This window comes from Patiria miniata, unplaced genomic scaffold (genome assembly GCF_015706575.1).
Source record: "Patiria miniata isolate m_02_andy unplaced genomic scaffold, ASM1570657v1 HiC_scaffold_17, whole genome shotgun sequence".
NCBI classification, from domain to species: domain Eukaryota; kingdom Metazoa; phylum Echinodermata; class Asteroidea; order Valvatida; family Asterinidae; genus Patiria; species Patiria miniata.
The window spans coordinates 1,721,225-1,825,385 of record NW_024037055.1 but is presented as its reverse complement, the minus strand read 5'-3'; the positions used below and the strand labels follow the sequence as shown (position 1 = coordinate 1,825,385).

Here is a 104,161-nt window from a genome sequence, read left to right as displayed (position 1 = left end):
AAGCAGTGGCTGGTTGACGGCGATTTCAAACGAATCGCAGTAATAATAAAGACGTTCATTACACGTTTCGTGGTATCAAAGAAGACAAGAATCCAACACCACCAGCATGTCAGTGGTGCAAGATACCGCAGAAGGATGGCGAGTGGAATTTCCTGAAAAACGAACCAGTCCGTACTTCGCTAAGGACGTAGTCGAAAATGGTAAGGCTCGCCAAATGCTTTAGAGTGCATGATGCAGACTAATTTTGAAGCGTTCCGGAATCAAATGATAGACATTTAAATTGAATCTTGTCAACTGAAAAACAGGAGTTGTCCAGTCGACAACAAAATGAATTTTTCTTTGACACAAAAATGAGAAGGGCTCGCATCATTGCTTAGTTTTGCTTTGTGTTCCAGCTGACAAATACAGCACTGGATAGTTCACGTGTGCTAAACACTACTTCCCAATTTTTGACAATGTCTGCAGTACGGTAGTGTCATCCAGGGCTGAACCACCCTACTAATGCTGTAGTCGGGTTCATCGCTGGCTCATCAACAAATCCGGTCACAAGTCGATCATTGCTCAATTGACAAGTTCAGTCCAAGTATCAGGGTCTTGCAAGTTGACTTGTGAGTGGATAACCTGTGATGGACTTGTGAGGACTCATCAAGATTTGTGAGGAGTCTACTAAAATAATGCCTTTTTCTCCCATAGGGCCCTGGGTCGACGATCTTCAAGACCGCGAGAAAACCACCTACAAGCCCGTGGTCCTCTCGGTCGACTATGAGGCCAACAACCCAGTCACCATCACGTGGCGCTGTGACGGTGAGGTTCTGGCGAGGATGAAAAACGGAGTCCGGCAGTCAAGCACCTCTCTCAGGCTGAGTAAGCGATGGTTAATGCAGCATCCCAACAGCACCTACAAAGTCACCGTGAAGGACCAGGAGATGGGAAGGATTTATAGCGTCAATCCCATGAGCAGCTCCTGCACAGTCAGCATCGATCTAGATTAATAGTGAAGACAGGCTAATCTGACAGGTAAGCGTTATCTCCTTTCTGAATGCTTTGCTAGTTTTAAGTCTGCTCTATTCGTACAAAATATCAAGAAGCATCTACACTATACTCCGTTTCACAATACCTTAAGTCAAGGGGACTAATAGCTTTCCTAGGCAACAGAATCATATAAATCAAACGTACATCAATCATCCACAAAACTCAAGCATAAGGGCACCATTACAAGAGGAAATCATTAAGCTCCACAATATCGTCAAAGAACTTAAAACCTTTTATTTTTCAACAATAATGGGCTGCTTTCTAGGCATTTACATGACAACATCCCAAACAACAGAACCCAAATGGGCTCCCAATTTTCAAATATTGTACAGAGGGTTGCGCTCAAACAAAGTGGAAACTCTAAATACCATTTTTTGAAATTCGTCGATTCTCATGTTTACTTCTTTCTGTTTCTCTAAATATGCAGATGAAGACTGCACGTCAATATATGTCATCACCAAGATCCTCGAGAGACTACCCAATAGGGGATCGCTTATGAAGCTCTGCACGGGTGTCTCCTGATACAATTGCACTTGACGTGTTTTATCCACGACGGACATACTACTGACCACTCCATTTCGTTTTGTATCTATTTAACGTCAAATAAAAATAATTTGGTATACTTTGGTAGATTGAAGAGCTAATTAGAGTTATATTATGGTTTCAAGCAAAAAGATCTCTATAAGTGCAATTACTTTCACATATAAGCTTTAATTTTGACTTGGTTGTACCTTAGATTAATCTTTTCCAAGATGTATCATAATGATTTTATGTTTTTGCCAGATCTCTTTAAACATCACAAATTGAATTTAGAGTTCTGAGGTATGCTTGGTCAGGAATAAACATTGTGTGCGGTAGATATGTGTGCTAGAGATATTTACATTATCATAGGCGTGTTTGGCATATTTGAATTGTTAATGAATTGAATTGACTTGGAGTTAGGCTTACAGTGAATATAATCGCACTTAATGGTTTTCCCACTTTTGTTTTATCATGCATAATCAATGGTTGTCTTGACTCTTTTTTCAATACAAGTATTTTTGGGATCTGGCAAAACAAATAATGATGGACTTTCATTCCAATCGGCTTGTGTGGCATTCAACTGTGATTATGTACCCACTATTTAGCTGTGTTCTCTTCGCTTATTATTAAGCAAAATCGCAAAACTGAATTTTAGAATAAGACGTAGTTTGCTTTACCGCTTTAATGACATTTACAATTTTCACTCACGTATTAAAATTAATGAGTTATTGGTGTAGTCAGAATTGATTTCATCTTAAATAAATTAAATTTTATATCGGACTCGTATTCCATATTTCTCATTATTTGTGACTTCGATTGCTAAAATAAGTTCTATCCTCACTTCCATCAACCCCCAGCCCCAATAAAAAGATAGAGGATGATAAATAATGTAAATGATTATATGGGCCGCAAACCTTTCGATAAGCTCCGACTAAGGAGACATAATGTCTGGCAGCCGCAGAAATGAATGGCCCACTCTATGCCCTGCAAATGCTGGGTAAACTTCGGTCTCTTTACAAGTTTTGCCAACACGTGGTATATCCTACAAGTTATGCATGATAATGCAGGCCAGTCAAGGGTTAGGTCAAACGCTATTGAACCACACCACAAGCACGCCGTGATGTGTTCATGCACACTTAACACCAACCCAAGCTGGAAAAAAACGTTTAGCCAACAAAATGAGACAGCCATGTGGATAATACTCAATACGAAGATCCTCAGTGAAATTAACCCTGCTAAAGGGTAATCTCGGCCGAGTGAGGGCTGAACTTAGACACAGAAGCTACAATACCTGCGATTGTCTCGCCATGGCGCTCAAACACGAAGCCTGTGATGTCGCACACGTGAACGCTGCACCGTGTCTGACTTCCAAATCTAAAGTGGCACAGCCCATGGGATCAGGTATAACTTTACTGCCTAGAAATTAACTCCACTATACCTCTTTCAATCAACTCTGAATTTCTTAATCTAATTTGGTTGTTTTAAGACCTGTAGAGAGGGTTCAATTGAGATATATTTTGGATTGACTGGGAGGGAGGGGCTCCAACACTAAACGGTGGGGAAATGACTAAAACCCACAGCAGGCCAAAGTAAACTGTCCCAAATCACGTTAAAGAGTTAAAGTTGGTCTCAGACATCCAAGGCGATTGGTGAACACCACACCATTCATATTTTCACTGAGTCAGCTGCAGGATAAAACATTCAGTGAAAATAACTTAAAAACCATGTTTGAAACACCACTGCACGTCTTTCGATGTTATTGGCGGAAAATAAAAACATGCAAAAAGCACCATTTTTGTCATGTGTTCCTAAACCCTTCCTACCGTCAGATTTATAAATAAACATGAAAAACTGACTAGTGTGATTGCATTCTTCCTACTACAAAAGTTTCACTTGGAAACTGTCCATAAACCTACATTCATGGTTTCCTGAAAATTTTCACCACAAACTCCTTTTTCCCCAAGGACCGACGTTGGATCTTTTACATGACCAATCCGTCCCCCGTGGAACCACCGTAACCCTCGGCGTCAGCTTCCGCGCAACCTCGCCAGTCACCATCATCTGGCGCGTGGACCTAACCGAGGTGTGGCGCCGGGACGCCCGGGTTCCGCACGGCCAGACGCGGTTCACCATCCGCCGCTTCGACTACCAGCACCACCGGAGGCGCTTCAGCGTGGAGATCGTGGACCGGCTGGGCAGGCGCGTGTGGACTGCGGGAACGCTCAAGATACGGCACTAATGTGGCTATACAGACTTGTCAGATAAAAAAATTCCCAAGATGAAGAAGCATGGGGTCCTGAATAGTTTCAAAATGTTTAATTTCAAACGATTTCAAATCGTAGCAACTTACAAACGTTTGGCCATAAGGATGGACATCATTAGGACAAAACTTGGCATGCTTTCCTAGGAAAAGTAACAAATAATGTAGAACTCACTTCTTAAATATCTACACTTTGACATCGTGATTGTGGACATCGTGATTGTGGACATCGTGATTGTGGACATCGTGATTGTGGACATCGTCATTGTGGACATGTTTTAGGGGTTTCTTAGCTATATTCAGCTATATTGTATGTCTGTAATAGTGTCACAAGTATTCGAAGTTGTAGACATTTTTAAGGAGTTAAGTCTCGAAAATAAACAACAAAAGTCACTGTTTCATACGTACATTGAATACATATCGATGAGACCACCATTTAAAACGGCATCCAGGAATTTTCTTTGACAACCCGATAAGGATGGAAAGTTAGAACTGACAAATGCCAACAACTAAAATGTCAAAACCGCGCTTTTAACTTAGTGATTTTCCAGATTAATGTACGCCTTATAAATAAAAAATTTGCAGGTTCATTCAACAACGATATGGCGGGAAAATTATATGACGTCACAATACGGAAAGTCGGTCTTTTAATTATCACTCCGCGAAGTTATTGACCTCTTAACAAATAAATAAGTGGGGGATACCCGATGTAATTTTAAACTATGAGTCAACTCAGGGGATTCCTCCAAAATACAAAGCAGCCCAGACGCCTATATAAACAAGCCCTGTCCCAACCAATTGGTACATAGTGTGCGTCGCAACATACACGCAAATAACGCAATAAGTTGTCTCTCTTCAAAAGTTGGGGGAAAATTCTCAGAGAATCGATATGTCTATGTATATTGAGACATATGACGCCGATGTCGTCAGTGTTCACCCTGCTCCGTGTCCTATCTGTGGACCTACATCGAGAGAGCCTTACGAATCAGGTATCCAACACTTTGATAATATCCCATTTGTCAAGCAATCTTATCCTTGTGTACATGTACTGTACGTGATTAGTATCACCTCCTAGAGATGCTTAGGTCCTCACAGAATGTTGTAACGTCTATTTCACTGAGACTAATTTCCCCTTGTTTATTTGGCCAATCAGCTCAAGCAGTAAAAAAACAAAATATATATTCAGCCTCAAAAGGAACTAAAACAAATAACTTGCGGACTTTCTTCAACAATAATTGTCATTTCGCAGAGCCGACTGTGGACCTCCTGGAAGACCAATCTGCCACCCGAGGCTCGAGTGTGACCCTTGGCGTCAGCTACCACTCCACCTCGCCGGTCACCATCACCTGGAGCGTAGATGGCACCGTGATTGCCAGGCAGGCCGACCGCATCTCCCACGGTCAGACCCAGCTAACCATCCGGCGCTTTGACAACAAGCACCACCGGAAGCGCTTCAGTGTGGAGGTTGTGGACCGGCGGGGCAGGAGACAGGGGACTAGTTGCATTCTCACTATGCGATACTGTTAGGACAGCATCCCTACTTTATCACAAAGGTTAGTTCCATTACTAAGTAGGAGTATAATAAATGACCTAATTTACTTTGGTATACTGAATTTTAAAAAGCATATTTTATAGTCCTATCCAAAAATGATTATTCTCAGGGTTATCAATGCGAAGATCACCTTATAAAACCTCAAAGCGGTAATTACTGACACGGGCAGATTCAGGCATCAGTTGGGGCTGGTTCGTTGAGCATAGCGTGACATTTGGCTTCATGAGACAGCCTCAAACATCTGCAAGACAACATCCTTTAAACCACTATTTCGAAGACATGGGGTTGCTAAGAAGCTACTCAGGCAAAATCGGGGGAGGGGGTTATGGTCCCTTTAGGCCCCTCCTGGATATCCCAAAGTGACGAAAATTATCCACTCCAATCCTCCCACCAACCCCGAAACCAAAGAAGATGCAAAATAACATCCACTTCACTGTTTCTTTTTATATCACTTGCAGGCATTATTAGTGCCAATTAAAGATGGGAGTACATCTACCAGCACTAGATCGGACTCGCAACACTCCCAGCTTGAAGACAGCGAGTAGTGAAGTTGCATCAAGGACTTTCTCCGAGGACACTCAATTGCTTAAATATTTCTTTGTATTGTGTCAGCACCTATTTTCTACAAACCCGCCAAACAGACCAAACAAACAAGACGGGCCCCAAATCGACCTTTTGACAGATTAATTGAAATAAAATGATCAATAGCTCCTCTTAAAGCTGTAGATGGCTATATCTTTCAATTTGATTTTCTTCTGAAATTACACGTTATAGAAATATTAATCCACCGAATAGTCACTACTGATACCTTATTAAACAGATCAGCAACCTTTCCACCCTATTTTTGGCACATTCTGCAATTTCTTTTATAATAAAACCAAGGTTTTATAATACAAACAGAACGCGCATAAAGCAGTTCTTAGGAAACATCAGGTTTTAAGAAGTCTGCCTGGTGTTTCCTTCCTGAAGACACCTGTCCATGACCATCCTCATGTTATTTACTGCTGTATGGTTAATTTTGGCAAATCATGTCAAAATACATTGCACACCAAAAAAAGAGTGAACTATTTGTGAGAAAATATCTTCACATACTTAAGTGGTCAAAACGCTGTCAACGTCAAAGAGGCTTATGTGAAGTAAAATCTTGTTTATTTTTCTGTTAACCATATTTATATATGTTATTTTAGCTGCCACTACGTTTGTAAAATATTCAGCTTTTGTAGTTTTATACTATTGATTAAATGTTTCGCTAGTAAATGTCAGTTAGCCCACAAAGAATGTGATTAAATTGAGCTTAGAGTTGAAACAGAGAGCCATCTATCCTATTTTCATGTGTAAACTACTGCCATTTATTTTAGTCAAATTTAATTCTTATCATACTTGCAACAGAGCGCCACACACAGTACGCGTACATGTACATGTACATGTACAATGCTAAAGTCCCGCATGGAAACAGTAAATAGCCGTGACAAACACACACACCTCTGTTCCCTTTCACAATTATTGCCAAATTCTGCTGCCTCGAACGATCAGTACGTAACAACAATGTCGGTGAACTCCGTGCCCCCACAACAGGAGGTTAATATTGATGATGTCATCTACCAACCATCTCATATGCATATTTCAGACTAACCACATGCCAGCCAAGTCGTATTACTCCGCTCGTGCCTATTTATAGATCTGATGTTGTCGCTGTGAAAAGATATAAAAGAGCGCGCGTTACAAAATTACACTTCGATTGGGCTTCTGACGAAGTTCGCAAGCTAGCCAAGACCGAAGAAGATAAACTTGTTCAGCAGCTCTTGAAGAAGTACACAAACACGCTAAAATATGTCGTTGTATAATGAACCCCAAGGCAATGTGAAGATCAGTGGTGTTGTGCCAACGCCGGGTACACGCATGAGAGAACCATGGCAAACAGGTAAGTTTAAAGGTTCCGGCAATGGCCAAATTATTGCAACACGACAAACCATTTGGAAAATTTGAAAAACGTCAAAACGTCAAGTGAAAATTGGCCTCATAAATTAACCAATTGTAGCACAGGAGTGTGTCAGGAGTTATCGCATACTTTTATCTATGCCACTGTCATCTGATAAGAAAGTACATGTGAACTGAAACATGACCTCTCTATTGCTGTAACAACAATCTTTGTGTCTCAATCCTAACCCTCAGACCCAGTGGTGGAAGCAAACAAATACGACGTATATGTCACTACAGGCGATTACACCAACCTTACCTATTCATATGAAGCGAGTTCGACGGTTGTCATCGAACTCAAGCGGAATCACCACACCATACACAGCATCAGTGGGCCACCTGCAGGCCAGGTCCATGTGCCTATCAACAACGCTCAGTACAAACACCACCACGCAAACTTTGCGATAACAGTAACAGACTCCAAAGGACGCATGGAGACAGCATCTACCCAGGTTCATGTGCAGTACTACTAGCCAAACTCTGCTGAACTGGGGGAAGCAGGTGAGCCAGTCGTCACAAATTCCAAACGTTTTCTATGACCAGATACCTTTGCAATTGTCCAAGTAAACATGTTTACATTCATGTACAATGTATACTTAATATTGTACATGTCTCATTATTTTAGACCTTTGCACAAATGAAATGTACCTGTCAAACCACCACGGTTAAAAGCAACTTGAAGTCAGTAGGTCGAAAATCTTGGTTTGAAATGCGCCAAAGCAAAGGGGAAAACTGTTAAATAATTTATAGATCGTTGTTATCACTTTGCAAACGTGTGTTTTTCTTTTCTTTTCTTTTTGGTGCTATAGGCTGAATCATCCATCATGGCACGTCTGTCGTCTTTCGAGAACCGCTTCATGGACCTTCATTCGACCACTGGTTTATGACCACATCATCTAAAGCGAACTGTGACATCTCAAATAGGATCATTGGACTTTGCATAATGTTCTGTGCCAATTTTTACAAATCCATACTAGACACATATAGGGTCTTTATCAAACACAGCAACGTAGACTATAATTTGAAGGAAACATGCAGTTGAAAACTCAGCTCATCTTTTTTTATGCACATTACTGTATTGCAACAATACACACAAGGTCTTAATACTTGTTTTCATTGAAGAGACAAGAAAGTGGTTATTTTTCAATCACACGTATCAGCAACTCCTTTCATCAATACATGTAAGAGGGCGCTACTTTGCTTTTGTCACACAAGGCGCTCCTTGTCAAAAGTGCATATGAACTGTAAAAAATCAGTCCTGCAAAATTAGAAATATTGGCCACTATTATTGTCCAAAAAGCTGTTTAACATGATAACTAGTATAAAGTGGAACTTACTCCAAGAAAATGAAGAAAAGTTTGATGTTATTTGTACACAAAGTTATGGAGACACTACTGTTCTGCCTTGAATGACATCACACTTTGGCTCATGAATATGGACATTTTCATTAGCATAAAAACTAAAATGTTGACATTTCTCCCTTTTACTGCTACAAAGGGGGTGGAAAGTCATAGTTACATGGCAAAAAGCTGTTTTAAATGTATTTAAGTCATACAAATCCTATTACATGTTCACTTTAACAATTCTTCATCATTAATAATTTTGCATTATGAAGACGTTACATAAGAAGATAAACTTCATTTCATAGAAAGAGAAATCTAATGAGAACTGTGTTGCACGGTTTGCTTACAAGCCAACATTTGTCATTTCCAAAATCATTGACAGAATTGAAGTTTTCAAACAAAGTATTTAATTCGCATGGAAACTCCAAATTCCATATTAATTGTACATTTAGTCCTGAAAATGGAAGACTTTGTATTGGCTTCTCCCTGGAAAAATAACTTATCAAGAACGACACCCTAAACCGATTTCAGTACAATATCTTGTCTTTAATATTTGTTATGAAATTAAGCGTAGCCAAAGTTAACGAGAAAAAAAGTGTACTTGTTAATTTATTCACCTTGTTACAACAATTATTTATCGTAATGTTTAAGGTTAGTATCGAACAAATTATCGTTTAAATGGAAAATAAAAGCCGGGTTAGGCAACAGAAAGAATTCACTTTGATCCCATTTTAATATGTTTATGTGTCAATCTAATTCTTTTAAAACCTTAACACCATTCATGTGTAATACATAGGGCCTAATGGTGTGAGTTCAATAAGGCTATTCACCAGATAGTGCAAGACAGATGGTATTTTCAACTTTATTTGCGTTAAGATAATCGCAGTTCAGATCCAGTCAATATCTTTCTCAAACCTCATAATTACATGTACTACAAAAACGAGGACACTTTTCTATTTGAAGGTGAAGGGCGAGTTGCGAGTTGTGACACAGCTATTAAGTTCGACACATGTACCGTGATCGATCGCAACGGTATCACTTGCTTAAAACCCTTGCTCTCGTACAGGCTATTGACTTTACAAGCAATATTTGCAATACATGTATTGAAGTGTTTTGTAGAGTGTAGCAAAGCATGGCTATAAAGCGGCGAAACTTTGACCACGTCAAAAGCAAAATGAGGGATAACACTCACACAGGTTAATGACTCGGTTGATATCACTACGCCATGAATATGCAACACCAGGAGGTACATGTCTCGGTGCGGTGCATGGATTGCAATGCACTGATCACACCAACCCCGCCTAGTAATGTTTTATAACAAATACGGCCGTAATTGCGCTACCTCTCATCCCGCACTCGTCAGACAAGCGAGAGCAGTGTGGCATTACTATCACGACGAATCACACTAAAAAACCAGTACGAAACTTAGATTGGGATCATCGGAAGGGATTGACAACTTAAGTCATGACTTCTGAGACAACGGAAAAGTATTTTGCCGGTGCTAGGACAACCATAGGAAAACTAAAGGAAACATGGGAAACAGGTCAGTCCACACATCAAATTGTTGTCTGGGGATTAAGAGTCCATGCATGTATTTTAATTTTCAATCCGCCCCAACGGTCCAGTGTTGGAGTTTAGGATCATTTGTTTACTGAAGAACAAATATGTGTAATGTCCTACTGATCTGCCAAGCTGTATGATCTATGTTTTGAGTTTGACTTTTGGGAGGGAAATTCAGATGGGGCGTAGGCGAGTCATCTGTCCGCGATGATTTTCAAATCAATATCGATATGCAACTCGATGGTGACGGTAATATTCTTAGAAGCAAAGTTAGACAATGTTATCTTTTAATCTTCAGATCCGGTTGTGACTATTCTACACGATCTTCAGGTTAACAAAGGCGACCACGTTAATCTACGTTGTGAATATGACGCCAACACTAACGTTCGTATCACTTGGAGGGAAGGGGCGAAAGTGACGGAGGGAAATAACTTTTCGAAATCAGGGTCTACGTGGATGGAAATCGGTAAAGCGGCTGCCAAACACCATGGGAACAAGTACACCGTTACCATCAGAGACATCAACGGAAAGACAGCATCCACATCTGCATACATCTATGTCTATGGTTAGGCCAAACTTCGAAGGTGAGATGGTCTTTGTAAGCTCCTAAACTGCCACTTCCAACATGACCATCACATGACACATCAGCACTGTTATAAGCAGTATAAAGTGCAACATGAATGCGTTCTCATTCTGTACCGTGGGGTATGCTGTGTGTGTTGTTTCGTTGGATGTAAACCTTTATCATTCACTGAAATGCGTTTTTAAACGCCTCAATTGGTTTAATATGCTTGTTTTAATTCTTTCAGGTTATCCATCATTCCCTGGACCCAGTTAGAGATCACAGAACCTACCACCTCCCAGCAGTGGCATAACCAACTACAAAGACATCACAGGAACGAACCACACTTACATGGAGGAGCATTCTACCACCTGTCTTCACCCGGCCCATTAAAAAAAATGAGAAGTTTCTGTTCCCTTTGGAGGCTCTAATTGCAACACATGGGGGAAAAGTCTTCGCTTTCTTTTTACACAAACGAAACGGGCCAAAAAATATTTTTTCTTTTCCCAATAAAAAGAACCGGGTTTCTCAGTAAACTACAAAAAGAGTTTTAAGAAACTCGGAAACTATTATCCTCAGCTTCGGGGTCCTTGTTTAATGTATATATACACATCATTTATCACAGAAATGACAACAAATTGAAAAGAAATGTTGATTATGAAGGAGCCCATTGGACATCTTTTGAGCGAAAACATGTATAGCACAAGGTCCGATTGCATAACCCGACGGCTGCCTTGATTTTTTTTAAAAAAGATTCAAGAGCCTTAATTGTTTTTGAGGAAAACATTTTACGGTTGAATCGTCAAGCCAAAATACAATGAAATTGAACAAAAGCTTGAGAAAATATCTACGTGTAATTTGAAGTTCTCCATTTGTGTACTTATAAGTTTAGGCAGCGTGTAAACACCAGCAATAACATGTAATGATTCATTCAACATTAGGTAAACTTTTGTTTCATTCCTCTTACAAGGTGGTAACACCGTAGTATGAGTTTTAGTATTGAATTAAAAAATAAAACTAATGCTGAAATATCCCACTGCATAACGTGATGTATAGTGTCATTCTTTTGTTTGCACTGATCAACTCCCAAATTTGAATTAATTTAATTTATTGAAAATTAATATAATTCCTTGTAGCTTTCTTTATTTATAAATCGTTCACATAGCCTTCTACAGTTGTCAGTAAACATGCTTGAGAATGTAACTCCTTGTCTATTGAAATCAATTCAAATGCTACATTAGTCGGGTTACTGAACGCTCGCTTTCTGCATGTGTCTTTGACATTTTCAGTGCTGAAGAGTCATGGAATGAATCTGATGGATCTAACTCCATCCTATTTGCCGATTTTATTTCAAAAGTCCACCCCAGCACCATCCCCGCAGTCAACAGACAAGATGAATTTTCATCATTCACTAAAATACTGTGAGGGTTTATGAATATCCCAGTATAAATGACTATTACATGTACTCATAATATATGTGAATCAAACAAAAAGCATCAATATGAGCATTATCTAGCTCGAGAGCATTCCCAAAATGTCATCTTGAAAGGTAACGATTCATGATTCTAATATCGAAAGTCGCCATTCAAAATCTCGCAACACTGTTGTGGATTGCACACAATGTATTCACCAATTCAAGGACATGACCCGGTTCCACGCGTCCTACGGACATGGCTCTGCTATTTCATTCACAAAAATACACTTTTGACTGAGAATACAATGTGGGCCTACCAAGGGCGGATCCAGGGGGGGCCAAAGGGGGCCATGGCCCCCCCCCCCCCCCCAAAACGAAATCAATTTTTTTTTTATGTGACATCGCAATAACGGCAGGCAATGAGTACACCACCATCTTTTCCTCAAACAAAAAAACATTGGTTAAAGTGGTCAGAAATTGCCTCGGATCGCACAACAGAACATCTAGAATCCAAAAAATTTTCGGGGCCCTTAAGCGGGCCCCGAACCCCACGCCGTAATTTTTTTGACCCACTTTTTGACATCGCAATAAAGGCAGGCAATGAGTACACCACCATCTTTTCCTTAAAAAAAAACATTGGTTAAAGTGGTCAGAAATTGCCTCAGATCGCACCACAGAGCATCTAGATTCCAAAAAATTTTCGGGGCCCTCAAGCGGGCCCCGAACCCCACGCCGTAATTTTTTTGACGCACTTTTTGGGGGGACCAAAAAATTTTTTGCCCCCCCCCCCCAAATTGTGTTCTGGATCCGCCCTTGGGGCCTACGTGATTGTACGTGTACGTGCATTCATTATTCATACAACGTTGGTCGCAAACACCGAGATGGTAGTTACCGTTTTGTCAAATCTGGGGGAAGGGGGGGGGGGTGTCTGGTTCTCAGACAGACATATTCTCACTAATTCAGATGAATCTTAGGACAGGTAGCCGCCACGGCCCGTGATCAAAACGGAAGGAATGCCCCCGTTTCCAAAAAAGTCCGAAGTTTGCCAAATGCATTTCGTCGACACTCTCAATAGCGCCCGGGTATTTTCGGGTATTAAACACATGTAGGTTTTATTTACCTGCCATACCTATTAAAAAAAAACGAGTTGAAAATTAATATTGATTACTTCCCCCTAAAATTCAAATGACGATTTTGTGCATCAAGTATACTTGGACCGTACGAGGGGCGAGCTTTGCTGCGCCATGTACTACTTTGTGAATCTGACGATGGTTACCGGAATACGTGTATTCCAAAGCTCGGCGTGGTATCTCTTTCGGCTGTTTGGGTCCCTAACTTTAAAGATTCCAGCTCAACATTGGTCAACGTTTACTTACAGAATTATCAAACTGTATGATATATAAAGCAAGTGATTTTTTTTGTATTTGATCGGAACATTAAACGTTTTTAACGATAAAGCCAAGCCGCAAATGAAGCTGTGCTTTGAAAAAGAGCTGTCACGTTTATTTTTTTTAGCCTGGTGGCGGCTGCCTGACCTATACAAAATAGACGTCAGGGCGTCGGGGAATTGTCAGGTCAGGAAACCAGACTAATCTGGGGTTACAAACATGGGAACCAGCGGAATTTACGGGTACCGGTGATCACTAATAATGTCATAGGGATGGGGATGATGAGGGGGAATCCCTTGGATTCTTCCATTACTTCGAAGGGGTGGACCGTTTCCATTTCACATTTTGCTCGCGACAGTAAGATATTGTAGTTCTAATACAAAATGTACTTCGCATCATAACATTTGGAACGTTTTGAGGTACCTAAAGTACCCTATACTATCCTGTATTTTGTGGCAGACATTCTCAAATGCCTAGTTTGTAACCCGCGGGGTCAAAGGGAAAATGAGTCATAACGGCAAGTTGGCGGGAAAGAAGAAGCCATCGGGAGTTTACCGAAGTATAACTATAAAGAATCAACACGTTGATATTCGCAAGTAATTTCATACAGATCCTCATTCTAAAAGGTGCCTCCAATAAAACAAAAATGCCTGCAAGAAAGAAGGAACCCCTCGGACGCTCAAGTCCGGCATCGGCATCAAACCAACCGTCACCATCAACTCGAACAAGAGAGACGCAAGAAAAAGGTACGTAAATCTGTTGTTTTTCCCCCTGAAACAAGTAGGCCTACATGTATCATCCCGTAATGTATAGTGTACCCGTATTCTAAACTCTAAACCCGCATTCGGAACACAAACATTCTGCGCTAATATCGATGCACCTAAACGCCTAGGCAACACATTTATAACAGGTTTTCTTTTCTTATCTAGTTAAACCCAAGAAGTCACCTAAGGCTACTAGTGTCCCGAAGAAAAAAAGGACAGTGAGCGGTTCTGGAATTCGTAAGCATAAACGGCAACATTCAAAGAAAACTAGCAAGTCTAAATCCCGTTCGAGGAAGACTAAGTAGACGGGCGGAAACACCACTAGAAGGTAAGCTGGATATTTGCAATCTGCACGACATCACATATATTCATGTTCCCCGACTTATTCAAAAATAACCATGGGAAGCAAAACGACATGTGAATGCAACTTTGACAAAAGCACGACATAGCCTGAAAGGACAATATCCGTCAACTCAACACATGCATGTATGTATAGAATAGAAAATTAACATACATGTATGTACATTTGATAGTACTAAGTACAAATACACATATAGGTTACTCACCCCTATCCATGAACTTGTTTCGTTTTCCGTCTCGTCTGCAGGTCTGTAATTGGAAATATCACATCATTTGTCAAGGACCTCCAATCACCTCCTCTCAAGCTGTTTCATCAACTCATCCCAAACTTGAGGCAACGGATTTGTAAACCTCAACATCTACAAAAAATTAACACAAGAGAACTTCATTATGAACTGAATTGTAAAGTTTGATAAACCTTACCTAGCCTACACAAATAATAATTACATCACGTAGTTAAACATATTAAAGATGACTATTCTATCTCCTAGTTTAAGCATGCATCATTGACATCGAAACTTAACAACTTGACAGCCTGAATCTGATGTAATGAAACTCATGATATCAATAACTTAGAGTAATAATGCTGCATGATACAACGATTAAAATATTTGAAAATGTTAAAAAAGTTCCATTAAAGAAGAGTAATTACACATCACACTGGAAACATTGCAACTGTAGTTGCGGGAGTGCTGACGAAGTCTCAATAGTGAAATCTCACTCTTTTCATCCTAAAACAATTGTGTATTTACTAATAACAGCATGCAAGTAATACAACACAAATCTATCCCCATTAAGCATATTACTAGTTAAAGCAGCAAATACTCAGAGTCAGAACTAAATGAATACAACTGAATCGGAGACGTTTTGGTGAAATCGCAAGCGCCATTTTATGTACAGACTTCCTTGAAGTTCAACGGAATTTGCTCTGGATGTGATGTGATTAAATTTCCAAGCAAAAAGTCTGGACTCGGGTTTCTTACATTGTCTGCTTTTGTTGTTACTTAACCAATTCATTTGATGGTACTCATTCTGGAAATTCTCCCAAACACGATAAACTAGTTCATTAGTATATGCCCCCGATTGTTACAGAAAAAATGCTTGAACAATACAAGTATAAAACTGAAAACTCCACCAAAATCTGGAATGAATCCTTGCTTTCTCACATGCAGCAATTGGTGAAAAATAAGAAACATTTGCATGTTGTCTGTAGTTTTGATTAAGTTTGATAGATTGGATCACATAGTTGTTTCCAACTACATGTATTTTTTATTTTGTCCGTCAGTGGTGCACCCAGGATTTGGCTGGGGGGGGGGGGGCTCACAATTCCTTTTTCCTTTTTTTTTAGAAGTTTAAATTTTTCAAAACTGTTGCCCAAAGATTTACACCTCAAAAAGCATACTACTAGACTAAAAAACAGATTGACCCCCAAAAAGTTGACAGAATTCCAAATACAATGTTGCATGCAGAGGCGTGTAGATCTCGTAATGACGAAAAATCAATCATTAATGAATGCACGCGGAGGAATATAGCCATTCCACACATCACTTACTAGTGATCAATGCACAAGTGTATAAAGGGCGAGATTTGGTGTGGCTTCACACCCCTTTGCCCTCAAAACATCTTCAACTGTACAACATTCACAAGCATCGTCTACCATGTCAGGCAAAAAGGAACCAGAAGAGAAGATAGAGCAAAAGAGTCAGCCGCAGTTATATTCAGTTTCTGTGTCCCCACATACTACGGCAACTCACACTGTCGAGCCCCAGGAAAAAGGTAAGCCTAGAGTCAGAAGAGTATTCAGTTATGACAAACGTGTCCTTTACATTTATTTCCCACACTACCCACTATAAACAGCGACAAATAACAGCCAAGTGACAAAAAAAACCATTATTTTTTTCAGACAACGGATCTAAAAAAGGTTCGAAATCTGATGACTCGAACAACTCGAACTCAAACAGCAGCAATGGAACAAAGGGGAATAGTAAGAAGTAAAGGTACGGGTTTACAGAGATGAACATTTCCTTGTAGCAACTGCCGTCATTCTGTGTTATCGACCTTATTTTGCAATACTTTTTTGTTGTCAACCACCATCTGGCAACTTCCAAAATAATTTGGGAACTAAATTCACTGAGAAAGGAGCCACGTCTTGTACAAGAGATTGTACATATGTGTTCAGAAATGTTTCAAGGTCAACCGTCATGCTTATCATTGGCGCGCATTGTTGAAACAGGGGGCACTGGCTGAGTATCCAGACCTCTTTTTGCTCAGCAAATACGTTTCTGTGGTTACCAAATGTCCGTGTTTAACAGCTCAATAAAATCGACAACAAAAATGCTACACAAAATTCATTGGAAGATACTCACCATTTGTTTGCATACTAGAGCTTGCATTTTCCTTCAATTTTGTTTCAGATTTATGATGGACTCGAAGAAAACCTTTGGTTCGCGTCGCATGGCAATAGCCTGAGTCCTCTGCAATGTTTCCATCTCATCAGCAATTTGCCAGTCAGTGTTAAGATGTACCAGTCAGCACTTCTCGACTTCGAGGATTTGTTTTCCGTCAATCGTCATCTTCATACTCCAATAATACAATCAATTACGCTGTTACTGTAACAAAATGCACATCATAAAAACAGTTTATTTTGTGAATCGCCGGCGTACATTTCACATTTATAACAGTATTTTATTCCAATTGAAGTTATGTACATTTAGTGGGTGCTCCTTGAAATAACTAAAAATAAACTAACTAACTAAACACTCATAACTAACGAAAAAAAAAAATGCAACTTTTACAAAACTTCTGTTCGAAACCCCAGTTTGTAAATACACATGTGCGAACATTTTGCGTTGTTTTGTGTCCATTAATTTTCAAATTTTAATTTTCAATTCCAGAAGAAAACAAAGTGTTATCTGGTTTTATAAATACAATTCAATTGAAACACCAATTCACCAAATACTAACTATGATGCTTTATTATTTTATTAATTTAACAAAGCAATCAATACACTGGGTCGTATGTATAAAAACTAGTAAATGCTAGGAAGTTTAAGCAAAAAGAAAAAGCATTTACATGTACTTTGGAGTACAAGCATTAAGGAAAAGCAAATGCTTGATTTCGTATGAATAATAGTTTTCCTTTACTGTTCAGCATTTACTAGACAACAGATAGCAAATGCTTCTTACTATTGGATTGTTTTCATCATGTTCATGGACGTATGATTGCCAACAATAGCGATTCTTTTGTGTGTACGAACTGCCGCGCACACACACAGGGTTTACACGTGGAGTAATAGTCCAAATCAAGTGATGCATACAGTACACGTAGTAGTACATTTTATCCTCAAATCCAGCAAAAATGATGACACTTTTCGGCAGTTGCAAAATACAAAAAGTATACTTTCATCATTCATGAAAATTGTAAAGGTCCACAGTGTCCTGTAGACGTCACAATTGCATAAAAATCACAGACGTGTTTAAGTGGGTAAAATCATACCATACACAAAGAGGTTTGTTTGTTGAAATAAAAAAAAAACCCAATAGATTGCAAAGATTGGTGACTCAATAAACTAAACAAATGACTTCATTTTGTTCAGTCCCCAGGGTGCCTTTGGATAAAATTTATCCTTAATCATTCTGTGCCGCACTGAATTTTACGCTAACACTTCTCATATTGTGAAAAAAATGCCAAATTATCGTTTCTAATTCTAGTAATAAAATACATAATAAAAAGTATTTAAATTGCGCATAAATGTTAGTCAAAATACAGTATATGGTATTATATGTAGTTTATCAACGTTTTGTGTCAATTTTGGGGCGATAAATATTAATAAATGCAGCAATTTTTCCGCAGAAGTATTTGCTTTATATTTTCAAGGTTGCCCCAACCCAGCCTTGAAAAATGACCAGTAAATGCTTGAAATCTGAAGCATTTACTCCTTTTTATTCATACGAAATGAAGTAAACACTTCTAGTCTAGCGAAAGCTAGCAAGTAAAAAGTAAATACTTTTAGCTTTCAGCAAATGCTTTCCAGTAAAAGCATTTGCTTCATTTTTATTCATACAAATCCAAGTACATGTAAATGCTTAAAAATGGGTAGTAAAAGCAAATGCTAGTTTTTATACATACGGCCCACTGTTTCTACTTTGCATTTAATGGAACAAAATGTTACTGAAATTGAAAATCTAATTGAAATTGAAAATCGTATTAATTAAATTATGTATGCATTACTGAATAAGTCTGTTTAGTAGTATCGAGGTACATTTTGGAAAAATTGATTTTAGGAATGTTACTGTCAAACAGAGAAGTGTTTGTAAACTAAAACACAAACACCAACTATACTTGATTTTTTTTAAGGAAACGTGTGCAGAATGGCATTTTTTATCGAAAGGAAATGCAACCCACAACATAGTCTTTTTCGAAGATACGAGTGAGCATTTGTCGCTTTTATTTAAAAAAAAAAATTCAAAAAGAAAAATTTCAAGACTTTTTCCTTTTGAGATCAATGTATGCAGAAATATGCTTCAGTCACTTGTCACTGTTTACCTTGTCGCAAACAGCTTCAAACTCCAAAAACCTTTAGAAAATGCTTCCTTTCAAAGATCAATGGTACAATCCTTAATTCAGTTTTGACGCTGTAGGTGTCGCATTCCAATCTGATATTGAATAATAAAGATAAAGAGATGCCCATAAGGCAGTAAAGTGGTGCAGAGGACTATTTGTTTGTGTGGATGTGTTTTTTATTATAATGTCCTGGTTAATGATTAATAAGCGGCAACCTTTTGATAGCATGTTACTGTTGTGTGGAAATATTCCCTGTGCGCCATTTGAACGTCAACGCTCTGAGAATACAGCCATCTTTGAATATTAAGCTCTGGAGAAAAACAAATTTGGCCTTTGAAAATGCCACAGGAGCCACAGGAGCAAACGGATGGATCACATGGTCGTGGAAAAAAATCCACCTCTTCTCGAGGTCGTGAAAATTCTGAAAAGGACAAGGGTGAGTGAAAAAAAATTAGCAGCAAAGGCTTGCTAAATAGACAAGCATCAGCATTCTTTTTTAAAGGGAAAATACAACATTTGCAAACATCAGAAAACGAAATGATCAAATTATCACGAAATACCTTACTGGATTGTTAGGAATGACAGTCTGAAGCATCCTTTAAAATCGTGGCTCCTGGTGTGCTGACATTTTCAAGAAAAACTGCATTTTTCCAACGCTGGTCGGCCGACCAGCGTTGGAAAAAAAACTGGCTTTTTTCAAAAACTGTTCTCATTTTTTCATATTTAGTTTTCTGAATTTTCTTTGCAATTGATTACACACCTCTGAAGGGGTACAAGCCTGCTAGACTGATTCTCTGACCTTACAATTCCCTAAAGTGTATTAAGTGCTCCGTTTCATCTGATTGGGGTCAGGGAACCTGACTACAAGAACATGATAGGTTTTCTTGGTTTTTCTACAAGCCCAAAACGTGAAACATGTCAGTTCAACAATATTTTCTATAACATACTAATCCTCCAAATCCATTTATTTCTGAATATTGAAGCAAAAGCAAATGTTGTACATTTCCTTTAATGTATACCGGAGAATAAGTAAATGTACTTTACTTAATGAACTAATGAGTGGTATTGGTTGCATGAGTTGAATTGAACAAAGAAATCGGTGCCGCCCTTGAAACATGTATGCCAAAGTTTAACCATATGCCACTTCATACAACAAACTGTCTATAGATACAAGGTTTACGAGCCAGGTCGAGAGTTTGATGGGCGGGCACACAATGTGTTGGATGGACTGTCCATGCCACCTACGAGAACGATGCTTAGAAACAGAACTCATCTTCAAAGAGCTTAAGCCTATACACGATTGTATTATTCTTATTGAGGGATTATTTTATTGTGTTAACTGTAAATACAAAGTCTAATTCATGTATGACTTTCTGTTTTCCGTTCCAGGTTCCGATGGCGGAGGGTGTGGTAAGTTGCTATGATTATTTTCACTTGTTAGAAATTGATAAATGTTTTAGAAGGCGAGAAAGCACTTTCAAGAAAGATTATATAAATATACCAAAACCAACCGTGAAATTGCAAGAGTGTTGTCACACAAGATGCACCCCAACTTTACTTCGCTAGTCACTGTCACGCCCCGGATCCAACCCTTTCTGACAATAGTTCACAGCCCAGGCCTTGAAAAAAAGGTTAAACATTAATCTGTCGAAGGTGCATTATTAGAAAGACCTCATTTTTTTCTGGAAATATTGCCAAGTTTTCAAAACTTCGTTTCCTTAAAATATTTAAAAACTATAAGCCTTGTTTTGATAATCAACATAATCCCCCTCTTACCCCAACCCCGATTTCCTCCCACACCACAGTTTAAAAACATTTTGTGTAGTCTCGATTAACATAAAAACTTTTTGAATGTTTTTTTTTGCATTAATTCAACATTCTCAGAAGTCTAAGAATGTTCAGGATCCATGTGAAATTCAATCAAAATCATATTTCAAGGTCAAGGTCATCAATGATATACATGGCATGATTATTTCAAATCCTAAATTGCACTTTACTTTATCAACTGTGACCTTTCCATAACAACTACAACCTACATGTACACTAAATATGTGGGTCCCCAAGTTAAAACCAGCAAACAAAATGTAGAAATGTACCACCTTTTCTGGCTTGAATTCCAGTGATTCTTTAGGACCACCTCCGCCCATCCAGGCCTGATGAGAACTACCTGACAATGCAGCTCAATACCCGTAGCGTACTGCGGAGGAAACATCTTTAGCTTCCAAGAAGCATTGAGCTGTCTCACCAATAACCATGGAGTTCTCTCACCTCGGCACACCTTTCGTCATACTAAAGCAAAGCAAAGAGATTCTTTAAACTTCTGATATTAAGTAAAGCTTGTAGAAGTCATTCCTCGTTAGATTTTTTTTAATGCCTTGATTCAGTAAATGTACTTTTTTTAAGAGAGAGGAGGGGAGGGTGCCTGGTACAATTTTTGCAACAAAACCGACATCTTGCAGGGGTGGCAAGTTCCTGGGTCACTGCCACTCTTCCGGAAATTGCACGGGCACATCATTCGGTCGATTCTTTTGTGCACATTATGTCATGTGGAGCTGTTTAGTGCCACACTCATGACTTGGAATAGAGTCCCCCTAAAAGAGTTGAAATCGAATCTATGGTTTTCTGACCCATTTTCATAATACATGTACCAAACAAGTTTTAAAACTGGTGATAGTTTTTTGGTGTGGCACAATATGTGCCACACCCCTGCCATGGTAAGACACCAAAGAGCCCTCGCCCCCGAGGGTTTAAGTGGAAACCGTCCAAAGTATCGACCAAGTATTTTTGTTCTTTTTGTTACAGTTTACGTTCATAGTTTGTTAATGGCGAATCCAAAGTGCCTTCTGTTGGCTGTGTGTGAGCTGCATGTGCATACATATTTCTGTTATGGACTATCCTACTTACATGTAGTACCACATAAGAATTTTGAGATTTAACCAAAAGTACAACTGCACATAATTTTTTTTCTTAATGTATGATGCACAAAAAAATATAATGCATGAACAGAAAGTCCTTTATCAGATCCATGAACAAGTCTAAGATTTTATTTGCATTGCTGTGATTACGTGTTAATATTATGTTTTTGCTTTCTTTCTAACTAATTTTGATCGCATTAAGAAAAATGAATCTGTGTAGTTTTCTATTTGCTAAAGCAAACATTTGTAGTTGACTAACGGTAAAACCGAAAAAGCATGCCTTCGTCAGTTTTGTGCAAGTAATCTAATGTTATTAAATGAATAATACAAACAGAGATTTTGAACTCTTCTTCATAAACAAAATTAGACAAGTACTTAAGTAACTGTACACAAAGGATATTTCACAGGATCATTGTTTCAACAATTTGATTAACATGTGCAATTGTGTATAATATTGAAAATTCCTCACATCCCATGAACAAAGATATTGACTAACCGAGGGACCACCAAGATAGGGCTGGTAGAGTACCGCAGCAATGTTTTGTTGAGTGAGGGTTAATGTCCTACTGAGTCGGTTTCTCTGTTCAACCTTATCATAAACATTACATACTAAATCTGATTGCATATTAGTCACCTTGAAAAGCCTTGAATACAGTTGCCCTTTTGGGAGCGTGGGTTTCCCTAATAATACTAACTTGTGTACTCAGTTGAACTATCTCCCTTTTGTCTTTTTGTTGGCGTTCGGTTGTGTGCTATTTACAAACCATGCATATTCCATGAAAAGCAAACTGTTTCGATTGAAATGTTTTTGTTTTGTTGTAATAACAGGTGAAAGGTGATGTCAAGAATGTACAAAATTCCACGCATAACCCCAAGGGTTTGCATTGGATAATTTGCACCATGACCCAAAAAGCAAGAAATGAAGAAAAAAATGGCTTGGTTGGGTGGGATGTAAGGATGCATGGAGTTCAACTTCTAAAGATGGGTGGGGTGGGTGGGAGGGCCAGAGGGAAGGCCTTGAAGGACTTGGTGGATGGGAGGCATAGTTTAGATAATGGGCGTCGGACTTATGAGGCATAAATTCTGCCTCATAGGTCCGACGCCTCATAAGTCCGACAATGAACAAATGCTGTTTCGGAGGCATCGGAGCTATGAGGTGTCAGACTTTTGTGGCGTCAGACCTATGAGGCGGAATAAATAAATGTTATACTTCATAAGTCCGACGCCTCACAAGTCGACGCCTCATAAGTCCAACGCCTCATTTTCGAAATTTCGGACTGGCGTCCGACCTATGAGGCATCGGACTTATGAGCAGACCCCGGGCTGGGTGGGGTCGGGAGGGTTAATGGGCTGGTCAGGATTGAGAATATTGAAAAGCTAGGTTGTGTTTCAAGGAAGGGTAGGGTGGGTGGGATATAGAAGGATATTAGGGCTCGTTGGGTTGAGAAAGTATTATATAGGACTTTGAAGGGTTTGGAGGATGGGAGGGCTAGGTGCGGTTGGGAGAAATGGTGGGATGGGGGTGGGAAGCATGTTTAGAGTTGAGAGGATTGAAAGGCAATGTTGGTTGGAGAGGTTTGGGTGAGTAAGGTTTGGATGCTGGAAAGGCTAGGTGTCTTAAGGATAATACATGTGTCGGGTGTGGTTGGGAGAATGAATGAGCCACGTGGGGTTAGGACAACAGGGCTTGTTTGGTTGGAAGGGTAATATGACTATATGGGGTGGGGATATGATGGGAGGGCTAGGTGGGGTTTAGTGGAGAAATGGTGGGGTTGGAGCAAAGGTTGGCTGGGTGAGTTGGGATGACGGTTGGGCTGAGAGGGGTCAAATGTTGGAGAAGTCTGGGTGGGGCTGGTTGGAGTCAGAAAGATGGGGCCATGTGGTCGGGAGAGCTAGGTGAGGTTTAGAGCAGAAATGTTGGAGTTGGGAGTATGGGTGGGGTGGGTGGGATGATCATTGATCGTTGGGCTGGGTGGGTTGGGATGATTGCTGGGCTGTTAAAGGTTGGGAAAATATTAGAGGTTCGATGGTTGAGAAGTCTTGGTGGGGCTAAGAGTTGGGTCAGGAAGATGGGGGCATGGGTTGGGAGGATGGGTGGACAGGGTGGGATTGGATGCAAGTGCTGTATTGGATGAGGAAGCTTGGGCTAGGTAGGGTTGGTAAAATGGGTGGGCAGGCTGGGGTCGGGAGAATGAATGGGTTGAGTGGGGTTGGGAAGGTGGGTTGGCCGAGTGTTAATTGGATTGGTGGGCTGGGGGTTGGGGTTGGGATGGGATGGGTGGACTGGGTGGGGTTGGAGGATGGGATAGTTGGAGGTTGGATTCTGAGGATTGTTGGGCGGGGCTTGGGTACAAGAAGAAGGGTTTTGGAGAATGGGTGGGGTTTTGATGATGGGTCAGCTGATGGGGTTGTGAGGATGGTTGAACTTAGCGAGATCAGAAAATGGGGGCCGGGACAATGTGCAGTCCTGAGGATTGGAGAGTTGGGTGGGGTCTGGAGAATGGGACTAGGTTGAGTTAGGAGAATCGGGCAGCTGGCTGGTTTTGGGCTGTTAGATGAAGTTAGGTTGACAAGATGCTTGGGCTTGGCTTTGGTCAGGATGATGGGTGGGCTGGGTGTGATTGGAATGGGTGGGTTGGGTTGGGTTGGGCTGAAAGTATGACCTGGCTACATGTAGGTGGAGTTGAGGATGGAGGGCTGGAGGGCAACAGCCCCCCCCCCCCCCCCCCCCCCCCCGCAATGAAACCTTGTTGCCCCCCAGTGGGCCCCCCCCCTTCCCGAGATTTTGAGTTTCTAAAAAATGTATCATTGATCTACATGACACCCCCCATGAAATGTTCCAGCCCCCCCCCCCCCCCTGACAAATTCCTGGCTACGCCACTGTTTGGTACAGATGATGAATGGAATGGGCGGTCTTTGAAGGATAGGTTGGGTTCTGAGTGGAGGGCTGGGTTGCATTTACAGGATTGTTGGGCTAGTTTGAGTCGAAACAACCTGTGGACTTGGTGCGGTTTGGGCGATGGGCGGACTAGACAGGATAAGAGGATTGATGAACTTGACATGATTCGGAGGATGGAGCTGGTAGGGTTGAGAAGGAAGTGTCTGCAGGGTGTGAGTAGTGTTTGCTCTGTTGCTTTTGGGAGGGATGTTGTGTAAGAAATTTCAAAATTAATATGCTCCCCAGACCTCTGAAGAGACTTCTACAAAATTGCACTTGATGCTAAAATTTAAAAAATGTCTCCAAATTTATAAGAATTCCATGACATCTGTCTAAAAAAATATGTGAGTGTAATGTATGAAAACAGTTATACAGCCCGACAGTCCGAAAGTTTGATAGGCCAAAGGTTCAATAGTTCGAAGGTTCTTTAGTCCGAAGAGTCATTAGACGGAAGGTTCGTTAGTCCGAAGTTTCGATAGGCCGAAGGTTTGATAGTCCGAAGGGCCCATTAGTCCGAAAATAGAATAAGGTAAATTAATCCGAAGGTTCGCTGGTCCGAATAGATGATAAGGTTCAATAGTCCAAATATACGGATAGGGTTCGGTAGTCCAAATTGACAATAATGTCCGATAGTCCAAATTGAATAAAGTTTGATAGTCCGAATGCGCAATACTGTTCGGCAGTCTGACACTTCGGACTATCAGACCTTACTGTTGATTCGGACTATCGGACCTTATTGTCCATTCGGACTATCGGGCCTTATTGTTGATTCAGACTATCGGACCTTATAGTCTTTTTGGACTATCGAACCTTATTGTCAATTCGGAAATATGAACCTTCGGACTACTTAACCTTATTCTAAATTCGGACTACCGAACCTTCAGATAAATGAACCATTAGACTAATGGACCTTCGGATTAATGAACCTTCGTACTATTGCATCAAATGTTCGGATTAACCAACCTTATTTCATTTTTGGACTAACGAACCCCCTCTTATGGAAATTTTGTGCATTCGGACTTAAAAACCTTAGGACTTAAGAACCTTTGGACTATCGGACCTTCAGACTATCGGGCCCCCCATGAAAACAAGGTTAATGGTTTCGTCACCGCTAGGCAGTTTTGGAGGCGAGTACTTTTTTCCGAGTACCGAGTACTGCCGAGTACGAGTACTTGTACTTCCCAGTACAAGAACAGGTTTCAGAGTATGAGTACTTGTACTTCCGAGTATGAGTACGAGTACTTGTACTTCCATGTTGTATTTACGAATACGGTCATACAGCAAACAGCTCATTGTGCGTAATTGGCCCAGGCCAAGTCAGACCAATATACAGACCCACTCATACATGTACATGTAGCTGTTAAATGTGATTGTCCGGACGTGCGCATAGTAAAATCAGAAAACTTTGATTTCTCTACAAGCCAACCATTACCATTTCAAACTGAAAGTATCGATAAAATAAGGCAGTGATAAGTCAAGCTATACCATTTTTCCCCAAAGTAATGCTTTTCGAGTACGAGTACTTTGATGATCGAGTACAATTTCGACATGTCGAGAACCGTCATTTTTAGAACGAGCACTTTGACATTCCAGCATGAGTATGAGTACTCCAAAAAGTACTTGAGTAGCACTTGAGCACAAGTACTACAACCCTGTCATTAGATAAAATCCATAATCTCTTAAATTATTTATATCTCTAAAAATTAATGTGGCCTGACGTTGCGAACTTAGCAAGTTCTTCTTCAGAGGCTAAAACAGAAATCAAATTATTTATGGTATGGTATCAACACATACATGTACATGTAGTACAAGTACATGTACACAAACTTGACAAGACCACACATGTCTGTGACTGCCAGCAAATCACTCAACAGTCACAGGCCACAAGGTCAACACACAATAATGGATTTCCCTTCTTTTAGGAAACCAGTGATTATCAACACTCCATTACTGATAATTTGGACAAATGTACTATTACTTCCTTATTGCATGAACCTTAATATGACACAGGTGATCAAGCTGTCAAAACCTTTTGGCAGGGTCGTGACAATAAGTGCGAAAAAAAGCAGGCAAAAAAGCAGATTTGCAATTTTCAAAAGGGGATCTGTCTCTGAGATAATTTGGTGTAATAATGTGACTGATTCTTGGGTTGTGAGCAAGGGGCTCACATGACTCTGGTCCACTATTAGGGATGGTGTTTGGGTTTTTTTTGGCTGGTATTAAATTTCTTAGGTCCTGTTTATTGACTTTGATGGGGGGATTTGAGAGTACATATATCATGGGAGGTTTTTTAGTAAGCCTTTACGTGTAGCATTTCAGTTTAACACGGCTGTACAAATAATCAAACCATACATGTACATAAACATGTACATGTATACAAGTACATATTGTATAAAAATTAAACCGTCCACAAATAAAACATGTTGTAAATTGGGAGGATGTTGAGATGAAAACCAAAAGATCACGACAACAAAATGAAGACATTGAAGACGATTTCACGACAATAGTGATGATTATAATGAGGTTGAGGACACAGCTGAAACATGATGACAGTGATGTTGACACTGTGGATGACGATGACAATGTTGATGATAGTCAATGGCAATTGGGATGATGATAATGATATTGTAGGAGACTACTGTCAACAGTAACATTGTGAATTCTGGTGAAGTGCAGAGGGAAGACATCGACGATTGTGTGGACTGTGGTAATGACGACGGTGACGATGATGACTTTCACATCAACAATGGCGCATTTGACATTGACGTCAACAATTGTGACAATGATGTTGACGTCAACAATCGTGACAATGACGTTGAAGCCAACAATGGATACAATGACGTTGACTTCAACAATGGCGACAAAAATGTTGACGACAACAATGGTGACAATGATGTTGACATCAACAATGGTGGCAATAGCAGTGACGTCAACAATGGTGAAAATTGCACTGATGATAATAAAGACATTATAGTTTACGACAACAAAAGCGGTATACAGAGAACATTAATGTGGTGTATCTGGTGTAGCGCAGAGGGATGATGGAAGAGACAATGGTGATGATGATATTGACTTCATGGTGCAATGATGTTGACATCAACACTCGTGACAATGACATTGACGTCAACATGGATGACAATGACATTGACGTCAACAGTGGTGACGGGACAATGGTGACACTGGCGTGAACAATGGTGACAAACAAACTGATAACGTGAACGATGGTGACAATGATAATGACGTCGGCAATGGTGAAAATGAAATTGATGTTAACAATTGTAGTGTTGTAGGACTCAATTCCAGGACTCGGACTTAAGACAGTCTTGAGCTGCAATTTTGGAGACGTCACCTAGAGTTGAGTCACATTGGCAAAAGATTCAGACTCAGAATCAACCATCATGCCTCATACTTGATGCTGATGAATCCTGACTTGCGAGTCACATAACATTTTGTAGCAAAAACAAAATCCTTTAAAATCATAATTGTGATGTTTGTGTCCCAAAAGCGATGTTAATTAAAGCAATGTTAAATATCGTCAAGCACATGAAACGTACTGCATAAATCTCCAGGTGTTGTTGCAAAAAATAAAGTTTGTTATTAAATGCAACGTTCCCCGCCAATGCGACAGTGCATCACTTATATCTTTTATGTCCTTGCACTACCATTCTGTACAAATGTGGCTCTGACTTGGACTTATAAAATGACTCGTGACTCAGACACAAACCAAATGACTCAAGCTCGGACTCGACCCATGTGACTCGAGACTAAGACTCAACTCACACAACTCGAGAGCATCATTGTGAAAGAGAAGGAAAAGAGAGACGATAAGAATTGCGAAAATGTTGCTGATGCATTTGATGATAATGACGATGAGACCTTGAATAAAGACAATGACGATGACAGAGATGAATTTGTCGTTTGAATTCATCAGTGGAATTTGAACTGTATTATGACAATTATGTTATTATTGCTATGGAAGAACTGGAATCTTTTATCCAGATGAAGCCGTAAACAAAACATGAAAAAACACAATTTATTTCAAAAGCGAAAGACCTGCTGATGTACATGTACATGTTGTACTTATAGTGGTTAAAGATACTGATTACAATTTTTGTTAACACTGCCTCTGTAAAAAATGAAAGAAATGTTATCACAGTTTCAGTACCCCCTTTTCCTGCTCGAGCCCTCCCCTAGGGTGCACAAGTGCCTGACGCTGATGACACTGACAACATTCAATTTCAAATGCAACTATAGCTTCGCGTTTGTTGTTACAAACACAGAGTGGTCGGGTACAAAATGTAGTCAACTATTTTATAAAACACTGTCCAGTTAAGTTATGAATATTTTTATATCAGGAAATTAAATCCTTCCCAAGACAATCAATTACATTTCAGTATACATTCCATGTACACATACAAGTTATTTCTGGCTTGATAACGTCATTAGTCAAAAATGGGAAGTGAATACAGATTTAGTTCGGAGTGGATGTTCATTGTGAAGTAAATGAACTTCCGGTTTGATGACGTCGCAGTATTTGGAAGCAAAAGGTGAACATTGTAATGGTATCGTTATTTGGGCTAAGATATCGACATGGATCAAATGATAGAATTAAATTTAAAATATGATCGTTGGCAAATTCTCATAAAAGTAACTTCCGGTCTGATGACGTCATGAATTTGAAACCTTGCCAAGTTATCTGTGGTTAATCAAAGAATATCAAGGGTCGATTTGGTAAAATTTGAACCTATGGTTTTAAAAGTAAAGAAAAGAAACAATATTTTATGTGCTGCTAGGGGGCACCCTTTCGGATGATGATGTCATCACACTGTTTTTGTGTCTGGCATTCCTCACTAAACACTTTCATAATATATGTGTCTGTAGTAAAATGCTTCCGCTTTTGAGTTACATGTATATTCAGTTTTTATTGCACTTCCGGTAACACCGGAAGTGAAGGTCAAGCGGTTTTGTCTCTGGGAACACAAAATGTTTCTCACGACATCGTCTACATTCTCACGAAAAAACAAACACAATACTCTATTTAGTTCAAAAGATATAACGCAAATTATTTTGTCAAAATTTGCCCCTAAATCGCTTGTAATTTGATACCTGATGACGTCATGATTACGTAACAAAATTTATAACATCTTCGGAACATGGTACAAGTTCACACAAGGCTTTGTGATCATACCGTGAACCGTTCGGAAGAAATGTTGCTTTGTTTTGATGTCAGGCTAACGTCTTCATTTTGAATTCACCTAACTTTGACCTTCCGGTAGACCCGGAAGTAAAGGTCAAGCGAGTTCAAGTACATGACAAGAAATGTTAAGCGATTAATGGTCTATCTGATTACAGAATACAAACATCATTGAATGTTTAGTTCAAGAGTTTTAGGTGAAAGTAATTGGTCACTTTTTCAGATAAAATCACTTGACACCTGATGATGTAATCATGACGTCAGAGTAATATGCACCACTTCGGATGAGGGTCGATACATATTGAAAGTTACAAGTTCATACTATATATCGTTTAAGAGAAAACCCGCGGAGAAGTATTGTCCGGAAAAAAAAAAAAAAAAAAGGAAGAAAGTTTAATCGCAACAAATCCAAAGAGTGGTCGGGTTGTGCCCGATCACTCAATGATAGCATTTAGCGCATGACAAGACTGATGATGAAACCACGTTTTTGAATAAGCATGATAAAAATGACACGTAAGAGGACGAAGATGACACTTGTGGTGAAGTCAGTGGTGACAGTGACAAGTAGATGATGACCGTGACAGAACAGATGACTGTGACAATGACGGGGACATTTATTTGTAACATACAGTTTACAACATGCACTCAACACTTTGCTACGTTTTGTAAATTGCTAGGAGTTGATCGACATCTTAAGCATGTGTTCCTGAATTTTTTTTTGTAATACTCAGACGGTGCTCAACTCAAGATACAAATCTTCCCTCTTACATGTATATTGTGACAGAGAAGACCATGTCATGAGAGTAGTGGGGTCAAAGGGTCAGACAGGGCAGGGGTGTACAAGTTGGGCTTGTAATAAGTTTTGAGTGCTGTTTTTCAATGATGTACAAATTCCTGTTCAGGGGAAACCTTTGGGATTTTCCTGGATTCATTTGACATCTGGCATGTACATGTACAGTAGTTCAACATAGGGCACATATTATTATTTTTCTCAGAGTGACTTTTTTCCCCAAAAATCCTGAAGGAAAAAAGATTCAACACAATCTGTGAAGGTGCTTCATGTACAAATTCCCCAAAATATGTGGCATCAAAGAAAATCAGTCTGGCATAGTTTGCAAGACGGAAGATACGTCTCGGTTTTTCCCCTCGAAATTAATTTTTTAAAAATTACATACTTTGTGAAAGATTAATAAAAATTGAAATAAATAAGTCCTCCATTATGTGTTGAATGACAAAACTTTTGAAAATAAAGGACTTCAACCATGTAATTTTAATCTGTGATGTATTCAGGTTTCATGGCTGGTAGCAGGAATTAGGATTTTTGATTTTAAAAAAAAGTGGCATCACATTTTCTTGCTAAAGGGCCAGTTGACAGTTGTGCGATACGGGCATTTTCAATTCTAAAAAACCCCCAAAGGTGCTCCCCTAGCATATTTGTGACTACTCCTATTAAAGGCTGAACTCCCTTCTACTATTTTAACCAATGATTAATTAATTCCCAATTCCCACACACTTTCTTTAAGCCTTCCAATTTTTTCCTGGTCCACAAATTATAATAAAAGATTACATCTCCATCCTTGATTGTGTCCCTTCCCCATTAAAAAAAATGTACAAATGTACAGACCCTACCTACCCTATTTTGACAGCACCGACCCTGATTTTTTGTGGGGGGAGGGGACTAAAAGTGAGGAAAAAAACATCGATTACTATCTTTTACCCTTGACTACACGCAGACACCTACATGTGATCATCACACCAAAAATTCCCCCCCCCCCAAAAAAAATCCCTACCTACATGCACAGGTGTACACAAATGTACCCTATTTTCAAATGCCATGTATTTGGAAGCAAAACCATTTTTTATTTTGGCCTAATATTTTGGCAATTTTTATAAATAGGGGATTCAAACTGAGCCTCTATTCAAAGTTTTCCCCAGCTGCTAGACTGTTTCTGAAACATCTCTTCGTACCCATGTCGATGTAAAATTCTTTTCCGTACCACTGCACATGTATTTTTATTTTATTTATCGGTGAACAAGCACAATTTACAAGTACATGTATTGCAGTGAATATCAAGGTCAACACACTCTGGTCGTAATATGTGCATACATGTACAGCACATGTACACGCACATGAACAAAACCATTTCCACGATGTACATGTACATACATGTATGTCTATAAATTTAGCACCGTTTGCACTTACAGCATACATGTAGTAGACTTATATTTGTATACCATTAATTAATTATTTTTACAATATCCAAATTCCTGGATATAGTATGAGTTTACTTTTAATTATATTTAGAGAAAAAAAATCCCTCTCTAAGAATTTTTGTAATGATAATGCTTGAATTGATCTTGATTAGGATCCGCGTTTCTGTCTTCAAAATTATGTATTTGGATATACATTGTGTAACTCAAAGTTCTGTGGGATCTTCTGTGTGATATTTGTAAAGACAGCCTGTAGACTACACACGGAAATACCATGTACCGGTAGCAACATAAAATACACTCCTCATAGACGATACTGAAACACAGATAATTATATGCATTTGTCGCTGTGCAACGTGGCTAAGGTCTCGACCTTTATACATTTTGCCCCAGCTCATTCATATGCAAATCAACACGGTTGCCATGGATTGAGGTCAGGGTTTGGAAATGAACCACCTAAGTGACGTGTACATGTACATGGATGTACAAGTTGAATTGGCCTATTCAGCACTACTGCACTATCTTGTGCAGTGCATGTGCATGGTTGGGTTATTTCTTTAAAAAAAAACAGTGCTGGAAATCTCCAATTCACTGCATGAAACTAAAATTCAAATGCATGTGATACACGTATGTAGGGTCCTCCGTAACTGCCTGTGTTATCTCTGCAAACACTGCCATTATTAAACGGTTGATTTTATTTTAATACTTTTTTTTTTAAAAGTGGATTAAGAAAAAAAAGTAAAATTGAAGTATGATTCCCGCCTTTATCTCGACCTATTTAAACTCATTTTTTTTTAGACCTACATCATATTTGTGGCGATATATCGTCCAGCGCTACATGCAATGTTTGAATTGAGAATTTTGATTTGAGAAATTTTTAGCCGTCCTGTTACATGTACACCTTCTGAGAGGAAGCCTATATTTTCACAAAGTTGTTTTGATTAATCAAATTAAAAAATATAACCGAATAAGCGACACTTTGGTCGATTACTGGAGTGACTGAATAATACTTGCAGTCTTGCAGCCCTATAATTAATCTCTCTAAATAAATGAGTTAATCGACTCCCAGGGTTTAGACTTTTGTATTTGGATGCAATAAAGCCGAATAAAAAAAATATATGTTTCTCGTCCGGGTTTTTGAAAAAAAAGGAGGAAGAGGGGCTCTTTATTTTTTATTTTTTATTTTTTTCAAGATGGCCGCCCTTTTAAAATTTCCTGCAATCGTTGGTGTTTCCACTGTTCAAAGACACTTTTAAAATGAAAGACAAGTTAGACAAGAGAACTGAACATATTTGCAGTGTCATTTCGAGTTGTATTGGTCTACAATGAACAGTTTTAAATGCATTTGCTTTAACCGCCAAATTTGTGGACTTTTTCGGTGTTTTTTTTTACTGCATTTTTCAACAATAAAAAATAATTTAAAAAATCCAGGTGGCCTCCAAAAAGGAAGCGTGCGGGGACGAGAAACGTGTTTCTTTTTTACCTCGCCTAATCAAAGAAAAGTATTTTGTCGAAGCACAGATTTCCAACCACATTTGTACTATCCCAAATGTTAATGCTTTTGTGTACTGTTTGCAAGTATGCCCTAAAATTAATAATGTACTGTCTCATTTTAAAAAATGTCGTCAATTAACCCTTACTCTCTGAGGGTAGTTTACTGCATGTCAGTTGGTTATGCCAATGCCCTCCAGCTGCAGTTTATTGGCAGATAGTTTGTCTTAACAGTGAAGGCTCCAATTGGCAGGAGTTGGAGGCCCTGGAGGATGCCTGATACTGACCAGCTGGGGGCACTCACTTTGTTATCAGAGGACTCTCATTGTTCTCTGTGGCATGTATTGGAGTGCCTGTCCAGTTACCCTTGAAATGACATGGCAGATATTGGAGGGCGGTGCAAAAAACATATGCCATTTTCTTAAGGCACATAATGGCATGCGTTGGAGGGTCCAGTTGGGTAAGGGTTAATTTAGGAGAGTTGGGGGGCACTTTTGAGAGAGAATTTTATCTTACTGTCGATCCACTTTCCCTCATAAAAATTGCAAGAATTTGTCACTCTGTCCTCTAAATAGAAACAAACAAGCATTGATTTATACTTTGAGGAAAATATCAAACTACATGTAACACATACAATTGCTGTTGATATTTTAATCAAATTTGCTAAAATATATCAAAATCTATTTCATTTTTATTTTTGGAAAGAATTGCACAATTTTTAGAGTTTGTTTCACAAAATCTTTCAGAAAATCTATTTTTAACAGACTGCATAAAAATATGTTTGTAGGACTGCTCACTAGACTTAAGAGAAACTTGTCATATGGATGGAAGAAAAATTCATGTGCTTAATATCAGTAGTTGATTACCCTTGACATTGATACAGGAACCGATATGTACATGTAGTGCAGCACACGCAACACTGTTTATTGAACTTGACTACCCCTACTCCTAATAAATACAACACAAGCTCAAGCATTATACACATGCACAATACCAAGGTGACCCTTGACCTCAGCACTGTATCATGTAGTGCATGTGTATGCATTGTATGCTACATGTGTATTAATGGACTATGCAATGTAATGCGTGTTTTTTTTAAACCATAGATTTAGTGGACTTGGCTTAATCATGAAGATCTATCACACAAGAACACTGCATAAAGTTGGGACCCCATAAAATAAAATGATATGCCAAAAATTTTCTTCCTCAGAAGCTGAAAACAAAATAACACGTTCCGCTCAGAATGATCTGTTTCTGTACACTGCAGGACTTAGTCAAAAATAATGTTTGGAGACATCCAAACAGATCTGAAAATGCCAATGATATTATTTAAAAACACAAGAACATTTATTTGATGTTCTTCTTTCATATTTGACTGTCCAAATCAATTTTTATTATATAATTTATTATTATGAGTCTATATTATTATTCATTTTTAGGGACTGATATTTCATGAAGCACCCCCCCCCTTAATTGTTTTTTTTAAATTATAATTAGACAGGGTCAAAAACCATTTACTGAAGGGGCAGAGATATAGATGGGGTCAAAATGTCTCAGCTGGTAAAGAATCATCCCTCCCCCCCCCCCCCCACACCAACAAAAAATGCAAGCAAGTGTTGAAAAGAATGCTGTTTTTTTTTCAATATACTGCATTTTTTGGAATTCAATTACCAAATGAAATCAGTTGATTTCATTTAGAGAATACAGCATTCCACAATTGGCAGTACAATATATTGGAAATATCAATCAGAGTCTTTTTTAAAGTTACAGAGTAGGGTTAAATATTTTGTAAAAAAAATCTTTAACATAAAAAAAATTAAACAAATGTTGTCACCACAACAAAATTAAACTGAACATGATATGCATCAAAATCATCCAAGGATATTTATTCGACAAATTACGTTCCAATGTACGAACACGATAAAGCAGCAATTTTGTACAAAGTGTATCAACTATTATCAAGTGCAACATTCAAGAAAACCTGACAATGACATTACATGTATGTGCATTTTCTACAGTCAAACATTAGTGTTCAGTTTCAATAATTGGTAATTTTAATTTACATTTTTTTTGATGACATTTTCTTGTTTAAGAGACGTACTCTTCAGTCAAGATCAGAATGATTTACGTAAGGAAAAAAAGTCAAAGTTTAAACTACATTCAACTTCAACTTGTCACTAACATGACTAAGGACATACTTAATGTATCCCAGCTGATGATTCCACTAAGGTATGATTCAATACTTTAAATGCTCTTAAAAAGAATTATTAGTTGGGCCCTACCCGCTTTTCGGTCTCAGTCTCAGACAAGTCGGAATTGTTTACGATGAAAATCTACATTTTCAACAATTCTTTTCAAATTCAATTATCTACTGAGTAGTTTTGAGAACACATTAAACTAGTTGAGTGGGTGTGGTACTTTTAAATGGTGGATCATTGAACACATACTCAAAATATGCACTACACACGACCTCATGTCAGGGTGCATAATGCAGCCAGCCGCATGTAAACGTCTGCTTTGGAGTTAATTTTAGACGGTCCAGCACTTTTTTCGCCTCAAAAACACACATTTTGAAACAGCATATTGACATAGTTTGCTCATAACCAAATCTTAAAATATCATGAAATATTTACATTACCATATTCTGTGCTTCTTGCAAGTGAAAACAGCAATTTTCTTGTGAAAACTTTCTATAAATCCATCAAAACCCGCAACTTTGCCTTTCTCCATTTTACAACTAGGGAAGCACAGAGCATGCTCAGAAAAACTGTTTGTTCGACGATATCTTGGCTTACTCCAATAAGTACAACATAAATGCATGCAGTATGTTTCACTCAATGGAAAACTGCCATAAGGTATGCGTTCATCTCTTCAAGGCAGGTATGTCAGCTTCAATCAAATTATTTTCTTCAGATGCAGCTTGAAAAGTTCCATTGAGTACAAACATAAAAATGCATCATTTAAATACAAAGATTTTGTCTCAGTTTTTAAGCGATCTCTGCCCGGGAAAAGCCGCTAGCAATTATACCTATTGGTCTGTACCAATATAGTCCACTGCACGTGCGCTATTATGTAATAATCTCTAGTGTCATTAGTCCGTATTTAATTCCAACTTATTGTGTGATTCAAGTCAATCCTTTTTTTAACAAGAAATAGATCATGATGGAAAAGAAAGATAATTAGGGAAAACGAATCCAAAGTTATCAGCGTCCAAACAAAAGAATTTCGTACATCAAATAAAATTATCATATCGGCCAGTTCGAAATGGTGAAATTCGCTGCTCAAACATTCTGATTTTGTAAACTGTGAACGAATGACCTAAAAAGATCAATAGATCGTTTGTATTAAACGTGGCTTGAGCAGCCTAATCAATTATTAATTGCAAGATTTATTCAGGGTTATTCCGTCCAGAGTCTACACACAAAAGAAACACCGGACGAGTGCTTTCCTCGAAGTGCCAACGGGGGCATCTGGACCAGAGCACGGCACGTGGCCTGCGCGTGTCCGCTAGATGAAAATACTCCCCGGATTAGGTACTCATTGCCCTATCTCTCTTCTGCCTTTTCGACATTAAAGACCAAAACCTTCAAGACCTCTTTTCTTTAATTGTTTTTCGACCCTATTTAGCTTTGATTGAAATTGTGATGGCGTTCTACTGGCAGACACTGCGGGAAAGAAGTTTAGCTCAAAGCCATTTGCGAAATTTGCATTTTTATACGATCGCACCATAAGGTTTGCATAAACATCAGGTCGCAAAAACATTTTAAAAAATAAGTAGTTCAGGTTGTCATCATGTGTTTCGTGCTGTCCCTTGATGATGACTACAGAGGCTGCCCGTCAAGATTGCGCCGTAAGGGGGCCTCTGAAACTGGCTTCCGATCCAAATGTGTCTCGTTGATTCTGCGATCAGAGGAAAAGCAAAAGGAGCAAAAGAAAGAACAAGGAATCAGATCGTGAGAGATGTTTGAGATAAACTGACTGAGCAGAGAGTGCAACAAATACATTTTGTGAAGGTCGTAACCCTTGGTCCACAAAGAAAATTGCAAGAAAATGTGCTATTGGACCTCCATATTTTCCATTTACAACAAAAGGTCCGTATCTCAGTGCATTTGCTTTAACACTAACTAATCGCCATTGAAAGTACTTTAATGAGATTATTTTAAGCGATATTTACGTCATCAAATTACGGTCAAATTTCAATTTTAAACATGCATTTTTCACTATTTATTCCATCTAAAAATATATCTTCTCAAAACTTAACGTAATATTGGCTTCGTTCGAAAATTATTAGAATTTATTCAACGCAAGGCTATGCGTGGCTTAACCAATTATGATAAACAATATTATTGAGACTTAATTCTGAAAAGAATGTTACACTGCATGAAATTATGAACCATAAAACTAAATAAATTCTTTTAACGTGGACAAAGAATGCGCCGTTCCATCGGGTTTGCTCTTAACAAATCAGCAGCTCAATTTCCAGTAGTTTAGGGGTCTATCTTGCTGGTAAAGGTACACCTCTTTAAATAGCAATTTTACCTGTTTGCATGAGGCAGTCATCACGTCTTTCCGAGAATTCTACGAGGCGGAGACGACTCCCGGAGAAGCCACATGAATACGGATGCTTCTTGCTGCTTTTGTCCGGCCACTTGAAGTCTAAAAGATAGTCAGAATTACTGCGATTCTCTTGCATATCTGACGCCATTACTGTTCTGCACGGCAGTGTTTCTGGGCGAAATTTGAGTGAATGGAGACTAGAGTCCGTATTGGCTCGTCACTTCCCCCAGTTGGTGGCTGGTTCCGTGGGGAGGTTTCCGCGTCGACCGGTCCGTGTTGCGCTGACAAAACAAACCGCTCAGCTGAATAAATTACCCGTGAACTTCACACAGAGGAAACCCGCGTTTGGATTTAGGAAAATATGTATCCTACAACGATTTACGGATACCACATTTTTCTCAGGGTTTGGAGAAGAATCCTAGATTAAGCAGATGGATTAATTAACGTCAAATGGCAAGGAATTGGTAGACAAATTTGCAGAAATTTTGGAGGCTGTTTGGAGGAAATGCAACCATCACAATGGATGTCCTCGCCGCGCTGGGCCGTTTCACACCGCCTACTGACGCTTCAAGTTCTTTGTTCGCTTGGATGGTGTCGCAGGTCACAGTGAAGTCCATAAAGCAGAGCACAATATGGCGAAATGTTCAATTTTGCCAGCAAAATAAGATGCGATGCCCCGTTAAGGCTTAAACCAAATTTGCGGTTCAGTTTGATCGGACAAAATCCGAAATTTGTTTAACGGCCATGATGGACTCAGCTCAACGGGCGTTGTCTCTCGGTCGTGATGACGTTGCACGTTGGTACAATGCCTTGCACGCATGCTCAGAACCATATCGGCGCCAATTGCAGCAATAACATAATTTATATGCCTTGTCGTAATTTTTTTCCCATAATCTAATTTGAATATGAATTGCACGCTGAGGTAGTATGCTTACATGTAAGCGCCGCGCTCTGTTAAAAAACTAGTGTACAAACGGACGATAAATGACTCAATTTGGTATCCGAATGCCTACTTTTACGGTTTTGAACCGACAGGAAATGTCAATAATTATTTTTAAGCAATTGTAAAAGCCAGATCAACAACAGTTTGTAAAATAAAAGTGTTCATAAATAATAGAAGTGCAAGGTCAAGGGTCACTTGACAAATATAAAAAGGAAAGAAAACAAACTACAACAAGGGAGATGATGGGTTACTATTTTGGTGGATGGAAATACGTAGGTCTATTGATCGTCACTGTGGCGTGTGATTATTGGTATTGGGTCTGGCTGTGCCGCCATTTTGGATAAGCAATCGGGGACATTTATAGCGCTCAGTTGAATGAGATGTATGTGAAACGCTTGGGAGAGGCTTTGGATCTGTTGGCCTTGTCTTGTATAAATGGCTGGTTAAAGAAATATTGCTCAGTTGGTTTTGGGCATACCAATTTTGGTTTTCAAGTTTGCTTGAAAAAAAAGCGGCTGTGGAGCAGCTTAGGCTTAATGTTCTTGTATCAAAATTCTTTTGAAGAGTCGGCAGGTCTTCGTTTTCATCAGAAGATAGAAATGAGGTAAGAAAGGAGGAGGGTTTTCTTGGGAGACGTGGGATTGCGAAATATTTTTGTTTCGGAATTCCCGTTGGAAAGTACCGTGGAAATTCCGATCCTCGCGCGATTGCGAAATTTGACGGAACTACTTTTCCGTCGTGACGGGTGTTTCGACAGCATATATATAGCACGGGCGAACTTTCCAGAAGGTGACGACAGTTGTTAAAAATAAAATGGACCTGGGGAAATTTTGGGGTTTCGCAACACCGATGAGAAATCTAGAGTAGCTCTTGGAGTTTCAAAGAGCAGATCGATTCATATGCAAATAAGATCAGACAATAGTGTTATTCGGTACCATTTGGTATCTTTTTTTTTTTGGTCGGTTCTTTTTTATGATGTGAGCTATATAACTTTTAGAATTGGGGCCTGTGTTTGTAGTAAACAAGGTTGGTCAAAGTGGGGTGTGCAAACAAAATGGAAGACTGATGACCCAGATGAGAAATTCTCATTTTAGGCAGGAAACGCCGAAACTAAAATAACAATTTATTTTTGCCCAATCATGGAAATGAATTCATATATTGGTACGTATATAAAACTGTGGTTGAAGTTAATCAATTATAACAGTTGAAATATTAAGAGGGGGAAAACCAGTTTGATTAAAATCAACCCATTTCAACATAAATTCCCTCCCAGATTGTTTCGCAACAGAGAGTGGGATTCCCAGTCGGAACTACTTTTCTATTATTGGCGGCAATCGATAAAATTATGAGAAGTTGTGACCAAATAAGGAGACGCGTCCCACCCGTATTTCTCATCTCGGGGATTTCCAACGGGGAAAAATTGTGCAATAACTCTTTCAAAATATTTCTGGTTTGAAGCAGATAAAGTGAAATGATTTATTAATTTCTGACCATCTGAATACCCTTTTTTTTTTTTAAAGTTGTTCTGTCCGAATTATTTCTTCTTTTGTTTTGTTTTCGAAAGATAAGCTACACGTGTGTGTTAAACAAGGTACAAAGACAGAGGGATTTTTTTTAAATCCTTCCAAAAAGGGTTAACGGGTGACCAGATCAAAAATATTATATTGCACATATTGCAACACAGGTCTGTCCAACGGCAGCGAAATTCTGCAGATAGAAAAAAATCGACAAAGTCTGTTCAGCCCATAAAGGCTCAACATCAGCCCATATTAAGGCTCAACATTTTACGCAGTATAAACAAAATATATAACATTTTTTTTCCAGAAAATTTTATTGGCCTTTGAGATATACCAGAGTGGTTAAAAATTTACTGCAGACATAACTTAGTAAGAACATTAGGCCCAAAACAAGACAGTACTTATTTAAAACGTCAATGGTAAATAAAGCAGATTGATGAGGACAATCTAGGTTTACAATTTATCATGGTAATCAGGGTAAATCAATTAATCAGCATTAATCAGACTGAATATAAATGAGCCAGTCCCTAATAAATAAAATAAAGAGAACATGGACGACAGGAAAAATAGAGGCCACTGAAATTTCTGTTGGATACAGACGTTTGTCGTCTTTGCCTACAGCTCAGTGTCTTTCATGAGGTCCACGAGACATCGTAAGGCAAGTAACAGTTTTATAGCAAAGCCAACGCGTAAACTTTATAAATAATGATTGTAAATAGAAAAACAATAATTATCTAAATTGGAACTATCTTTAGTCAACATGAAGCTCAATAATCGCTTGGATTCGTAGTATTCCACTGAGGGCGCTAATAGCATACAATGGTCCTTGACCTCGACCACGATAATACATCACTGAAGGACGAAAAAACTGTTCAGGTAAAAATTATGAAAGAGGAAGAATATAGAATATAAAATCCGTAAAATCAATTAATTTTCTTCAGCTGGGGAATTATGCACAGACGGATATAACAGAACTACCAACAGAAACAGAGAAAAAAAATATACTTTGTGGCCAACGTAATAATGGTTTATGTATGCCTTGTTTAGGGCATCCTATTTCTTTGGACCTCATATTTTCTGACTGACCCTATTTTGGGCTCCCGACCCAAAAGAAACATCTTTTTATTACCGCCGACCCTGTCTGGGTTCCTATTCACACACAAAAAAGGTTCACAAATGAAAAGAAATGCATAATTAGTCCAGGCAATCAGCTCTGTGTTATTTGAAAAGCTTTTGAAGACGAATACCACACTTTAACGCTGATTACGGGGCATGGCAACCAGTGAAGATGACAGGATGTTGCCTCGGCCTCCCATCCTGTGTCTATAGCATACCTTTACTGTTACGTCACGGCTGCCACTACAGCCGAAACGTTAGTGAGCTGCTTGGTACATATATATTGCAAGTCAATGACATCTTGAAAAAATAAAATGGTTTTATTTTATTCAGTGATATCAACTCATGATAACATCATTGCAAAAAAAAAAAATCGAGAGACAAAACGCATTTGCCATAATTTAACTTACCCATCTATACGGGTGCAACTGTTTTTTTTCTTTAGACTTGAAAAAAAAAAGATCGATGAGAACCGTGGAAATAAAAAGATCGCTTTCCGGCCTCAGAATTGAATGAAGCCTGCTTCGTTTAAATGGAATTTAAAAGGCAGTGATAAAGCAGTTTACGTACGACGTGATGATAATTTGTTAAGAAGTACCACTCGCTTAGAATCATACTTGTTTTAAAGATGAAATGTTGTCAAGTTGAAACGGTGTCAGACTCAGACACCCCGATCTGACGTGACACGGTGATTCTATAAGGGAAGTCAAAATGAAAAACAAAATCCTTTCGTTTTCTACATGATTGTTTCCGCAGTTGTTTAAGAAACTTTAAATCCCACAGCTGCTCAAGAATTTTCAGGTTTAAAACTGTTCTCAAAGTTTGGTTCCATTCAGGAGTAAAACACCGTGACATTGACAGTCTTTATGACAGAATATCCTGTTGGTTGCACTACGGTTCATCACTCACGGTCGCGTTGAAAGGCGCCCTCTATCAGACGTGCCTGTCAACTTGAACTTCAACACCTGTTGCACTTTACTCACATGCTCTGATGCTCCGACTATGGCGTTCTGATTAGGATTCTTGGACATAAATACACGAATATCGTTTAATTATTGTCTCTCTCTAGCAGTTAACAATGTTTCGCACAATTTGTACATTTGCGAGATTTGTTCGCATTCCCACGTCCACTTTATTAAGGCAGGGTGGTGTAAAATGCTGGTCTATAGGGGGCGCTAGCTCATTCACGAGGGGGTTTTGCGACAAGAATCACGGAGGAATTCCTCCATGCAAGAATCAAGGACAAGGTACGGTGCGTGCCAGAAACGTTTTCTTGTTTACGAAAATGATTTTTTCCCGAGGTTTTGGACCTTTTATACCTTTCAGATATGAATTATATTCAGTTTTTTTTATGGGCACTTTACCGAAAGTTTCCTTTTTCTTTTTGGGGGGGGGGGGGGGGGGGGGGGGAGTTGAGGGATATGGGGGGGGGGGGAATAGACTGCTAGAGGACCAGCTTTCCCCTGAGAAACTGAAACCTCTCAATCTTATTCTTATCTCGTTCTTTTTTCTTACAGCTAAAATGGTGGAAGTGCATGAAGGAGTGCGACCTTTGACCTGGCTTCTGGGCCAATGGGAGTCCATCGAAGCCAAAGGATCGTACCCCAACACAAACTCCTTCAACTACACAGAGACCCTGAAGGTCACTCACTTGGGACAGCCAGTTCTGAATTTCTAGTGAGTTAAGAGTTGGGGGTGTGTGTGTGGTGGGGGAGGGGGGGCATTTTTTTTGCTACGTATATATATAGCAATGCTCCATCTCTGAACTTTCAAAATTTCTACCATTCATGTTGATGTGGTCTTCATTCCCCCCCCCCCCCCACCCTCATATTTCTTTGGAAAGACATACTATATGCCACTGGAAAGGTCTTGGATAAACTTGTAATTATTTAAGTACAGATCTGACCATACAGTGCTCAGTTTTGGGACTGGGGGAAGGTCTCCAACCAGGATTTCGAACGCGTTGAAAGTCCAGAGATTATGAAGGGAGCTTGGCTATGTATGCAGGCACATTTATAGTTCGGGGGGGGGGGGGGGGTTGCTAAGATAAAATTCAGGGGATTGATGACATTCTTAATTGTTTTTTACATAATTATTAGAAAAACTTGGCTTAAATTTCTTTCTTAAATCCATTCGTATATCTTTGTTTTCAGCTCTGAGACTTGGCTGGAGGGCCTTCCATTTCACGATGAGACCGGCTTTATCAAAATGAAGCAGGGCACCAGCAGGGTGGCTTACATCTGTGCCCAGAATATCGGTGAGAACCCCCCCCCCCTTCCCTTGAATAAGCCCCTCCCCAACCCAACCCAAAGATAAAATTGTATGAGCCCTGTGCATGAACTGCAGAGATGATACTATGAGAACCAATGGACATATTGAGTGGGCATGGGCGTTGCAAGACCAATTCGAATGACAAGAAATTTGCCAATGGACTAGATTTGTTCAGGTCATTACCCATAGTTGGACACCATGTGACTATAATGGGGCATCTGAATATTTTCAGGGTTGGTTGAGATAGAGGAAGGGGAGTTGGATGGAACTTCCATTGAGTTCATCCCGGAGGAGCCCTCGGTCTTGAGAACAAGCTTTGGAACCAAGGCACTTGGTGCAACCGCAGTAAGCATGTTTTGTTATTTTCTCTCAAGCAGTTTTGGTAGGTGCATTCCTAGATCTGCTCAAAATCCATCACTGTGCCCATAAATATAATACTAGATTGGTTGAACAAGTCTTGCCTACTCTGTTTTTTTTTCTGGTTGCAGCTTAAAAGGACATTTCGTCTGGACTCAGAGGGCATTTTGGAGCAGATTGTCTACATGTCAACTTTTAAGGTGCCGATGACAAAGCACTTGCACGTCAAGTACAAGAAAAGGGACACCGCAAATTTGTAATCGCCATTTTTCAGAACACTGCCGAAGTTCTAAGTTAGACTGGATTTGATTCATCTTTTTGTCTTGAACCAAGACTATTGCCCTTGAGTGATTGCTCATGGGGCTTTTCCAAAACCTCATTTTTGGCCCAGATTTGACTTAAACTTTTCAGCCTCTTAGTTTTGGAACTTGAAGTGACGTGAAGTTTTTGAAGATTCATATGAAAAATCATTGAAATCAGTAATTTTCAATCAATGAAGTTAGGGGCAGTCTATCTTGATTTAATGTCTCTGTGCCTTTGCATTGCTTAATAAATATGTGATTTTTCCAAGGAGAATTTCAGAGTCGCTATTATGGCACTTTTGCCAAAGTTTGAGAATACCATGTAGGGTCATTCAATATACAAATGCTAGTCTGGCACCCTAGCCAACTCAGGTGAGCTCCCTTTAGCAATGAACCTGCAAGGCCCTCGTGGGTGGCTGTCCAATATGGCTTCAGTTTAAAATTCTCTGCAGAAACATTAGCAATACTACAGCTTTATTTGCAAAGTAGCTTATTCCAGAAAAATATCTATAATTATTTTGACCTTAAAAAATGAAAAGAAAAACAAATTGCATAATTTTGTTTTGTTTTAGCAACTACAAGAAGTGGTTTGATCTTGATCTTAATCAGTACTGAACCTAAAAATAAAAACACCTAACATTTCAACAGATAGAGGGTGGAGTATACAATCAAGCAACTGAATTGTGATTTTGGACCACCCAATTTAAGTGAATATTAAATGTGCATCCATTTTATCTTATGCAAATCGTTTACCCTTTGCACAAAAATGCTTTTAAAAAGCACTCCAATACTGAAATTGACATCGGAAGAAACTTGTATATTTTTGTGATTTGCTTTTACATAAATATTAAATATATTTTAAATTTGGACTTAATTTCATATTAGGCAGATTTTCTATGTGTGATGTATAAAAATGCTTGAATAACAGAATAATACTATCCAGCTTGAAATGTGATGTTCCCTTTGCCCATATTCCCCGAATTTGTTGTTCCCTTAGAGACCCTACCAATTGGGTCCTATTTGCACTTTCCGGACGTCACCTTTCCCATATAGATCTACCGCCTGGTGAGTGGTGAGCTCAAGGGAGCCCCTGCCAAATACTGAGTGGCCCGACCCGATGCCGGTACTTGCACCTTTATAAGGACCCTGTGCACTATTTGTGCGACAATTGGCGAGCCATTCCACTGAAGGCACTGTTGGCGTATCATGGTATCCAACCTCGACTTTCGTCGACCACGATCACAGATCATTGGAGGGAAAAAAATCAATGTTATGTAAATTAATCTAACTTAAAAAAAATATTACAAATTTTAACAAAAAACAATATTGGTTTTTACTACTGAAAAAAAAAAGCCGAGGAACGATATCGGCATAATTATCAACAGTAAAGTACACGAAAATAGGTTACTTTGTTTCCACAGCGATGGCGGTTTCTTCTGATTTTGACCCGCAAATTCAAAATGTACTCTATCGCGGCATCAGAAATTTCGCTCTTTTTTCGCGTTGCCGGTAGGCCTACACCCTCTCATGGTAATTTAGTTCATTGGTAATTGAACATGCTGAAAGGTATGAAATAAAAAGAATGAAAATGTCACGTCTAGCTGTTGGTAAATTTTAATAAATTTTATCTTGCAAATTAAAATATCCCCTCACTAGTCACCACGCGTCTGTCATATACCGTCTATCTTGGAACATTTATCTTTGAGCAATGGTGTCATTGGACGTTCAGTATCATGTTTCCTTTATTTCACAGCTGCGAAGAACGGTAATTCCACTGCGAAATTTAAAAAAAAATTGTACGGAATAAAAATAAGGACTCGCGTCCTGAAAAAAAAACATAGTACGGCATACTTCAATTATTGAATTTTGACTTTGGGAGGTTCACCATCCTGAAATGCAACAAAACTTCTCATTTTACAGAAACGAGCGGTCCGATTAATATATGTCATGCCTCCCTCCACGGTTATCCGATCGGGAAATGTGACAATTATTAAAGTACCGCGATAATGACGGCGTCCCGGCCGGTCCCGTCCTACCCCCCCCCCCTTACATCTCTTGCAGGCCGAGGTCACTGTCATCTGAGGGCGGGTCTTTATTGTTCCTCTTAAATTATAATTATGCATTATATATGAGGTATTTCAGTTTCGTTGTTAATGTATTTTTCCGGTGGCGCATTACGCAAGGTAGGTGAATAAACCACGTTGTTGGTTTCAGCACCAGTTGCCTGTCAACTTGAACTTCAAACACCTGTTTCAGCACTTATCATTTATCAGCACCTGCTGAATTAATGTACCTAGCTCTATGGGAATCCGAGACACAAATACACGAATTTCGTTTCGAATATAGTCTCTTCTCGGGCAGCAATTTCGCACAGGTTGCATATTTGCTCGACTCACATTTTCGTCCAAGGTAGAGTGGTGTAAAATGCTGGACTATAGAGGGCGCTAGCTCATTCGCCGGCACGGTACGGGTTTGGCGAAAACAAGAACCAAGCAAGGGCAAGGTGGGCGAGCTTATTCTAAACTTTGGCCTAACTTTCTCTGTCATGCAAATTTCATGCATAAGACGTGATGTATATTGTGTCGTAAAAATGGCCTATTTAAATTGAGGTTTATCACGGTATTATCAGTTGTGACTTTATCTTATTTTTATCATGTTTTGATTTCGTAAAATTTCAGTTCAGTTGAGGGTGTTTCACCTTTTGCAGGGGGGGGGGGGGGGTTAGGGATGAGAAACTAGAGGACTAGTGTCCCCCGGAGAAACTGAAACTCTCAATACTATTCTTATCTCTTTCTCTTATTTTTACAGCTAAAATGGTGGAAGTGCATGAAGGAGCGCAACCTTTGACCTGGCTTCTGGGCCAATGGGAGTCCATTGAAGCCAAAGGATCGTACCCCAACACAAACTCCTTCAACTACACAGAGACCCTGAAGGTCACTCACTTGGGACAGCCAGTTCTGAATTTCTAGTGAGTTGAGAAGGGTTAAATGGGGGGTGGGGTGGGGGGGGGTGGGGATAGGTTGTAGCATGGGAAATGTGGGTACCATTTCAACTTCAAATTTGAATTGTTATTCTGCCTTCTTTTCTGTTTTCGATATGACTTTTTGTAAGCTCCTACTTTCCTATAAACAAAAAAAAATTACTTATATTTCATATTTTAAACTACAAAAGTTATAATTTTGAATTAATGTACCTATTTTGTGAGTAGGTCACCATGGTGGGGGTTGCTAAGACAGAATTCAGGGGATTGAGGACATTCTTGTGTTTTACATTTTAAGAACAAACGTGGCTTCCATTTGTTTTAAAAATGTATTTATATTTTTTTATTTTCAGCTCCGAGACTTGGATGGGGGATGTTCCGAAACACATCGAGTCCGGCTTCATCAGAATGAAGCCAGGCTCCAGCAGGGTAGCTTACATCTGTGCCCAGAATATCGGTGAGAACATTCCCCCCCCCTTTCAATAAGCCCCACCCCCAACCCGATCCAATGAACAAAAACCCAATTGTATGAGCCTGTGCATGAACTGCAGAGAGTGCACGGTGAGAACAAATGGAGTGAGCCATTTGGGGGGGGGGGAGGTGTAGCACAAAGTCTGTTCTGCTCACCCAGCTGGACACTGATGGTCTAAGTGGACAATATTTGAAACTATTGGGCATTAGGTGGCACTATTTGCCAACACATATTTGTTGACAGCTAAACAATTCTGCCAAAAGGATGATTTTGCTGTCACAAATTGATAGTGGGACGTGTCACACCCCTTGACCAAATCTTGCCCCTCCCCAAACCATGCCTCTCCCCCAAACCCACATACGACTGTGCGCACTGGTGTTCACACATGGCATATGATGTGTACGTATTTATTTTAACAAATCTTCAAAACAAACTAAGATCTCAACTTGCCTCCAAAACCCCTCTCCCAATTTGCTCCCCCTTTTTACTATTGGATCTCAACTTACTCCAAGATTAAAAACAAAAGGCGAACAAATAAAGAAGAAATAGGTATAAAAGTGATATGGATGTCAGTTTGACCATTTGCAGTTTGACCATTCTTTACCGACAGAATCAATAACATTTTGCATATTTTTTAGGTATGGTTGAAATAGAGGAAGGGGAGCTGAATGGGACTTCAATCGAGTTCACTGAGCACTCAGTCTTGAGAACGAGTTTCGCGAAGGAAAACGGTGCAACCGGAGTAAGCGTTTTTATCTGAAAGCGTTTTTGCCCGACGCATTCTTGGATCCTCCAAAATCACACATTGTGCTGGGACCCAGTGGCACATCCGTTGTACCTGAAACAGAAAATAGATTGTTTGCACGGCAGCCATGTTTGAGGTGTGTGCTTTTGTTCAACAGGGATACGCATGAGTACACCGCTTGAGCATTCATTGCTGATGAATTGACAAAACACACCTCCAAGATGGCTGCTAAATGCAATCCATCTATTGGATATCAAGTCCATATAAATTGGAATGTCAATGAAAGAGGACATTATGTGGGGGAAACTAACAGGCTGTGTCCCAATGACGTGGCTACGGCTTGACATTACACACGAGTCTATGGGACCTGGCTGTAGCCGCTACCATAGACATGTACTGCACTTGTCTTGCCTACTTGGATTTTTTTTTTCTGATTGCAGCTTAAAAGGACTTTCCGTCTGGACTCGGAGGGCATTTTGGAGCAGATTGTCTACATGTCAACTTTGAAGGTGCCGATGACGAAGCACTTGTACGTCAAGTACAAGAAAAAGGAGGCCTAGAATTTGAAATCACCATTTGTGGGTTATAAAAAGAACTGCTAAACGACCAGACAAGTTGCCGAAGTCTTGTTTTGTTGTCAGCTTTGGCTTCAGACTTTAGCATCCTTACTTTGGGGAGTCTGGCTTCATGTTCTGCTACAATAATATCCAATCCTGTAAAATGAGGCCACAGTTTGAGATCACTACTGTTTGGTTTCACACTTACAAGTTATCTTATTGAAAATCTGGGATAATTTGTGCACAAGTTATCCGCAAATGACACATTGTATGAGGATTTAGTTGAAGGATTCTGAACAACTTCCCTAGAATCTCCCTGCGGTGAATTTGCCAGGATTGTTGACAGCCTGGTAACTTGATTGCCACTGATAGCTAATACTAGGTGGACCTGTGGGCTCTAAACACAAACAAGAGGGGCTACTTTATTTCCACTTGCGAGATGTATGTGGACTTGACACACCATGTGCGTGGCCTGGTTCGCATGCTTATTGCGCCAAGTAAGCATGACTAGATTTATTCTGAATATGCACAAACCAATAGCGTCTTCGCACCGAAGTTCTCCCTTTCTTACCGTTGAGGGGGTACTTGTGCACGGAGCCCATTGCAGATTTACTTTCCTGCAACTCGTTAAGTTGCTAAAAATGTACCCACTGAGTCAATACTTGAATAAGAAAAATTATGTGAACATGTATTCAGCGGCAAGCCAGCAAGCATTGTCCGAAGTTTGGCATTGACCCTAACCGCCCTGAATCCTCCAAAATCCTTTCTGCAAATTGGAGGATTTTGCAGGATTGAGGTTACATGGCAAAAGTGGGTTGCTGATTTCGGAGTACGCACTGTGTCAAGGTCTTGGGCCGGACCTTGTGTTGTTTATGCTCGGTCGTGCATAAATTTAGCCCTTGATTATACCTGACATCCTCCGCACTGCTCCAGGATGTCACTGCCTCTGCCTCAGCCTATTGACAGTCATAGCTGGAGGATTTTGCAGGATTCAGGCAGTGAGCACCCCTTCATGGACCATATTCAAGAAATAGCGGAGGAATTTGCAGGATTGAGGCTATATGCTATTTTTCCATGAGGCCAATTGGAGGATTTTGCAGGATTGAGGCTACATCCTAGCAAAAAGGCCTAGGGAGTTAGGGTTAAAGAATGAAAAACAGTATTGAAATACATTTCTTTTTGATGAAATTTCCATAGTGATTATAAAAGAAAGCATGCAAAAATGTATACTCAGGAAAATATATGTATGTTGATAATAAAAAGTCAAAACAAAACACAAATCATTGTTTTAATTGGCAAACAGCTTTTTTTGTTTTATTTACAATATTTGATCTTATACAGTACTGAGCCTAAATAAAGGAATAATTCCACAGAAATATGGAATTATCCCTTCTTCACTATGCTTCCATTCTTTTTTATGCGATCTAAAGTACAAAAAAATGCTTTTTAAAAAAGCAATCCCAAACTGAAATCCACATTGGAAGAAACTTCTATATTTTTATAACTATATGTTGCATAGATATTAGATATCTTTCAGTTTAATGTCATTTGGTTCCCTTTTGGTATAGGACACAGCCATTCAGCAGATCTTCTGTGTGACACATAAAACTGCTTCCGATTTTATCCAGCTTGAAGTGTGATGTGCTGTGTTGTTAAACTCGGTGTCTCAAATAGCATTTACATGTACCTTTAGTACCTCAATCCCTGTACTGTCGGGCATGCAACTGGGAATTGATAAAAAAAAATAATTCCAAAATGCACAAGACTTTGTACAGCATTTTCAATTTGTAATGGCATTCATGAGAAGTAAAAAACAAGGAAATTAGGGGATCCGAGGAAAAGTTGCATGCCCATGTACAAAGACCTACTTGCATCTCAACCTTGCCCTGCAGATGAAATTATTCACCCCTGCAGGGGCAATTATTCACCTGTTGCAAAGTGAACCCCACTTACTACCTGTCTTGACGCCCTTCTCTCAATGTTTATCTCTCTACGCCTTCTCAGAAGACTTTCTTGGTGCGGCTGTAGGCCATTGGGCTTCTCAGCATGGGCTCTTTGGCCTTGTAGACTTCATTGAAGTCCAGTCTGACCGCCAGGAGTCGCAGGCTGTCGTCAGAGTGACCGGTCAGCATCACTAAGAATCGCTGCACCATGTCCTGCACAAAAACAAAGACAAATACATTAAATATCTACCACAATGTTTTAATAACCATTAACACCTTTAGCACATTGTATTTATTTCCATACAAATCCATAAAAACCATGGTGTGCAGTTTTGGGCAGTACAGGAGTAGTAGGGAGGGCGGTTTGGGCATGTACAGGGACTATACTATGTATAGGTTTAAGAACAAATGTGGCTTTAAGGAATATCAAGGGCCAACGATGCGCATGTTTGAAGCTAGTCCAAAAATTTAGGGCTCTCGCAGAAAGAGTGTGTATTGAGAGCTCAAATACTGTTAACATTCCACACAAGAAAACAGTCTGCTACTTAAGTCCAACACTTCTTCGGTATTGCTCGTAGGAGAATCGCACAGAAGGAGAATCTGGTATCTACAAAAGTCGGTCACAAGTGCTTGCACAGGGGATGAACAATGTGAAATGAATGCTTTTGTCACGGTTCAGTTGAATCGCTAGTGACTTGACATGAGACCGGAGGACTTGTGATGGACTTGTGATGGATGTGATTACACCACTCGTGAGTGGTATTTTTTTTTCTTCACAAGTTAAATTTTGCTTTCACAGTACCTGGTAAGATTTCCTGAGGACTTTGAGCTGGGCTCGGCTGGTTGGGATGAACTCCCGAAGGAACTTGGCCTTCCGTCTCTTCTGCTCCTGCTCTGTCTGAGCCGTCACGCCCCACTCACCCTTTGGAGAGCATTAGAAATGACAAGAACATCATTAAGTCTTGGAATAGACCAGGAATTTAAATTAACACAAGTCGTGGGTTACTCCAAAGAGGGTGTAAGTAAAGTGAAATCATGAGTCAATGTGACCCATCAGGCTGACATTATAGCCGGTTTCAGTGGTATGAAAAGACCAAGAATATTTCTACTCCCCCTGGTAACATTTCAGCTAATGCCGGTACCCATCTATACTCCTGGGCGGAGAGAGGCAAGTGGGAGTAAAGTGACTTGCCCAAGGACATCACATGTGGTCAGAGGCTGGATCGAACCCCTGACTCTCGGATCTAAGCCATGAGCACCAACCACTAGGCCACACTCCCCCACACGATGGTTTATTGCGTCTGATTCCAGGAATGAACTCAAAATTTCAGTAGCACGAAAAGGGAAACCTCAACATCCACTTGAGTACATCATCGGGGAGGGCAACTACCACTACTTCTACTAGTAGCAGTTGCGAGGTGCTGGCACTTTCATAAAAAAAACGACCCCAAATGACTGTTTTTATGAGAAGAGTTTACCCCCTGTTCCAACCCCCTCAGGATACCCACTACCCACCTGTTCTGTCCTGTCTTGAACAGCCTGCTTGTCGGCCTCTCTCAGTCTCAGCTCCTCACAGCTGTCACTGTACAGAGACTCCTGCACTCCTTGGTACTGGATGATCAGGTCAAAGATAGTCCTCAGCTGAGTCAGTAAAGGCTGGTAAAGAAGTAGGGTTGGAGATCTTTAGGCATTTGTATCGTAAATGGGCTACAATCGGCTGCAGATTTAAAATTCGTGAGTGGGACATTGGAGGGTAGAACTAAGCAAGATATTTGGTTGTTTTACCCCTGTACATTCCTGAGGCCGTAATAATCAAGTGTACAAAATATGGAGAAGATCTGTGTACTTTAGAAATCACAGGAGTCATCGTAAATCAGGAAAGAATTTCTGCTATGAATTGACAGGACATTAATTATCATGTGCATGGATTTACCCTAATGTCAAGAAGTCTTCAATTCTTGGTGAACACAATCTTTAACAACGGGGTGGGAATGTACATGGGAAAAAGAGGACAAACAACTTGTGCTCTCAAAATTGGTCACGAGTCGCCATCTAACTGTTCAAACATGGAGTCTACAGCTAACTTCACCGAAAGCATAACCTTGTGATGGACAAATAACGCAATTGAAACTTGGGAGACGCTACCTGTGACTCCTCATTGAGCAGCGAGCCTTTGATGATGGCATCTAAGAAGACTTCATGGGCTGCAATGATGTGGTCCATGTCTTCTGCCTCCGTCACTTTCTTCCACAGTTCATCCCAGGAGCATGCCATCACCTTCGAAAGACCAAACAAACAAGTTGATTAACCACGATATCAGTATTCTGGCACTAATCTCATGAGCCATACCAAGTATCATACCATCTCAAGTATCCAACAGTGACTTAAGAAATATACAAATCTGTCAACAGAAAGACTGTCAATACAAAGTTGGGTAGCTCTGGTAGGCAACGAGGGCCCAAGGTTCCAGTCTGAAGTCAAATTTTCACATCAATAGAAATCATGACTTTGAAAGCAGAAAGTAACAATTTTTCTGACCTCAAAATTGATGTAGTACTGCATCTGGTTGACGAAGTGGACCATCTCGGCCGTCAGGATGTGGCATTGGTGGAGGATGGGCGCAAGCTCTGTTGTGAATATCAGCAAAAAAGACACGAGTCAGAGACGTGCACTCACTTGACTCTCTTATGAGCAGTCCAACAGTGCCCTCAACATTAACGCACACAGCCTATGCACAGTGACCCACCTGCGATCGATAGTTTGCAGCGACTGCCCCATTTTGTCCTGCAAGTCTTGAGCCAGTAAGTACTCCATTTAAACTCACTTGACTCTTGCGAGCAATCCAACAGCGCCCTCAACTATCAACGCACACAGCCTATGCACAGTGACCCACCTGCCATCGATTCCAGTTTGCGGGTACTACCCATTTTGTCCTGCAAGTCTTGAGCCAGCACATACTCCATTTAACCTCACTTGACTCTCGCGAGCAATCCAACAGCGCCCTCAACTATTCATGCACACAGCCTATGCACAGTGACTTACCTACGATCGATTCCACTTTGCGGCGACTGCCCAATTTGTCCTGCAAGTCTTGAGCCAGTAGGTACTCCATTTAAACTCACTCGACTCTTGCGAGCAATCCAACAGCGCCCTCAACTATCAACGCACACAGCCTATGCACAGTGACTTACCTGCGATGGATTCCAGTTTGCGGGTGCTGCCCATCTTGTCCCGCCAGACCTGGGCCAGCACGTACTCCATGCGCTTGGCCCGCCAGAGGAAGTTGAAGACGCGCAGGTACAGGATCTTGCACTGCGGGGTGAAGACCGTGCTGATGGGCCCGTCCACGTGGTAGTCCAGACTGAACACATCCCAGCCTGTGTCGCCTGGGGACAGCTGGACAGGTCAAAGGTTAAAGTTCATGACGGTTTGGTATTGAAACTTGAGTGAATATGAGTAATACCTAAATAAAAGATGGTAAAATTGGAAAGGAGTAATTCTACTGTTGTATATTTCTACACTTGTATCAATCTTTACAAAGTTATATCTATACATTTTGAAGATACAAAAAAATGCTCTATTTCACAAAAGAGTGATATTTTTCACACTTGCTTCAGTGCCCTCATAGTGAACAATGAAAGGGATTACATACTTATTACTGAACGAACATCAGTGTAAAAACCTGGTCTTCATCAGTAATCTATAATTAACTTTTTTTTTAGAAAATTGACAGTTTATGAATCTAAGCCACAAATTGTTTTAAATTTTGTTACCTCCAGAAGCCGTACATCCACTCTGTTGAGAATATCCACGTCATCATATTGTGCGTTGGTAGCGCGTACAGCGGTCTCCAACATACCTGTCAGATTGTGCAGGTAGAGTTGGTTGGCCGGCTTGGATAAGTCACTCCTGTATGATACAAACATTCAAAAATAAAGTCATTTCATGACATTTTCTTAAACAAAAAAACCCACATTTTTTAGAAGTCTGTAAATACCACATATGAAATTTTAACATTCTAATGATTGAAATTTCTAAACGTTTTTTTTATATTTCTTGGGGGTGTTTCAATTCCTACCAATGGAAAATTCAAAAGTTTTGAAAGCTACATTATTTTCAACTCCCTAATGGAAAAACCAAGCTTATTTAATCACAAATGAATAACTCAATAAACAAATAGAAAAATATCCACAATTGAAAATTCCATTTTTGGGGGCGTTTCGGGGAAATTGAACTTACTCCAGTAAATCCATGAGATGCTGGATGAAATCTCCCTGACCCAACAGCAGGTACCTCCGCATTGCCTGATGAAATTAAAAGGAAAAAAGGGAAATATCAATGGAAATTAAAAGGATAAGGTAAAATGGAAATTAAGAGAAAGTTGATCAGAAAATGAAATAAATACAAAACAATTAAAAAAAAAATTAGCACAAGTAAATGTATAGGATGAAAATAAAAACAGGAAAAAAAATGGAAAAGGAAGCAATGAAAATTGAAATTGAAATGGAAATGAGACAGAAATGTAATCAGACATGAGGTGGAAATGGAAACAGAAAAGCAAGTGAAACGGAAACGGACATAAAAATGAAATGGAAATTGATGTCAAATGGAATATGAAAGCAATGTGGAAGGATTGAAAATTAAATTAGCAAATGAAACAAAATGAATAGAAAGTCTTAGTTGAATACCTTGAGGTGATCTAGGAACTTGTAGTCAGTGTAGAGCACATGTAGTAGCCTCTTACTGGTATCACGGTAGGCGGAGTCAATGACTTGCTGGAAGGACCCGTCAAGATCCTGCTCCAATAGCATCTCAGCTGAGCACACACAACACAACAACCAAATAGTCAGCATCATGTCCTTGGATATTTGATACAACTGTTATATGCAGGTTCAGTGAATAAGCATTCTCCAAGTATTTTACAGTTACTCTTTGGACAGGTGATGGCACAAAATTATATCACTGGTCACTACAGTGATTTTTTGGCCAAAAAGACTTTCAAAATTTCTCTGATTAGTTTATTGCAATTTGTCCCCATAGCATTTCAAAAACACAATTCGACCATCCAGAAACTTCTCTTCAAAATATGCACTTTTAAAATTGTTTTCTAAAATACTTTTTTTTCTACAGTGTTACAAGAAAATATTTATTGTCAGACTAGGTACATACTTACTGTCTTGATATTTATTTTTGGTCTCCAAATCGCTGTCACCTTTGACCTTAATGGGGCTGTTATCGTGGCAGACTTGATGAAGGAAATTGATGGACTTTCCAATTAGAAGAATCTGTTGAAACAGAAAAACGGCATTAAGTGGAAAGAAATCCATTCTGGCCAAAGAGGGGTACATTTTCCCCAATTCAAATGATAAATAGCTGGGTTGCGAACCCTCCGCAGGCTCGGTGGTCGAATGTTAAGATGTCTGCACTAGAAAGTAGAAATGGTTTGGAGTCCCACCGAAGTAAGCTGGTGAACTATTTCCTTGCAAGCCCTCAGACAACATTGAGTTTATAAAAATATATCAGTGAAGGGCAAACACAATACTGAATTTTCATCTCCCCAATGCAAATTTCATCTTGGCTGTTAGTGCTCACCTTCCTTGCCTGTTGCATGGTAATGAAGGATGGGATCATAGATTTCCGGAGGGAGTACTTGTCATGCCACAGTCGGTCTTCTTTTACCAGGGGGTCAGAGGCAACAAAGTACTAAGAGAATAACAAAATTTTTGATCAAAGTTTTCATCAAAGTTTCAAGTTCAACTTTCAGCAGGGTAGTCTTTAGGATCTAAATTCATGTCAAATTCTTGAGGAGGAAATGAGGCTTCAAATTCCACTTAGTTAAATCAAAAAATTTACAGAAGTTGATGTACGTATTCTTGGCTAAAGCACAATGGCTAGGGTGTACATACAAGTACAAAGAACTCATGTGAATGCGAATAAGAAGTGAATTTGACAACCAAAAAAAAAAAAACCATTCGCAGTAAAATTCATTGGAGTTGGAATGGGTTCAAGTCTTGCAACTTTACAGTGCAAAAAGTTGAGACGTCACAATTCCCATTGGATTTGCATTTGTGCCAATTGTGAACCAGCTTTTACACATTAAAAAAAAAATTCTTTGCACCTCATGAAACTTGTCGTCCAAGTTCCCGTCCTCAATCCAGCGATCCAGCATTGTCTTGATGGGGAAGGCTACCAGTTTCAAGATGTGCTTCATGACGCACTTGACCGACGGGTCGCCATGGAGCGTGTAGGAGTGCACAGCCGAGGCAAGGGCGCCCCCTTTCTTATCTGCAATGACGAGTTGGAAATCACATTCAGTTAGATTTGAATATCTTTCTGTTGATGTGTTTCTTAAACCAATTGGGTGCATGGTGACATTTTGTCCAGATTACTGAAGTAAGGGTATTTTTTTTATTGTAGTCTACAGAAAAACGTTGGTTGGCAAACCCGACAAAAAAACCCAGTCCAGAGCCCTCTTGTGGCATCTTTGGGCCATTCCTCCTTTTGCTCCATACACTCTAGAATGTAGTTAATTTCACTGGAATGTTTGAAGTGAGATGGCAAATTATGTATGCCAAGCACAGAAATCTGCTAAGTGCATAAAATATGTGCTTAGCAAAACAGGTAACCCGGCAAAATACAGTGCAAAGTATATTACGTGTGAATGGCTCCCATCGTATTTAAATTGTTCAAAAAATGTCTCCCATCTAACAACTCAATGAGATCACCCCAGATTTTGTTTACACTGGGAAGACGGTTTCACCTTTACAGCCGTCCACCAGTATGGCTAGGTACTTCATCCTGTGGATAGGGTCATAGGTCCAGACCTTTAACCTTATTAGGGTCAGGTCAGTGCTGGGGTCAACGACCCCTGGATCCTGCTCTTGCTGTTGTTGCTGAAAATAAAATTGAAAAAAAAAATAAAAAAAATAAAAAAAATAGAAAAAATAAAATTGAAAAAAAATAAATAAAAGAATACTCTGCTTCTGAAAATTTCAGAGTACTTCAAATGAGCAGCTTGCTGTCATGCATTGCAGGGGCACTTCAAATCCACCCTGATGAGCATGAATGGTGTGCAGCATCTACAAGATAAATCTTTAACTGGATGCTTACAAACCCACAACAACACAGAACAGTGGGACAGGATTAGCATTGTACATCTCTTGCTATTTTTGAGCTGGGTGCTTTTGATCCACAGGGATACACTTAAAGTGACTTCTGGTGCATTTATTATTACAATATTAATTTTACCTGTGCCTCTAGTACTGCCAGTAAACGATAGTACTCTGTTAGTTCCTGCTGCAAAGCTGCACAAAAACTCTGTGGAAATAAAGACACCAAATTAATAATAATAAAAAACTGAAAGACGTCTTCATCCCAAAACTCCAAATATATTTGTTTAATACTGCACTCAAATTAAGGGTTAACTTTATGGCTCTGCTGACAATGTATTTCTGTTCTTTTGATAACCATTCTGTGCTGACAGCCCATAGGTAACATTTTGGGTAAACACCAAATCTAAGTTCTTTTCCCAACCAGTGGATATTGCCTACCAGTTGCACATTATCTGTTATTTTTAGTGAAGATTCTCCACTCACAGTGAGGTTTGCCTTGAATTTGGCCCACGGTTTTATTTCAAGAACGTTGATTTGAAAAATATAAAAAAATCAGTTGGATTTTTGTCCCAAACCCTCCCAGACTGCTGAACACCTGCTGGGTTGAAGGATTTTGCAAAACTAAATAAAGATCAAGAAAAAGAAGGTGATCCATAAAGATTCCTACAATTTTGGAGAATTCTGGAATATTCCTGGCGATGTGTTTTTGGGGAAATTGGGTTTAAAGGTTAGTTTTCCTTACCTGTCCCACAATGCCCATGACGCTGTCTTGACTACGGGAATCCACGTACTTCCGTACTCTCAGGAACAGCCAGCCCAGCTCAGCCAGCTTGTGGACTAGATCCCTGGTGGGTTTGGAGACACCGGCCTGCAGACAAAGCAAGGACAAAATCCCCATAAACCCCAACATTTGAGATTAGATCCTGTTTTGAACTTGACATACCAGTAACAACATCTGGAGCTGCTAAGCACAAACATTTGATAAGCAGAGAAGTAGCTCTCAGCGGATTCGTACTAAGTACAGTTACGTGAATTAGCAAAGTTCTATTTTCTACAAAGAGGCCCAATGAAATAGCGGCAGTCCGAGTCACAGTTTGACATACCTGGTGGTCGATGCAGAACGCATCTTCTGCCGGATGGTATCTGATGTACTGGCCATCCACGCCTTGGAAGACGTAGATCAGATCCCTTACAAGGGAGGCCTCCGGAACTTCAGCAGCAGCTTAGGGAGAATTAATTCACAAAAGAGAAACATAAAAGCAAAACTTGGCGCAACGTTTGTTACAATCTTTTCTCTTATATTGTACTCTTCCATCACAAGTTCTGAGACAAAAATGCAACGCTGTAATAAATAAGAAAAGCACAGCAGATTTAAAAATACCAAATATAGTATTATGAAAAGTAAAAGTTACTGGGCTTTGTTAATTTGATATAGCCATGCTTTGACTGGATGTGATTGATATGCCAGCTGTACCTACCAGTTACCTCTTTTGTCTGTTGATGGAATTTGACTAGTCACAGTGTTTACACGAATTTGATCTGACTGTTTTTGACTAGTCTGTATACAAATGCATGGCAAGGGAAGTGGAAGAAATTTTGACTGTCTGTGAATGATCACACAATATGAGGGGGTTTTAAACTATCTGCTATGTTTTCCAATTTTTAAAGATGAAGTTCAAAATGAGGAATTCAGCTGATTGCAAATGGCGCTTCTTTATGCGAACACTTTTGAGGAACATCCAAAAATCATCTAAAAAACATTTGGTTAGTTTTAGGATTAGATTTCAGATTCAGGCTACTCACTGTTGTCAGTGGTATCTCCGGCACTCTGAGCAAATGTCACTGCCGGTGTTCGCCTTGCCTGCCCATAGGCTGGTGTAGCTCCATAGGTATGATGCTTTGTACTGTCGCCTATCAGCATGCGGGATAGACGGGTGCTGACTGGCTGCATGTCGCCTGCTGGGGTATACGCGTCACCCGGCATACTGAAGTTACTGAGTGGATAAGATATGATCAATGGCAACATCTCATAAACAAACAATTTCTACTTTAACTGTAATAATGATAATTCGTTTTATTAAAGCATACGTATCCATCAGTACTGGTGCTGAAGGCGTGGGACATCATTATTACCCCTGCTCATCAGGCCAATAAAACATTCCAAATACCATCTCAGCTCCCTGGGGAGTATACACCTCGATGCTGCCATTTCAGCACAAAGCAGCTAAACTCAACCACAATAACCATCTCTGCCCTCACAGGTACCCATTTACTCCTGGGTGGGGAGAAGCAATGAGTGACAAAGTGCCTTGCCCAAGGGCACACGCACCGCAAGCCTAGGCCGGATTTCAACCACAACCTTCAAAACAATCCACAGACCAAGTTCCAGAACCTGCTTGTTATTTTATTTTTTCTTCAAAGTTTGACCTACCTAGTTGATGACACTGTCTGCCCATGGCCAGATATACTACTCAAGGTACTTCCTGTCGTGAAAGAAAAAAAAAGAAACATCTTAAGCAAAGAAATCTGCTAAGTTTTTAGGATTTAATATTAAAAAAAACCCTGTTGTTTCATTTGACCATACCTACCAATTCCACTACTGTGCGATCGTTCATGCATCATGCTCAGAGTCTGTTCTTGGGGCAGGGGCTGGCGACTGCCTGGCCGGGGCTCAAACGGCGTCGAGGTCGCCATTCGGGGCAAGCCTTGGCCAAATATGGACGCTCCCTCAGCCATCTGATAGAAATAGTCATGTGATGTCGAACACAAAAAAAAAAAATAGTTTGAATTGGAATTTAATATTCATTTGCAGTGTACACAGGGGTAGTCAAGTATGTTTAGTTCCCAAAAAATCCCAAGAAATAAAACGTTGAAATATTTAAACAAAAAACAAAAAATGCAACAACAAAAATTGCTTTGTACATACCCTATGCCTAGCAGATTTCCTATCTTCACTGAGTGACATAAGAAGATACATGATGGCCCATCGATTCTTGAGTACAGTCTAAATAAAGAAACAAAATAACGTATAAAAAGTCAAAGAGATGAAAATAAAGAAACAAAATAATGTATAAAAAGTCAATGAGATGAGAAATCAAGTAAGAGCTTTTGTAATAGCTACAAATACATAACATTTTATAAATTTAGTTCTCTTTATGTTTTGTTTCTGCATTTTTTAAAATATATACAATTTTCATTGTAACTTTCTTTGTGTTCTTTTGTTAAATTTTGTTTATGACTGTGAAAAAAGTTCTAAAACTTGACAACATAGAAAATAAGACCGGGCTAGCGTAGTAAGCTGGTTCCAGAGTTTGCAAAATTCTGTTCATTCTATTCCACTGATTCAAAATGGCTATTCACTGGAAGTCTTTACATGTACCTTGTCTACACAGTGGACTGGATTTAACCAATTCATTGACATTACGATAGCACTGCCCAACTCACAAGGGGGAGTCAGTCAGTCAGTCCGTCGGGGAGTCAGTCAGTCAGTCAAGTAGGTGCAAAGAGGACACTGGGCCGGCCCACTGGGGCAAAAGTTTGAACTACATGTATAGACCTTTATCATGCTGCCACCATTTTAGTCATGTTCCCTGTATCCAATAATAGTACTGGATGATAATGTTTTTGTACAAAAAGGAACCAGACCATTTTTCCTTCTAGGGTCGCTTTGGTTACGTTGATATGAATGGGAAAAAAATCAAGATGGCCTCAACATGATAATGGTCTATTCTCCTTACTTGAGACTGTAATTTCCGGTAGAGTTCTGCAAACCTGGCAGCGTCCGACTCCCTGCCTTGTCTGGCCACTAAGACAAAATACAAACAAACGAAAAAAAATAACAACACAAATGCACTTTTTTTTCTTGTAATGAGTACCGGTAGTTGGTATCAACAGAAGTGACATCTATTAAAATATACATGTTGTTACAGCATTCCTGGTAACTGGATGTTCACATTCATATTAGGATTGCACTTTTTAGAATTACATGTATATTCAGGAAAAAACTACGGGAAAGGACATTGGAAAATGTGTCTGCTTACATTTTCGTTGGATCCGCTGCGACACTTGAAATTCATCTCCTTCAACAGAAGGTGTAAAATTGCTAGAAAAGAAAAAAAAATCATCATATTTTTACAACAAAAACAGTAAATTAAACAGTAACAGAAAACTCAGTAAATTAAACTTTAATCAAAGAGACCATTTTCTACCCACCTGCTGATTACTCTGAGAGCATACTGATACTGTGAAGTAACATCTGCATCTAAAACACGAGAAAAGTGGACACAAATTAAATTCGTATTAAAGCTTAATGTTTCTCATTAAATGCAAAAATACAAAACCAATTGCAACAACAGCAGAACAAGGACAAATCTATCTAATTTCTCACGTTTATCTAACTACCTGCACCAGCCCTGTGAACATCTATTTCAATTCAACAGCACAAGTATTCTTTTGCTGGGAGGGACATTCAAGCGCATGGCTGACGATGGCTGATGATGTCTGACGTACATGTGACAACGCTATGGGTCTCTACACATTCATTATAAAATCATGTGCGTACTTTGCACGGACTATACATGCATTAACCAGTACGCAAATGCAGAGTTCCCCCTCACATTGCGACAATCGGAAACTTGTGGCATCAAAGCGTCATTAATTGTTTATGTACCAGGTCCATAATCTGAATAGGTCAGTTGAGATGAGAGATGCACAAATATTGCCAATCTTTACCTTTGGGTTTAGCCAGCATATGCCTGACTAGCTGAAGCAGCAATGCCTGGGGGTCACTTGGGCCTGAGGCGCCAGATGCCATGGTGAAAAGCCGTGTCTAGCTTTCTCAAAATCAAGCTTTCATTTGGAAAATCTTTATCTGTATTCAGATGAATATGATAGTTAGAAACTCGAACTATGCAGACATAATAAGTTATGAAGAAAATGAAAACAAATTTGGGCCGAATCTTTGAGAATGCAGTGTTCGAATGTCACTTTGTTGATTGTGTACAAACTTTAATGTCATAAGGAGTCATAAGCATTTTCAAATAATTATTTAATAAAATATTTTTTTCTGGGAACCAGACTAGCTTCCCTACCATTAGCGGTGCCGCAATGCAGCAATGTAAGTGTGTCCATTCGTCTGCTCTTTACCGGAAAATCAGGTAAGAAAGTCGCATTTTGCTAAAAGCTGTGAAAACATGTACCTGTATAGACCTGTAAACATGGCGTCAATAACAACACCATGTTTCACATTCGCGTAAAAACACTCGAAATATATCCGCGACTTGTTATTTTTTGTGAATGGTAGGCTAAGTCATAAGTAGAAATATATCCGCGACTCGTCAGCTTGTTATTTTTTCGTGGATGGTAAGTATAAACTATAATATAAAAAATTAATTTGACGAAACGACCTAACTAAAAGCTTAACACCACGTTATAAAATCAATACAAAGTATTATATTCAACAAGCCATGAAAGTGTCGGAATTAGACGTCTTTCCATATGTTGCGCACAAAGGTAAACACTGAGGGATCAACACTAAACAGGGTAATGTACAAACAGACCAAAAAGTAAAACGAACTCTGAACTGAATTACTCCAAAGACAGAAATATTGTACCACACTTTTTCACTGTATAAATATTTAAAACAAAATATAGAAGGATACAGCTTGAATTCGGTAGAAATAATCACCAGCAATTTGTGCTCGACAAGCTCAATTCTCCCGCGCAGGGTCTATTTGTACGTACGTGTGTACGTACGTGTGCGCGCCCTCTCTCGTCGCACAACCTGCATGCACGGGTTACAGATCTAGAATTAAGGTCAAATCCTCCCCTTTACTGTTTATTCATTATTGTGCTAGGTCACGGGCCACTTATCATAATGCCGTGTGTACAAACAGCAACGTAGCGCTGGCCCCGTAACATGTACACGTATTTATACGATGAACGTGCCCTAGGATACTTACAGGAATTTTGCACGCACGACGAAGTGGTTGAAACTTCCTCATATTCCCGCAGATTTCAGGCGTAACATCGTTGTGAAATGGGGACATAGTGTAATCAAAGACTGGATATCAGCTGTATCGATCAAGATGTCTTCATTTCTCAGGAAGATCACAAATACGCTCGTAAGTATGACGGTTTTAAAATGGACAATGGGACTTTACTTGCGGTACTGGATTTCAACAAAAAATTGTATTGAAACTGCACAGTTGTCAGTACATGTACATGTACAATGTACATACATGTACACAGTAGCAGCTGTACAGCCTAACTTAGCCCCACTAGTGTGGCCGTCGGTATGCTGCGCTGAACCTCTGGCCACACACCGTGGTACCGCGCGCTACTGAGGACGAAGTTTCATAAAATCTGCGGTCCGTTTCTTACATTCTCAGTTTCTGACTTTCTTATGGTTGTATTCTATGATGTTTCACCTATCACTTCTGGGATGCTTAGGTCTAATGATGTTCCATTTTCCGAGATATTCTTCAATCTTTCTGGAGCCCATATGCACTCGTGAAACGTCTGGTGATGGCAGCCATTTTGAATGGGACAAGAGATGACCTCAAGCTGTGACGTCGCGTTTATGCAAATTGCTTGTCGAGCGCGCGAGGGCGCGACTTGCAAATGCGACGGCTGTTTCCTGTGCCGTAGATCCTGAATAGAGATCGGTGCACGTGGCCCCCTGACGATAAATGCATGGAACAGGAAACAGCCGTCGCATTTGCAACTCGCGCCCTCGCGCGCTCGACAAGCAATTTGCATAAACGCAACGTCACAGTTTGAGGTCATCTCTTGTCCCATTCAAAATGGCTGCCATCACCAGACGTTTCACGAGTGCATATGGGCTCCAGAAAGATTGAAGAATATCTCGGAAAATGGAACATCATTAGACCTAAGCATCCCAGAAGTGATAGGTGAAACATCATAGAATACAACCATAAGAAAGTCAGAAACTGAGAATGTAAGAAACGGACCGCAGATTTTATGAAACTTCGTCCTCAGTAGCGCGCGGTACCACGGTGTGTGGCCAGAGGTTCAGCGCAGCATACCGACGGCCACACTAGTGGGGCTAAGCCTAACTATACTGTACATTACAAGCCTACATGGTGACCCAAAAAAATGGAACCCTAAGGCCCCCCCCCCAAAAAAGTCTCCGGTTTCTGGTATGGAGCTTGCCCAAAAAGTGGTGCGGCGACGCGGCTTTTTTTTTATTTTACCTGTTTTTTTTGCTTCAAATGTCGGCTGATGACTGCAAATGGTGCCCGACTAAACCTAGTGCAAATATATGGGAGTCCAGAGAGGCCACATAAAGCTTATTCTCGATCATAACCCCATGTAAAAACACGTTAAAATTGTGCAGCAGCAGGATTCCAGTCAAACCAGTGAGTTTGGCGGTTTTGAGACATCATCTTTTATTGAAAAAAAACCTTTTTCATTTTGCCGACGCGCATGGCTACGGCGACGCACACGCATACCAGAAACCGGAGACTTTTTTTTTTGGCCTAAGGCCAAAAAAAAATAAATAAGTCGGTCTCTGGTCAGCGCGCGCGTCGATTTTAATCATGCGTGTCGATCTTTTTTTTTCCAAAATGTTCCGCGGTAGCTCCAACAGTGCCCTCTTATTTCCACACCTCAATTTTTTTACCAAAGAGCCAGAAAGCACCAAGGAATGGGAAATTGCACCAAGGCAAATGATCGAAAGCACCAAGGCAAATTATGGAGGACACCAATGTACATGAGGACACCAAAAAAGCAAAATAGTACCTACCTTGTCTGTTCAATCCAAGCTTGAAGAAAAAAAAAAAGCCGCCTGGACGCGTCAATTCCGGAACTTTTGGTCTGAGGGGGGGGGAGTGTGGGGGAAGAAAATGAATCACATCCTTCATTTTTTCCCAAAAAGACTGGATGAGAAAGAGAAACTGCTAGTAAGTAGTAGCCCCCCCCCCCCGTCAACTTTTTCCGCGATAGCCTTGAACATTTTTTTCGCGACCCGAGCTGTTATGACTTATGTTAGGCCTTTGATTTTGACTTTTTAGCCTCGAGCCTTGCACATCTATGATCTTTTGGTACCAAAAATATAAAAATCGGACCACGGGTTGCCGCGCAGCGAAGATTTTTCCAGCGCTATGCGCCGTGAAAACTGAACTTTCCCATATATGTCATGTACACAGAGCAGAATTGCCATTCGTATACATGAATAATTAATTAGCCATAATTCCAAACCCATTGACCTATAGTCATGAAATTTCTTAGGTATGTTCATGATGAGTTGCTCCATGCATGTACCGAGTTTCAAAATTTTTCGTCACTCGATGGCTGAGATCTGGGGGGGGGGGGGCAGAATCTTATTTCACCAACCAAGTTTGCAGACTTAATTCAATTTTTAAATGGGACATTCAATATTTTGCACATGAGAGTGAAATCAAGTGATTCCAAAATGAGGCTAAAGACTAGACTGGTACATGTCCAACCATGGTCCAACTATTTGAAAAGACTGACCTCTTCATTCAGTGTCATTAGTCCGGTAGCTGATTATGGACAAATGTGTAGAAATAGAGACTAGGTCTCAGTTCATGCCACATGTTTCTTTTGGTACAGTTGATTGATGCAGTTACTGACGCTGTGTTGGACTGGTTGTTTCAGGTGCTAGTCTATTTTCTTGTATTGCATGTTTTCAATACAAGTTTTGGGACTCTCATACACAGTATTGAGAGTCCCAAATTTTCGGACTAGTGTACCATAATGCTATAAATTATAGCTTTTACATAGCCCTTCAGATAACTTCCGGGATTTGAATTTTGGGGATGAGTTTACTGGTACCGTGTTTTAAATGTACTTTAATTCAGCTTTATCAATACCCGTCAATGCACACTTCGTATCATTGCACCCTACAAATCGACTTTTGTCTTCTTCAAAATTTGGATATGATTTGGCGATTGTAGCGTGATCATGCCCAAGTATTTAAATAAGGCAATGCGGATCTGTAGGGTCCAGAGTTACTTGCAAAAGTTGTTGATTGTTGCAGCGAAATGATTCACTCCCGGATTTCTTAATCAAATCACAAGCTCCGCCACGACTCATAACAACGCAATGCATCCATGTTCACGTATGCCATTGATAACTTTTGCAGCGAAATGATTCACTCCCGGATTTCTTAATCAAATCACAAGCTCCGCCACGACTCATAACAACGCAATGCATCCATGTTCACGTATGCCATTGATAACTTTTGCAGCGAAATGATTCACTCCCGGATTTCTTAATCAAATCACAAGCTCCGCCACGACTCATAACAACGCAATGCATCCATGTTCATGTATACCATTGATAACATTAATGTACATGTAGTCCTTCATACCTTCAAGGCTTCAACCTGGACTGTTTCTGGGTAGTATCCTTGCAGGAAACGGATGTAGATTGCTATCTTCACCTCACTTCCTTTCTTATAATGCATCATTCATGGAATGGCTACACAGCCATTGCTGGCTGCCAAACTGCTTGGAAAATCGCCAAGTAATGCAAGCTTCAATAGCATGACAAAACAATATGGACTCCCCAAATAAACAAAAGATGGCATCCTGAAAAATTGATTCCTTTTCTAAATTGCTATATTTCTAGCAATATAAAGGTTGTTCACTTTTGAATGAGACATCAACTGGACACCATCGTCCTATGTGTGTGATGTTCACACTAGACAATAGGTGAAGCTCTTCAAAGGGGCATGATTACATACATCGTGCGGCATAAACAAGGGCACTCGTGAAAAAAATATGGCGCTCATTAGGCAAGGGCAGTCATTTGAAAATATTGAGTTGCAAAATAGATTATTCGTTCCGTTACCCATTTTCACCATCCCGATTTTGCTTCAAACAACATCCTGATTTTTCTTTTACAATCTCTATCCTCTTGCACCGCCCCTGGTCACGCTACTGTGCTGGAGCGGTTGAGGGCAGTACAAGGAATAACAAACAGGGCACTTTGGGGCGGTACGGGGAGTAATGGGTTTACTTAAAAAATGGACGGCACATTTATTTGATTTACAAATTAATTTTTTTAAAATTGTTTTTAAGCTGTGCAAACGAGAGGACATTCCTGAAAACCGGACCATTTTTGTCAACCACAAGCACCCTCCGACCGACGATGTTTACTTCCAGCAAAAGTTTCCAGACAACAAAATCATCTCTTCAAAGGTGAGATAACATAAAAAAGTTTAATTGTAAAAACCGAAAAAATGTATAATTTAAAGTTGGCATTGTCATTGGGAAAATAACTGTTTTAATTTGGGAAATGTATCTTTTTCTATAGGCCTATATGGAATTTGGAGAGATACAGTAACACAATTAACCCAGACAAATTAACTACATTAAGTTACATTTTCAATTCTTTTTTTGGTTCATTTTCAGTACACAATCATCACTTTTCTACCAAAGAATCTCTTTGAGCAGTTCAGAAGAATCGCCAATTTCTATTTCCTTCTAGTTGCTGTCTTACAGGTGAGTAAAGTCATATTCTTGTTGTTTTTGTTTGTTTAAGAATATCAAATTATTTTCTATCATAATGTAGCGCTGTCCAAATCTGACATTCCACTACAAGCATTTTACACCAGACAAAGAACTGCAAGAAAAATCAATATTACACAAAGATTGCAGTTTGTTTTCAACAAAATAAAATTTCAGGACCAAATGCAATGTTTTTGTCAAATATGCAATATTTTTATTCCTTGGTGAATGTTTCAAATACTGTACAACACAGAATGAACTGTACTACCGAAACACTAAATTGTGTTATTTATATGCACGTACCAATAGATTATTTAATATTTGCAAGTTGAAGTTTTTATGTGCAAAAGGAAATTTCAAGACCAAATGCATTTTGTTCTGAGTATGCAAAGTCTTTAATGTTCGGTGAATGGAAAATGTTGTTTTAGTGTCCACACACATTGTGTAATGCTACATGTATATATTCAATCAGCATTTTTGTGATAAATGTTTATATGTTTTTTTTTAGTAAGCAGAATCATTTTACCAGCATCATACATACAGTGTAATCTGGTACCTTTTTAAGGCCCTAAACGTTGACCAAATGTTTTTATTTTTAAACCTCATATTTTTAATGCATAGCTACATGTACTTTCAACAAATTGTTGAAAAATCTTACTCACTGCAGCCATTGCACGCATTTCATTTTCTGGCCATTTCATTCCTTTACCGTCACTATTTTGTGTTTACATGTTACATACACACATTATACGTGTACATTGTCAATTCATTACATACGCGTATGTACATGTATCCTTGTGAGTTTTTTTCCTAGCCACAATTATTTTGTCCTCGATCATAAAAAAAATAATATTAACTTGCTTTTCTTTCAGCCCGAACCTCAGTTTATCTGTAGGCTGTACATGGGGCCCCTAATTGCACATATGACTTCTTTTGTCTATTGATTCCGTCTGGTACATTACGTACAGTGTTACGTCAGTGTACCGGGTACATGCTTGTACTTGTACATACTTTTAGGCTTGTATAATCAGATGTGTATTGTTTGTACATGTGCACACTCCACCCATGTTAGCTTAACATTGAGATTAAGTCAACATTCACCCATTAGGCCAGCAAGTTAAAGTTATTTTGTTCACTCATTTAATTGTTTCCTGAATTCAATCTATGCGTGCCCTGAGCTCTTAAAAAACATTTTTTTTCTTCTAAGGAATGTTCAATTTGTTTTGTGTTAACCCTCCTATTGTTTGATCAGCCACAGACAGTTTCCACTTCTTTTGCCATGCATTTGTACACAGACTAGTCAAAAACAGTCAGATCAGGTTCATGTTGTATGTAAACACTGTGACTAGTCAAATTCCATCAACAGACCAAAGAGTTAACTGGTAGGAACAGCTGGCATATCAATCACCTCCAGTTATTTGTTTAATAATAGCTTGTATTTTCTTTTCGGGGAGGGGGGGGGGGAGGGGGGGGAGACTGGAATAAAAAAACAATCAGTTTTTTTTATACTGTAGAAAGGTGGAAATGGATCTTTTAATTTGATTGTGTTATTTTTGTTATCATTGTCAGTGGACAAAGGAGCAAATGAAATACATGTATGTACACATGGACATGAAATTCACAGATTCATTTTGAATTTGTCATTTTTTTAATGATTTATGATTGAAAAAGGGTCTTTTTTTAACCCACTCTCAATTTTTCCAACCAAGGAAAGCTCATTCAGCATCATCCCTTGTAAAAATGTACACATTGTGTGTACATGAATGCCATCACAGCATATTAATTACATTGAACACATTGACGAGAACACATGCATGGGCCTATGCCTGTAACGCATACGCTGACCATGCTATTACAAAATCAATTTGCTAGAAATATCCTTAACGACTGTTGCTAGGCGGTCGTTATGCCCGTACACAGACTTTGAACTCTGCATGTGGTTCTTACCATGCTGAAATGGGTATTATTATAGGGAGGAATATTTGAAGGAAAGATTATAAATAGCCTTATCAAATATAGAGTAGGTGTTGATTTTTAGATAATATTGTTATCATGATAGAAAAAAAGTTGGGTCCTTTTCAGTTATTTTCTGATGTACGTATACACTATACGGGCGGTAATACATGCGTGATGTTTACAGTTACTTGTAGGCCAAGAAAGCAATACCTATGTTTCTGATTACCCTGCCCAACGTTGAAAATGTGCAGAACCTAAATCTTTTCCTTCGAAAATAAATATAAAACAAAAACATACGGTGCCACCCCCACTCTAGCTTAATTGCGAACATCGTCCAGCATTTTTGTTTCATTTTTTTGAAAGTTGGTCAGCAGTGTGGTCTTGCTGGCCAGGCACACTTTGCAGCGAAGCCTATGCACAGCTTAGCAAACACAGCACATTTTATGCAAAAGAATTATTTTTTTAAAATTTATTTAAAGCAAATTAATCGACCCTCATCCCCACCTCATTTTTTCTGGATACAAAAATTCTGATTTTACCCACCCTAATTTTTTCTTCTTTGTGAGCAGAGTAATTTAGGGAAAACACATTTAATTTTCAGAAGGCAAACTACATGTACATGTACTTGTACATGTATTAGGCCAAGTAAAAAAAAAACCAGTTTCTCGCCCCCATCTGCTTCCTTTTTCCTGGCCGCCTCCTTTCTTTTATATTGATTTTTTTATGTTCTTCCAGCAAAATTACATGTGTGCAAGTTTAGAATCCGTTAGAAGAGCATTACAGCTCATTTATACACAAAAGTATACAGCAAACGAAAGAATCAATCTTGGAAAATCCGCCATCTTGTAAAAAAAAGAAGTGCCTCCTCCCTTTTTCCAAAAAGGCCAAGACGAGAAACTGCTTTGTTTTTACTTGGCATTAAGCCATATTTTTTTGATAGTGGAAGGAGCAATGCCATTTTTTTTTCAATACAAAGCAAAATGATGCGCTTGTTTATGAATACGTGTACGGTATAGTATCCTGTTTAGTAAAACGTGACAGTTTAATTTTGCAAGTAGCCTACTTGTTACTAGGGTGTCATCGCTTCCATCTTTTCTCTAAATTATGTATCGTTCGGTAGCACCCCTATTCGTTTGTCCTTTAACACACATGAAAATTAAAAAAGACAAAAGCAACCGTAGGATGTCTAAGCATGCATGATTAAGTGGCTATTGTGTAGCTTCACAATATAGCACTGCCGCAGTACTAGACACGTAGCTGAGTTATTGTACAGATGGCGGTTACTTTAGTTGATTAATGCATACAGTCCATACATTATGCTCCATTGCCTACTATTGTTAACAGTGTGCATATATAGTGATACTTAGTAAAAAAGGCATGTACCACTATCTGTGCTGCCACGTTTGTTTATAGTGAAAGTCGAGGATTTTCTATCCTTCTTCTTCCCTTTTCCTTTGTATGAATACGCTAACTTTTTTGCAACAGCTCTCATTGGTTTTGTACACGTTTTCTAATCGAGATCGTCCTCGATTTGGTTCCTGTCCTCAATTCATCGATGATGTTGCACGTGTGTGTCCTCGATTTACACCATGAACCTACTCAAGTACATGTACATGTATCTTTTGCAAACTGTATTGCAGTCATTGTGGATTGTGATGCATGTTTGTAGATGGCTGGTGACATCATGGTTATATTTAGATTAGTATGTGCATGTAATATGTGATATGAGTAGGGCTATACATTTTTGAATAATTCAATATTTGATTGTTTGACCTTGGATTTGATCAAATATTCATGTACACCAGAAAAGTTTTACATGCGCAGGCCTAAACCGCATGCGCCAGTTGGAAATTAAACGTGCCAGTCAGGAAGTGCAGTTTCACGCCCTGGTTGAAATTGGCAAACAGATGGATTTTTCTTTTGTATTTATTTATCATTATCATTTATTTATCATACCGGGGTAGCCCCATCAGTTGTCTAAGAACTTATCCCTGGATTGGGAATTGCATTGCCCACTGATCGGGATTTGTGTAAACAGGCTTCAAACTTCTACAATTAAAATGACATCATGGGCATTTTTCCTCATCTGGAGTGCGTGTCTCTATGGAGCAAATTGAATTCGTGGTCTGCGGGTAATTCTGCAGGTTGTGGGTTCGAGTCCAGCCTGCGGCTATCAGGCGTGTGTCCTTGGGCAAGGCACTTTGTCACTCATTGCTTCTCTCCACCCAGGAGTAAATGGGTACCTGTGAGGGCAGAGATGGTTATTGTGATTGGTTTTAGATTCTTTTTTTCCCACCAAAATGGCAGCATCGAGCTGTATACTCCCTAAGGCGCTGAGATTGTCTTTAGCCCAATGAGCAGGGGTAATAATGATGTAGCACCTTGAGTATTAAATATTGGAGGATGCGTGTGCTTTATAAATACACATTATACCGGTAGCTTCTTGAGACCTCTCACATTTTCCAAAAATTTGAATTGGAAAAAAAGCCTGGATGTTCAGTAGATGATCAAATACTTCTCTGCATGTAATAGTCACTATTATTGGATTTGATATGAAAACCTTCAGACAACATTTTACAAAAAATTTCACATTGAATCCATTTCACCAACCACAAGTGTCTTTTTCCGGCTGTTTTTACCAAGTTTGCTCAGTGTTTTTGTGCTTTAGTGATTGTGCTGCGTGTGCAGTGTTCACAAACACGTATTGATTATGCTTGTGCACGCCTAATCCCACCCCACTCATGTTTTTTCCCCCCCATTTTCTGCTGTTTTTCCATCGAGAAAGTTTGTGAGTAGAATGTCATTTTGAAGTTTTTGATTACTAACATGAGGGGCATACAGCGTTGCCGCGTCAACATGTTGACCTGAGAACTACGTTGGTGAATTATGTCCTGTACGTGTGCATGTGCATGTACATGTACATGTACATGTACATGCCTTGTATTATGTGTCAAGTACATTATTGTATGTTTATTGTAATAGTCAAGGACGTTTGTCCTCAACCATGCGTGCTGAACTAAACACTGTGATGTGAATATTTTAACAGTTAATCTTCTACGTGTACCAGGGTAGGCTGTCAATAAATGTAGATCTTTCTCAATAATACTTTTCATAGTACATTTTTAGTCAACACACATGCAGACGTCTCTTGACTGGCATGCAGTGCAGTCAGGGGCGTTGCTATTTGGATAGGGGAGCTGATGACACCAATATCTGTTATTGTTTAAAAAATGATTGTCCTTTTGGCAAAATCATGTGCCTTTAGGCAAACGAAAGTGACAACTATTGTCTGGTAGAGTGAAATGTCTTCCATTTTGAACAGCGCCATCATTTGTCAGATGGTGTCCAGTCAAGCCCCTTTCTGTTGATTTCGCAGCAGCCGGGTAACCAGAAAAACATCCTTTTTGGTCTGTTGTCAAATTAGTTGTCCCCCTTCCAACTGGTCTGGCGATGCCCCTGAGTGCATTGTCCTGTTACTACATATGTATACCAGTGTTCCTGTGATCAGTTATTGTATAACACACTCTTGATATTTGGTCAGACAAAAAGCATCTACGTCTACACATTTACTAAGATATTTACACAGTACGTATTTCATGCAAACAAATTCAACAAAAATACAAGTACAACACAAGAAAAAAATACAAGAAATGGACATAATACTAATGAATTCTTAATCCTTGATCATGGAAAATTTTCTCTCTATTTTTGATTAGTTTGATAAAAAAGTGTATAATGTTGGACAATATTTAAATCTTCTCACTCAAAATCGACACATGCATTTTTCACATGACCAGGCATCTTCGTCTTCAAGTATTTTGTAGTTTCACACTTAGTTCCATTTGCACACATTGGCTGCGTTCAAACAAGTCACTGAGGTTAATACAGAAATTACTCCTGAGCATACAAACGGCAAGAGTATGACTCGCGGAGATTACATTGGGAGTATACACTTGCACCTGACCAGTCAGTCTTAAAATCAAGTGATTTCAAGATGTCGGAAAAGCAAACTTGTCCAAAGCGAAAAGCATTTTCAAATTAATTTTTGTTTCTGAAAAACCTACTTGTGTATTTATAATGTCAAAAGATGATCAAAAAGAGAAAAAGTGAAACTGCATTCATGTACCGGTATACATTATGAATTATGTTTGATCATGAGAGAATTACTGTCTGCTATTGCAACAGCCGTTGTACGCCTGATCATAAAACATTAATTGTTCGAGCGACGTGACCGGAATGCAGTGTGTGCTCAACCTTTTCCTATTTCAAGAGTGATCCACTTGAACGCAGCCAATGTATCATTCACTCGTTCTGAATTCATGTGTGTTTCGCACTGCACCTTCGTCTGTTCCTGCTCAGATTTCAAAACTGGTTAATTTGTAGGTTGGTTGTAATCACAAAAATGAAAAGAAAAAAAAGAAAAAATTGAATATTTGAATTTTGCTTTCAGCTGGCCATTGACAGCCCCGTCAGCCCAATCACCAGCATTCTGCCTCTGATCTTTGTCATATCTGTCACAGCCATTAAGCAGGTAAGATCAAAAGTTCACCGCAGTAATACTGGTATGTTTCTCTGTCTTGAGGAGTGATATTCTGGCATTCTCATAACTTGGAGACATATTGTAATGGAGACAATTTGTTTGGAGCAGTTTGATATTTTGGAGCATACCGGTATTGGATTGCCCTGGGCTAGACACGTATCGGTACTTGTCAAACAAAGCCTTGATATCTCTCACTTGCATTGTATATACATGAAGAGTCCGAGAACGGGCAGTGCACGTTGGAACAAGGCAAGACAAGCCTATTAAAAATGCTCCAGAGTGCGCAAAATTGTACTGAATTGATTCTGAATGGGTATTCATCATTTTCATGCACAAGGCCTACAATATGGGCCTGATTTAATATCTTCGTTGGCAATAACATCTTCGTTAGCCTGACCTGTTTCCTGCTTCTGGAAGAAGCTTACTTTTGAACGGTTCTACTTAGGGTAATTTCAGAATGAGGGCAAAGCAAGCACAGTATGAGAACACTATGTGCCAAAAGACTCAGCATTTATTTGTTCACATTGTAAATTCTTGGCAGGCCTATGAGGATTGGTTGAGACACAAAGCCGACAATGAAGTCAACAAACGGCCAACGCAGGTGGTACGTGACTGCCACATCAAGGAGGTGCAGTCGCAACAAATCAATGTAAGTGTTTGGAATTGACACAATCTTATTCGTCACTGCCTTTTAGACCAGGATACCAGTTTCATGGAGCTGCTAAACACAACAACTATGCTTAGCAAAAACCGGTTACCAGCCAAAGCTGCATGTCATTTCATCGCAATTGCTTGTAGGGTAATAAATACTTTGAGGACCCTGTTCCTATACAGGGTGGTCCCCAAAAACAAAGAAGAAGATAACATTTGTTCAGATGCCGATTTCTCAAAATTGTGGAGAAATGTTGAAATTGTTTCTATTGATATTCCTAAACTGCAAGATCTTGATGGTATATGGTGAAAACGGCTTTGAAAAATAACGCCTAAATTAAGAAGTGGCCATTTACAGCAAAAAAATGGTCAAATCTGCCTGCTTGCCCTGAGCTTAACCACACAAAAGAATTGTGATTACATGGCTTCATGGGCCAAGTTTGGCCTGTTGCCATGTACTTCAATGAAGATGAAGAATTAGAATTGTGCAGGGATTTGAAATGACTAGTTGTGAAGTGCGGAAGATTACAAGAGTTAAAGTTGGCTTGTTCCATGCTTGTACCAGGTGGGAGACATTGTGAAAGTCATGATGGATGAGGAGTTGCCATGTGACATGGTCCTACTGTGCTCTCAGAATGAAGACGGGGAATGCTACGTCACAACGGCAAATCTGGACGGAGAAACAAACCTGAAGGTAAACTGAAAAATGTAAATTTAGAGTGTTTGTATTGCCTTTAACTGAGTGAAAAGATTCTTAAAATAATAAGCCAGTTTGGTTTTGTGTTTGTTATAGCGATGTTCTTTTGTACTTTCACTACACTTGTTGATAAAAAAAAATCTTGGAGTTTCTTATCCCAAACTTACTTTTGTTTTGAAATTCCTATTTTTCAAGTAACACAAAAGTTACTCACTTTACTTTAAAAAGTTTCAAATTATGTGCGACCCAACAAAAATTCAGTTCTCGCAGGGTAGGCTGGTTCCTGCTTCCTATCAGAATCAATAGTGTAAGGGGCCCCCCCAGGAACTAGTCTACTCCTTTGACGGATCTATCAGAACGTAAAGAAGCTCCAAAATAAAACCCCTTTTTCAGAGGTTTGCAGATGCCCAAATTTGAAAACGGTAGTTTTCTTCGTTAAAATAAAGTATACAAGTTCAACAGTTATGAGAAGAAAAGAAGCTATACGCCTTGAAGACCACAGACAGTACATCTTTAAAGGTTCCTTGACCTACAACTGCAAAATTAGTGACAATAATTTTCTCTATTTGTTTAGATCTTTCGATCGTTGCCAGACACCGCCTTACTACAAGATGAGGAAGGATTAGACGCACTGTCAGCGATGGTAGAGTGTGAGCAGCCACAGCCGGACTTGTACAAGTTTATTGGAAGGATGAGCTTCTATAGCCCCAGTCAGCAACCCACAGTCAAGTAGGATCATCCACATTTCACAGACCTTTTTCCCAAACTTGGTTCCTCCGATCAGAGTGTTTGAGAGAGAATCACGGCTTTCTGACTGTTCTCATCCATTTTGTGTTGGGAAAGAATGTTGCAGCCTGACATGCTTTTTTCTTCAAATATCATTAAGTGAAGGTCAGTCTTCGCAAAAATGATGATAAGACGTGGATCTGGGACTGAGAAACATTTCCAGATTTGTTAGGAAATGCTAAAAAAAATGTCTTGACTCTCCATAGACTTTGTACACAACCGCTGCAGTGGCGTCAGGTTGCAACATTCTTTCCTTCTAATGCACTACCTGGATTTAGACTAAAAGGATATTACTATGGCTTTTTCCCACGTGCTGCATCTCTTTGGAATTCCTTGCCTGGTGCTTGTTTCCCTCCAACCTATGATCTGTCCTGTTTCAAGAGGAATGTTAATTCCTTCCTTCAGTTTTCCTAAATACCTACTCTTCTTTCTATTTCTCTAGTAGCCCTGTACCTGGAGTGGTTTTAGCCTTGTTCAGAGCAAATGGACATTAAAAAAATTGTCTTGCATACCTATGTTGAAATTGACATGGATCCACTGTAAACGGACATGGGTCTGGTCAAACTCAAGTCAGTCAGGCGTACGGTACCGTTTAGACTAGTACTGATCTGTACATGGGTCGGCCGTAATATTTTTTTCTACAGGGATATTTGGCTTCTCAACCCTGGTCCTGATTTACCAGAGCTGAATTTAAAATGATCGTTTCTCCTTCTGATACAAGCCTGTAGAGTTACTGTTGTAAGAGATTTCGAATGTTGGAATTTCTTTTGTCATTCTTCTTTCTAGATCACTCAGCGCAGAAAATGTGCTATTGAGGGGTTCCCGATTAAAAAACACACATTTTGTGTACGGTAAGTTTGTCAATGCAAGTTGTTTTAGGTATAGAATCTGCCTTTATTTCCTAATGATGCAGAAATGTGTCATTAAAAAACTCTCTCCTAGTTTGAAAGTGGCAACAGTTGCCTTTCAGTCCTGTGAAGACGGCAGAGCATGCTGTCCAAAAACATCGTGTTACCAAACCGGTTCTTTTCACAACCACACACAGTCACAAAAGAGATTTGAATACGCGGCGATACTGCAAACTTGACATCTTTAATTTCCTTTCAGCTAAAAAAAATGAGAGTAAAACAGTATGCTAAAAAAGTGACTATTTGAAAAGTGGAGAGAACTGAAACTGTCCAATTTTTAGACACTAGATGGTTTTGCATACTTTAGTTGACAGAGAAAGCGGAACTCATGGTAATTACATCCCATTTTATGTGCAACTTTTGGGAATGAAATGTTATAACTGTGACTATTGCATTTCTCGCAACAGTGGATTTTGGATTCCAAGCCTGGAAGACTTGAGCAAGTAGATACTTTTGCTGATGACTCCTAAATCCAATCGCTCTTTCTTTCCAGGGGTGGCAATTTACACCGGCAGGGAAACCAAGATGGCCCTCAACTCAAGACAAAAAGGCCAAAAGCATTCCTGTATAGAGAGGTAGGTTCAATTCCTACAAATACACAAGTCACAACCTCAAAAAAAAGGGAAACAAGATACAGATTACATGTCAGCTGGTTTTCAGAAGCAGCACGGGTGGAAAAAGATCATTGCATTTTACTCGTTGATACTGTATGTCAAAATGTTAACTCCAGGTAATTTTGCTGCAAGCGTTTTGTAGCATTCGCAGTAAGTATAAACTTGCCTTTAAAATCATTATTTCTATCATCAGAATACCTGACCTCTAAAGACTTCAGGATCTTCCAAGAACCAACTCTCTATCAGTGACAGTCGCTTCGCACAGTGTACTTGCATACTCTTAACTATCCAAAGTTTTTAAATGAACCCTCAGGATAGTTTTAGGTTTTTGAATGTTTTACCCTCAGCTCAATGAACAAATACCTGGTAGCCATGTTGATCTGGTTGATAGTACAGACAGGGCTAGCAACAGGCCTCAAGTACTGGACCGATCGGCGTGATTTCATGGTGAAATCGTGGTATGTCCGTCCAGTGGCTGAAGCATACGGAGATCTGGTCAGCAGTGTGAGTATATTCCAACCACTCATTTCAGTGATTTCTTGAGACACGTTAAAATCAGCAATTAAGGGTTTCAATTTGTAAAGTGATTGATGTATTTATTGTTGGTCCCCAGAGGGCCAAGCTTGTGTCCTTGTACCTAACTGACTGACTGACTCACCGACTGACTGTCCCTTGTGACTGGCATTAGTCTGGTACCAACTTTACGAGGCTTGCGTATTCATGTATGTCATGTAGCACCTACGTCACATGAGCATTAGTCTGGCCCCACTTGTCCAATGTACTATCAGGATACTTGTGTTGGCAATAAGTCAGGTCTCCATGCGAACGGGGAAAGTGAATTTCAATTTCCATCTCATTACCACTACAGCTTAACCTACAAACTTTTTAGCCATTCCGAATCAATTGAATAGAATTTTGTGCACTCTGGGACCAGCTTTATTAGGTTTGTCGTGTGTTGTTTTTAATGACACCTGCAATGACAGTAATAATAAGGATAAGGCCAACTATTTCAACCAAGGAGTTTTTTGTTCTTTCATTTTGACAGGCAACGGTCATCTTTACAGATTTCTTGTCATTCCTCGTTCTCTTCAACTACATCATTCCAATCTCCCTCTACGTCACAATCGGTGAGTTTCTAGAGAGATTTTTTTTCTTCCAAATGTTAAACGACAATGTTCTAGAAATACTTCAAATGTAGAATTGTTCTATTGCTACTTCTGTAAATCTTTTAACCATCTTTCAGAGAATCCCCTTAATTGAAAGTAATGTCAATTTTCTTCTTGTTTTCAGAGTTACAAAAGTTTTTAGGATCCCTGTATTTCGGCTGGGACGTAGACATTTACGATCCTGTAAGTATATTCCAACGATTCTAGCACTTTTTGTTTATCAAATCTGACTTCTTAAAAATGCTCATTTTTACAATTAAAAGAACTTTCTCAATTTAAAAATTTATGAAGTTTGATTGGAATGTTGTAGAATAATAAATTCATGACAGTGGTTATTTCGTGAATTTGATCAGTGGAGAGTCGACCATGCCTCAATCCTGCAAAATCCTTCATCAATCTCTGTTAAAATGTTGAGACAGTGCGGATGATATCCAGAAGCAGTGCGGATGATATCCAGAAGCAGTGCGGATTATATCCAGTATAATGTAGGCCCCGGTTATGCTTGGCTGAACTAAATGCTTGGTATAGCTAAAGACCTTCATTCATTCCAAATGAACAACACTTTTTTGGCATACATCCTCAAGCCTCCAAAATCCTCCAAAACGGCCTGGTTGATTTTGGAGGTTTGAGGAGGGTTAGGGTTGATGAATTTCTCTTTTTTTTGTAACAGAAAGCAGACCTTCGTGCCAAAGCCAACACCTCAGACTTAAACGAGGAACTGGGTCAGGTGGAGTACATGTTCACCGACAAGACCGGTACACTGACGGAGAACGACATGCAGTTCAGATACTGCTCGGTAGACGGCATCAAATACACAGAGAAGGAGGGCAAACTGGTACCCGGCAACAAATCCATAGCTACTCCTGTAAGTGAACTGTATCAAGTAGTATGGAATCAACCTCGGTCCCATGGTGTCGAGCAGTACACTCCCACTACCTGGTCTCTCACCATGGTATTGGATCATTTGCATGTTCAAATATCTTGCTCATTCAACTTAGGTACAGAATAGTCTGGTGCCTGCCCGTATGCGTTGTCCAGGGTACAGTGAGATCAATTCGGGCGATTCACATTGCAGTGTGCCATCAAGAGTTTTCCACGGAGAGTTCGTTTTTCAAGGTTGCGGTCGACAAAACATGGCCCGTTTGAACGAGTGTCAGTAGAAAACTTGAGCTAATTTGTTATAGATTGGGGCAAAGCGTTCTGCCCCCTTACAAAAAAAACTCCATATTGATAAAACGAAAAGAAAAGGGCAAACTGATACTCGAATCATACGCTTACGAACTTTCTGGCCGGAAAAAGTAACAATTTCAAATGTCCCGCGCTGCGAATTTGTCCTGGGCAAAAAACGTCTGAAACCCAAAGGCAACCTTGTATCTCCATTCAACCCAATGCAGGAGGCGACCAGAGAGTTCCTGCTCTGCCTGGCGCTCTGCCACACTGTTCACGTCAATAAAGACCAAGATGGGGATGAGGTTGATGCACCCAACCCTAATGAGGATTACACGCTGTGGCAGTATGAGGCCTCATCGCCAGATGAGAAGGCACTGGTTGAGGCCGCTCAAAGGTGAGTTGTCATCACAAGTCAGTTACATGTCGATCATGAGTCGGTCACAATTCAGTCACGAGTCAATCTCAAGTCAATCACAAGTCAATCACAAGTCGGTCACAAGTCGGTCACAAGTCAGTCACAAGTCGGTCATAAGCCAGTCACAATTCGGTTACAAGTTAGTTACAATTCATCACAAGTCAGTCACTAGTCAGTCACTAGTCAGTCACAAATCAATCTCAAGTCACCTAGTCACAAGCTATTTAATTAAATATCATTGTTTCATCTTCTGTTACTTACGGCCCTGTGCACTCTTGTTATGTGCAGGTTTGGTGTGGTCCTAACTGCCTCCACTCAGGAGTACATTGAGCTTATGATAGATGGGGACCTGGTTCGATTCCAACTGCTGCACATCTTGGAGTTTGACCCAACCAGGAAGTGCATGAGTGTTATCATAAAGAACCCCGAGGGTATGTATGACCTGTTGTGTTTGGGTATATGACTAGGTATTTGCTATAGGGATTGTACATTTTGGGTTTATTATTGAATGATAACTGTAAACAGTCCAATTTTTAACAGAGGCGCATTTAAAAAAAAAAATTCACTTCAATATCGACTTTTGCCCTCCACTAATGTAAAGACGTAAACACTGTTTATTCAGCACTATCCTGTTAGTTTCAGGAAAAAAATTGGGTGGGGACTCGAACCCATGACCTCCTGCTTAGTGGTACAGACATCTTACCACTCGACTGGGAACTTGCCAGGTTCGGCTGGCTGGTTTGAATCTGCCATAACCTCATGTACCGAAATCAGTCACTTTTAATATGTATGGTGGACTTTTGCATCAGGGAGATGTTAATTCCGGATGATCAATTTGTGTAGTTTACATAATTATTTCCATCTTGTCTTTTGTTTTTTTGAAGGGAATGTGCAAGTCTTATGCAAAGGAGCTGAATCTACAATCCTAGCTAGGAGTGTGTCTGGACAGAAAGATATCACCCTGGATCATGTCAACGATTATGCTGTGGTTAGTACCTTTAAGATGCTTTTACGATGCTTTTACGATGCCTTGTCAAGTTGTTCTTTTGGGAAATGATCGAAATTCAAATTTCGCTTGGCCAGCTCTCATGGCAACTGTCTAGCATGCCTGGAGGAAAGACATTGATAAATTCGGAAAAATTGCCGACATATGGTTTGATAGCTCAGTTTGAAGAGCGCCGTAGTCAATTTCTTTGTTCAACATCATCAAGTTTCTTTCCTCTTTACTTCTTGACTGTGGAACTCGTTGTCAAGATCTTGCTTTCCCCTATCATGAAATATCACAATTCAAGAAAAATATCAACAGACTACTGTCTTTATAACATGCTTCTCTATTTTCTGTTTGTAGTGGCCTTGTGGTTGGCAATTTCCATTGAAAAACGTAGTTGGTTTCCTTTTTAAATTTTGTTTATTTCATGATTTCTGGTTTATTTTGCTAGGAGGGGCTTCGGACGCTCTGCTTTGCCAAGAGGGAGCTGAGTCCTGAAGAGTATGAAGACTTTCACCACCAGCTCCATGAGGCATCCACAGCCCTGGATGGCAGGGAGGAGAAGGTTGGCATGATCATGTTTCATACTAAGTTTCAAGTTTGAAGTTTATTTCATATTAGTACAAAATACAGGTAAATGTACCAGTGCATAGCTTAACCCTAACTGCCCTGAATCCTCCAAAATCCTTTTTGCAAATTGGAGGAATTTGCAGGATTGAGGTTACATGGCAAAAGTGCGTTGCTGATTTCGAAGTACGCACTGTGTCAAGGTCTTGGGCCGGACCTTGTGTTGTTTATGCTCAGCCGTGCATAAATTTAGCCCTTGATTATACTTGACATCCTCCGCACTGCTCCAGGATGTCACTGCCTCTGCCTCAGCCTATTGACAGTCATAGCCGGAGGATTTTGCAGGATTCAGGCAGTGGTCACCCCTCCATGGACCATATTCAAGAAATAGCGGAGGAATTTGCAGGATTGAGGCTATATGCTATTTGTCCATGAGGCCAATTGGAGGATTTTGCAGGATTGAGGCTACATCCTAGCAAAATGGCCTAGGGAGTTAGGGTTAATACTATGAGGAGTTCAGACAATAAACCGAAGCTTGTATTTGGTCTGCCCCCTTCTCAAAGAATACATGAATTCAAATTTTAATTTAATGATCCCGGTTTTACAAAATTAATGAAGATAATGTATAATGGAACAAAGAATTGTTAATAAATTACATTGATTTCCCCAGTCCTGAAAACCAGTTTATACAAATGTCATGTTACGAAATATTCACAACAAAATTTGCTGGAGTTCTATTGTTGTTCAGCTTTTCTGAATTCACAGTACAAGGTTTGAACTGGACGTCACCAGTTTGTATTTGTACACACTTTGGCACTGAGTAGGAACTAGCCCTTATTTTTACAATTATTATGTGTTTCTTGTAAGCTACTTCCAACAGTTGATCCCAACAAAAAGATAAAACAAATATTTGGTTCACACTTTTCTTGTTCAGCTTACCCAAGTGTTCAATAACGTGGAACAGGAACTGCATCTACTGGGTGCGACCGGTGTGGAAGACAAACTACAAGATGGCGTCCCGGAGACCATCGAGGCTTTGCGTACAGCTGGAATTAAGGTAGGCCAGACTAATATTACACAAAAATACAGTGCAGTTGTGTCAAACAACGCACTCCTGATGCAACCATTGATCTCCATGTAAACAATCCAGATAGCTCATTGGGTGTTCAAATTGAAGCCACTATCCGCCATATTACCACTCCCATAACAATGGAATTGTAAACAAATATAAAAATTATTGTAATTTTATTTCCATGCTTACGTTTGTGACTGAATATAATTATTAATTAGAAAACAACAAAATAATCGCCTGAATAATTGATATAAACAATTTTGTACATTTTTTTTTATAAACTTGAAGATATTTGTAGTGTATTTTATTGTACGATTGGAGTGGTATACACTGGTTTCCATACAGCATTTGAATGGGGGGATAGGAAACCAGTGCATAGCTTCATGTTTTTTTACACTGGAGATTGGTGAATACAACTCTTGCTGTCATGTTGATAAAATGATAACCTGATTCAACTGCTGTTTTATGAAAGGTCTGGGTGCTGACAGGTGACAAACAGGAAACGGCGGTCAACATCAGTCACTCCTGTAAACACTTCAAGCCTCACATGCAGGAGTTGATGCTAGTCAAGCAGGCCAATGCGCAGGAATGCGGCGAGACATTATGGCGATTCCTTGAACAGTAAGTCCACTTATTCTTTCCAAAGGTCCAATCTTACACATCCATCATCTAGTAATGGTCAAGGAAATGACAGACTTGGAGTTTTGGATCATTTTTCAGAATCATTAATTAGATAATCATTTGCTCTGTCATGGACATTACATTTTCTTTCACAACGCTGGAGTTGCCAGTAGCATTTCTTTTGGTTGGCAGTTTTGAGGAGGGAACCTTGCTTTATAGTGTAGTTTCATTTTAGCTGTTGCAGCATTGGGCTGTGATTATAACCGATACTAAGTAATGATTAAAACTTTGGGAAATTAGATGAAGTGATGGAAAAATTAATTGGACCTGAGTTTTCCTTTTTCTGTTTTCAGAATGAGAGCCGAACCCCAAGTGAAGTACGCGATGGTGGTTGACGGTCCGAGTTTATTCCACGCATTGGAACACCACAAGGACACGCTGCGTGATCTGTGCCTTAACTGCGTGGCTGTCTTATGCTGCAGAATGTCTCCACTCCAAAAAGCTGAAGTACGTTGATAACATTCATAATGTTGATCACTCCCCAAATGCAGCTCTAACTATATTTGTATGATACACATGTTTGAAATAAATACATCCTGAAACATTCGGTTGAGGCAGCGTAGTTGGTGGAGCACTAGTGTAGTATTCTTGGCGTTGAAGGTTTAAATTCTGCTCTTGTAAATTTTCTTTTTACGGCCCTAATATCGAGACATTGAACTGGTGACTTCTCCTTTTTAAAAATGTTTTCCTAGAGTTTTAAAAATCGCTGTATAATTTCATTCTGAACAAATGTATCACACTGATCTGCCATTAATAAAAGAAAACACCTCTGTGAAGATCCCTTTAAATATCACTGAGGATTTCTAGTGAAACTTATATTTTTTTTTACCTATTGGGACAGTGATAGTAATGATTTGTTGTTTTAGGTTGTCAAGCTGGTGAAGTTCTCTGACAGTCGACCAACTACCATGGCTATCGGCGATGGCGCCAACGATGTCAGTATGATCCAAGAAGCTCACATTGGTCTTGGTAAGTTTACGTTTTGTAATTCAGGTTTTTGTTTGCTTTTTTTTCACCTAGACAACTGTCAAGTCTCATCTAAATCACTTGGCTGTGGCTAGGGTCTAGGTCTTCGTCCATTACAGCAACATGGGAACATGCTGATAATAGACTTAACTGTAGCTCTGGAAGCCAGTTTTGTAAAAAGGGGTCAGGGGATGGGGGGGGGGGGGGGGGGGGGCAAGCCACCTTACCCCACTTGCCTCTCTCCACCCAGGAGTATAAATGGGGACTGCTGTTAGCTGGGAGAAATTGTAGATGGACACATATATTGATAGATGCATTAGACAGGACTCACATTTTTTTCCTTGCTATTGCCTTATACTTTTGTTTGTTGGTCTTTTTTTTGCAAGGCATCATGGGTAAGGAGGGTCGACAGGCTGTCCGATGTAGCGACTATGCATTCTCTCGCTTCAGGTTTCTTATAAGGGTGCTCCTAGTACACGGAGCGTGGTACTACAACCGCATTGCAATCACTGTACAGTACTTTTTCTACAAGGTGAGTTGTTCATCATAAAGTTGTGTTGGGTTGTGTTGGGGTTGTGCTGGGTAGGGGTGGGCTGGGGTGAGCTGGGCTAGGCCGGGCTGGGCGGGGCTTGGTTTGGGTTGGTTGGATTGAGCTGCAGCTACCAAAAGTGCACATCGTGCATAAATTATTGTTAAAATCACAAAAGTGATTATTGAATCTCGGCACTCTATCCTAACTGTTCATCCCATTTTGTCTTTTTGCAGAATATTGCCTTCATCACCGCTCAGTTTTTCTACGCCTTCTATTCTGCCTTTTCCGAGCAAGTGAGTAGACCGAGACTCAACTAAATTCATTGAAGCTTCTCCCAGGACTAACCCTTATTTTGTCAGAGAAATGTTTTACAAAGAGAAAGTGTCATTTTCAGACGCACTCCCTTATTACCACATTATTTGTCTTAAATATCTCCTTTTCTAGACTGTGTACGATAGCTTCTCTCTGACACTGTTCAACATCACCTACACCTCCCTACCCATTCTCATCTATGGTATCGTGGAGCAGCATCTCTCCAGCGAGACGCTGGTCAATAACCCGCGGCTCTATCGGGAGATGCGGCAGAACGCCAAGCTGACATGGATTCAGTGCATCTACTGGCTTGTGCTGGGTAAGCTGATCTGGTTCCCTGACCTGTACACTTGCTTATTTCCTGCTTGAAAATTAGTCAGGTTCCTTGTCTCTCATTAAGCCCTGTTTGAAACAGGTTTTGTTTTTTAATGGCTACGGCTATGCACCATAGTGCAGCCATTGCAAAAATCAAAGCCATTGCCACAAAATGCAGATTTTGAACATAGGTTTTGCTTATGTCCGAATTGACCATTTTGGTCTATGGCTATGGATTATCACAACAGCCATAGCCTTTAATGCCAGATTCAGCCACAGCCTTCTATATTGGATACCTGTTGCAAGTATAATTGCCAGGAATAGCCATTCAGACATGGGCTGACTTGTTGATTTGGCTGTCAGCAGGACTGGGCTCCTGACTTTAATGAATAGCTTTACTATACTAAATGGACTCTGACCATTTTGTGCCCAGACTAGACACTAATCACTTGCTCCTTGTTGTGTGACCTGTAAATAAAACTGATTCCCTGACTCCAATGAATGGCTTAACAGTACACAGTAAACCATGACTATTGGGTACCCTGACTATACAACCTAAGATGTCTCACCAAGCCACTCTGCAGGAAATTATCCTTTTTTAATGTCAACGATTTTGATTGTTTCCATTTGTGTCTAGGTACGGTTCATGCCTTAGTCATTTTCTACTTCTCCATGTTGCTCTTCAAGGATGATGCATCGCTGTACCAAGATCAGAAGGTAAGGCATTTGTTAAACATTTTTTTTTTTAATCTCTATATTTTTAGTACGGTTGCTATGACTTCAGTTGTTGAAATTCAAATGTTACAGAGCTCAAAAAGTTATGGTTAATTTTATTTATAAAAAAACCCTAAGATCTGGGCCCGATTTCAAGGCTCTGCTGACTGTTTGCGAGAATTGCTGCTAACTATATAGCTGAAATTCTGTGCTAACTGTTAGCGTATTTCATGAGTTCGCAAGGAATGTAGGCTTGAGCGCATGCGTACATCCTGTAAGTAAGGCAGTTGTGCTTACAGGGCTAGTGCAGAATTTCCTTTCTAGCTCAGTAAGCACAGCATTGAAGGCTGCAAGCGCAGAATCCGGTGAATCCATGAAATTGGGCCGGGTTCTAGTGCGGTGTAGAAAGTTTTAATCAAGTGGATAGGTTAAGCGGTCCAGGCTACTTTTGGAGTCCTGTTAAAGCTGTTTTCTTGACGTACTTGTTGCCGTTTTGTTCACAGAGCATGGGCAACTGGTGTTTAGGAACCATTCTGTATACCTGCTGTATCCTCATCGCTAACATCAAGGTAAGTGTGAGACAGTCAAGATACAAATTCAAAACTTTTGAGGTTTGTATTCTGACTTATGACTGATTTGAGATGATTTAGGATTGGTTTGAGATGACTTGTGATTGACTTCAGATGACTTGTGACTGACTTCATATGACTAACGATTGGCTTGAGATGTCTTATGATCGACTTGAGATGACTTGTGATTGATTTAACATGATGACTAGCGATGGCTTGAGCTGACTTACTATTGACATTTTGTAATTTTTGGAATTTCAGCTTGGAATAGAGACTCGATACTGGAATTGGATTGTCATTGGTTCCATGGCGCTCTCCATCTTAGGCTACCCGATACTTACCTCCATCTACACAGCTTTCATATGGTATGTACAGCTGATTAATATCATGGTGAAAGTTACAGGCAGTCAGTGCACTATGGTGTGATGTTGACAGGTTTATTTAAAGGCAGAGTAAATCATTTGCATATATCCAGAAAGTAACCGACCAAATTATTGTTAAAAAGCATATTGATCTGTTTGTTTGTTTCAAAATCCATAATTTCTAAATCTCACTAATTGTTCTACCTTGACTGATTTTTTTCCTCAGGTACAAAGTGCTTGGTGGATGGTAAGTGACTTTCTGCTTTTTTCCCCCAACTGTCTTAACCGTAAATATGGTTGGACACAGACAAGTTAATGTCAATAAAGTAATTTGATTGTTGAGAAGATTGAAGAAAATTGTTACTTATACTTCCCCCAAAAGACATCGCAACCATAAGTTGAACTTAAGACAAATACATGCTTTACACACAGATCCACAGTTATATGCATGCATGTGGTATGATTGCTTAGGCCAGTTTGTGGCGTCAGAATTTGAGTTTACAAGGATTTGAGTTTACAAGTATTCTTTTTTAGAAGCAAAAAATGCTCTTTTTTCACTTTGACAATAGATTAATTCATTAGGCCCTGGTGATGTTTCGTCCAATTACAGCTCTGATACCAAAACCAAACGTCAGTGGCATAAAAATCTTTCTTCTTATTGTCTGTGAATGTACTAAGTAATTTGTAAAATTGGTTACGGATTCCCGATCCCATTATCTGAAACTGGTGCCTGACATCAGTGGTTGGGTACTCGGGTCCCCGGCTCCGATGCACAGCCCTGATACACACATTCAGTTTTTCCCTGTGATGCTTGTTCTTCAGGGATTTCTTTGACTCGACCGACCCCTACTACGTCTTCTTCATGTCTCTCAAGAGCTGGCCTGTCTGGTTCGGCATTCTCCTCACCATCGCAGCCTGTTTCCTTCCCGACTTCGTCTACAAGACCTGCCAGCTCTACTTCTTTCCATCAGAGAGCCAGGTTGCCAATGTAAGTCTAAATTTCATGAAGATATTTGTGTCTCTTCCCGTGACTGAGAACTTTCTTTTTTTGTTAAGTTGTTGCCCGCGGTTGCCATTAATAGGAGTATCTTGTTTCAGGTTTGGTTTCAGCAGAACTTGTTGGCAATAATCACAAAAAAACGTTCTGCTGAAAAACTTTAAAGGTGTGCTTTGAGAGTTTTACTCTCAAGAAAGTTGAACAAGCGATGCAAATCTAGTCAGACTTGGAAAACGATGATTACTACTATAATCTAACAAGTGCTGCACTGAGAATGCCTGCTCATGTTCAGCTTGCTTGACAAGCACCTTGAGAAATATACCACTGCCGTTATGATTTTCAAGAGCATGTGTTTTTTCCAGAGATAGATTTTGGTCCTTGCTGGGATGTCCATGTATACTGATTTTGGGCTGGCCTGGCTTTGCCTGTAGACTGATAAGCTAACCTTTAGGACAGGCAACGTCTTCAAAACTTTCACAGTTTTAAGCGTTGCTTTGCACTGTGACATTATTTTTCCTGTTGGCTGCCTAGCCTAGTTCTTGAATACACATACTGACAGAATGCAGCACCTTTTTTGTGTGTGTTAATATTGAAATCAAGTTGACCCCTCATTAGAGGTCATCAAAACAGTGACAGACAGGCCGTTGCCTGACTCTATATCTGCGTGAGCTATTGGGGCAGTGTAGGGACACAGCATCTACTACTGCAGTCTACAGAATGTTATGAAGCATGTGACAAAATGTCTTTGTTATGTATTGAGTATGATACACAGCGTGTCTCAAAAAAAAAGTAGCAGTCAGACAACATTTTTTTCCTGAGGAAACTAAACTATGGGACGATAAAGTGTTTCTTTACCCTTGGTTGGTCTGTGTATTTGGACCTTTTATTTAAAAGTTACGGCAAAGCTTGTTAAGACTTTCAAAATCTGTTTGGGCCACTTGTCAGATTATCTGGTATCTAATGAAAGGCATTCACACACCTTCTTGGTATGTGAATGCATTTCATTAGATACAAGATAATCTGAAAAGTGGCCCCAACTTGGAATTCAAGTCCTTTCATTTAATTAGCTGTATCTCTGGACTGGGTTGTCCAAATGAGATGGGATAAAGACCATACTATACCTTAAGATTCTATAGATAAGATTTGCAAAGAGAGAGTGCTAGTATTTTTATTATTTATAGATTGAGCGTTATGTTTTTTGAGACACGCTGTACATGGACCTGACTGGAAATATTTTGTGGGAAACAAATTATTTCACCTCATTACAAATCACAAATGGCCTACACAGGTTTTATTCATCATAAATTTTGCCTTTACATTGGGTCTTTACATTGTCATTCTTAGCGCTTGAGCGTCCTTCAATATTTTCGCTTTTTGTCATTTTTCACTATTTTGGAGATACTCCTATGTAGAGTCCTCGGGAATTTCCCATCAATGCACGCCGCGCCTGTATGGCACAGATGCTTTGAATCATATAGTATCAGAAACCATGCACAATTTCATGATTTGCGATTTTAGAGTTTAGAGTTCGCACACTTCCGGTCATTGTATCTTCCCGTCATTGTATCTTCCCATCATTTTATCTTCCCGTGAGAAAAGGCTATGAAAAAAATTATTCTGACTCGTCAAAAGTTTTGTGTTAAACCATAAGTCCCTGTACATGTACCCCACCAAACCGCCCTACCTTCACCGCCCTAAACCGCCCATTTAGCATTCATCGGGGAATAAAATACAATGTAATACAATGTAATACAATGTGATACAATGTAATACAATGTAATACAATGTAATACAATGTAATACAATGTAATACAATGTGATACAATGTAATACAGTGTAATACAATGTGATACAATGTAATACAATGTAATACAATGTGATACAATGTGATACAATGTAGTACAGGTGCTAATGGGTTAATGCCATGGTAGATGTTCACAGTTTTTCACAATTTCATAGCTCTTATAAAATCCTCTTGTAGTGCCTATATTTTTCCCAGTTTTAAAAAGTAAATTTTCTCAAAATGTTTTCCTCCTGTGATATCTGTTCATGTAACAATTTTTTAAAGTGTACTTTAAAAAGAAAGTACCAACGAAAATGCAGCTGTCCACTATTGGTGAGTCCACGTATGATAAACTAAAACATTTCCCTATCCAGAACACCTCCCTGCCCCAATGTGCGTAACTGGCAATTACGACACATACCTCTCTAACTTCCGACACTTTTATCTTGCCAGCCAACACCGTTATGTCAAGGAAATACATACATCTTGAAAGAGTTTCGGCTACCTTGGTCACGTCGGGAAAGAAGCACAAGTCGACAGGACCTTGTGTCTCAAATCAATTAGTTTTGCTCTCAAAAAGCACTAAAAACAAGTCCAAAAGTAAGAGAAGAACAAGGTTGCACATTTGAATACTGCTTGAAGCTGTCAAAGTTTGCATTTTGCTTCACTTTTTTTTTCTGCGGCAAATGCTTTAAATGGTCATCCTTCATGTGCAATATAGCTTTAAGCTTTTTCAAACTTGTTGGTGTAGGATTGTTCTTGAAGGAAAAGTCTCTGTCTGTACTATTTTTTAGCCCTCTAGACTTCTGGACTCTGCTCTGGGCAATAATATGGGACCATTTTAAAAAGGCTTATCCATTAATCATGCTTGCATACATACAGCTGGCAATTTTGGAAGCAACATATTCTTAAATTTATTTTGTCATGTAACCCCTGACCTTTCTAAATGACAGGCACATCCTACTTTGGAGAAAAAGTAAATACTTCCAAGTGAAGAAGAAAATCACTCCTGCTATATCTTGCCCCAAATTATTGTAAAGTAGTTTATGTCATTTCTTAGGCATTCGTACTGTGCACCATATATGTTCGTAACTTTAGTTTTCAAATTAGGTTTTGCCCTTCACCAACGTATAAACACTGTATACTCAGTGTGTCACCTAATAAATGAAAGGTTTGCGGAAACACCATGTGCAAGTAATTTCTCAAATAAGAGAATGGTTTAAAAAAAACCCAGAGGTATAAACTCGACGTTCCGGTCAGTATGCTCTGACCGTCTTCGGTTAGTGTTACCTCCCGAGTCAAAGTTGGAAAAAATCACTCGAGTGGGACTCGAACCCACGACCTCTGGAAGAATACACAAAAGTGTGGGTTCACAACACTCACTGCATTCTCAACTCTGTCCCTCTCTCTCTGTTTTTTCCCTTCCTTTTTTCTTTTTTAGGGGGGATACTTGTAAGTGGATTCAACATCCCTCAAATGTTTATTATCTGGAGGAAAGAAGACTGGGAAAGAAAAAAAAAAAGAAGATAAATTTGTCGTTCATTTTCAAGCCTGTTTTCTCCGCAGCTTAAATGGCACTTTGGCAGATACGAAAAGCTGGTCGAGCCAGAGTATATTCTTAGGAATGGTGCCACCGCGACCGACCAACAGACGCACATTCCTCAAACAGTTTACGGCACTGTTTGATGACCCCCTCCCCCAGGTCAGACATCTTTTGTTGCTCCCACGCTTTCTGTCACAATCCAGTGATGCAGTGTTTATAGGGGGTGGGAGCAACAAGCTTACATGGTGAATACTCACTTTCACAGAGAAACCATCTTTAAGTTCAAACTTTGCTATAATGGTGAATTTTAATGATATTCCCCCCCCCCCCATAAGACTCCACAAAGGAAGCCCTATATTGGATCACCCCAAATGGTGTTCAAGCAGAACATATGGAATATATGCAATACACGGTCATCCTCTTGAGCTATCTTGACATCTTAAAAGCACGACTTTAAAACTAAAATCACAATAATACAATGATTCAAGAAATGCTGCAAAACTAAAATGTGCCTGTGCCTGACACTGCACATATGAGTGATTTACTCATGAGAGCGCGTGTGCATACGCGTATACCATAAAATAGAGCCTTCCTATTACTTCACTAAGTAGCTAAAAAACTCCTGTATCCAAAGCTAGTGCAGCTGAAGCCAAAGTTTGGAAATGCTCTAAGAGCTATTTGCCTCGTGCACAGCCCATAGAGGGCGCCACATTGCATGGCAGCAACAGTGACAAGTAAATATCCCTGGTTCAGTGCCAACATACAGACAGACATTTTCTCTGCAATTCCACCACCACAAGAGGGCCGATGTGATATCAGAAGGGGGATAGGTTACCACTGCATCACTGGTTACCATCTCGCGACATACCGGCTAACACTGACAGGGTTTTCTCAGGAGGGTGCCTAACTGCACACTTTGCAAAGCTAGCTAGTCAAAAATATAACCAAAAAAAATCCTTCCTGCTTGCATCTTCAAGAACTACTTACAGTGCATAATATGTAACTTTACCTGATCTTCTAGTATAGATTAATATGCTGTACTAACATTCTGTCTGTTTAGATTTTCTAAAGATTTTCTTTTGGAAAGACATTGAAGAGGCACACATGTTGTTGCCCACGTGTGCAGTGGGTGGGGTCTAGTGTGCAGTGGGTTGGGCCTAGTGTGCAGTGGGTGGGGTCTAGTGTGCAGTGGGTTGGGCCTGGTGCGCAGTGGGTTGGGCCTGGTGTGCAGAGGATGGGGCCTGGTGTGCAGTGGGTGGGACTTAGTATGCAATGGGTGGGGCCTAATTTGTTGGTCTACTGTTACCTATACACAAACAGATACATAAAAAATTGTTTAATTATTTGCTACCATTTGCAATAGTTCTAGCTTAGTTTTTACATTTACCAACAGAGATCACATCATCTATACTTATCTTTCAAAGTTTTCAAACTATCAGTTGCTTGAATGCTTGTTGTTGCTTGCACCTTCCTGAGAGTTTCCTGTCAGTGACATCATGATGTCAAACATCACAGTGACCTCATACCCTACCCATCATGCTTCACTGATCATGCGCGGACATTCACTCATTATGATTGTACATGTGCATTTACCAACCCACAACTCTTAGAAAATCGAGCAGTGCCATTTATATCTGCAGCCCCATTGATTAACAGTATGCTTATCCCATCTTCATATAATGGCTGTCGGACTTTCAGCATTTTAAAAACGTTAAATTTTGGAACCTCAAAGTGTCACTTGTAGCTAGGGTAGTACCCTTCAAAATAACGTAACGTCTGTTTGTACGTACTTAATTGTCTCTGGGGTTTTTTTACTCTAGAGCCTTTGTGTATCTGTTGGAAAATTGTTCTCCATTTTTAATGAATCGTCTATCGACAGTAAACTTCTACCAGTACCAGTTGTACTCCATAGATTCCTAGAAAATACAGTTTTATTTAGGTTTGCGACTGTGGAAAAGAGATGTTTTCTGTAGGCAGTTGACTTGCCTGCAAGCTTGTTCATTGATCGATGGTGGAAAGTCTTTCTGTGGGTCAGTCAGCTTTCAAAACAAAGATAGTATCTAGGCTCCCACCCATACAAAATTCCCAAACCTATTATGCTCTTTCCAAGTTTATTTAAAATGGTACAAGTGATGGGAACTATAGAGGGCGCTGTATCACCTCAGCCCAAGAGCCAAATTGGGTAGACCTTATGCATGCTCAGACTGTTCCCAGTAACAATAGCATGTGTTCTTGAATTCATGAAACAATTTAAGAGTTTGGAGAATGTTTCCCATGAGCAAGTAACATTTGTCCTAAGACTTAATAACGTCATAGTTTTTGTTTACATGCATGCTTTCCTGAGGGAACTTGGTGGCCCTCATCACCCCCCTGGCTCCCATAGGAAAACGCAAAACGCGAATGTAAACAAAGCATGACATCGCTATGGTTCAGGTCTACATGCTTAGTGCTATTACTGCACTTGTGCACTGAAAATATGGCAAGTCATCTTACAATTCTTCTGTGCAAAAATTATAACTAGAGGAATCTTCTTTGAAGTATCACCTAAATCTGCAGAATCTTCTTTCGACCTTAAGCCAGTTGTTACAACTGTTTCTTCAGATGAAAGTTCTAGTTAAAGGGAAGATACAACATTTGCAAACATCAAAAAATAAAACTAACGAATCATTTTGAAATACCTTGCTGGACTGTTGGTGAATGACAGTGTAAAGCATCCTGTAAAATCATGGCACCTGGTATACTGTCATTTTCAAGAAAAGTGGTATTTTTGTATCAATTTCCAACGCTGATCGGCCGACCAGCGTTGGAAAAAACTGGCTTTTTTTCAAATACTGGCCCCAATTGACCATCGCGCTTGTTTGCAATCGATTACACACCTATGAACGGGTACAAGCCAGCTAGACTGGTTCCCTGACCTTACAATTCCCCAATATATGTAAACTGCTCTGTTTCTTCTTAAATGGAGTCAGGGAACCAGACTACATGAAAATGATTGTTTTTCTTGGTTTTTATAGCATTTTCGAACCCAAAACCTCAAAAAAGTCAGTGTAACTATATTTGCTAGATATTTCCAACCCCCCAATTCCATCCATTTCTGAAAATTACAGCAAAAGCAAATGATGTATATTCCCTTTAAGACTGATCTGTTTGATGTATACTAATCCCATTGTTTTCTTCAAAATGACAGCATGCCACGTGGATTTACTTTACAGCCTGATTCACATTACAGTTTGCCAACAAAAATTGCCTCAAAGGTCATTCTTTACATTATCTTTTTAATCATGACCTCCAAAAATAGGACCTTTTTTTTATCCAACTCTAATTTTGTGATTCCAACAAAAGTTAAAACTGCTGAGTTCTTGTCAACTGATAACCCTTTGGCCTACAGAAATATAACATCACTTGTTTTTCTATGATGCACCGTATGCTTAGTAGTCTGGACCCCACATTTATGGAATGACCAAGTTGCTTGTGTTCTGACATTGAGGATTTTTCCATTGTTATTTTCCCTTTACTTCCATCTGCACGCATCTGATCAGCAGACAGCAGTTGGCATGTATAGCTGGCCCAGCCTAGCATGCCTGTACTACAAACCCTCGGAAGGGCTGGTCCTAGCCCACTCCCATTCAGGGGACGTGGGTATATGCAACCCTGCTCTAGGTACGATCACTGTCGGTGTATAGCGCCCCCACTTGTCATGTCTGGTCTTGCAATTATCCACATATTATTACCAGCTATTTATTTTTTACATCTTTGTGGGCATTTTATAACTTATAATATCAACAGAAGTCTCTAGTGGGGGTGTGAGCAAAATGGTGCCACCTAATGTCAGATCGTGTCCAGTCCCATTTTACATTGAACAGCTCCCTCATGTGTCAGAAATGGTTTCCCACCCAAATCCCACTAACTGGTAAATTTATTTTGGGCTAATTACTTCTGGACCAGTCTGACTTCTGACCTCTCCCATCCCCCACCCCCTGCCCACTCCCACCACCCCCACCCCCTCCTGTCCCCTCCCACTACCCCCACCCACCACCCCCAACCCCCACACTCCCTTCCCTACAACCCCCCTCCCCCACATCCGGACCTGATTGAAATTTACCTGGCGATACCCATTATATCGCAATTTTCAAAATTCATTGTGCTACAAATTAACATGACACTGACTGACCCCCCACACATTCTTTTAAGAACCAAACATTTTCTCAGTCTTTAAGTTTAAGTTTATTTATTTATTTCTTATTAACCCTGGGGAAATCTCTTAGTGGTACACTGTTTTCCAGAGGTGCCCAGCAATTATACAGAACAATTCATTCACTTTTTCCTTTATATCAATAATAATGTGGATAATTGTCAAGACCAGTGGCTGGTGTTTTGTGTATGCACACGTACAATGGTTGCACGTTGCTTTTTGAGAAGTTTATATTGTAAGCTGCATGTTGCTTGCACTTTGCCGTATTTGAATATAATGTGTCTTTGTGTATCGCTGTAGCCCCCCCCCCCCCCCCCCCGAAACACCAAATCAAATTTAGTTTTTTTAGCACATATATTTAACAATTATTAAAGTCCATTTAATAATTGTTAAATTATTAAATGGGGAATTTAAAAAATGATGAATTTTCAGCTGATCATACTTAGCTGAAAAGTTTGCTATATTGTGAAGCAAATCTACGGACATCAAGAATGGTATTGAAAAGAAAACATCTCTCATAAAATGCTTATAAATGTTTCCTTGTCGAACAAAGAAAACGTTATTTTCTGGTGCCTTGAGCGTCTTTTTAGGCATATTATGGCGCTATATAAATATACTTTATTATTATTGTTACTTTTCCAACTGATCATTTTATTGGAAATTTGCCACTGGCAAGTGGCAAGTAGTCAGTGCTATTGTCATTGCAGTGTTGTTGCAGATCTCTGTTTCCTGAGACATAGTCCTCCTTTAACCAGTAGAACTTGTGTTAACAGTCTTGGGCTTTTGTAATTTTGTTGCTTCAGTTTGTCGTTTTTCTTTCTGCAGGGCGTAAATTAAGCACATTTGTTTTAAAAAAAAAGACGCGAGGGAAAGGAAGAATGTGTCTTCATGATGATTTTGCCATTGGCTGCAAAACCAACAAAAACTAGAAATCATTTAATATATTTGATTCAAAGGGTCATTCTCGTCCTGTAAAAATTTTGGTGAATAATGTAGACAATTGGGTAGAAATTTTGGAGTTGTTTTCAGAAGGATTACCTGTGATGGAAAAATATTGCCACCCCTCACGTGTGATGGTGCCAAATTCTGAGGAAAAGGACAAGTTGGATTTTCTGTCGGATCTGTAGAGGACATTTTCTGTCAAGTCGTTCCTTGTCGCTGCAATACTTGTTCAAATCTTGTCATAGCTTCCAGATTTGCAGATGTTTCACCTTCTAAAGTAGCGTTTGTGCAATATTTAGTTCCCAATTGCAGTCTTATCATTAAAAAATTGTAAGAACAGTTTGTGTGTGTGTCAGAAGCTTTTGTGTAGTTATGTAGAACTAAAGCACCCTTGTCGTGTATTTTGTGACGCTCACCCAAAGTACGCAGTTGTTTGAAAGAAATTCTTGTGAAAATGAAACTGAATGACGAATTGCTTGATTGATTGCGTACTACAAATAGACTCGTCCTCACCGTCACCTGAAGCCACCGTGCACACTCTACTTGAACAAGATCGGAGTGTAAGCCCTGGGGTGGAGGAGGTATGTAGGACCACGGTTCAAGCATGTTGTGCACATTGTCAATGCGTCAGTTTTATGCTTGACTCGAGTTAAATCCGCATGTGTTAAACAGTATCAATTAAAATATACTATTTAACTTTGTTATTAACCCATTTGTTCTGAAACCCGCCTGAAATTGCCCCGTCTGCAACTCGCTGTACTGCCCAAAACCGCCCGAGCCCTCTATGGGTTTATGGATTTGCAGGAAATAAATGCTATGTAATTATAGCACAGGTCCTAATGGGTTAATTGTTAGGTATTGTACTGTTATAAATATTTTGTGGCAAGATGAAAAAAAAATATGGAAATTTAGAATCTTTCTTATTGTGTGTGAATGTTGCCTAAAATGGGGAGGGATAAATGAAGTTGTTGATCTATCTCAGAGTATTAGGGGCTTTTAGCCCCCTAGCCCCTTTGATTTTATTAATAGTGCATGTTGCGCAGTTTTTAATTTTGCCAAGTACGGTACATTTTTTTAAAAAAATGTATGCAAAGTTTGTATTGAAGGCTATGATTTCGCTCGGCCAACTGCAGCTGTTCACACTGTGGATGTTAATTACTGTAACTGCCACTAATTTAGCATGTTGTTTGACTAGGAATTGTGCATGTTACTGTTTTATTCTGGGGACAACATATTATTTGTATTCCTATAAACAAACACATGATGGCTGGCAAAGACAATTGTATTTGAAAAAGAACTACGTAAACTTTATGTGTGGAGTTTAATAATTTATTGTGGTTTAGTATGTTATGTCCTCTGTGAAGCAATATATTTTATTTGTCATTTTTTTTGTTTAAAATTTACTTATAGAGTTCTGCTCAGGATATAAACAAAGGACCGATTACAACTGTATTGTTAGGCTCAGCTCTGCAGTGGGTTCATTTTGAGAAATGCTACAAATTGATTTAATTACTTTTTTATAGCATATTGGCACATTTATTTTATAGAATACAACACATACAATACGTAGATTGTCTTGATATTTCTTGAGAAAATACTATCCTGTACGCTTTCATCTTCTACAAAAGATGACTTTCTATACATTGCAGTTACAACTCCTAACCAAAGAAGTTTATAACATTTATTTCTGACTTTTTCCTCAACTAAAGTATAATTCTTTTATCTTTAAAAAATATCCACCATTGCTTATTGGCTTTCACAACCCAAAAATAAATGACCTGTCTGTTCTGTTCTGCAATTAAGAATGCTTCAATTAACAAGTTGATTTAATGGGCATGAAATTCATGTGTTTGCTTATTTCTCACACAGCTTTCAAAGGCTTGCCTGTGTCTTTTACTAACCTTTTTTTCTCTGCAGGAAAAGTTATGGCATTTTAGTAACCATCTCTGTACCTTGGACTCTACAAGACTATTTTCTGAAAATAGTCTGGTGCCTGGCACATTATGTTCTTGTGCATAGGGATTATCTGTGTGTGGTAGAGAACAAGACAAAGATGGCTAATCCATGCTAAATTTATAGAATGAGTTTTGCTGATTTTCTTTTTTAGGAAGTGTTGATTTGAACTCGGCAAATTTAGGGAACTTTTATTTCATTCATGCCACTCTGATACCATTGCATCATTAAAAAAAACATTTTGCGTAGTTATCGTTTGAAATGCATTGTGAATTTTCAGCCATCTCATTCATTCTCAGTCCGCACATTGTTCTATCAATCATTATCATTGCTTGGGAATTTGCATGTTATTGCATCATAACATTCAACAAATTCTGCTGTCTGAAGTTTTGGACAATCACCAAACATCAAATAATATTCAAAAAATCAATTGCAAGGTTAAAATTTCTTTCTGAAATTTCTTTCTATCCAAAAAAAATAATGACCAAGGAACCAGCTAATAATGATGTTGTGTTGTAATACCAAATCAGAAATAGCTGGTAGTCGGATACAACCACATGCAGACTTTTTGGTTTTATTCGGTAACAACCTCATCAAACTTCAAAGTGCTGGATTACTTCAAAGTTCTTCATTATTATTTGGAATGATGGATTTTTCTTTCTTTTCAACCCCTTTCATTAAAAAAAAGCCAACAAAACAGCCAAGACAACAGCCAAGCAAACCGAAGCAATGGACCCCAAAGAAGCCGGTTGAGTTCAACGGCCGTGGGAGGTTGAACCCAGCCTTCGAGGGGGAGGTCGCGACAGACGCGGTGGACGAGGGCGGCCTAAGCCTGGGCACCTACAAGCTGGCCTATCAGAGCGAAGAGGACCAGACCTCCAAGACAACTCCAATAACGGTTTTGTAAAGTCGAAAGCGTACCGACTCCAAATAATGATTGCCAAAATATGCAAATACGGCTGTCTCAGTTCAGAACAGTATTTATATGTATACTCAGTTGGTCACTAACTCAGTCATTTATACTCAGTCGGGGAGTCAGTCAGTCATTCAGTCCGTGACTCCGTCAGTCAAGGGGACTGTAGGCTGGCCTATTAGGCCCAGCAAAAGCTTTAATTAATACTGCAAAAAAAAAATTTAATTTTTTTTTACAAAACGGCTTTGCAGAAGTGAAACAGAATTTTTTTTTTATTGCCAAAGGTTAAGTTCTTGAGTTCTGTTTAGAATTGTTGGAACTGTCCATGTCATAACTGTTAGGTTATGCAGCCCCAAAAAACCTACTCTGAATTTGTAGCCTAACGGGAAGAAGAATCTGTAAAATTTCAACAAGGACCTTCATCTTGGCAGTAAAATCCCACTCAAGCTGGGGTGAGGTTTGTCAAGATTGTTCCTGATATCAGGTTGTTTTGTTTGGATTTTCCTCGTATCTGGGTTTTTTGTTATGAATCCCTATTTCAAATCTGGAATTCCTGAGGTTTTACCTTAAAAGTAGGTTTACCTGTAAAGGTTGATATAAAACAAATGAAATGGGCATTTTAGGGGTGTTTTAGGCAAATTTAAACAAACATATACCATAGATCCTACGTTGCTCTGGGGCTCTCGGTGACCCTCCAATCCTCTGCCAATTATTTTGTGGATTTGTCCTTATCTCACCCCTGCGGAAGAACTCATCTTTAGCCCGGGGAAATATGCAGGTTTTGGATTGCAGAAACTAAGTTCATTCAAGTTTAACCGATACTTTTTGAAGTTTATTTACGAGACGGCTAATATAGATTGGATCATTAATTTCAGAATCAAGCTCAGCCATGCCATCTCAGAATCACTTGATTTCACTGTTTTTATCGACAAGAAATATTTTGTGGCATTGGGGTACCCACGATTATCTCTATTGTGGTAGATTTGTAGAAAGTTTGGATTGGAGTAGAAATAACCAAAGAAAGGGACCAAAGAATTGTAGTTTTTTTTTCGGGAAATGTGATTTGATTGCAGTACTTGTGTATGAAGAATGGCTTTGCAGGATTTGTTTTTATAAAAGAGCGGAAAATTTATTTACTTTACCAAGAAAGAGCATGGTCAGTTGAATAGATGCAAACATTTGCAACATATTCAACAAAAGAAAAGTATAGTATTTTTATTATTGTGTTATAACTCTTCAAAGTAAAAAACTGTGATGTATGCTTAATGTCCATTTTTTTTCAAAACACTTGACCCATAATGAATTGAAGAAACAAGTGCCAATCTCATCTTTCTGTTTAGCTTTATTGTTGAGTGTTAAGCGTGTGATTATTTCAAGCCTATTTTTAACTTGGCAAGGAATTTTGAGGCATTTTCATCAAGGATTTTTCCACTAACGTAGCTTGTCCTAAGCCACAACTTTGTGCCTAAAAGTGTCACCGAAAGGCTTATTAAAGGATCATTTGATATAAAATATGTGCCTTTTTGGTACTTTTAACAAATTACCTACTCACAGTGAATGGTAATCAGTCAATGCCTTATCAGCTTTTCACCGTGTGGAATACTTAATTGTGTGTTGAATTAGATTTTAGAATTTGTTTGTGTTTATTTATCAGTACTTTTTTTTCATTTGCCTTGATTCACTGTGCTGCTATTCTCAATTGATGCTTTCAAATTTAATTTTGCATTCCGTTCACGGTAAGAGCTCTTTCAGCATGTTTTATTTGGCGAAGCCTCTCAAAAGTGCCTGTTGAATTCAAGATGTTGTCTGGTAGTTTTCTTCATCAGAATAAGACGCATTTGAAGGTTTTTTTGTTTATTTTTATATCTTACCAACCAAATATCCCCCATGTCATTGTGTTAAACCTGTTTTATCCTATTGTTAACTGCTTTTGTAACAATTTGACTTAATTTTATGACAAAGATGGAATTTCAATGATGTTTTTAAAGTGAAAAACACCTCAAATTGATTATTTCCAGTCTAATAAAGTTAAAATATGAGGCAAAATGCAAATAGTGCATAGGTATATGGCAGAAGTTCAGTTAAAGTTGTATGGTGTGCAATCATGTTTCAGTGCTTTTCCTTTAAAATTTGATTCCTCTTAATTGCATTCGACCACCATAAACTGTTCTTTTTTTATTCATTGAAAGAAGACTTCTGCAGTTCAAAAATATACAACATTTAAAGATAAAAGTTAGACTGTTTTGTAGATATTTTAAATTAAATAAAAGTCATATTGTAAAGGGGTAAAGTACTTAACAAGATCAAGGTTGTGATTTAAATTTTGAAAATACCCAAAAAGTTTTCCAACCACTTTTTAACTGTTGAAAAAAAGATCCTCTTTTCTCATTAAGAAAGATTCATAGGTTAGATGGAGGGTTGTACAAGTCAGAGACGAATTGAT

The 104,161-nt window shown here is 39.4% G+C and overlaps 4 protein-coding genes and 4 long non-coding RNA genes across 14 annotated transcripts; 6 read left to right on the top strand and 2 right to left on the bottom strand.

The window, feature by feature from the left end:
* Positions 1-4,602: 4,602 nt before the first annotated feature.
* On the top strand, positions 4,603-5,353 carry LOC119723361. The gene is made up of 2 exons (XM_038193960.1): positions 4,603-4,803; positions 5,064-5,353. Exons 1-2 carry the CDS (start codon positions 4,704-4,706, stop codon positions 5,339-5,341), a joined length of 378 nt encoding a protein of 125 aa, XP_038049888.1. The 5' UTR covers positions 4,603-4,703; the 3' UTR covers positions 5,342-5,353.
* Positions 5,354-10,009: 4,656 nt separating this feature from the next.
* Positions 10,010-11,679, top strand: LOC119723360. Its single transcript, XR_005270540.1, has 3 exons — positions 10,010-10,229; positions 10,545-10,830; positions 11,056-11,679. It is a non-coding gene; the product is annotated as an uncharacterized LOC119723360 (long non-coding RNA).
* A 2,466-nt stretch (positions 11,680-14,145) lies between these two features.
* Positions 14,146-15,703, top strand: LOC119723359. Its single transcript, XR_005270539.1, has 3 exons — positions 14,146-14,356; positions 14,540-14,702; positions 14,982-15,703. It is a non-coding gene; the product is annotated as an uncharacterized LOC119723359 (long non-coding RNA).
* LOC119723356 lies at positions 15,006-39,397 on the bottom strand. Its single transcript, XR_005270537.1, has 6 exons — positions 38,586-39,397; positions 36,685-37,946; positions 20,809-21,586; positions 19,280-19,718; positions 17,101-17,343; positions 15,006-15,093 (listed from the first exon to the last, which is right to left on the bottom strand). It is a non-coding gene; the product is annotated as an uncharacterized LOC119723356 (long non-coding RNA).
* Positions 16,252-17,678, top strand: LOC119723358. The gene is made up of 3 exons (XR_005270538.1): positions 16,252-16,510; positions 16,638-16,731; positions 17,149-17,678. It is a non-coding gene; the product is annotated as an uncharacterized LOC119723358 (long non-coding RNA).
* Positions 39,398-43,129: 3,732 nt separating the features above from the next.
* On the top strand, positions 43,130-49,909 carry LOC119723355 (peroxynitrite isomerase THAP4-like). 3 transcript variants are annotated; one of them, XM_038193958.1, is made up of 5 exons: positions 43,130-43,426; positions 43,697-43,856; positions 44,333-44,436; positions 44,683-44,795; positions 49,747-49,909. In XM_038193958.1, exons 1-5 carry the CDS (start codon positions 43,258-43,260, stop codon positions 49,864-49,866), a joined length of 666 nt encoding a protein of 221 aa, XP_038049886.1. In that variant the 5' UTR covers positions 43,130-43,257; the 3' UTR covers positions 49,867-49,909. The 3 variants fall into 3 exon arrangements, with proteins under 3 accessions (XP_038049886.1, XP_038049885.1, XP_038049887.1); XM_038193957.1 differs by lacking the exon at positions 49,747-49,909 and adding an exon at positions 44,939-46,059 and having other exon boundaries at positions 43,133-43,426; XM_038193959.1 differs by lacking the exon at positions 49,747-49,909 and adding an exon at positions 44,939-46,059 and having other exon boundaries at positions 43,317-43,431.
* A 1,236-nt stretch (positions 49,910-51,145) lies between these two features.
* LOC119723354 (gamma-tubulin complex component 3 homolog) lies at positions 51,146-64,708 on the bottom strand. Of its 2 annotated transcripts, none has more exons than XM_038193955.1 (25): positions 64,605-64,708; positions 63,650-63,788; positions 63,131-63,179; positions 62,959-63,020; positions 62,656-62,723; positions 61,845-61,922; positions 61,507-61,654; positions 61,350-61,401; positions 60,722-60,912; positions 60,022-60,140; positions 59,661-59,786; positions 59,055-59,123; positions 58,567-58,699; positions 57,925-58,091; positions 57,399-57,509; positions 56,980-57,091; positions 56,495-56,622; positions 56,046-56,110; positions 55,580-55,715; positions 54,998-55,202; positions 54,345-54,433; positions 53,952-54,083; positions 53,322-53,462; positions 52,609-52,728; positions 51,146-52,019 (listed from the first exon to the last, which is right to left on the bottom strand). In XM_038193955.1, the coding sequence occupies exons 2-25, from the start codon at positions 63,729-63,731 to the stop codon at positions 51,864-51,866; spliced, it is 2,739 nt and encodes a 912-aa protein (XP_038049883.1). In that variant the 5' UTR covers positions 63,732-63,788; positions 64,605-64,708; the 3' UTR covers positions 51,146-51,863. The 2 variants fall into 2 exon arrangements, with proteins under 2 accessions (XP_038049883.1, XP_038049884.1); XM_038193956.1 differs by having other exon boundaries at positions 64,579-64,670.
* Positions 64,709-64,716: 8 nt separating this feature from the next.
* Positions 64,717-103,820, top strand: LOC119723353 (probable phospholipid-transporting ATPase IF). Of its 4 annotated transcripts, none has more exons than XM_038193954.1 (32): positions 64,717-65,040; positions 68,986-69,105; positions 69,319-69,408; positions 69,565-69,567; positions 75,821-75,901; positions 76,452-76,559; positions 77,127-77,255; positions 77,833-77,987; positions 78,831-78,895; positions 79,446-79,527; positions 79,914-80,070; positions 80,612-80,693; positions 80,857-80,915; positions 81,403-81,597; positions 82,127-82,296; positions 82,606-82,748; positions 83,202-83,305; positions 83,757-83,870; positions 84,807-84,929; positions 85,417-85,565; positions 85,919-86,072; positions 86,492-86,594; positions 86,978-87,123; positions 87,357-87,416; positions 87,568-87,754; positions 88,388-88,467; positions 88,968-89,033; positions 89,295-89,398; positions 89,622-89,642; positions 90,218-90,383; positions 99,354-99,433; positions 101,494-101,575. In XM_038193954.1, the coding sequence occupies exons 1-31, from the start codon at positions 65,005-65,007 to the stop codon at positions 99,414-99,416; spliced, it is 3,315 nt and encodes a 1,104-aa protein (XP_038049882.1). In that variant the 5' UTR covers positions 64,717-65,004; the 3' UTR covers positions 99,417-99,433; positions 101,494-101,575. The 4 variants fall into 4 exon arrangements, with proteins under 4 accessions (XP_038049882.1, XP_038049881.1, XP_038049878.1 ...); XM_038193953.1 differs by lacking the exon at positions 99,354-99,433 and adding an exon at positions 93,742-93,877 and having other exon boundaries at positions 101,494-101,567; XM_038193950.1 differs by lacking the exon at positions 99,354-99,433 and having other exon boundaries at positions 64,718-65,040; positions 101,494-103,820.
* The last annotated feature ends 341 nt before the right edge of the window (positions 103,821-104,161 follow it).

Coding starts and splice junctions, on each gene's coding strand:
- LOC119723361 (XM_038193960.1), top strand. CDS start 4,704: ATGTCTATGTATATTGAGACATATGACGCCGATGTCGTCAGTGTTCAC. Junction 4,804..5,063: donor GAGAGAGCCTTACGAATCAG/GTATCCAACACT, acceptor GTCATTTCGCAG/AGCCGACTGTGGACCTCCTG.
- LOC119723353 (XM_038193950.1), top strand. CDS start 65,005: ATGTCTTCATTTCTCAGGAAGATCACAAATACGCTC. Junction 65,041..68,985: donor GGAAGATCACAAATACGCTC/GTAAGTATGACG, acceptor ATTGTTTTTAAG/CTGTGCAAACGAGAGGACAT. Junction 80,694..80,856: donor CTCCCTCTACGTCACAATCG/GTGAGTTTCTAG, acceptor TCTTGTTTTCAG/AGTTACAAAAGTTTTTAGGA.
- LOC119723355 (XM_038193957.1), top strand. CDS start 43,258: ATGTTTCGCACAATTTGTACATTTGCGAGATTTGTTCGCATTCCCACG. Junction 43,857..44,332: donor CAGCCAGTTCTGAATTTCTA/GTGAGTTAAGAG, acceptor CTTTGTTTTCAG/CTCTGAGACTTGGCTGGAGG. Junction 44,796..44,938: donor AGGCACTTGGTGCAACCGCA/GTAAGCATGTTT, acceptor TTCTGGTTGCAG/CTTAAAAGGACATTTCGTCT.
- LOC119723354 (XM_038193955.1), bottom strand. CDS start 63,731: ATGGCATCTGGCGCCTCAGGCCCAAGTGACCCCCAGGCATTGCTGCTT. Junction 63,021..63,130: donor GCTCTCAGAGTAATCAGCAG/GTGGGTAGAAAA, acceptor TTTCTTTTCTAG/CAATTTTACACCTTCTGTTG. Junction 58,092..58,566: donor ACTGGTGGACGGCTGTAAAG/GTGAAACCGTCT, acceptor TCGTCATTGCAG/ATAAGAAAGGGGGCGCCCTT.